Below are 121,896 nucleotides of genomic sequence, written 5' to 3' on the forward strand. Positions count from 1 at the left end.
GCAGAGAATGAGCTCTTCTTCCTCCCCGCTTCCCGACCCTCAGCCGCATCCTGCTGGGCCCTCAGAGCCCACCCACCACCAACTAACAGCCAACCTGGCATCTTGCCCTCGGGCCCACCTCCACCAAGGCACGCGCGCGTTTCCCAGCCTCCCTTGCCGGGCCATCAGCCCGCTCTTGGGCACCTCTGTGCACCATGCACCCTGCGAGGCCCCGGGGAGTGGCGGGGGGGGGGGGGGGGAGGACAGCGGGGGACCCGACCCCGGGTCTCCAGGCTGGCGGGGCACAGGCATGCTGAACAAGTAAACTGGAGTATGAATGGCTAACTGCAGGAGTGATGGCAGGAACAGGGCGGAAAACCAGGAGAGGCAGCGCCGGGGGCTGCGACTTTGCACTGAGCGGTTCTAGAAAGTCTCTCTGAGAAAACGACACCTGAGCCTGAGGGAGAACAGCACCTAGCCAGGCAGAGAGGTGACAAAGGCAGGAAACCGCCCTGGGGAGACGGAGGGCAGCAAGGAGCTTGGTGGATTCCAGGAACCAGAAAAGGCCAGGGCAGCGGGAGCCGACGAAGATGATGGCTGGAGGCGGCCAGGGGCCAGGTGCAGAGCTCGTGTTTCCCCCAAGCACAAGGACGACGACCACAGGAAGCCCGCGAAGGATTTTAGCTGTGCAGGCGGGGACTGGGGGAGGGGCGAGCAGACACGGGAACACAAGGAAGGAAGCTACTAAGGCGGCCGGAGGCAGCGAGCGGCCCTGGAGGAGGTGACAAACAGCCGGTGCGAGACGCGGTGGTGGTAGGATCAACAGGGCCCGCTGAGGTCTGGCTGAGCGGAGGGGAACGCCCGGGATCCCTGGCCTGAGCAAGAGAGGAAGGCAGGGGAGGAGGCAAGTCTGGGGAGGGAGGCAGTGAGCTCCATTCCCAGCGGGCTAAGGTCACGGCCAGGAGACAGGTCAGGTGAGCAGCAGGGTTTCAGAGGAGCCAGACTCAGGAGAGTCTGAGCTGGAGGTGAGCGAGGTCACGGGCATGGATAGGGTCACCTAGGGACAGGAATAAATAAGAGGGTTCCTGGGGATCCCAGTAGGGAAGAGCAGGCAAAGGGGCAGACAAGGCAAGGCCAGAGGGGGAGGACAGCCAGAGGAGGAGGGAGGCCAGAGGAGGAGGGAGGCCAGGGGTGGGGGAGGCCAGAAGAGCTGGCTCTTGTGTTTGGAGGCAGAAATAAAACCGACTGGGTCACCTGGTACCCAAAACTCAATTATGAGGGGAACTGAAAGGGGTTTGCTTCTGTGTAGTTGCTAACTTTTCCCCAACTAAACTCAACTATCAACAACTAGAGAGTAGGAAAGACGGCTGAGACATATTTCTGTCCACCACCGTCCGGTGCGCACACGGCCAAGAACTGACGCCCACCCCGTGGATGGACCTGCCCCTCTGACTCTCGGGGTCCTGTCGTGACTGCAGGGCGGTGACATCAATACTACGTCCATTCCTTCCGCCGCCACCAGCTCTCCAGAGGCACCGCCGTGGCCTGGCGATGTTTGTCAACAGCCCCACGTCAAGGCCAGTGTGGGACGGAGATACACCGAGGGGACACAGCCATGACACATGAACCCAACCCTAACCCGCTCGAAATACCTTTGCCGTGAACAGGGCCCCCATCCAGCACCCTGTCTGCAAATCACACGTCGCCCCCCTCCACCCCGGCTCCTGAGGACCCTTCTACTGGTTTAGGTCTCGACACAGTCTCCCAACACCTCACACGCATCTCTCTGGCTGGGCGCCGCCCTAATCTAGTCCCCACCAGGAGGTTCGAGAGAGCAAGTGGACTGCAGGGGGGGGGCAGACGTAAAGGGGGTCAGAACTGCCCTTGATGGGGTCTAGACAGAGGCACCGGAACCAGGACTCTCCACCTCCTCAGCCTCAAGCACAAAAAGAGCCCGGAATTTGCATCAAGGCTCTGCATTCAAAACCTGACTCTCCCACCAACCAGCTCTGTGACCACAGGCAAGTTACTTCACTTCTCTGTGCTTTGCAGCCTGGTAGGCTCGTCGGTAAAATAGGAAAGTAACGACACGTACTCGATGAGGCTGCTGTGAGGACCCCGGGGGGTGAAAGAAGCGCTTTTATAAACTGCTCAGCTTGTAATTAGTTAAGGAATTAATATGCTGTGGCTCCAGGGTCGCCCATACTCCAATCCCCAGACACTTCCTCTGCGATTTAGGGAAGAGGTGGTATAAATAAATCCTGCTGTTTGTACTACTAAATAAAGAAGTCACACGCACACACACACACAGTCCTGACCAGAACCACTTCAAACACACTCAGGAGGGAAGCTGATGCCATTGTGTTTCCCCTACAGATAAATTTCAAACCAGAGAAGGGTGCCAGCCCCTCCCAACCCTTTGTTCGGAGCTGCTTGGCCTGGAGCCCCCACCTTCCTCCCAGTGTCAACCCCCCTTCACCCACCGCTTATTCAAGACCCAGCGTAAACCCTGCTTTACCCACCCCTTCCAACCCAACTCAAGGTGCCCCAAACGTTAGGTGCCTCCCCCACCAAACAGAGGGACTAAAATGAACCCAGTTTCTGAGCCCCTTGCCTGCTGACCCCTCAAGGTGCCAGGAAGCTAACCCGAATCTGGAGAGGCTGGGGGCGAGGGGGATGGGAGGCAAGCAAAGACAAGGGCAGAAGTTCCCCCTTGTTTAATCAGCTCAGGAATCAGGGGTCTAGAGGGTCTCCAGGGTGGGCGGCGTTCCCAGGGAAGAGGGTGGGGGGAGGGGAGCCCTGGATCAGACCAACAAGTGGAAATGGCAGAGGTGGACCGTGAGGGCCCTGGTTTGCACGTGGGAGGCCGTGGAAGGGGATGTGTCCCCATGCGTTCACCTTGCCCCCACCCCCAAGGGGCGCGAGCACGCGCACACGCACACGCGCGCGCACACACACACACACACACACTCAGTCCCCTGCTCAAACCAACCATGGATTATCTGGGGTTAAAAGGAGGCCAGAGAGAGAGAGGGAGGGAAGAGTGACTGTCACAAAAACAAGACCCTTCTCCCCCCAAAAGGCCTTTCAGAAATAAAATTAATGGAATGTGTCTCAGTACCATCCCAAGGGGATTGGGGGGAGGGGTGGGGGGGAATGTGGGGGCTTTTGTCCCAGCTGCCCAGCTTCTCCCACATTGATCGCCATGGCAACCAAAGCCCCCTGTTGCCTAGGTGATGGCAGCCGGGTCCTGGAACCCATACCCAGCATCCAAAGCGAGGGAGGTTGTGAAGGTAGGGGGGGGTGGGGGGGGGGCTAGGGGCAGAGGGGGAGAGAATGGGGTTTCTCCTCTGGCAGCCCCAGCTTTTGTCTGAGTTCTGGGATCAGGTTTCTTCAGGAAACAATCGGAGGCCTCTGGAAAAAATACAGTCAGAACCTGGCAACAGGCAAGGGAACAAGGCCTTGCGGGTGCAGGGGGGCGGTTACAGGGGGGGAGGCTGGTGTTGACCAAAATGCACACTGAGACTGGACCCTTCCCTTTGCCCCACTCGGAGGAGCAGCCCAGGTGGACAAGGCATCAGACAGAGAACGGGCCTCTGTGGGCAGGTGCTGAGGACCGACGGGCAGCCAGCAGGTGGCTAAGATCAGTGCCTCCTTTGCCGGCTCTCTGGACCAGGGCCACCCGGCCCCCCAGTCCCAGCTCCTTCGGGCCTGGGATGGGGAAAAGAGGCAGGGCAGAGGTGAGGGTGGGGCCGGAGGAAGGCACTCTGGGAGCTGCAGTGACTCAGCCAGAAAAGAAAAGGTGGGGAGGGGACAGGACCCAAACATGTGCCTAGAAAGGCCACCCGTTCTTCCTCGGGTCTCTGGAAGACAGGGCTGCAGGCCAGCTGTGCAGCAGAAGGCACTTGGGCTGGATCATCCCGCGGCGGGGGAAGTGGATGGGAAGACAAGATGCCAAGAGCTTGCCTCTGGCTGCCACGACAGAGCTGTGACTGGCCCACTCGTTGAACACACAGCCTTCCTCTTCTCAGCCCAGGACGAGGGAAGGCCGGTCCTGTCTGGACGCAAGAGGTCGGGCACCATCTCGTCTTCAGACCCTTGTAGGACAAGACGTCTACAGACACTGGCCCATTAATGGTCTGTGATTCCTACTCGAGAGCCTGGATCTCACTGCACCTGCCTTCCACCTCCCCAATCAACCCAGACAGGTGTGGCCACGTGAGCGCCCCCCGCCCAGGGTCCCCGGCTTCCCCACCACAGTCCAAGGGTATGAATGTGCATTCCGCTCACGGTGCGGCTGGCCACCTCCCGGGAGGCACCAGGTGTCCCACCCCCCCACCCCCTCCAGCCCAGTATCCAAAGAACTAGATAACTAGCCGGAAAGACAGAGCAGGCTGCCACCTCATCATCAGACTGCTGGGAGGCAGGGCGGACGCCCAAAGTCACAACCATCGTTCAGACTGGAGGCCTTTTCTTTCTGCCACGATAGTCTCCATCCAGGCCCTGATGGTCACCAGTGGGGGCGGGAGGCGTCCATGAGAGCAAATGCAGACACCTCACCTGGTACCCGCGGAGGACCGGAAGGTGCCAGAACCTCTGACTGTGCCCACACGATCCCTGAGCTCCCTTTCCCCTCCCCCTCCAGGAGGAAAGCACACACTGATCTCACAGTTTCGTGAGATCGAGCCCCGAGCCCTGTGTCGGGCTCTGTGCTGACAGCGCAGGGCCTGCTTGGGATTCTCTCTCTCTCTCTCTCTCTCTCTCTCTGCCCCTCCCCTACTCATTCTCTCTCCCTCCCTCCCTCATTCTCTCTCAAAATAAATAAATTGGAAGAAGGAAGGAAGGAAGGAAGGAAGGAAGGAAAGAAAGAAAGAAAGAAAGAAAGAAAGAAAGAAAGAAAGAAAGAAAAGAAAGAGAAAGAGAGAAAGAAAGAAGAGAAGGAAAAGAAAAATGAGAAAAGAAAAAAAAGAGAAAGGAGAAAAGAACTTACTAATGCTTTAGCTTTGAGGCGTTTGCCTCTCAGAGAGAGACGGGGTTCCTCTAGGAAAGTCCCAGTCCTTGGGGTAGCCAGGATGGGGACAAGTGGCACAGATCCCTGCCCCAGCCTCTCTTCTCACCAGTGACAGGGGACGACTAGACAGGCCCGGGCCAAGACAGTGGAGACCAGAGCCCCTTCCCCTCCAAGGGGTGGTTTCTGCCGCACCCCTCCCCCAGCAACTGAGGCTCTGACGCTCCCTCGCTCGCTCCCTCCCTTCCCTCATCGGTCCCATCCGGCCTTAGGCCCTGGACAAGCCGTCCATCCCAGAGGCCACGCTGCGTTTCCCCACCACAAAGAGAACTAGGGCACACAGAGCAGGCCAGAACCAGCCCCAGGCCCTAGACCAAAAATGGGATGGAGAGTCGCCCCCACCCTCACTCCTGTGCCCTGAAAAAGGCCCCAGTGTCCTTGGGTGAGGCCAAAGCCAGCTGGATCTCAAGGGGCCCGACGGAGAGGAAAGGGCCGGTTTGGGGAGCCCGGGAGCCCCCGCCCTGCTTACCGGGCACTCTCCCAGGACAGCCCCAGACAGGAACTCACCATCCCGAGAGCCCCGGGGCAGGGGCCGGGGCAGGGTCCTTCCCCTCACTAGGCTGGGAAGCAAGGACGGCTGTGCTTGGGCCGCCCAGGCGAGGATGTTTCCAGAGCAGCTGCTCACCCCCAGACGCCAGAGCAAGGAGCGCCCCCACGCCGGGCTCCCAGCCAGGATACCTGAGCTTGCGTTCTAGCTAGAAGGGAGCTGGGGGAGCCAGGGCCAAGCCCTTCTCCTCCACCTCCTCAACTGCCTCCATCTAAGAGGGGGCGATGCGGGTACCCTCTGATAGCCACAGACACCCTGAGACACACACTCACGCACACCCACACTCCTATCCCCCTCTGAAACCTGGACCGGCTCCCGCCTGCCCCACCCAGCTCCACCCGCCCCAGCCAGGCAGGTTCTGTAGAGACCTGCTCGCTTTCTCTCTGGCACCCCCACCCCACCCCCTGCAGCTCGCCAAGTGTCTCCCCCAACACACCGTACCCCAGTGCACACACATGCACCCACACCACAGCTCCTCAGTCCCCGGCCACCCCCAGACCCATTCGCAGCCAGTCGAGAAGGGAACACTGGGCAGGGGGGAGGGTATACAGCAGAAGGGGTGAGTAATCTCTTTGGCATCTGTCCCAGATGGGGGCCGGAGGGGAGACAGGATGCTAGGCTGGTGAGAGGGTCACCACGGCTTCGAGATGCCTCGATGTTTAATTTGCACCAGTGGGCAGGCCCCACAATTACCACCCACTCTGAGCTCCTTCCTCCGTCGGCTGGGGCACAGGGCTGGCCCCTACCTGCCCACCAGGTGAGCTGCGGGAGAGCCAAGGAGGAAAGCAGGCACCTCGAGTTGTCCTCAGGGACAGGAGAAGGGGGACCCTGGGGGGCGAGCAGGCAGGCTGCGTGGACCCGCGGGTCAGTTCCCGCCTACCCCGTGCCCCCCCCCCCGCCCTCCAGGAAAACAAAAATGCCTCCCCCTTCACGGCCTACTGTCCTAGGCAGGCCCCAAGTGACCCTGCCTCCGGGAGACCTTCTGAGCCTGTACACTGGCCCCTGCCAAGGAGGAGGAGGTGGAAAGCAGCCGCTTGGGGAGGGAGCGATCTTGGGCTCACGTGTGGTAGGGGAGCTGGGAGGTGGGGACACGGGCAGCAGGGTGGGCCTAGGGTGCCTGAGGCAGGCTTGGGTCTCCCCAGCCTGGAAACCTTCTCCTGCTTTGGGGGGCGGGGCCGGAACTGGCAGTGACCCAGCTCTCACGCAGGAGAACCGGAGACCGGGCCAGCTGAAAGGCCCACGTACCTACTGACCCCCACCATCGTGCCACTCTCAGCACCTGAGGTTTTCACTCTTCTAAGGGGTCCCAGCAGCCTCCAGCCCCTACATCTCCCACCCCCACTCCTGGAGGAAAGCCAGGGACAAAACAAGTGTCCCTGTTCACACTTGGTTGTTTTTTAAGTTCCTGTGTTCACACCTGGGGCTCAGCACCTGTTCTCCTCCAACCCCCACCTCCCCTAAGAAGCCAGAGGCCCCTCCCCAGCCTCGCACACAAACACTGCACTCTCTCTGGGGAGAGTGGGGGTCCAGGGATGTTGTGGGGGGTTGCTGGAAAACTCTGCAGACAATGAGGGCCAGGCCCCTCCCAATCACAAACAAGACCCCATGGGCTGGAGTGGCCGGACCCCCAACACCCGCTCCCCCCCTCCCCCGGAGGAAGAGGCCAGCCCCTGGAGAGGTTCTGCCCAGGCCCTAGCCCTGCCCCAGGCTGGGGACAATCAGGTCCTCCTCCCAGGAGACCCATTCCTCCAGGGGACTCCACCCAGCCCCACCCTCCGAGGTAGACCTCTCTACTCAGGCTGACCTGGAGACTCCCTGTGCGCCCTTCAGGAGATAGGGGAATTATTCAAGTTCAAGACCAAAGGTGATGAGCAAATCCGATTCAACTGGAAGGAAGCAGGGGAAGGCGGAGGGAGCATTTTGGAAAATGGAGGGGCAATGCGGGCAGGTGGGCCAGGCACAGCCTCTGGGGAGCTATGCTATCCAAGGTGAGCTGCTTCCCTTCTCTAAACCTCAGTTTTCGTGCCTGTAAAATGGAGTAATGGTGCCTACTTCTGGTTAAGAGTTTTCAACAAAATAACATATACAGAGTATCATGGAGTCGGGGACGTAAAAGATGCTCAATAAAACGTTACCTCCTCCCTCTTTGTCCTTTAGAGGCTGCACATCCAGTCGTCCTACTTCCTGTTCCCATGACCTCATTGTGAGAAGACCCCACCCAGCCCCTCTGGCTACAGCGCCGGCCCCAGACCCCAGATGATGACCCCGCCCTAATTTCCACCACAACCTGGGGCAGCCAGAACCCCTCTCCCCATTCTCTTGCCTCTTTCCTGGGCTGGGCTGGGCTGGGGTGGGGTGTGGTCTCGGATCCCCCTATCCCTCCCTACCCATCCCTCCTTCCACACCTACTAAGGCAGGGCCTGGGCTCCAACGCCAGGGCGCTGTGTGTGCAGTGGCAGGGGGACCCCAAGCCTGCCGCCCCGCCCCAGCCCCCAGCTTCTCCCCACTCACCGCCCCACCCCGATTACCGGGGGATCCTGGGCTCTGCCGATTCCAAGCCTGCTTCTCCCAAACCCGTTCCCAGCTGTCATGTCTGTAATTACCAGCCTCGCCGGGGGCATCAGACCAGCACAGCAACACCTCATTTCCAGAGGGCCCCACCAGACGAGGCCTCTGCCTCCTACTCTGTACCAAGCAGTGTGGAGGCAGGGATGGAAAGATTTTCCCTGACCCACCTCGTTTCTCTCCAGATCACAAGAGGGCTGCCCGGGGAGATCGCCAGGAGGCAGAATAAAGAACGGAAGGCTGCTGCTGGGGGTGGGGTCTGAGCTGGGAGTCTCTCCCGGGCTTCTCCCTCGCCTGGCTACCAAAACCTCCCCACAAACAAGGTTACCAACCCGGAGAGGGGGAGAGAAGAATTTTCAGGTCACTTCGGAGAGAGGGGAAGTTGATGCCCCAGTAACGTTGAAAGGGGTACCCACAGGGATGAGGGCAGCTACGGGAGGGAACTGCCCAGGAGAGAGGAGGAAAGAGCGAGTTAAATGAAGTCCCATCCTCCACCCAGACCAAGAGGCAAGAGTAGCCCAGCCTCCCTCCTCCTTATCACCTCCATCCCCACCAACCTCACAGGACCTCCTTTTACAGGGAGGGAAACTGAGGACAAATCCCCACCCATACTTCAAGATCCAACAGCCCCACGCTGCACACAGCTCAGCAACACCCCCGATCCTTCTGGCCCGCTCAGCCCGAACCTGCAGAGCCTCCTCAGTCCCCTCCCTGTCTGCCTAGCTCAGAGTCTGAATCCTGCAAAGGTCCGTCCACACAGTGGAATAGGGTTCAGCCATGAAAAAGAGGGTGAAATTCTGGCACCCGCTACGACGTGGAGGAACCTCGAGAAGCTTGTGCCGAGTGCAGAAAGACAGACATAAAAAGGTCCTACGTTGTGTAAAATTTCATTTACGTGAAATATCCAGAATGGGTAAACCCACAGAAACAGAATAGAGACTGGTGGCTGCCAGGGGCGGGGGATGGGGTAGGGAAAAGGTTCTCACAGGCCACGGTTGCACAACATTGTGAAGGCACTAAACGCCAATGCTCACTTTAAAACGGTAATTTTAGGGGCGCCTGGGTGGCTCAGTGGGTTAACTGTCCAACTCTTGATCTCGGCTCGGGTCATGATCTCACGGTTCGTGGGTTCGAACTCCACGTCGGGCTCTGTGCTGACAGCTTCCGAGCTGGAACCTGCTTCAGATTCTGTATCTCCCTCTCTCTCTGCCCCTCCCCTGCTCATGCTCTGTCTCAAAAATAAATAAACGGTAAAAAAAATAAATAAAATAAATTAAAAAAAAAATCTTTTCAAGGGTAATTTTAGGAGCGCCTGGGTGGCTCGGTGGGCTAAGTGTCCCACTCTTGATCTCGGCTCACGTCATGATGTCAAGGTTTGTGGGATCGAGCCCCAATTCGGGCTCTGCACTGCCGGCATGGAGCCCGCTTGGAATTCTCGCTCTCCCTCTCGCTCTCTGCCCCTCCCCCGCTTGGGTGCGCACACTTTCTCTCTCTTGAAGTAAATAAATACACTTAAAAAAAAAAAAAGAAAACACGTTGAAAATGGTAATTTTACGGGATGTGAATTTCACCTCAGTTTCAAAACCCCCGGCCAGCCCAGGGCACGTCTCCTCCGGTGCCTTTCCTGACACCCACCCCAGGGCCGAGCACTCCTGCTCCAGGCCCCCGTTGGCCTCCTAAACACACCTCCACACAGCACGCACCGGGCTACAGTGAACCGACGTGTTCCGGCACGTCTCCCCTGCGAAAGGCCGCCTCATCCCCTCTCCCCTGTGCTCAGACAGCGCCTGGCAGCCAGCAGGGTCTGCCAGAGGAGAACCAAAGCCTCGCTCTCCTCCCCAACCCACAACTGCCTCCCACGACCCCCTCCGTCAGGACCCGAACCACTCGGCTAACATGTACTGAGTGCTCCCTCTGGGCCGGGCACCATGCGAAGGGCTCGCGCTGCATTACTTCACCCGGTCCTCATAAACCGAAGAGACAGGGCGTATTATTAACTCCACTTTACGGGCGAGGCTTCAAAAAGTTCTCTCTTCTGTCTGAGGCCTCAGAACTAGGAGGCGGCGTAACTAGGACGTTAAGAGCAAGCCGCAACCCGAGGAAGGAGGCCACTGGGCGAACCTGGGGTTCCTCGAGGAAGGTCCCATCTGGGGTTGGAGGACACCGTCTGAAGACACCCAAGAGGCTAAAGAATGCGGTTCAAGAACTTGCCCCACGTCACCCCACTGTGAAATACTAATTCCAACCAGTGCTGTCGGGTGTGGGGAGCCGTTGGGGGCAGACAAGGCAAGGACTGGAGTCCCTACAACCCCGAGGACACGAGGGGAGTCCCGGAGCTCCTCTCTCTTCCCCCCCAAAGCTCCTCTTAGCCAAGTACACGCCCCCCCCTCTAACCGGAAGGGCCTCTTGGCAACCAGATGAACAGATAAAAATCTGTCCTGCCCTAGGTCCAGGAAAGGGGGCCCTTCCTTAGACTCTGAAGGAGCAGAGGGGGCATGTGAGAGAGGCCTGTCCTGGACGAATCAGACAGAAGCGACACAATGGGGCAGGAGGAGCCGATGTGGCCACTGGTTCCAGACTGGAAGTACGGCCCGAGATGGCATCGTCCATTCTCTGACCACAGTGCCTCCTCCTTGGAAGAGCGGGCCAGGAGGCGTGCACGGAGCCAGAGCCCCCCCCACCCCCATCCTAGATTCACGTGCCTCACTCACCCTGGGAGCCCTGCCCGTCAGACAGGTGTCGGGCTTGAAGCCCTCACGCATCAGGCCTTTCACACTCTGCCCCCAGCCCTAGTCCCAACGTGTCCTAACTCCCACCACCCTCATCCCAGAGTCCTAGGAAAGCCAGGGAGCCCTGGGGACTAAAGACGGAACATCCCGGTTGCACATGCCCCCTAGGGACTCAAGCACTCCGATTCCAATTCCTCGGTGACCCTGAGAAACGTGTGCAGTCGAAACCTCAGCCCCTAAAAGCGGGTGTCTCGCCCTAAGCCCTGGCGGCAAGAGGAACGTGTCTGGGAGGGACATGGGAGGAAGAAGCGTGCGTCCTCAAGAGGAGAAGAAGGCCAGCCCCTTCCCTTCACCCCGAAAGAGAAAGGACAAGGGAGAGGACGGGCAAAGGAGGTAGCTGCTGCTTCTGTGGGGAGGGACACAGCCCCTTCCCCGACAGTGGTGACCTCCCGCCAAACACCAGGACAGCCTGCCAGGGGCGCCCACCCTTTCCCCCACACGCGGACATTCAAGCTCTCACTGGCTCAGCCCCGATTCCTCACCCTCAGCCCCAGCCCCGGCCCCAGCCCACAGCTCCACCCTAACCACGCTCCTCACCAGGGAAAAGGGAATCTACTGGATACGTACACGGCGGGCGCGCGCACACACCTGCAGAAACTCCTGAAAATGCACCCCCCTCCCCTGCCCACCAGCCTCCCCAGAGCTCCCATGCCACCGTCTCAACCCCAGGGACGGGGACCTGGGCTGTTCCACACCAGTCTCATCCCTCCAGCAGGCTGCGTCCTCTTGCCTCCACCCCAGACCGAAATCGAGACTCCTCAGGAGCTGGAGAATCCTGGAGGCAGGGCAGTTAGTGCACTCCGAAGTCAAAGACCCCAAGGCAGCTTTCCCGGGAGAACCTTGGCCTGAGGGGGCTGAGCCTGGGCGGGGAAAGCCAAGAATGTGGCCTCTCCACACACTGGAACCCAAGCTAGGATGGGGAGGGAGGAAGTCCCTCTTATTTTCCTCCCCGACTCCTCCAGGGCCTCAAGATTCCTGTAGGACTACAACCAGAACCTCTCTTCTCTGTTCCCCACAACACACACCCTTTTCTAGAAACCCCCCCCCCAAGCGGGCACCTCGTAAGGTGGCCCACTCACTCCCACTTGTAGGTCTCAGATACTTAAGGCGCTACCTTTGAATCCAGGGAGAGCCAACCAAGAAGCTTCAGAAACGTCCATACAGCCATCCCTTTGGGCTTTCTGCCAGGAAAATGTGCCTGCAGAGGCAAGAGGTAGTACCCCCAACACACACTCAGGAGCACACACACCGCCTAAGGCGGGTCCACACGCTGGTACTTAACCATCAACACAGGTTACACCCAAGAGAACAGATTCCCTCACCCCCTTTCTGGCACACAGGTGCACACACACCTACCCAGCCAGGTATGCCCCATTCAGCTCTTACACACCCACCCTCCTCAGTACCTACACCCTTCTTTCCCAGAAACCCCTCCGCAGTTCACACACACAGACACACAGCCCTTCCCCGGAGTGTACACATAAATGCATATCCAAACACACGGCAGATACGTGGTCAGCCGCTCCCTGGGTGCACACACAGCCGCTGAAAAACCCCTACACCTCCAAACCCAGGGGCCCACCTGCAGGAACACGTAGCACATCACGGCGCGCGCGCGCACACACGCGCGCGCACACACACACACACACACACACACACACACACACACAAAGAATCACGCACACTGATCCTCCACCAATGCTTTAAAACTCACTAATGCAGGGCCCCCAGCCCCCCAAACGGGTAAGTATGAGTGGGGAGAGGGATGCCGGCGCCTGTCCCTGGGCCCCCACCCACGGTGCCCGGGTACCCTGCCCGCCAGCCCCGTCCTCAGCAGCACACACACCCCCCTCCACTCTCCTCGGCCGGTCCCCAGACTCCACATTACACCCGGAATGCATACCTGCCCCGTCCCTCCCCACACTCCTGAGGTGTGTCTGCACCCCTAAACACCCCCGCCTTCCGATACCTCCGGGCTCCTGTGTCTCGCACTGCCTCTCCCCCCCCCCCCCACCTCCAGCACACACTCCCGGTCTCCGGCTTCAACCGGCTCCCCCCCCCCCCCCCCCCGGGATCATTAAGGCCCCCGCCGGAGCCCCGGGCCCAGGAAAGTCCCTGGCTCTCCAGGCCCGGGCTCCGCCCCCTCCCCACGAGCCCCTGGCCCTCCGCAAAGTTGGGGGGGGGGGGGCACTCCGCCTTGCAGTGGGGAAACGGACCGGAAGGGGGGTGCCCCGCGCCCCCCCTTCCCCCACAAGCCATCCCGCCCGCCCGGGGGCCGGGCACCCTCTGGCCCCCCGCACGATTGTCCTCCTCTCCCGTCTCTCGTCCTCCTTTCTTTTTCTGGCAAACTTTGCCCGCGCCCCCGCGGCCCGGCACTCACCGCCGCCGCGAAGTGCCGGTGGGCTCGGCCCGGCGCCTTTGTATCCGCAGCGCTCCGGGTCGCGGCGAACTCCGCGCTCGCGGACGGGCAGCGCGGGCGAGGGCGGCGCGGAGGGGGCTCCGGTGCCGGCCACCCCCTCTGCGTCCCACACCGCTGCCTGTCCCCCTCGGGGCCCCGGGGGCAGGGGCCGGGGGATGGGGGCGCTCAGGCTCCCATGGCGGGGGCCAGGAGCACGGAACCGGGGGCCGGGGATCGCACCGGAGCCGGCGGCGGAGCGGGGAGGGGACGGGCAGGGGAGCGGGCGGGGGGCGGGGGCGGGGGGCGCGCGCTCCCGGGCGCCGCCTCCCGGCTGTTCCCGCCGCCGCGCCCCTCCCGCCGCCGCGCCCATTGTCTGCGGCCCGGCTCTTCCCGGAGCCGCCGCTCCCCGGCCGGCCGGCCGCCCGGGACGCGCGGGGCCCTCCCGACCCCAGGAGGAGGCCGCGCGGCCCTGCGACCCCGGCCGCGAGCGCTGACCCGGGAGGCCTCGATCCGCGGCCGGGGCCCAGCCCGCAGCCCCTCCCTCCTGGGGCGCCTCTCCCCGACCCGAGGGTCGGAGACCGGGTCCCCAGACCTCCGGGGATGGAGGTGTGCATTCTTGCGGGCCACGGACCCGGCTACGCGGAGTCCGGTCTGGGAAATGGAAAGATCGATTTCCTCTCCCCCCCCCCCCCCGCACTCCCCTCCCCTCCACGAGGGCTGCGAGAAGGGAGAGTCATTTCTGATGTTAATTAGTGGCGGGAGACGCTCCCCGCTTCCCGTGCATACGGGGATTTCCCTGACACCCGCGCCACCGCATCCCCCTCGCTACCAAAAATAATTTAATTACTCTGGGTTCTAGCTGCGAGCGGCAACCGCCCCGTCAGTATGGGACGCTCCCTCATTAACACTTTTTCCCTCCCCTCCTGGTTTGAGCGCTGGGATTAATTACAAAGGGAACCGTGCCCTGGGGGAGCAAGGGCGGGGGAGGCGCAGGCCCTGGGAGCTTGGAGGAAGGGGAGAGGGGGCCCTCCTCCCAGGAAAACTCCAAAGGCCTATCAGGTCCCCAACCCCAGTCAGGCGGGCCCTTGGCTTCAGATACCTCGGAGTCGGGGTACTCTACAGGGATTCTAGGGTATCACAAAATACCCCCACATAATTGGGGCATTTCTGCTTCGGAGCACTCCACAGAACCAGTTAGGGTTCATGAAGTGGGGCAGTTGCTCTGAACCCCACCAAGAGTCTCCCCCATCATAAACGTGGGAAGTCCTTCCCTTTGGAGCGAGCGAAACCTTGAAGTATTATTATATTATCCTATTGCTGTGCAAACCAGCACTTACCTAGGATCACAATACTTCAAAAGCACGGTCACACCTCCACGGGCAGGTCCTGGCCTTCTCACCATCTCAACATCTTCCAGCGTTCAGGCCCGATACCTTCTCGCCCAACCCTGTGATTCAGAAGTCCAAAGGGAAGGACATTCCCAGCCTCCGTGCCTCACTTATTTGGGGAGTTTTGCTCCTCCCTGATGAAATGTTTTCTCTGAGACCTAAGCTCGTCCCTTACAATTGTCCATTCTAACCTAACCAGCCACGAGGACAAGAGCCGTCTTCATCCGCATTGGGACCATTGAAAGATGGAAAACCTTAAGCAGCAGTTCCCTTCTCCTCTGCCCAAACCCTTGCCTCTCCTCATCCCCCCACCCATCCACATCCTGCGTGAGCAAGTGACTCAGTACTGAGACTACATGAAATACGCAGAATCATGACTTCCGGTACCCAAGTCCCTGAGTGGGGCCAGGTACTCCTTAGCGTGGTGCCTGTCATGGACAGTATTTGAGGGACAAGTGGCAGGAAAGCTAGGAAGGGGAAAGGGAGGTAGAGCAGGCTTAGGCGTCCCCAGGCCTGCCCAGAGCACACCCCCAGGGCTAGGCGGCAAGTGTATAACTTGACCCAGTGATGGGGCTCCCGCAGCTGCCCTGCTAGCTCACTGTCCAGCAGGTTAGCGCAAGGTATGTTCACATGATGCTAGCCTGTTTCACAAGCTTCAGAAGGGCCCGAAGAATCAGAAACAGGGCTTCTGACCCCGGAATTACAGATAATTCTGTAGACTGGCCCCGCCTAAAGCCAAAACCAAAGACGTCAACAGATAAGGCTTCAGGATTAACAGATGTCAGGCATCAACCTGGAATAAACTCAGTCTCTCCTTTTTCTTCTCTAAAGGTGAAATTGGGGGCTTTCGGTTCTGCCTCTGCAACAAAAGCACGGGCTTACAGAGGAGACGTCCAACATTCACTCTAACCGGTGCGAAGTGTCCCGTGCAGCCATTCTCTGGACTGCCCTCCATGGTCACCCCTAGAATGGATGCCCATCTGGATTTCATACATCCTGAACTCACAGAGGGAAGAAATGGGCGCCCCAAAGAGGAGGCCCGCGTATCCTAGGGCCCAAGGGACCTAGCCCAATTCCTTTTTAATTTTTGATTTTTTTAAAGCTTATTTATTTTTGAGAGACAGGGCATGAGCGGAGTGGGGGGGGGGGGGTGGGGAGAGAGAGAGAGGCACACACAGAATCCAAAGCAGCCCGACGTGGGGCTCACACCCACGAACCCTGAGATCATGACCTGAGCTGAAGTCAGATGCTTCATTGAACCGAGCCACCCCTTAGCCTTAGCCTAATTCTTTAGGAGACAAGACGACACTGAAGTGACATCCAGCTGGGATTTTCCCAAGGGGCCCAACCCTCAGTGACAGAGGGAGGGCAGGAGCCTGAAGGAGTGGAACAGATTGCACAGCTCCTAGCTTTGAGGACACGGGCAAGTTTCTTCATTTCTTCGAGGCTCAATTCCTGTGTCTATAGAATGGGACTAATAAGGGTAACAGCAGGAACCCCTCCACATACCCATCATGCCCCAGTCAATTCCCAGCCCAACTCCCCCTCTTTGTTATGTACCTCAGAAGATTCCTAGTGCTTTCTGGAATCTGGCTCAAGGAGGGGGCTCTGCGCCAAAAGCCAGGGCCCTCAGTAAAAGTTCTTTCATTTCCCCACCGCCTCGAGGGCCTGAGGCAGCAGGAATGGAACAGGCTGACCAGAGGCCTCTCAGGAGCCCTGGTCCTGGTCCTCCTCCACGGAGGATGCAAAAGGTTCATAAAGTTGCAATGGACACTCTCTAAGGGAAAATGTCCCAGCTGAGAGAGAGGGCCTGCTTCTGGTACAGATGACACTGTTCCCGGAAGTCAGGCCCAGAGCCCGGCCACCAACATCAGGCGTTCTGCTCTGGTGAAAAGTTGGGCCTTTTCGCGGCACCACTGTTGAGAAAGGGGTCTCCTCTGTACCTTGCTTAAACCCAGAAGCTTCGCAGCTAGTGGGATGGCCATCAAAGCGCTTCAGTGGGAGTGAGGAACAGTTTCTCCAACCCCCGGGTACAGGTGGCCCCAGTAATGCCCACATCCCAGCCAGACCTACCATCATGGTACATCCCTGCTGATACAACTGGGAACGGTTCTATCTCCCAGGATAATCAGAGCTCCTTCAGCAGCACCCACGTTCCTGGAAAGGCTACCCTCCATGCTTGCAGAAGTATTTCCAGACCCAGTCTCTACCGTGAAACAAGTGACTTTTTTTTTTTTTCCACTTTCAGTGAGAAAGGGAACAAAATAGCAAAACTCCTCCGCTGGTTAAGAATTTTGTGCTGCCACAGGGTTGTTGTGAGGTGTCTCTGTCTTCACGGAGCTCCTGATCTCTTTGAGAAGCAAAACCGAGCCTCATTCGTTTTGCCGTGAATGGCACGTAAAAGTCACTACATCGGTGTTACTTCCCTTTCCCTCTAATTCCCTTCTCTATCCCTAGTCCTCACCTGTCCCAACCCTTTGCCATCCCCTGTCATCCAACCTGTATCAAGCGTGAGCTTCCTCAAATCCCATCCCGCTATCGCCAATCTACAAGGTTACCTACAATTAAACCCGTGGTTCTCAACCTTGACTGCAGATTTTAATCACCTGGGAAGCTCTGAAAACATACGAATGCCCAGGACCCATCCCAGAGTAATTAAACCAGAAACTTCCAAGGCGCACCCAGCCATCGGCATTTTTTTTTTAAGTTACCTCTGCGATTCTAATGTGAGAACCGCTAAGTCAGACTCTTTCTGATTCCCTTCCTTCTTCCTCGGCAGAATAAATGCCCCACCTCCCTTGCCAAGGACTACTTCCTCCAGGTTCGCCTTAGATGCTGTCCTTTCCTACGTCCATCTGTCTCTCCTGCGTCTGACTTAGGCCTCCTGGCTCATCCATGCCCAGCTGGCAGAACTAAGTAAAAATAAGCACCTCCCCTCTGTAAGGCTCCCTTTGCTGCAACCCTCCTTCTCTCCTCCTTCTCATTCCACCCTCTTGGAAGAGTAGATTCCTCACCACCGTCCTCCCTCCTCCCTTCACTCCTTGGCTCCTTGGATCCCAGTCATCCTCTCGATCTCCCCTCCTCCTGACTTCAGATATTGATATTTCCCAGAACTCAGGCTTTGGCCCCTTTACTCTCACCTCACATGCTCCCCCAGAAGACTCTCATTCTGTCTCGTGGCTTCCATCAGTACGTACTTATCAGTGTTCCTAAGTCCAGATCTCATGTTGCCAGCATCCTGATGGACATTTTCCCCCATTTTACGGATATATCCTAACGTATTTATTTATTTAGTTAGTTATTTTTAATATGAAATTTATTGTCAGATTGGTTTCCATACAACCCCCAGTGATCATCCGGAAAGGTGCCCTCCTCAGTGCCCAATCCCCCACTTTCCCTGCCCTCCCACCCCCCATCAACCCTCAGTTTATTCTCAGTTTTTAAGAGTCTCTTATGGTTTGCCTCCCTCCCTCCCTCTCTAACTTTTTTTTTCCTCCTTCCCCTCCCCTCCTGTTAAGTTTCTCACGATCCACAAAAGAGTGAAAACATATGGTATCGGTCTTTGTATGACTTATTTCACTCAGCGTAACCCTCTCCAGTCCCATCCACGTTGCTACAAAGGGCCATATTTCATTCTTTCTCATTGCCAAGTAGTATTCCATTGTGTATATAAACCACAACTTCTTTATCCATTCCTGATGGACATTTTAACTTGGCTCTTCTTTGGGTGTAATAGGTTTAAAGGGAACACGTTTTCTTCCCTCCACTCCCACCCCCTTGGCCTTTTCAGACCTTTCTCACTTCCAAACGTGTATCATTCCCTTACCGATGTACCTTCCCCTGCCTTGCCAATGTGATGTTTCTGAAAGAGAAATCTGACGGTCACTCCCTCGCCTAGAACAACCCAACGGCTCCCCACCGTCTGCAAGATGAAGTCAAACCTTCTTGGCACTCTGTGTGAGGAAGGGCCTCAAGTACCTGACTCCCTCTCCCCCTCCAGCCTTCTCTCCTGTTACCCTCTGTGCATTCAAAGCCCAAAAGTCAACATAGATACATTCAAACTTTCCTCATGAATGGGTTACTCTGCCAACTCAGGACTCCCATGACCGCTTCCCTGTACCTTCATATGGTGTTTCCTTTGCCTGAAATGTCATCCTCCTCCTCTGCTTAGAAAATTCTGTTCACCCTTCAAGACTCAGCTGTGGTCCCTCTTTGAGGCCTCTCCAACTTTCCCCGAGCAAAGTTAGATGCCCCTCCCCCAGAGGGCCTCCTTTGTGCTCCCAAAGCTCTGCATTTTACGACACTGTATGGTAATTTCTTATTTACATATCTGTCTGCCCAGCTGGTCTGTGAGCTTCTGAAGTGGAAGAAACAGGGCTTTATTTATTTTCTAAACGCAGAACTTAGCTCAGTGAATGGTACACAACAGTAAATGTTTGTCTAGAGGAACAGAAAAGAGAGAAGAGCCTGAGTGGAATATTTGATGTTGAAGGAATCTACTTGTAAGTAATAGAATGATAACATTTTGAGACTGGAAGGGATCTTTCTCTATTCTATGGACAAGGAAAAGCTGCAGGAAAACACCTTGCCCTCAAATGGTACAACTAATTAGTAGAGGCACCAGAGCTGGAACCTAGGTCTCCTGACATCTTGTTCAGTAGTCTGTCAACGGCCCTGTATTCACAGAGCATTAATTGTTTGAAATAAAGAACAGGACGGTCGCTCTTAGCTTTCTGTAGACTGCTGCTGTCTTTGAGACTTTGATGAAAGCTACAGGTTCCCCACCAAAAAAACAAAAACAAAAACAAAAAAAAAAAACCACACATATAGAATTTCACATCCACTTTCAGGGGTGAGAGGGAGTTCGTGGCTGTGCGAAAGATGGTGTGAAGGAAGAATCTAGAAATGGAGAGACCAGTGAGAAGGCTAATGCAGTAGTTGGGAAGAGAGAGAGAAAGAGAGAATACAAGAACAAGAAGCAGTAAGTGCTGGCTCCAAGACTGGGGCGGGGGGTGGGGGGTGGGGAGGAGTTAGAAAGGAAAGTTCAAATTTGAGAGGTGACCTGTGGGTGGGATGGGTACAGTGGAGGGACAAAGAGGCATTTAAGATGACTCAGAGGCTTCCGGTATAGATATCAAGGAAAATGGTGATGCCACGCATCAAATTATGGGCTAGTGAGAGAGAGTAGGTTTGCAGGCAAATAATGTGTTTGATTTGACAGGTGTCCCAGATGCCTGGAGGCCATCAGGGTGGGGATGTCCAAAGGAAGCTGGCAATAACACAAGCACCCTCCACATCTTCTCTTGCCGCTCTTCCTCTGGCCATCTGGATAATCCATTTTTCCCTGAACCAAACACACACTTTCCTACCTCCATCCTCTTTGCTCACCCTACTCCCTCAATATGGTGTCCTTCCAACCCCCTCACCTTTATCCAAAATATTTCACGGTCCAGTTCAAATGATATTTTCTCTGTTAAACCTTTCCTGACACCACCAGTCTGATCTAATCTCTCCCTTCTCTAAGATCCCAAATCTTTCTCTGAACCTCTCTTACCATATTTTATATTTGGACTTTCAGTTATTTACATCATTCAGTAAAAGGCTGAAAGGAAGAAAAAAGGAATAAAGGACAGATGGTACAAAGAGAAAACAAACAGCAAGATGGAAAATCTAAACCCAACCATATCAATAATTACATTAAATGTGAATGGTCTAAACACACCAATTAAAATGGTCTAAACACACCAATTAAAAGAAAAAAGGAATAAAGGACAGATGGTACAAAGAGAAAACAAACAGCAAGATGGAAAATCTAAACCCAACCATATCAATAATTACATTAAATGTGAATGGTCTAAACACACCAATTAAAAGGCAGAGTTTGCCAGTTGGATTATAAAAGCAGTATCTGACTATATGCTGCCTACAAGAAACCCCTTTAACTATAAACCATGAAAAGATAAAGGTGAAAGGATGGAAAAATATATATCATGCTAACACCAATCAAGATGAAGTTAGAATGGCTATATTAAAACTAGATAGAGTAGATTTCAGGGCAAAGGGTATTACCATGAATAAAGAGGGTCATTTCATAATGATAAACAAGTCAATTCATCAAGAAGACATGACGATTTGAGAGGTACCCAGCTGGCTGTGTCGGTAGAGAATGTGACTCTTGATCTCGGGGTTGTGAGTTCAAGCCCCAAGTTGGTTGTAGAGATTGCTTTAAAATCTTCTTTTTTTTTTTTTTTTAAAGAAGACATAATTGGAAGCACTTATGTACCTAAATAACAGAGAGTCAAAGTACACGAAGCAAAAACTGATAGAACTGTAAGGAAATTGACAAATCCATGATTATAATCAGAAGTGTCAATACTTATGTCTCAATAATTGATAGGACAAAGAAATCGGAAAGTCAGTAAAGATATTTAAGGACTTGACCAACACTATCAATTAACTTGACCTGATTGACATTTATAGAACATTCCACTCAATAACAGCAGAATACACATGCTTTTCAAGTGTGCAAGGAACATTCACCAAGATAGACCATACCTTAGGCCATGAAAGAAGTCTTGGTAAATTTAAAAGGAATGAGATCACACAAAATATATTCTCTGACCACAGTGGTATTAAATTATATGTCAACAATTGAAGAATACCTAGAGAATCCCAAATACTTGGAAACTAAGCAACGCTGTTCTTTGTTTTTTAATGTTCATTTATTTTTGAGACAGAGAGAGAGTGTGAGCAGGGGAGGAGCAGACAGAGAGGGAGACACAGAATCTGAAGCAGCTCCAGGCTCTGACCTGTCAGCACAGAGCCCGACGCGGCGCTCAAACTCACGAACCATGAGATCATGACCTGAGCCGAAGTTGGACACTCAACCTACTGAGCCACCCAGACACCCCTAAACAACACTGTTCTAAATAATTCATGGGTAAAAGAAGAAGTCAATGAGAAAATTTAAATTTTTGAACTGAATGAAAATTAAGACACAACATAATTAAATTTGATAGCTAAAGTAGCCCTTAAAGGGAAATTTATAGTTCTAACAGCCTATGTTAAAAAAGAAAACAGGTTGGGGCACCTGGCTGGCTCAGCTGATAGAGGGTTGTGACTCTTGATCTCAGGGTTGTGATTTCAAGTCGCATGTAGGTGTAGAGATTACTTACTTAAAAATCAAATCTTTAAAAGAAAAAAAGAGGGGTGCCTGGGTGGCTCAGTCAGTTAAGCGTCACTCTCCCTCTCTGTCTCAAAATAAATAAATAAACATTTTTTTTAATAAATAAAAGAAAAAAGAGGAAACAAAAAGGTCTCAAGTCAATGATGTCAGCTTCCACCTTACAAAATTAGGGGGAAATGCAAATTAAACACAAAGTAAACAGAAGTAAGGAAATAATAAAAACAAGCAGAAACCAATGAAATAGAGGGGTGCCTGGGTGTCTCAGTCCGTTGGGCTCTTGCAGTCTGCGGGACTGAGCATTGTGGCTGGCTCTGCACTGACAGGGCAGAGCCCGCTTGGGGTTGTCTCTCTCCCTTTCCCTCTGCCCCTCCCCTGCTAGTGCTCTCTCCACCCGCCCCCCACCACTCTTAAAATTAAAAAAAAAAAAAAATCAGTGAAATAGAAAACAAACTCAATAGAAAAAATTAGTAGAAACGAAAGCTGGTTCTCAGAGAAGATAGGAAAAATAGACAAATCTAGGGGGCTCCTGGGTGGCTCAGTCGGTTGGGCGGCCGACTTCGGCTCAGGTCATGATCTCGCGGTCCGTGAGTTCGAGCCCCGTGTCGGGCTCTGTGCTGACAGCTCAGAGCCTGGAGCCTGTTTAAGATTCTGTGTCTCCCTCTCTCTGACCCTCCCCTGTTCATGCTCTGTCTCTCCCTGTCTCAAAAATAAATAAAACGTTAAAAAAGAAAATTAAAAAAAAAAAGAAAAATAGATAAATCTAGCCAGAGTTATCAGGCAAACAAGAAAAAGAAATATATATCATTAATAACAGGAATGAGAGACGTGGCATCACCACAGATTCTAGAGATATTAAAAGGATAATAAAAGAATATTATTAACAGCTTTATGCAAAAAATTTTGACAACTTAGATGAATGTAAAATTCCTTGAAAGTAACAAAATATCCAACTCACTCAAGAAGAAATAGACCATCTGAATTAGCCTGTGGCTATTAAACAAATTGAACTGTGGTTAACAACCTTCCCACAAAGGAAACACCAGACCTAAGTAGCTTTACTGGTTAATTCTACCAAACATTAATAAAGAAATAATATCAATTTCACTCAAACTCTTTCAGAGAATTGAAGCAGAGGGAATACTACCCAATTCATTTATACAAAACCGCGGTTACTCTAACACCAGAATGAGACAAAGATATTACAAGAAAACTACAAACCCATAGGAACATAGATGCAAAAATCCTTGACAGCATTTTATTTTATTTATTTTTTTTTTAATTTTTTTTTTTAACATTTATTTATTTTTGAGACAGAGAGAGACAGAGCATGAACGGGGGAGGGTCAGAGAGAGAAGGAGACACAGAATCGGAAGCAGGCTCCAAGCTCCGGGCCATCGGCCCAGAGCCTGACGCGGGGCTCGAACTCACGGACCGCAAGATCATGACCTGAGCTGAAGTCGGACACTCAACCGACTGAGCCACCCAGGTGCCCCGACAGCATTTTAGTAAATCAAATCCAACATTATATAAAGAGGATAATACATCATGACCAAAAATGCAAGGTGGAGTTAACATCTGAAGCATTAGAAACCATTTTTTAGACATTTTATTTTATTTTATTTTACTTATTTTAAAGAGAGAGAGAGAGAGTTCATGAGTAGCAGAGAGGGGCAGAAGAAGAGAGAGAGAAAGAGAGAGAGAGAGAAAGAATCTTAAGCAGGCTCCACGTTCAATGTGGAGCCCAATGCAGGACTCCATCCCACAACCCTGGGATCATGACCTGAGCTGAAATCAAGACTTACACACTCAACCAGCTGAACCACCCAAACACTCCAGGAAACATAATCATCTCAACAACTATCAAGAAAACATTTGGCAAAAAGCCAATATAAATTTCAGATTTGAAGAAAAACCTCTCAACAAATTTGGAATAGAAGGAAACTTCTTCAGTCAGATAAAAGTCACCTACACACACACACACACACACACACACACACACACACACACACACATCCATGCACATATACACACAACTAAGGGATAACATCTTATAAAAACATCATAGTAGAAGACTGAATGCTTTCCTCCTAAGAGCAGGAGCAAGGCAGGGATATCTGCTCTCACCACTTTTTTTTAATGTTTTATTTATTTTTGAGGGGGGGTGAGTGGCAGAGAGAGAGGGGGACAGGGGATCTGAAGCAGGCTCTGACAGCACTTGGTGCTGAGAAGACCAAGCCCAACGCAGGGCTCAAACTCACAAACCGTGAGATCATGACCTGAGCCAAAGTCAGATGGTCAACCAACTGAACCATCCAGGCACCCCTGCTCTCACTTTTCTTCAGCATTATACTGGAGGTTTTAGCCAGTGCAATAAGGCAAGAAAAGTAAATAATGCCATCCAGATTGGAAAGGAAGAAGTAAAATTGTTTTTGTTCAGAGATGACATAATCAACTATGCAGAAAATTCAGTGGAATCTACAAAAAAGTTACCAGAACTAACAACTCAGTTTTAACACGTTTTCAGGATATAAGATCAATATGCAGAAATCAATTGTGTCTCTACCTACTCGTTGACTTAGTTTCCTATGGCTGCCATAATTAAGTATCACAACCAGGATGGCTTCAAAGAGCAGAAAGGTATTGTCTCAGAGTTCTGGATGCTGGAAGTCTGGTAGCAAGGTATCGGCAGTGCCACGCTCTCACGGAAGGATCTAGGGGAGAATCCCTCCTTGCCTGCGTTAGCTTCCTGTGTCTTCCGGCAATCCGTGTGTTCCTTGGCTTGTAAATGCATCACTCCAATGTCTACCTCCATTGTCACGGGTCCATCTTTTCCCTGTGGGGTTTTATATCTTTTTCCCTCTCTGCATATCTGTGTCCAAATTTCTTTCTTATAAGGACATCTATCACATTGGATTACGGGCCCATCCTACTCCAGTATGACCTCATCTTAACTCTAATTACAGCAGCACAGATCTTACTTCCAAATGAGATTACATTCACAGGTTTCCTGGATTAGTAAGGACTTCCACATATCTCTGAGAGGGCATAAATTTAACCCATGATATGAGCAATCAACACTCAAAAAAATAAGTTTAAGAATATCATTGATATTAGCATCAAAAAAAACCCCATAAAATACTTGGGAATAAATCTGACAAAAGCTGTGCGTTGAAAACATAAAACATTGCTCAAATAAATTTAAAAAGACCTAAATAAATGGGAAGATATATATTGCCCATGGATTAGAAGACTCAATATTATTAAGGTTTCTTATGACTTACATTTTTTTATGTTTTAATGTTTATTTAATTTTTAGAGAGAGAGAGGGAGAGCATGAGTCGGGGAGGGGGAGAGAGAGGGAGACGCAGAATCCAAAGCAGGTTCCAGGATCTGAGCTGTCAGCACAAAGCCTGACATGGGGATCGAACTCATGAACCATGAGATCATGACCTGAGCTAAAGTCAGATACAGCCAGGCACCCCTATTACTAAGATTTCAATCCCCCCGAATTGATCTAAAGATCTAACGTGATCCCAAGCAACATCACAACAATGTTTATGGAAACTGACAACCTGATTCTAAGTGTTGTATGGAATTCCAAAGGGTCTAGAACAGCCAAAACAACTTTGAAAAACAAGAATACAGCTGAAACACTTACAGAAATTCATGATTTATTATAGAGCTACGATAATTAAGATAGTATAGTATAGGTGCTTACAAAAGACAGATAGATCAATGGAACAGAATAGAGAGTTCATAAATAGATCCACATACATATGGTCAATGGATTTTTGACAAATGGGCAAAGACAATGCACTAAAGAAGGGACAGTCTTTTCAATATAGAACAGTTGGATGTCTACAGGCCAAAAGACAGAGAGAGAGAGAGAGAACATCAATCTATACCTGGCATCATACACAAAAATTAACTCAAAGTTGATCATTAAATTAAATGTAAAACATAATGTCTAGAAGAAAACATAGGAGAGCAAATCTTTGCAACTTTCAGCTAGGCAACAGTCTTAGGACCCTAAAAAGCAGGATCCATAGAAGATGATAAACCTTAAAAATAAAGTCCATTATGGAGGCGCCTGGGTGGCTCAGTCAGTTGAGCGTCCGTCCCATTTGGGCTCAGGTCATGACCTCGCTGCTCGCTGCGGCTCGTAGGTTTGAGTCCCGCATCCGGCTCTGTGCTGACAGCTCAGAGCCTGGAGGCTGCTTCTGATTCTGTGTCTCCCTCTTTCTCTCCCCTTCCCCTGCTCATGCTCTCTCTCTCTCTCTCTCTCTCAAAAATAAACATTAAAAAATTTTTTTTAATAAAAAAATAAAGTCAGTTATATTGCCAGCAAAAAGTAGGTTTATTCAATAATGGAGAATTGAAATTCAGGACGTACAAACTATGACAAAATTCACAGGCAAGCCCAACAAAGAAGAGGACTGTTATTTTATGCAAAAGAAGGAGAGGGGGGTGTGTGTTTTGAACCAAAGTCCACGGAAGAAAAGCAAGAGTTGAGGGTGAGGAGGGTTACACATTGGCTGAGTTGCAGGGGTGGCCGATTTCTTGTAGAAGAGCCAATGTCCATCTTTTCCTTTGGGGCCTGTGGTTGATCATCCTTTCCTGTTGATGATTCAGAGTGATGATCCAGAATCCCAGATTCTGCAGGGGTCTGTAACTGACAATTCTTCCAGTATTTGACATTGAGTGGTATGGCTTCCCCTCCGGCCTCTGGATTCCACTAATAAAGTTTCCCTTTATTAATTGTCACAAAACATTAAATGATAAGTTGGACTTTACAAAAATTGAGAACTGCTTTCAAAAGCACTTTTTTTTTTGTTTTTAAAATTTTTCAAGTTTATTTATTTTTGAGAGAGACAGAGTGAGCGAGCATGGGAGTCGGGCAGAGAGGGAATGGGAGAGAGAATCCCGAGCAGGCTCCGTGCTGTCAGTGTGGGGCCGGACACGGAGTTCGATCCCACGAACACCAAGATCACGACCTGAGCGGAAACCAAGAGTTGGTTGCTTCACTAACTGAGCCACCCAGGCGCCCCTTGTTTGTTTTTTTAAGGAGGCTCCGCGCTCAGCCTAACGTGGGGCTTGAACTCATGACCCCGAGATCAAGACCTGAGCTGAGATCAAAAGTCAGGGGTTCCCCGGGTGGCTGAGTGGTTAAGCATCTGACTTCGGATCAGGTCATGACCTCACAGCTCAGTTCGTGAGTTTGAGTCCCATATGGAGTGAGCTCAAGCCCCTCTTTGGATGAGACCCGTTTCTCTCTCTCTCTCTCTCTCTCTCTCTCTCTGCCCCTTACTCACTTGCGCCCCCTCTCTCTCTCTCAAAAAAAGGAAAAAAAAAAAGAGTCAGGTGCTTAACCAACTGAGTTACCCAGGCACTCCTGAAAACACACTTTTAAGAAGTGAAAAGACAAGTCACAGACTAGGGGGAAATATTTGCATGTTGCGTATTTGATAACGGCCTTGTATTAGATTATATAAAGAACTCTCGAAACTCAAAAAAAAAAAAAAAAAAGGAAAGGAAATAATATATAACTATATTGCAAATGAAAAAATAAAATTGTTCTTTGAACAATGAAAAGACAGATTATTCAATAAATGGCATTAAGATAACCAGGTAACTGTTTGGAAAATGTAAGCTTGGAGTTCTACCTCACTTCTTGTATCTAATGAAATGCAGCTAAAGGTAAACAACAGCCCCACTAAAGGAATAATAATATAAGTATTAGAAGAAAGGGGCGCCTGGGTGGCTCAGTCGGTTAAGCATCCGACTCTTGATTTTGGCTCAGGTCGTGATCTCACGGTTCGTGAGATCGAGGCCCGTGTTGGGCTTTGCGCTGATAGTTTGGAGCCTGCTTTGGATTCTCTTTCTCCTTCTCTCTCTGCTCCTCCCCCGCTGTCTCTCTCTCGAAATACATAAATAAACTTAAAAGAAGAAAAGTGTGAAAGAAGATTCCTAAGTGAAGTGAACATTGTTGAGTCATTTACAATAGGGTGGGGAAGATACTGAGGAAGAAGGGCCTCTGGCTTCTCCCGTTTCAAATCTTGGAACACCACAAACTCTTGATTTTTGTCATTTGCAACTTGTCCGTTCTACCTGGACCACCTCCTGGAACACATCCTTCTAATTTGGACGGAAATAGAATGTAACACCTGTTAGCTGAGCCGCCCATCGCGTTAGGGAATTCAAACTCTGCAGCACCAATCACAATTCTTTTAAAACAAGTTTTGTAACCTTGTGGCTTTTGAACCTTTATAAGCCTGCACTCCCCTCTCAAAATTGGGGAGGACACTTCCAATTTTGGTCAACTCCATGCCTTGTCCCTTGGGGATTACAATCCCGAAGGCCCCAAATAAATGCATTTGGTTGCTTTTTAGCCTCTCCTCTTGGTTGACAGCCGCAATCGAGTGTTTCCTTTCTTTCTTTTATGCTTTTGAAGCGGGGATGTCCAAGGCCCCACATACAGAAATCATAGAAGACAAGGTTATAAATGCGATCAAATAAAAACGTCTGCACGCCAAAAGCCTTAACTATCCATGATCCTACCGATCCTACAGTCTTATAGTCCTAGAGATCATACAACCAATTGGAAAATCTCCGACAGTCAAACCAAACAGGAAACGAATACCTATCACCTCAGCTTCAGCAGCAGCAAAATCTAGAAGTTGGTATCGAGTGCTCGTGAGGTGGCGGGAAACAAGATGATCCACAGGGGCTGCTGGGAGTCTAACCTGATAGGTCCTGTAGCACAGCCTGGACGTGTCTAAGGAAACCGAATATGGATGTGTAAAGTCTATAATCCAGTTCCGTTCCCAGGACTAGGTTGCAAAAATAACCCTATAATGGATACATGAAATGACAAGTTCTAGAATACTCATGGCAGCAAAAAACTGGGAAACAATCTTGTATGCTAAATACGCGGTAGAAGGTGCACAGGGCATATGTGGATACAAAGAAGGAACTAGTCCACCCTATATTGTTTTTAAATTCCATCTCATACATAAAAGCAGAATGGAAGGTTCTGTGTGTGTGTTTCTCAAAGAATTATTAACATTTGGGGGTGTCCGGGTGGCTCAGTTGGTTAAGCGTCTGACTCTTGATATCGGCTCACGTCTTGATATCAGGGTTGTGAGTTCAAGCCCTGCACTGGGCTTTGCGCTGGGCGAGAAGCCTACTTTAAAAAAAGAGAGAGAGAGAGAGAGAGAATCTGAAAATTTTACTACAATTCCGATCAGGGCGCCAGGTTCGTTTCAGCTCCTTCATTGCCAAACCCGGGGGGCAGGGTCTGTTCCGCGTCTCCGCCTTCTCTTTGTCTTCGATGACCAAGGTATTGAACTTTAACCTTCACCTTTTCCTTAGTTTTCGTGATCTCAACAGTTCTGGCATCCTTTCACCTGGCCAGGAGCAGAAAGTCCTTGATTTCTTCAATTTTGCAAGGCGTGACCAAGAGGGGTGCCAGGGAGCTTACGGCCGGCACAGCAAGTGGCAAGCAGCAAGGACAGAAAGCCAGAATAGAAGTTGTTGATGTTTCGAACTTATTTGTTTGTTGCTATTGAGGTGCAGTGGACGCACAATGTTACGTTAGTTTCGGGTGTCCAACGGGGTGATACAACAAGTCTGTAGTTACGCTGTGTTCCCGTGGGTTTGAGCCCCAAATCAGGCTCTGTCTTGTCAGCACAAAGCCCGCTTTGGATTCTCTGCCCCCCTCTCTGTGCCTCTGCCCCGCTCACGGTCTCTCTCTCTCTCTCTCTCTCAAAAAATAAATGAAGATTAAAAAAAACCCACAGTGTTTAGTAAGAAGAAAAAAGAAAAGTAAAACAAACAGAATGAGATGTTATACTACGCTATTGTCCGGAAATATAAAACACACAAGATTATATATATATATATATATATATATATATATATATATATATATTTTAACTTTTTAAATGTTTATTTATTTTTGAGAGGGAGAGAGAGAGACAGAGTGTGAGCCAGGGGAGAGGGAGAGAGAAAGGGAGACACAGAATCCGAAGCAGGCTCCAGGCTCTGAGCCATCAGCCCAGAGCCCGACGCGGGGCTCGAACTCGCAAACCGCAAGACCGTGACCTGAGCTGAAGTCAGACACTTAACTGACTGAGCCACCCAGGTGCCCCTATGATACGCTTTTTTAAAGAGAGAGCACGAGAGCCAAGGAGGGGCAGAGGGAGAGGGAGAGAGAGAATCTAAGCAGGCTCCAAGCTCCATGTGGAACCCAACTTGGGGCTCGATCTCATAACCCTGGGATCATGACTTCAGCCGAAATCAAGAGTCAGATGCTCCACCCACTGAGCCACCTAGGTGCCCCACAAAATAATATGATGCATTGATCAGGTATACATATATGTGTCAATAAATGAATGAAAGGGAGGGCCCACTGCACTGACTAAATAAATCGGTACATGCCCACAGAAGGGGTGGCAAGGAGAAGGGGACAGGAATGGCAAAAGAAGAGGCAGTAAGAAGGGAGGGGTGGCCTAATGATTTCATGTGCCACAAACTGAGGGATTTCGCTGATTATTCCAGTTAAACAAAAGAAGGGCAAGAGCATTGTTTTACTTAAAAGACACTGTATGTTTTTAAGAAAAAAATATAGCATAAAATTTTAAAAATGAACTCAAGTTTTTTTCAATAGGCCAAGGATAGACAATTCACAGCAGAAATACAAACATCTAAGAAGTATATGACATCATGATCATCAACCTCAAGTAAGGAAAATCTCAATTAAAGAAAAATTCAAGGGGCACCTGGGTGGTTCAGTCGGTTGAGCGTCCGACTTCGGCTCAGCCCATGATCTCGCAGTTCGTGGGTTCGAGCCCCGCGTCAGGCTCTGTGCTGACAGCTCGGAACCTGGAGCCCGCTTCGGATTCTGTGTCTCCTCCTCTCTCTTCGCCTCCCATGCTCATGCTCTATCTCTCTCTGTCTCTCAATAATAAATAAATGTTAAAAAAAAGAAAAAGAAAAAAAGAAAAAGAAAAATTCAGTATTCCCTTTTGCCCATGAACTTGGAAAGAAATGGAAAAGAATGGTAATATACATTGCTATGAAGGGCGTGAAGAAATGCAGACTCTCGTATGTGGTTGGAAGTAGTGTATATATTGATAAAGACGTCTTGGAGGGCAGTTTGCAAGCATTTATCAAAAATTTAAAGGTACATTCTCTTTTTTTAATGTTTATTTATTTTGAGAGAGAAAGAGAGAGAGACAGCTCCCATATGCACGTGAGTGCACAAGGGGGGGTGGGGAGAGAATCCCAAGCGGGCTCCACACTATCTGCACAGAGCCCAACACAGGGCTCGATCCCACCAACTGTGAGTGAGAGCATGACCTGAGCCAAAATCAAGAGTTGGATGCTCAACTGACGGAGCCACTCAGGAGCCCCCGTTTTATTTTGAGAGGGAGAGAGAAAACACACACACACACACACACACACACACACACACACACACACGTGGGAGGGGCAGAGAGAGAGGGAGAGGAGGGAGAATCCTGTGGGGCTCGATCTCATGACCTGAGCCAAGATTAAGAGTTGGATGCTTGGGGCGCCTGGATGGCTTGGTCGGTTAAGCGTCCGACTTCGGCTCAGGTCACGATCTCACGGTCCGTGAGTTCGAGCCCCGCGTCGGGCTCTGTGCTGACAGCTCAGAGCCTGGAGCCTGTTTCAGATTCTGTGTCTCCCTCTCTCTCTGCCCCTCCCCTGTTCATGCTCTCTCTCTGTCTCAAAAATAAATAAACGTTAAAAAAATTAAAAAAAAAAAAAAGAGTTGGATGCTTGACCCACTGAGCCACCCAGTGCCCCATTTACTTTTAACTTGGTGTAATTTAGTATTCTTTGAATTTGTTACAATAGGCATATATTACTTTGTTAATTTTTGAAACACTTTTTTAAAATGAGAAATCCTGGGGCGCCTGGGTGGCTCAGTCGGTTAAGCGTCCGACTTCGGCTCAGGTCATGATCTCGCGGTCCGTGAGTTCCAGCCCCATGTCGGGCTCTGTGCTGACAGCTCAGAGCCTGGAGCCTGTTTCAGATTCTGTGTCTCCCTCTCTCTCTGCCCCTCCCCCATTCATGCTCTGTCTTTCCCTGTCTCAAAAATAAATAAAATGTTAAAAAAAATTTTTTTTTTAAATAAATAAAAATAAAATGAGAAATCCTTGGGGCACCTGGGTGGCTCAGTCAGTTGAGCGTCCGACTTCAGCTCGGGTCATGATCTCGCGGACTGTGAGTTCGAGCCCCGCATCGGGCTGTGTGCTGACAGCTCAGAGCCTGGAGCCTGCTTCAGATTCTGTGTCTCCCTCTCTCTCTGCCCCTCCCCTGCTCACATGCTGTCTCTCTCTCTCTCTCTCTCTCTCTCTCTCTCTCTCTCTCTCTCAAAAATAAATAAAGATTAAAAAAAATTTTTTTAATGAGAAATCCTTAAATCAATCAATCAATAAATAAATAAAATGAGAAATCCTATGGCTTCCAGTGAGGTGGAAAGATAAGACACGGCTTCTGGAGGGAAGTAACTTACGAGAACCCCATCTGAGATGTCAAATGGACTGGCACAGGTAAACAAATACATATTCTCAAGGTAAACCGGTCACTGGGGGTGAGGCGCCTGGCTGGCTGAGCCAGTAGGGCAGGTGACTCTTGATCTCGGGGTTGTGAGTTCCAGCCCCACACGGGGGGGGGGGGGGGGGTAGAGATTACTTAAAAATACAAGCTTTAAAAAAAGGTAAACAATTAAAACAATGGTAACAGGTGGGTGCTGGGAAGGAGGAAGGTAATAAAAGCAATAATTATCCTAATATAACCACCATTTATGGAGCATTGTTATGCGCTAGCCTTGATGTTATCTCTGATGAGGAAACAGATGCTCAGAGATTTCACGTAATTCAACCCCAGGTCACACTGAAACGCACCGGAGAGGAGGTAGGTGACTTCAGCACAGTTCAGCGTGGGGAGGGCAAGAGTCGAGAGATGTATAGAAGGCTAAGGAGCACAGGGGGTGCTGAGCTCGGGGCTGTAGGAGGGCACACCAAGTGGGGAGGTGTCCCCGAGGAGAAGACACCTGCACTGTCTCCAAGGACGAATCCGGACTTCCCTGAGTGACGTAGGACGAGGAACCACAGGAGCAGAAGCCCTATGGAGCGTGCCAGAGAGCTCACGGCTCCTTAGAACATTAGAGCACAGAGCGAGAAGGTCAAGTGGCAGGTGGGGCCAGACAGACCAGCAGGAGCTGCACCCCCGAAGGGCTTTCCAGGCCATATTGGAGAGTTTGGATTTTATTTGAGAGGTAATGGGGCCCCATTAAAAGAATCTGAGTGTAGACCGGTTTGATTAGACTGGCATTCGGGGTGGGTCACTCAGATGGCAGTCGGGAAGGCAGATTTAGCGGGAGGAAGCCAAGGGGCAAGGAGACCAGTGCGGGAAAGCCAGGGGGGAGACTGGTGGGGATACAGAAACAGCTCCCAGTCACGTGTAGAAGGTAAGAGGGATGGATGCTGACCACGGATTGGCCGTGGCAGTGGAGGGAAAGAAGCGCGATCTCCAGGGCAACTGAATGCAGGGGGCGCCATTTGCTCCTTCGAGAAACACCCAGGGAGAAGCGGGGTTGAGGGTGGAGAGGACAGGGAGGCCAGTGTTGGGTATACGGAGTTGCAGGTTTCCGGGAGACGTCCTCGTAAAGAGGTCTGGCTAATCAACAAACGCCCGAGGAGCCAACTTCCTTCCAGACCTCACCGCGGGAAGGTTCCCGCCTGCCTTTGTGCCACGCTCCTTGGAATGTCACAGCCACGGCCACCGTGGTGCCCCCACCATTCCCCACGAGCCTCCTCCTCTGTGGTCGGCCTTGGAAGGGAGCACCTCCGCCCATCCAGGCGCCCGCGCCGGAGACCTGGGGGCTCTCCTCTCGCCCGCTGTGTCGAATCCATCACCCGACCCTACCGAGTCTCGTTTAAATAGCTCCCCTCGGTCTGTCCTCTCTTCTCCATTCTGCTTCAGCACCGACTCTTGTCGTCGCTCGGCTGACCTTGCCTTAGCCTGCTGAAACTGCAGGAGAGGACTCGGGGGCACTCTGGGGGACACCTGTTAGGTGTAAGAGAAGCTGCAGCGAGCAGGGACAGAGCTGAAAGGCAACACCCTGGCTGTCCCTCGGGAGGTCTCAAGCGGAGCCAGCCTTTTGCGGCTGCCCCGGGACAAGGGCTCTGCAACCCTCACCTGCTAGTCCTTGCACGCACACTGCCCTAGGGAGGGGGCTCAGACAAAGCAGATGTCTTCCTCCCAAGGCAGTTCCTGAGCCACTCGTGCGGCGGGGGAAGTGAGAGCCCTTGTCCCCAGAAGGAGGAGATGTGTGAAGGGGGTGGGGGGCTGGTGGGGGGGTCTCGACAGCGCCCCACGGAATTCTCCACAAGCACCTGTCCTGACCTGGCACACCCCTACCTGTCTTCAAAGCCCGGCTCCCATGTGACCTGCTTCCCCCCCTCACCAACGCTGCCCCTGACTTCCTCCTCCTCCTTTGCTCCACTCTGGTCCTGAGCCACTCTCGTCACCGTCACGGGGTCGACGTGTTCAGACGTCTGTCTCCCCGCCGGCCCCCTCCTGTAGACGGCCTGTACCCACAGGCCCACAACTGTGGGCCTGAACCCACAGGGGCCTGAACTGTGGCCAGAACCCACAACTGTGTCTGGCACACGTTGGCTGTTCAACCCACGCGCAGTGCGTTGAATAAAACGGGACTGGCCGATGAAGAGACAGCCACGAGGTTATAATAAAAGGAGGCTCCCCACCCCCCCCCACCCCCCCCCCACCCCCCCCCCCCCCGTGGCTCGGTGGGTTGAGCTCCTGGCTTTGGCTCATGACTGTCGGTTGGACCGCCTCGGGCTCTTCGATGACAGCGAGGACCCTGCTTGGGATGCCCTCTCTCCCTCTCTCTCTCTCTCTGCCCCTCCCCCACCCCAAGAAGACACAAATACAATTTTGTAAGAAAAGACCCAGAATCAAGCACACCTATGCTGCGCCCAGACAGCAGCGCGGAAGCAGGCGAGCACCCCGGAGACACCACACACACACACACACACACACACACACACACACACGGACGCAGACCCGCAGCCAATGAAATGGACACAGACAGGAAAAAAAAAAAAAAAATCCATCCGGACACGACCGCATTAACACACGTAAATGACCCACCTACGAATTCTGGTCCCTATTCGTCCCTAGGCGGCAACCCGCCCTCATTCGCCTTCCAGAAACTCTGCCAACCACGCAGCTGTGGCTTGCAACCCCCGCCACACCTCCCTCACCCTTTGCCCCCCCCCCCCGCCGGGCGGACCTCTCTCCCAGATTGGTGGCAGCTCCGCTCCAGAGAGAAAGGAGACGGCTCGGCTGGCGGCCGGCAGGGGGCGGTGTTCAACCAGCGATTCTCAGGCGGGCTCGGCGGACGTCGCTTAAGCGGGGGAACCGAGGAGGAGGGGCAAGAGCCAGGGGTGCTCCCGCCCACACACCTGCTGAGCTCTGCCCCACCCCCCAGCTCTTCGGCTTCTTCGGTCCCCCTCGTCTCAGCTGGGGTGTCGCCTCGATGGGTGGCGCGGATTTCCTAGTCTGGCTTTTCTCGCCTTTCCAGGGAAGGCTGAGCTCAGGGATCTCCCTCTCTGGGGTCCCCGTAGCCTCTGGTCGCCTCTGGCTCTGTCTTGCTTTTCAGGGTTGTCGGGGCTCTTGGGTGCTCCGTTGGACTCCCGGAAGTTCATGCTCGGGAACCCACATGAGGGGTTGCTTCCCAGGGCTCCCTGTCGGGGGAAGCTGCCACCGGTGGTTGTGGCTGGATGTCAGGCCCCTTCACTACCTTGGCCTGGCACCTTGTAGAGTGCGCAAACCGTACAACAGTACAGGTTGGGCCTGCTACTTACTTACTGCCCCTTACTGTACCATTAAGTGAGCATTTGTCACGCTGAGCACCCCCAGGATGATTTCATTTCACCCTCATAACACCCCTGTGAGGCAGGTCTTAGTGTATCCCCCATTTCACAGGTGAGGAACTTGAGAGCCCAGGAGGGCATGTGGTTGGCCCCTTACAGGACAAAGAGTGAAGGTGCATTCGGAGCTGGGACCCAGGTCCTCGGGCTGCCAGTTGTGGGCTCCCTGTCCCCTCCATCACAACATGGCCCCCTCTGCTTGGTTCCTCTCCCCAAACCAGCCTCCAAGGACCATGGCCTTCTGCAGGTTCCTTCCATTTCTAGAGTTCGGGAAAGGACACAAGCAAGCAGACAAGAGGCAGAAAGAGGGAAGCAGGGGGCAGGGGGGGCGGTCCAGCTAGCGGAAGAGGAGAAGGCAAACGTAGGCCCTGCACTGCGGATGAAGGAAGGACGGGGGGCGACAGGACAGAGAGGAGCCCCCAGGCCCAGACTGGAAAGGGTCACAGGCAAGGCTTCCATTGTGTGGCACAAAGGGACCGTATGCCTGGTAGCCTACGAAGAGAGAGAGAGAGTGTGTGTGTGTGTGTGTGTGTGTGTGTGAAGGGGGAGGCGAAGAGTGACTAAAAGCCTCCCCTCCACTCTCAAGCCCCTGGGGCCCTGCTGTGGGCTCTGCCACAGGGGGCGGAGTTTGCTGAGAAAGGGGCAGAGCACTGGCAGGTCAGGGCCTGCGGTCACCAGAAGGAAGAGGGCATGAGCCGCAGGAAGGGGCTGGCAGGGATGGGAAGGGGCTGGAGGAGGAAGGAGGGGTGAGGTGCTCCAGTCCCACTTGCCTGGCGCCCCCACCCACCCCGCGCCCATCCCACTGGCCCACGTGCTGGGTTTTGGAGGACGTGGAATGAGGGCCCCAGATGCCTCCTCTCCTAACATTCCCTTCCTCCCTCCCTCTGTGTTAGCCCCAGGCTCCCACTTTCCCTCAAAGCCTGGGGGCTTCGGTCTCCCAGACGGTCCCCTTTCCCAGCGCCTGGCCTCCTGCCCTCTCCACCCCCCCCCCCCACACCCTCCCCGCCTCCAGCTCCTCGGTCCTGGTCCTTGGAGCAGAGCGCAGCGAGGCCAATTGATTATCTGAAGAAATTCGGAGCTGGCACAACAGCTGCGGCTGCCCCCTCCCCCCACCCCCAGGCCCTGAGGGATCCCTGAGCGGAGGGGCCCAGTAACCCCTTCTGCTTTCCAGCAGGGCAGTGATGAGGGGGGAGGCAGGCAGCTCTGAGCGCAGGGGCTGCTGGGCAGGGGAAGGCACCAAGCACCAGGGCCCAGAATGGAGACCCCGGGTTCTCACCCCAGTCCACCAACACCGGTGAGTCACACGGCCCTTGTGGACGGTGGCCTACCTATCGGCTTTGAAAACAAGCCGGTTTTCAAGCAAGCCGGTTGGGGGCGCCTCGGGGAGGGGGGTGGTTCAGTCGGTTAGGCATCTGATTCTTGGTTTCAGCTCAGGTCATGATCTCACGGTTTCATGAGTTTGGGCCCGGCAGTACTCAGAGCTTGCTTGGGATTCTCTCTCTCTCTCTCCCTCTCTCTCTCTGCCCCTCCCCAACTCAGTCTCTCTCTCTCTCTCTCTCAAAATAAATAAACAAACTTAAAAAAACAAGCGAACAAGGGCACCTGGATGGCTCAGTCAGTTAAGTATCGGGCTTCGGCTCAGGTCATGATCTCGCAGTTTGTGAGTTCGAGCCCTGCGTCCGGGGCTCTGTGCTGACAGCTCGGAGCCTGGAGCCTGCTTCCGGATGCTGTGTCTCCCTCTCTCTCTGCCCCTCCCCGGCTCGTGCTCTTTCTCTCTCTCTCAAGAGTAAATAAACAATAAACAAATATTCAAACAAACAAACAAAAATAAATAAATAAAACAAGGTGTTGGATTCGGTGACTGCCAAGCTCTCTTCCAGTTCCTGCCGTGTAGTCCTCAGATTCTGCCTGGTCTCTGCTCAGCCCCCCCTGCTCTCTGCTCAGCCCTCCCTGCTCTCTGCTCAGGTCTCTGCTCCCATTGAAGTGGGAGGGCTCTGTGCTGGCAGTTCTCAGAGCTTGCTTGGGATTCTCTCTCTCTCACTCCCTCTCTCTCTCTTCAATGCAAGTGTTGAAGGAAAGATGTCATCTCCTTCCTGCGTGGGGGCTTCTCCCTAAGTGTAGCTTAAACTCCTCTTGGCGGCTGGTGTCAGGGATGAAAACGGCACCTTCAGAGACCGGAAGGCGTCTCAGCATTTCCCTCCCACTGCTTGCCTTCAGACTCCTCAGACGACCTCGCGTTTGGAAGGCTCTCCGAGTTTACCTAGCCGATATTCCATCCGGGCAGGAAGGTACTCGCCGGTTTCTGTCTGGGGTCCATTCTCCAGCCGTCCACTTCGGATGCCTCTTCCTGAGGCGGGCGCTTCCGTTGCTGGACAGCTCCGGGAGTCGAAAGGTTTTTCTTCGAATTGAAATCTGTTTGCTGCAACTTCCGCCTCCTGGTCCTGATTCTGCTTCCTGGGGCCGCCCAGGATGTCTGTTGTTCTTTCTTCTCTCCGTATTTGAGGCTGGGGATCAGATTGCCCCTAATCTACTCTTGTGGAGACACCTATTTGCGGTTTTCTTTCTGCAAAGTTGTCTCCAGACCTTTTGCCTTCTTGGGCACAAAACTGAATACTCTCTAATTTATCAATGTCTCGTTAAAGTACGGGGTCCACAGAAGGCCACCTGTCAGGCCGAGTCATTTCAGGGGAGCAGGGTGTTGGCAGTACTGGACGTAAAGAATCTGGGTTTGAACTTCGCTTCTGCCCCTGACCCGCTGTGTGACCTTGGGCAAGGCCCTCCTCCTCTCTGGGCCATAGTTTCCTCATCTGTAAGTTGATTTAGGGTCTTTTCGAGGATTCCTTTGATTTCCTTCAGAGCCCCTTTTTATCCCCTTCCTTACCCGTCTCTGAGTCCCAGGTCCTCCGTTATGTTCTTCCCCGTATCTTAAAGGTTGGGGAACACAAAGTGGGCCAAGAACAAATTGCAACAAATACTGGCCCAGCTCAGAGACAATAATGAGGACAGACAGGTTTCATGTCATGGCTTTTCCCAGCAGCATGGACCACAGACCCGTTTTACTTGGGTTCCAGTGGGAACTCAAGCTCTTTCTCAAGCCCATAGAGAGCAGGAGCAGAAGCCCAACATCAGAAGGGTCAGAAAGTATCGCTCAATAAATACCAAGTTGGAGGTACGTGGGACTTTAGGTGGGGAGGTCTGGGACCTGTGTATTATACCCTTCCCTGCACCCGTCACTCCGGCCCCTCCTTTTCTCTCTCGCATCATTTACCCACCACACTGAGCTCTCAGAGCCCCATCAGAAGAGCCTTCAAAGCCTAGGGCCTTCCCTGCCTACCCTCTCACAGCCTGCGGGCCAGCTTCCCAACCCAATCGAATGATCCACAGCCATACCTGATGCTGGAACGAGGTCACTTTAATTTTTCTTTTTGTATGAAATCAGAAATGCAATGGGAGGGGATCACATACAGGATGCAGGACACAGACCCTGGGGGCCCGTTGTTGGAGGGGATCAGGATCATGGGAGAGGGCTAGAGAGAGAAGAGAGGCAGGCAGGACTGGGGCGGGACTGTCTGGGGGTGAAGGGAACTATGGAAGGGTCCAGGAGCCCTGGAGCTGGGGGAAGGGCACCATCCCAGAGGACTGGGGTGTCTGGACAGATGGATCTGAGGAAGGGATATGGGTGTGGTGAGCAGACAGGATGCCCACACACACCTGGGGTTGCAGAGGAGTAAGAAAGGGAAAGGAGTAACCAGGGACGAAGCAAGAGAGACCCGGCCGGGGCTGCCAGGAGCCCCCTCACTCTACCCCAAAGTGCACAACTCGGCAATAAATAGTAATATTTATAAATAAATAAGTAAATAAATAGATGAATAAATAAATAAATACGTAAATAAATAATATCCTTGTAGAGCACGGAGTCTGGTGTGGGGGAGGAGGGAGCACGGGAAGGGCAGTGAGCTCACTTCTACACGGGCCCTCTGGCCCTTCATTCCGACCCTGGGCTGCACTCAGTAACACTGGAGGGGGTGCGAACGGGTGCGGAGAGCCTGCTGGGGGTGGGTGGAGCAGGATGGGGAGGGGGTGTCTTCCCTTGCCGAAGGCAAGCTTGAGGAAGGAGAAAAAATATATATAACGAACTGGCCCTAGGTCCCAGAGGGCAGAGCATTTCTGGAGGGCAGTAATAGAACATTCCCTCCCCCCCACCCCCCCCTGCATCTGAGGCAGGAAGCGCTGTGGGTTTTCACATTTTCCCAGCGTGCTGGGGTGGAGGAAGCAGATGTGGATCTGGCTCACCCACCGCCCCGGGCCCTCTGCTGATTCTGGGGGTTCAGCCCCTCCTCCAGGATCCGGGTCTCCCTTTCTCTAGCTGCACACAGGGAGGGAGAAAATTGGGACGGTGGGCGGGAGGGCGCAGGGAGGGGGCCAAATAGCTCAGAGAGGGCAAGGCACTCACTACCAAGTCCGATACGAGGTCTTCATGTGCTAAGCTCAGGGGCAAGAGAGTTTTCCCATCATTCTCGGCCGCCAAGATTCCCCTTGGCAGGAGTATCTCCGGAGGCCCCGCGTCCCCGGGGTTAGATCTCTGGGGTAGAAGCCCACCCCACTCGGAGCCCAGCCTTCCCCCTTCCTGTATGGGTGCCCCCTCCCCACCCCAGGCCAGGCGAGGCTGGAAAGGGGATGGGAGACAGAGACGGGGTCTGGGGTCTCCAGAAATGTGGTCGTAAGAGTGGCCCTGGAAGAGCGGAGGAAGCGGGGCAGAAACAAGGGGAGGGACAAGCAAGCGGACGGTGCGAAGAAGAGGCAGCGGCCCGGGAGAGAGCTAGGGGGGAGCGGCCAAGGGCGGCCGCCTAGGAAAGCCAGCAAGGACTGGGTACCGAACACCCAGGCGAACGTTTCTAACCAGCTGGGCCCCAACCACAAGCCGTGGGAGGCGCACGAGAATCGCCCTGGGGTGGGGGGTGGGGGGGTCGGCAGGAGAAGGTGGCCCTCGCCAGCCAGCCAGCCAGCCCCAGCCAGCCAGCCACCCAGCCGGAGGGCACCCTGCCTCCCTGCCCCTCCCCCCCGCCCCGGGGGCCCTGCGGGGAGCTGGGGGGGGGGGAGGGGCGGGGGGGACCCCAGCCAGGCCGAGGCAGCCCCGTCAGACGTCCAGCACGTGGTTCAGGTAGGAGATGTAGCAGATGGCCAGACGCAGGATCTCGATCTTGGACAGCTTCTTGTCGGGGGGCAGCGTGGGCAGCAGCTTGCGCAGCTCGGCGAAGGCCAGGTTGAAGGCTTCCACGCGGATTCGCTCCCGCGTGGCGTGGGCCGTGCGGTACTTGGCCGTGGCCCGGCGCCGCCGCCGCCGCTCCTCCCGGCTCAGGTGCTGGAGGTCTTTCCGGCCGGGCTCTCCGGGCTCCAGGCCCCGGGCCTGGCCTCCTCCGGGACCCCCAGGCCCCGCCCCGTCGGGGCCCGCCCCGCCCCCACAGTCGCTGAAGCCCGACTCGGTCTCGGAGTGGGTGGGAGGCAGGTCGAGGTCCACCGCGTCTGAGTTGAGCATCATGATGGAGGCCCCCTGCCCGGTGAGATCAGGATCCCCTCCCCACCCCTCCCTCCGGGAGCCTCCAAGCTGGTTGTGGGAGGGGCAGGAAGGGCCTGGGGGAGTGGGGTCTGCCACTGAGCTGAGGAGGTGAGAGCCACTTCAAGGTCCCATGGTCAGGGTTCCAGTCCGGAGCCTGGAGGAGAGAAGGGGAAGTTGAGGGGGGGCAGAGGGAGGAGGAAGGAGACAGCTCCGAGACGGGGAGGGCAAGAGGAAGGTTGGAGAAGGATTGGGAGCGGGGAGGTCCTGTACGCGTTGTCGGGGAAGAAAGGCGGAAACGTGGGGAGAGACAGGCAGGTGGACGCTGTAAAGGGGTAGGAGGAGAGGTGGTAAGAATGGAAGAGAATCCTGGGGGTGAGCGACAGGAAGGAGGAGAAATGAGGAGGGGGTGGGGGCAGGATAAAACCGAGCAAGGGGATTAAAGACCTAAAACTGGACAGCTCCTAGAAGAAAACACAGGGGAAAGCTTTATGACATCGGACTTGGCAGTGATTTCTTGGATATGATGCCAGAAGCACAGGCAGCAAAGGCAAAGATGGACAAATGGAACCACGTCGAACTTGCAAACTTTCGTAAGTCAAAGGACACAATCAGAAGAGCGAAAAGGCAACAGACCGCAGACCGGAGAACATACATGCAAATCGGATCTCTGATGAGGGGGGAGTGTCCAGAATATTATAAAGAACTCTGGCAAGAACAAAACATCAGATCCCTCAATTAAAAAATGGGCAGAGGACTTGAACAGACGTTTCTCCAAAGTTGGTATACAAATGGCCAACAAACACGGAAAGATGCTCACATCATTCAGCGCCAGAGAAAAGCAAATCAAAACCACGGTGAGCTATCACCTCGTGTCCCCTAGGATGGCTGCTATCAAACGAAAACAAAACAGAAAATGAGAAGGGTGGATGAGGATGTGGAGAAATCGAGACCCTTGTGCCCTGTCGGGGGTGAGGGGTGGGGCCGTAAGCTGGTGCGGCCACTGTGAAACGCCTAATGGAGGTTCCCCTCAAAATTAAACACAGGACTGCCATATGACCTAGTCATTCCACTTCTGAGTAGATATCGAAAGACGAAGTGAAATCGGGATCTTGAAGAGATATCTGCATGTGGACGTTGACTGCAGCTCTAGTCACGAGACGTGGAAACAACATGTCCATCGACGGATGAATGGACGAGGAGTACGTTCAATGGAATATTATTCAGCCTTAAAAAGGAAGGAAATCCTATCGCAAGCTGCCGCACTGATGAAACTTGAAACTCGTCCTACTAAACGAAATGAGCCTGTCACAAAAAGGTAAATACTGAGCGATTCCACTTCTACGAGGAATCGAAGTCGTCAACTTCATAGACACAGAAAGTAGCATGGCAGTTACCAGGGGCAGGGGGAAGAGCGGGGAGGGGAGGTGGTGTTGAAAGGGGGTAGAGTTTCAGATTTGAAGGATGAAAAAGTTTTGGAGATCTGTTTCACCACCATGGGAATACACCTAATACTACTGAACCGTAAACTAAAAATGGTAGCTTTTATGTTACGTGTTTTTTTACCATTTTTTACCAAAAATGCTTAATAATAAAATGAAAGGGAAAAAAAAAAAACAAACAAACAAGCGAGACTGCAGTCACAGCGCCAAGAGAGGTTGGCCGTGACTCTAAACCTTCCCCAGTTGTGATGGGAGAGCTGCGAGCCTTAGCCTCACTATCAGCCCCCCCCCCCCCCAGGGCCCCGCTGCAGTCCTGCTGCCTCTGGGGGGGGGAGGGGATAAGCACGCAGACTGCCCATTGTAGAGTGGACTGGGACATATGGAGCTCGGCACAGCTGTCCCAGCCCAGTCCCTGCCGGCCCCCCACCCCCAACATGACCACCACAGACACGTGATCCTACCACCCCATCCACTAGAGTCCGGAAGTGTTCCTTCTGGCCACGATTGCCCTGCTCGGGACCAGCCCCTTTCTCTAGCTCTGTCCTCAACACCCTCAACCATTGCCATTCCCTGGCCCTTTTGGTGACTCTGCAAAGAAGATGACGGGAAGGGACCAGAGTCGGCGTCCCGCTTCGAGTCCTCCCCCAGCCCACCATCAGTTCAGATGTGGCCTGCGGGGGGGGGGGGGGGGGGCGGGTGCCTGGACACCGTTCTGGGACTTGGCTAAGGTTTGCTTGTCCCGGGGACCAGAGGGGGTCAGGGCGAGGCAGCAGGGAAAGGTATGGGCGAGGCTCTGCTTAGGACGAGTGTGGAGGGGGAACAGAGGGCCACTCTGCTCAGAGCTCGTGGGACTCAATGGCCAGAAACAGAAGCACTGAGGCTCCTTTTCAGTCTCCATCTTCCCTTCCTTACCAGCCCGGTTCTCCGGCCTCATGGACCCCCAGCCTTGCCCCCGACCCCGCTGTCGTTGACAAATAGTTACTAAGCGCTGGGGGGTGATGGGTGTAAGTGTAAGTCGACATCTGACAGACACACCGTCACAACACAAAACGGAAGGCGGTTGGTGTTGAAATTCAGAACGCGCTCCGCATCCCGGGGGCCAAAGGAACAGGAGAGGATTGCAACAGGGGGGAGGCCCCGAAGTCAGCCCCTCCCGGGACACGGTTACTGTCCCCACTCCCCAGCTCCGGGCTTCAGGAGTTCGGCTCTGGGGCTCCCAGCACATCTGTCACCACCAGATTCTCCCTCTGCCTGTGTCCCTTCACCCCCGACCGCTGTGCCGTGTCTTCCCCTCCCCTCTGTGTGCTCCCAGTCTGATCCCCGTCCCACCTCCTGGCCCCGCTGTCTTCCCCGGCTCAGGCCCTGGCAGCGGCTTCCATGTACCCAACAAGTCCTCACCCCAAATCCACTTCTGGTCCCAAAGTTTCAGGCTCCGAGGATGAGGGAGGCCAGCAGCTCCAAGCATCTGGGGTGGGATGCTCATCTCCTGCCCCCCCTTCCGCCCTGCTCAACCCGATCGAGAACAGACAGGCACAAAGCGTCCAGGGGCAGGAATGGAGGAGAGGGAGGTGTGGGGACACACGAGAGAGAGGAACTCGAGGAAGGCTCTGGGAGGGGACCTGAGCCAGAGTGCAAGGGACACACCCACCCCTCCCCAGCCCACGGTTCTCCCTTTACCTAGGAAGACCCTGCGAGGGGGTCTGAGCTCGCAGGACAGGGGGCAGCGTTGACAGCCCCGGTCTCCTCTGGCTGCTGGGAGCTCATCCGTCTGCAAAGTTAGTGACCAGCTCTCTAGAGCTCTCGGGGACGGCGGCGTGGCGTGGCTGTACAGGCTCCAGGGCAGATGAGAGGGCTACACATGGTGGGAATATAGGGCCCAGGAGGAGGGGGTGGGCTTGGTCAGGGACTGGAGCCACTGGCACTCACACACACACGCGCACACACACACACACGCACACACACATACACACACACACACTCACGGACACATACACACCTGAGCTGGCCCAGCCCTATGTATATATATATATGGAGATACACACACACACCCCCAGCTCGCCATTGGCTGGCCCAGCTCCCCCCCCTCATCAATATTAAACAGCCAGGCCAGGCAGCCATTGGCAGAGAGAACTGGGAACACCCCCCACCCCACCTCCCGGGAGCTGGGGGTGGGGGCTGGCCCTGGGGGGGGCAGGGAGTAGGGGAGCAGGGACATCTGTTCTCCATGCATATTTCATAAGCAAGAAATGGAGAGCTGGGGAAGGGGTGGGGCTGGGGCGAGAGCCAGGGCAGGATCACAGATGAACCCCCTCGGTCTTCCACACCAGAGGCGGCAGGGACAGAGGCCCCCAGCAAGCCAGGTTTAAGTGCCATGGTCCTATTCTGAGTCCCAGCGTGACTTTGACAGCCCCTTCCCCTGTTTCCTTTCCCCTGGGAAGAAGGCTATCCAAGGTACCAACAGGGAAACGTAGGTCCTCAAAGAAGACCTGAGAGTCCTGGTCCTCGACAAGCTCTCATCCTTCCTAAAGCTGGTGCCCACAGGACCCCTCGGCAGGCTGCCCGTGGCTCCCGTGTGGCCCTGGGACTTAGTCACCCCATGCCCTCTTACCCAGCCCTCGACCTCCCATCTACCTCGTGGTGGGGAGGAGCGGGGTCAGATTCCTGACACAGAGCCCACAGGGAGTTTTTCCAAGCTGACCCGCTGGGAATTCTGGGCTCGTAGGAGGAAAGGCCGGGTTGAAGGAAGAGGAAGGACAAGGGTTGGAAGGATGTGGGAGAAGTCAGGGCGGCCCGGGCAGGCTTGGAGTGTGCCAGGGCAGCAAATGAGCAGTAAGAAAATCAGATACAGAATTATACGCAAACAGGCATTGATTAAGTTCACCTCAGTAGCTCAGCTGCCTCCGGCCTGTGTGTGCACGTGCACGCGTGTCTGAGTGCGTGTGTGTGTGTGCGTGTGTGGTGAAGGGTGGCAGGAGCTGGGACTCCACGCAGCTGTTGGGTGTCGTCACTGAGCCTTCGCGAGTATCCAGAATGAACCCGGAGCGCTCCAGAGACAGTGTCTTACGGTGAAGAAAGTCCTGGCGTCTGGTGACCTTGGACAAGTAACCTAACCTCTTGAGCCTCCAGGGTCCTTTTCTGCAAAATGGGGTTCATTAGAGCTGCTTCTTAGGTTGCCATGGAGATTAAGTGAGCTATTGCATGGAAGGGTCTGGACCTTCCTTGGAGCAAGCCCCAGCTGCGGGGGTTGTCGGAGGCATTCGCCGTTTCCCTGTTGCTGATCAAACTTTTCTGGGCTTTTCCTCCCTAAGGGGAGTCCTATGATTCCTCCCCAAGCTCCCCTACCACCCCCCCCCCCCCCGCCAGGTCTGGGAGGTGCCAACTCCCACCTGGGCAGGCCCAGACAGGTGCCCAGGCGCCAGCAGATGGGCTGAGCTGGAGGGGAAAGGAGGCTTGAGGAGGGGGGCTGGGGGGCAGGGGACCAGGTGGCATCTCAGTTCTTGCATCATCATTGCCATGGTGCTGATTAAAAACCAATCTCCACCTAATGAGCCCCCAGCAACAGCAATTCTACCGCCCCCACGCTCCTGGCCTCCACCCTGTCCAAGAAACTGGGAGACCGAGAGACCCGGGAGACAGTGCCTTGGGGAGAGGAGAGATGGAGACCAGTGCGGGGTGGAGAGGAGGGGGAGACAGGGGGAGATGTGGGGAGCCAGACAGAGGAAACGGACGAGGGGGGAGAGCACTGTGGGTGGGTAACAGACAGGGGGGCAGGCACAGTCACGGGGAGACAGAGGGGTGAGAGAGGACGAGAGGAGTTGCCAGGTTGTGGAGGCTCAGAGATGCAACATATGTGGGAGGGGACGTGGGGGAGACTGGGGAAGGGGAGCTGGGGAGGGAGACCAGGCCTGGGAGAAACACGGATCTGGAGAGACACCGGAATTCAGGGGAGGTACCGCGTGGTACTGGAGAGGCCTGAGGGAGGCCCCAAGACAGGGCGGAGACACAGACTTGGGGGAGGCAGAGAGCACACAGTGGTGAGGAAGCAAAAAACTGGGGCAGACAGGGAGACAAGGCCGGAGACAGGATAGACACAACTCGAGGGACAAGGGGACGAGGGACGGGCGACTGCAGCCTGGAGGCTGGGATCCCAAAGGGGGAGACATGGGGGGAAACAGAAGGAGAAGGGCCCTGGGGTGGGGGTGGGGAAGGCAGGAAGGAACGGGGTGGGGGGGAGGGGGAACAGGGGGGTCCCTGTCCCCAGCCTCCCTGCTTGTAGGCGTTCGGGCTCTGATAATTCAGTCCTGGGATTCCATCCTTGACATACCCAGCCCGAGCTGTCCCCACGAACTGAACTGGGGTTTGATGGTGAGCAGGGTGAGAGCGTGCCCTGGGACCTCCTGCTTCTCCTCTGCCTCTATCACCCTGGGACCGGTGGTCGTGGTTGAGGGAGCAGGGAGCGCTCTGAGGTCAGCGCAGGTTGCCAGCAGCCCCAGCCTGGGGGAAGGAGAACCCCCAGGGAGCTGTGTGTGTGTGTGTGTGTGTGTGTCTGCCATAACAAGGGCAGGAAGAGCAGGCCCTGGGGGTGGGGGAGGAGCAGGCTCTATGGTTTGGTTTGTCTTTATTTTGCATTTTATAGGCGTTCACTTTCTCGGGTGGTCGCCCGCCCGCTTTTCAGGTCTACACGGCCTGGCCTTGGCGGTAGATTGGAAGTAGACTGCCGGATGGGAGGTTGGAGTGTAGGGAAGACACGGGGGCCGGGGCCTAGTCCTTGAGGGTGGGGGAGCGCCTGGAGGAGCTGGGAAGCAGTGGGCTTGGCAGGAGAGGGGGTGACATATGCAGGGAGCCCTGGGGACCCGACCAGGCAGGCGGCTGGCAGGGCGAGCAGCCGGCGTTAACCCTCGCGGTGCCGCGCTGCCTGACCCTTTCCCTGGAGTGGCCCCCGCCCGGGTGGGGGTGTCATCCTCGGTGAGAGACCGGCCCTCGTCCTGGGTCCTGGGTCGCAGGAGCAAGCGGGCGGGGGGGGGGGGGGGGGGGGAGCCCGAGCAGGAGCCGTGGCGTGGCCGGGAGGCCGCAGCTCCTCGTGGATTTTCTTCTGTCTCCTTGTCTGCCTCCACACTGTGCGTGTCAGTCCGTCTTTCTGGGTCTCCCTCTCTGTGCCTCTAGAAGGTGACAGCGGGTCTCCACTGTGGCGAGCCACGCAATCTGTCACTCTCTCTGCTGCCAGCCGGGGCTGGAACCCCCGCCCCCCCCCCTCCCCCAGCGGCCCCTTCAGAGCCCTCTCCCGCCCCGGCCCCCAGGCCTTGTCGCCTTTGTCTCCTGAGGCGGCCTGGCCTTTCTTCTTTCCTCTCCACTCACCTCTCCTCAGCCCCGAGCCTAGCTCCAATCTCATTAAGGCCTCCAACCACTGCCCCTCCAGCCTCCCTCCTCCCTCCCCCATCCATCTGTCTCCTCTTTGTGTCCACCCATCTGTCACCAGCAGCCCCGGGCCCACTCCCTCCCGGCCACGCCCGCCATCGGCCTTTCCCCCCCTCGGCTCCTCTCGGGCTCCTGGGCTCCTGTCTGCCACTTCCTTTCCTCCCTACTTCCTGTTTCTCTATACTAGTTTCTTCTTTTCACGATGCCCCCTTTCATCCCCGTTTCCCCTTCGGTCCCCGCACTTTTGCCAAGGCCTCAGTCGAGGTGTGGGCGGAAGGGGACCCCAGGGTCCCAGCCCCCGCTCCGGAGCCAGAGCCTGGAGAGTTGCTCACAGTTGCGTCATCTCTCAGGCCTCCTGAGATGGCCCCCGCACTCCTCCCCATGTTTTCCCTATTTGGGGACTGGGCTACGGCTGCCCGTCTCCACCGCAGGACTGGGAGGGCCCCTTCTGCGTGTGGATTCAGGGAGGAATAAAAATCCGACCTGCGGCCCATCTGGACCCCGATCTTTAAGGGGCTCTGCTCTGCAGGCCCAACTTCCGAGAGGCCTGCCAGGCTCTGTCTTAGGACGGGATGCTGAATTACAGGAATAAGGGCCCCTCCGGCCTCCCTCTCTGGAAGGAAAACTTTCAAACTACCTTAAAAAGTTTAAGAATTGGACTCCTGGGGGGGGGCTCAGTCGGTTGGGTTCGGCTTGGGTCATGATTTCGAGGGTCATGAGTTCGAGCCCCACATCGAGCTCTTGCTGACAGCACGGAGCCCGCTTGGGATTCTCTCTCTGCTCCTCCCCCCCCCCCACTCGCGTTCTCTCACTCTTTTTCTCCCTCTCAAAATAAATAAGTAAACAAACAAAAAGTTCAAGAATTGATCCACCTTTTAATCCACCCCCCCGCTGCCTGACCCTGCATCACACAGATGCCACCAGGGCCCAGAGCCGGGATGCCCTTTCCAAAGCCGCACATGCCATTCGTGACACCAGACGATCCCTGATCCTGAGCTCTTTCTGCACTAACCGGCCCCGCCCAGAGCCAACCTTGTGTCCTCTGGGCTCGGGTAGAACCTGTTCCTTGCCCTGACTTTGCGTGGAGCATATGCGGCCCCGCCTGCTTACTTATCCTGCTCGTGTCCCATCCTGCCATCTTGACTCCGGATCCCAAGTCTCTAAGGGAAGGCACAGCATCTCATCATAACCTTTTCTGATGCCAGGACAGAGCGCCTTGCCCACAGCCACGCTCAATAAACGTTTATTGCTGCCGTGGCAGCCAGCGTGGATACGAGACATGTTCTGGTCTCAGCTCAGCGCTAATTTGCTGCGACCTTGGGCAAGCCACTCACTCCTCTGGGCTACGGTTTCCCCTAGCGATGAGTTAGACCCTACATATCATTTCTAAGGTCTTATATGGTTCCATGTGGAGACAGAGTCCTGCTGAGTAGGGTGAGGCCTTGGTACAGAACGCCAGACTCCGGATGAAAATGTCTCCTCCCAGGATGTGCCTTTGGGAGCAGCGACCCAGATGTGGGGCCCAGAAGACCCTTCACTCAGAGAGGCTGGAGGAGAAACACCGGCTGACAGGAAAGCCTTCCATGCTGAGGTGCGAGGTAGGGACAAGGCTGAGGTAGGGACAAGAGGTAGGGACAGGCTGGGTCCCGGGGGGGGGGGCCCAGGTAGTAGTGGGGAGGGGGGAGCCTTGTGGGAAGTGACACATCTCAGAGCAAGGCCCACCCAGACTAGGGAGGGGGAGTGGGGAGACAGGCTGAGAAGCTAAAGTCTGTGGCCCAGGGGGTCTCAACCAGCCAGCCGGCCCCAGTGGGTCTCTGGGGCACAGCAGGTCCCCGAGGACTCGCCACACCGAGGTCTCAGAGAGGAGGCCCCTGAAGGGGTCAGCCGGGGGTCCGTGCCCCTTCTACAGCGCCTGGCCTCCCCACAGGCCGTGGAAAGAGCCCAGTTGGTTGGTTTTGAATTTGGGGGGTGGCGCGAGGAAGGGGGGTCACATGGAAGGCGGAAGACAAGCTGGTGCCCACCGGCGCCCACCCCCCCTCGCCCCCCCCCGCGCCTGGTACCCGGCCACTTCCCCGCTTCCTGAAGCTGCCAGCAGGACGAGGGAGCTCGCTCGCTGCCCTGTCCGCCGGGAGGCCCTGTTGGCCGAGGGAGGCGCGGAGTCGGCCCAGCACGGTGGCAGCTGTGCCCGCCTCCCGCCAGCGCCGCGTGCGGGCCGGGAGGGGTGCGGGGGGGGGGGGAAGGGGAGCAGGGTTCATTTCCACATCCCGGCCCCCCAAACGTGCCCCCCCCCCCCCCGAGGGAACGCAGAGAGAAACCTGGAGCAAATCGCCTCCTCGGCGGGGTGTGGCGAGACTCGGGAAGGTAAGGGGCCCGGAGCTGGTCCTTCCCGGCTCATCTGTCTCGTGGGCGGCAGGGCCGCGGGGAGGGGAGAGGGCTGGCCTCCAGCGCCACTCCTGAGGGGTCTTCCCTTCCAGTGACTCAGCTGCGGCCTTCGTTTAGCTGTGCGGCTACGACCCGGAACTTTGCTCCATGAAGACCCAGGGCGCTAGGGTGTTCCCAGAGCCAAGGTTCTCTTTCTAGGAGAGTCCAAAGCCACCTTCGCTTCCGTCTGCAAAATGCCCACCAGCAACAGAAGGCCCAAACTGCTCGGCAGGCCGCCACGGGCCCTCCGTGACCCAGGCCCAGCCCCCTCTCCTGCAGCACCCCGCATGACTTACCGTTCCCAAACGTGGCCCGTGCCTTCAAGGCCCTGTGCTTCCACAGCTGAACTGCACAGCCTGCAATCCAGATGCCTCCTCCTCTGAGCAGCCTTCCCGGATGCCACCCCCAGTGCCCGGAGTCCTTCTGTGCGTTACCGGAGCACTCCGGAGAGGCCGCACGTGATCACCCCGGATTGCACCGGTTTCTCCCCTCACCCCAACTGCCAGCCACTCAGGGTCGGGGCTGCGTCCCCTAAATTTCCGCAGCCCAGCCAGTGTCTCAAAGTGAACAAAGAAACGTCTGTCGAATGGAAAGTGGGAGGGTCAACGATGCTAACGCGGTTCTTACGAGGGGGAAGCCGGGGTTCCAAGGCTCCATGGGAGCCCCGCTTTGAGGGCTTCCACTGTCTCTGACAGAGCCGCACTCCTTGGGCCTCTGGAGACCCGGAGGGAGCACGTGGTAACAATTTCATGACTTCCAGTCTGAGGTCACCGAGCAGGAGGGCACGCAAGAATGACACATACAGGTCATGAGGGATAGTCTTTTAATGAAACTTGCTATTTATATATTTACACACACACACACACACACACACACGCACGCACACGCACGGAAAAAGAAAACAACAAAAATAGGTATTACAGCTTAATAAAACCACAGCTAGCACTGAGGGCTGGAGGTGACCCGGCAGCACACCCTCCCCGAGGTGCCGTCTACAGGTCTGGAGACAGGACAGCAGGAGGGAGACAGATCGCCTGGCCTGCACCTCGGGGCTTCCTTGTGGTTTGTTCCTGGCATTCAGCCTTTGTGTCCTTCCTGGTCGGGAAAGCTGGGACTCGGGTGGGGTGGGGAGTAGGGGGCGGTCTAGGGCAGGGTGAGAAGGGAAGAGGGACCCCGAAGAAGGGTAAATTAGGGCGGGCAGTTAGGAGTCAAACAGGAGCGAGAAGCTTCTATTTGCCCTCCCGGAATCGGGCAGGGGTGAGGAAGGGGAGACAGGTAGGGGGAGCTGGAGAGGAGAGGGAACTTGTTTCTCTCTCTTTGGGGCAGTTCTACTTGTTCATGTTAATTCCAGTCTAAGCAGGCCCAGAGAGGTTCCAGTGACACGCTAGTGGCCTATGTCCCCGTGGGACAAGTGGCCTAGGATGTGAACGGTAGAGCGGGCAGGAGTTGGGCTCCTCTCAGTAAGACACGGCTCCTGGCTCCCGAGGGGTGATGAAAAGGACGTCGGCCTTGGCGTTGATGCAGTAGGTGACGACGAGAGAGAAGACGAGGATGCCGAAGCCCACCATCAGGGTGATGAACTGCGGGAGGCGTGGGCAGGGAGGGAGAGAGACGCTGTCAGAGCCCAGCGTGGTTCTGGATCACCGCTTGGGGCTGGGAGCCAGGACCTCGGGATCCCAGAGCTGGCTCCAGGCACCGAGTGCTGAGCAATCACAGACAAGGTCTTCCCGACTGGAAGACGGAGTGGCTCCGTTCGAAAAGAGGAGTATCCCTGTTCTTCCTCCACTTTGTATTACTAAGATTTTAAGTATCTTTTTTTAAAAAAATTTACTTGAGAGAGAGAGAGAGGGAGAGAGAGAGAGAGAGGGAAGGAGAGAGAGAGAGAATCCCAAGCAGGCTCCATGCTGTCAGCACAGAGCCCAACACGGGGCTCGAACTCACAGGATTGTGGGATCATGACCTGAGCTGAGACCAAGAGTCAGACGTTTAACCTACTGAGCCACCCCGGAGCCCCTAGATTTTCAGCGTCTTGAAGTTAAGATCCATGACTTTGGTGGCAACTCTCCGGTGGCAACTCTGACATGCTGGTGATGGGGACTCAATAAACCATGGCGCCCATGCACACCCTAGTGCCAGCAGCTGGAAATCCCAGCTGGGAGGGGAGCTGTGGGGACGCTGCAGGGTGAGGAGCTCCTCTGGGGGGCCCTCCTCCTGGCGGGAGCCCACCTCCGGCGTGAACACACACTCACTCTGTCGGTGAAGACAGACTTCGCGATGGGGCGTGCCGGCGGACAGGGGACAGAGCGGCAGTAGGTTTTTGTGGCAAATGGGAGATGGCAGCAGTTAAGAGGTAAGAGGCAACAGAAAGAGGGCAGGGCGGTCTCTGGCATGCCCCTCCCGGCTCACCTCCAGCTCTCTGCTGGCTACCAGAAATATGCGGGCCCGGATGTCTTTCCAGCGGCTCTCAGTCCATGTGGAGTATTCAGTAGAGCCCCACTGCCTCAGTTCAAAGGCAGGGGACAGGGCCCTGGCCAGTCGCGCCGTGGAACGCACACAGCGGGGCAGCCGGTCCGTCTCGTTGGAGTTCAGAGGGCCCTGAACCCACGCGTACTCATACAGCTGCAACGGAAGACCGGCCACAGGGCGGGGCTGAGGCGATCCTCTCTCACCCCGGCCACGCCGTGCTTCTGCCCAGGCTCCTGCCCTCCAACACTCAAGTTCAAGGGGCCGCGTCCCTCCGCCTTTGCATCCCAACTCCTTGGGTCCAACTGGGCCTAGGACGCTGTCCAACTTCCCCTGGGGGTACGGGGCCCTCGGGGCACCTTCGACACCCACTCCCACTCCCACTCACATCCTTGTTTTCACTGGGGACTTTACTTGGATCCTGGCACTGCTCTCGGGGGAGGTCGACCACCTGGCCAGTCAGATTCGCCAAGGCATACTGTACCACGTAGGTGGTGTTGGTGGGGCTGGAGACGGCGATGTAATGCTGAAGAGGCCCATCACCTGAGTGGAGAGCACAGGGAAGGGAGGGTTTGGAGGGTGGAAGGTGGGTGCGGGTGGGAGGGGAAGGAAGAGCCCGAGGTTGACGGGAGCCAGAGAAGAGAAGGGAACGGATCCCACATGTATCAGGAGAAAGAAAGGAAAACAGGGGAGAAGGAAAGGAAAGGAGAAGGAAAAAAAAACAGCAGAGATTAAACCAAGCTGATGACTTTTTCCATCTCTTGCCTCGGCTAAGGGTGCCATTCCCCCAGCGCGTGCTTACCCAAGTAGGACCTCAGGTCCTGCCGGAGGATGGACTGGAACCAGGAGTTGTTGGCCCTGACCAGGAACCCATAGAGCAGGCGAGTGACCTAGGATTGGGACAGTGAGAGTCAACAAGCCCGTGACCCAGAGCCAAGCAGAGCTCTCAGTGGAGACCCTGTCGCAGGGCGGGAGCCGGGTCGGCCAGGGACTCTGGGGCTGGGGACGCAGAGGCTGGCTCACAAGGATGCCGGAGGCCCACCGGGAGCGCCCTGGCGCAGCAGGAAGCCTCGCTGGCACGCGCTGGCATGCTGGACTCCCAGGTTTGGGAGAAGGGGTTAAGTGCAGTGCAGACGGGACGGCCTGCCGCGTGCGCAGAGCCGGAGAGGAGGCGGGCCCCGCTTGCCCTTACCGTTTGGGGATCGGCCTGAATGGTGTCACTGAAGTTGGTTCCTCCTGCCAGCTGGTACAGGGCACGTCCCAGCACCGTGGCCACATCCGCCAGGGCCTGTGGCAGGCGGGAAGGGGGGGCTGAACGGCCCACCTCTTCTACCCTCTACAAGATGGTCTAACCACCTAGAAGACCTTCTAACCATCTTCGCTGTGTTCCCCACGCTCCCGGCCAACCCGGGCGAGTGCTACCTTGGCAGTGTCCGTCACAAAGTTGAGGTCCTCTTCGGGGCTCTGCCACTCGGGGTAGCTCACGTTAATGTTCTCCGCTGTGTCGTAAATGCTCTGGTAATAGCTGCCGGGAGAGCGGGCATGAGCCTCGGCCACACTCAGCCAGGGCCCTGCCCCGGTCCTCCCTCACAGGCCCTTCATGTAGGAGCCTGGCGTGTCTTTTCATCATCCGGGGGGAAGGAACAGAAAATGAGGGTCCCATACTGAAGAGGGTGTGGAGAGGCAGAGCAGTGAAATACAAGGACCTTCCGGAGAGACAAGGTAGAAGAGGCAGATGAGATCAGAAGGCAGGAGACTCCCTTCCTGGGAGGTCTTCAAACAGAAGAGATACTTCCCCAGAGTTTGGGCTGGAGACGGCTGAGAGGACTTTTGGGGAGCACGCCCCACATCACCAGAGGTTGGATGACGGTTCCAATGAACGTGAACATTGAGGGTGCCTGGGGGCCGAGGGGGATGAACGGGTCTTTCCCAGACACACGACACTGCCCTGGGTCCAAGCACTGTATGCTCCCTGGGGAGCCCCGTGAAGGCAGAGCTTAGAAGAGAAGCTTAGAGGAGAGCTCCCAGCCTTCAGCACCAACAGATGACGGCCCCACATAGAATCAAGGCCAAATGTGTGCAAATGAGGACTATCCCTTCACCCCGAAGCGATGCCGGGGTCGGCTGACCTCAGGTGCTGGAAGTGTCCCAGCCCTAAATAAGCAAGAAGGTGCTCCTTGGCTGGGGTCGGAGAGCCAGAGCATCAGCAGTGTTACTCAGAAACCCATTTGGCCTCATGGAAGAGGGGAGGGAAGCTGGGAACCTAGCAATCTGGCCCGAGTAAGAAGTCCCATGAGCCCAGGGCTTACGTTAGGGGCTCTTTGGGGTGCCCAGGACCAGGAGAGAGGTGACTAACAGAGCCTCACCCCGTATCTCTGGAGTCCCCTCAGCACAGGGGACGCTTTTACCCCAAAGGCAAGAACACGTTACATTTCAGAGTGTGAGTGTTGCCTGCGTCCCGCTCGGCACCCTTGGGCAGGCCCCAGACCCGGCCAGCTCGCTGTCCTCAGGGCGCTCCTGTTGGGGATGCTGCCCTCTGCTGGCAGCCCCAAGGACCCAGGCCTCGGGAGAGCTGGGGGAGGCGGACCAAGCACGGAAAGGCTGAGGGGGCCCGTGTTCTAAGATGACATCAAGTCACACGAGGCGACCGGCTTAGGTGCGAACAGGTCACTGAGCAAAGAACACAAATTGACCTGAGATTTGGAGGGGTGCTGTGGGGAGAGGGGAGACGGGAGTGGTGATCTTTCCTGACACAGGAGACACTCCCCCCTCTGGACCCCAGACCACAGGACAGATTCTCTGGGAGAAGGAAGAGGGTGTGGGCTCGGTGGCTCTTACTGGTTATGGAAGACAGCAGAGTGGTCGGCAAGGACGACACCAGAGATGTTCCGAGCCCGAAGAAACCTCTGCAGAGAAGACGGCGGGAGGGGCTGGGACTGGTTCGGCCTCCGGAGGACCACAGCAGGCACGCCGGCCCCGCTCTTCTCCAGGGTGCTCAGGAGGGCCTCCACCTGGCGGGGAGGGGTAGCTCAGGGGAGGCTGCGGACAGGGAAGCCGGACACATCTTCTAGGCCCACGACGCTCCCGCCACGTCCCCAGCTCGTGGTGCTGCCCCCGGCCCTCCTGCACCCCAACTCCTCAAGCCTTTCAGGATCCAGGCTCTGAATGTCCTGCAACTCCAGCTGTGTCATCCTCACTAGACGCCTAATTTCCTACTCTGGCCGAACTGGAGGAACAAGTAACAACGCCAAACGACACCAAGGGCCACCCAGGAGCCCAGGGCGGGGAGGGCGCGGACACTGGAGTGGCAGGAACCCCATGAGAGAAACAGGCCCAAAGCTGGACGCTGAGAGGAGGGAGGGTCTTGAACAAGTAGTGAGGAGCCTGGAGGACGGTTTGGGTAGAGGGTCCGACACAGCCAGGAAGCGAGCAGGGCAGCCCGGACAGCTGGGCAGCAGAGAGGGAGGGGCCGGTCACTCCCGGGCCCTCTGCGGGGCACGGAGGCGGGGAACCGCCCGCCCCAGGGAACCGGGGCCACGAGCTGCGCTCACGGCGCTTCCTGCGGAGCTGGAACAGCCACGCTGTTCATCCTTGAGCTGGTACCCCGCCTGAGGTCCTGTCTCACAGGCCCTGGGGGGTGGCGGGGGTCAGGCCCGGGTGAGGGGTGCCCACATTCTGAGCCGTTGGAACAGAGTGAGGCGGAAAGATGCTCAGATTACCTGATTGTGTACAGACTCATTTTTCTGGGACATGGGGTCTGTGTGCATCCAGAGCTCTAGAGAATTCCTTAAGGCCACCTGGGGGAGGATGAAGAAACAACACTTGGCTGCCCGCGGGGGCCCGTGCCCCGAGACCAGAGGAAGGAGGAAGGTCAGAGAAAAGTCAGGGAAGAGGCAGTGGCAAGGAGGACAACGAACAGCGGAGGAGGAGGCGGGAGGGGGAGGGGGAGGAGGGCACACGCAGCACACCTGTCCCAGCTCCACGAACGAGTCAATGTTCTCTAACTGCACAGGAAACTTGCCCTTCTCCATGTCGTACACCATCCTGGAGCTGCCGATGTAGTCAAAGGTCTCCTGACGGCGAAGACAAGGAACAGAGATTCCCAAGGGTCGGGGCAGGCTCAGTCTCCGGAGGCCAGATCACCAGGGCTCAAGGCACGAAGGCTGCGGTCTCGTGTCACCGCAAGTGCTGGCCGGCTTACGCAGTCACGTGACCTCACCCGCCTCCCTGCCCGGCCTCCCAGCTGTGACTTTTCCTCACGTGTGTGCATCACAGGACTTCTCGAGCCCAGAAACGGGGAGAGCAGCCTCGGTAAAGGCCCGAGGCGAACATCAGCTGTTATGTGCCTGCTTCCTGCCTCTCCCTCCCCTCCGCCGACGCAGCCGCGGCTGCCCTCCCCTTATTCCAAGGCCAGGCTGCGGGGGCAGTGGGGGGAGGGGGCAGGAGCCTCAGGGCTCTTGGGTGGAAGTGGCAGTGAAAGAGTCCAGAGAATAAAAGCAAAAGGCTGCCTCCCAGAGATCGCATCAACGGGGCACGAGGGGGCGGGCAGCACACCGATTCCGATCCCAGGCCAGGGTGTGAAAGCTTCCTAAGATGTGTGACTCTGGGGGGAGACACGTGGAGACATCTCCAGAAGCTCTTTGCTGAATGACAACTCAGGTCAAGCGCCCGGATCGTCCCCAAACGATAGCCACTCTCACATTTACCCTCCCTGCTGTCCTGCCCCTCCCCGCCTACCCCAGCAGAAGAGCCCCTACCCCTTGGAAGAAGACAAACATGACATTGCGGGGAAGGGTCAGCACATCAGGTGCCTTCTGCAAAGCTTCAGCGGCAGCCAGCTGGGTGACGAAGGAGGCGACGGCACTTTCAGCCCCTGGGGCCACGTTCCAGAAAAAGGAACGACTGTCCAGCTGGGTACAGTGGAAAAGGCAGGGGAGGTAGGCTTTGAAAATGGCAATTAGGACCGGGCCCCAGGCTCCCTCTCCTATTCCAGCCAAGGGAATGTGTGTGTCCTGGGACAATGGCCATACGAGGGGGCCCCACGGCCCAGACCCCTCTTCCCTGGAGGCTCCCCAGCACAGCGACTCTGAAACGTGATACGCCCGCAAGAGGCCCCCCAGCCCTTTTGGCGCCAGCCCTGTCCACCCTGACCAGGGACCCGCACTCACCCGGGTGGCAGCGACCACAACCCTGTCATCAGGCTCTAATGCCCCGGATATATTTATAGGCTTAAGCATGCTCCACACGTTGTAGTCGGACAGGGGGTCACAGACGATTTCTGAGCAGGACAAAGCGAGAGAGCGACAGAAATTAGGGAGAAGCCACAGAGAAGGCCTGGAGACGCCTCTGACTGCTGCCCCGTGGACCCTGTCAATCATTTCCTGCCTCCACTGCTTTAGGTTGGTTTCTCTGCCCTGTCCCCTGCAGGGACAAGTGGCCTCAACTGTTGGGAATTGTTCCCGCCTCTCTCGCCCCGTGCTCCCTGCCTGAGCTCCCCCCTTCCCAGGTCCCCAGCACACCCGCCGGGCCTCGGGTCTGTCCTACCTGGGTTGATGCTGAAGGTGCTCTGGATGGAGCTGCGCCGCATACAGGTGACAGTGCTGATGACAGCATGCATGTGGGAGAAGAGCTGCATGGCGCACAGCGGGAAGGTGGGCGCTGAGCCGTTGGGGCTCAGGTTGTGATCGCGATAGCACTAGGAGGGGAGACGGGCCCCGCTGAGGCAGCTCGCGTAGAATCCCTCCCCTGCTTCCCAGGAGGGCCCGGCCCTACCCCGACGCTCGCTCGTCAGTCCCTGAGCTATAGTACAAAGCCAGGATGTGTAAGGTCCGAGAGAAAACCTCACCAAGAGATGCGAAGGGGCACAGACTCAATGACTGAGTTGGGGCGGACGGAGTGTCCCCATCCCAAACAGCCTGGCCCAAGTTCCCAACGTGATTAGCTGCCAACTGTGCTGAACCAAATATCAAAAACCAAATTCAAGACAGCTTGGACATCAACTCACCATGTAACTTTGGAACAAATCTAACCGCTCTACAGGTCAAAACAAAGAAGCGAGGCCAGAATTAAAGATTATTGTAATTCAGAACATTCAGAAGCCTCTGAGCTGAATCTCTCGCAGCTCCCAGTCTGATGACCTTTTTCCCACACTCGGGGTTCCTAACCAGGCACAGCGTATTTCAGGTCAAGTAGAGTTTATGTTCTCTTCCAGCCTAATAGCCATCAATGCTGGAAGAAGAGGCAGGAGAGAAATGGGAAGGGACAGGCGAGAAAAATAAACGTATTGGCTTTTCTTGGAGCATCTACCATGCAGAGGTGCCCTGGTGGACGAGCCCTCCAGGCGGGCGGAGCGCCTACGAGATTTCTCTTTGCTAGGAGCTGGCAGCCGTTACCTGCTTGATGACCTTGGTTTCATTTTCATCTTCAAGAAGGAAGATGGGGAAGCTAAAGTCTTCATAAGCCAAGCCGTCGCCTAGGGGGTTCCACGGGATTTCTCTGCAGTGAGCAAATTCTGGCCCATACGAGTTGGAGTAAATGCCTGAAGGGGAGGACGGGGGACCGGCTGTTGGGACACTAAGCATTCGGGGCCTGAGTGAGGGAGGAAGGCTAGGATATCGTAGGGCTGGGACCAAGAGCTCCAAAGGAAAGGGGGACTCAAGGAAGCAAGCATCGACCCGTCACCACCTACAGGGAAACAGACACTGGTATCAGGGCGCCCTGGGCTGGCTGGTTAGGGATCGGGGCCTATGACAGAAAAGGAGGATGGAGGGAAGTGGACGAAGGGGAAGCAGCAGAGGAAGCAATGAATGGCAAAGACAAAGAAACACTGTCTTCTGTTTGGGAGTCAGCTGTTCACGCTACACACAGACGGACGCATCCCTCCGACCCTCCAAAGACACGAGACTGAAGCACCAGTGAGCTCTGCGTGATGGGAGGTCCCCTGATCCTCCGGGGCTCTTACCAAACCCATCATTGGGACACTGCACACTAGGAGAGGAGCCCGACGCAGGCCTGGGTTTGGCCAAGGACACCGCAAGGCCAGCAATCCGGCTGGTTGTCCCCTTCAGCTTCTCCATCAGATTCCTGGGACAGGGAGGGAGTGCCATGGAGGAAGACTGGGAAGGTTACCCCTGGCCCAGTATCTTGCCCCCAGGGATGGAAACAAATGGGAAACTAACGGAATCCAAACCTCTGACTCCTTGTTGAACACACGCGGTGTGTTGACTCTACTCCTAAAGAAGTGAAAACCCCCCCACCCCAACTGTTAACTCGTTTCTTGCCTCTTTTCTGTCTCTAACTCCTAAGTGAGGACTATGACCCGACCTGAGCTTCGGCTTCATCTCATCTACCCTGTCCCTGAGTGCCCCATGGGCCCTTCCTCCTGCCTGGGGTCTTTACTCACTGGACCCTATTTGTAAGGTCACCCAGACGACTCCTCTGATGGGGCAGGTTTTCTTCCGAGACTCACTCTCGCCCCCTGCCCTGATCGGACCAGGGCAGCCAAGCGAACCCTTATACACAAGTGTGGGATGGCCCCCCAGATCTTCCCGGCTGTGGCTTCCCTGAAGGCACACACAGTTCTTACCTGGTGAAGAGCTCGCCCTCCAGCAGAACCACATACGGGGGGTTGGGGCCGTCAGTCAGCACCCACTGCAGGTCCCTTTCTTTCTCCACCACGTGGAGGATCCCTGTGTCCCCGCTAACGGAAGCTGCCAGGACAGAATGGGCTCAAATTAAAGCTCCCGCAGTTGACGACTCTGCCTCTGCCTCACTGATTCTGCAGATCACTTATCTCCCAAACATGGCACCGGACACTGGGTTAACGCAGCCACCTCCAGACTTGGGCTTGAGCTGAAGAGCTGACTGCCCCAGCTCCACCTGAAGGCGACCAGCAGTGACTGGAGGACGAGACAGCCCGAGAAGTCTACTCATTCGCTAAATCTCAGAAAGGTCGTACGATCATTCTCTCACCCTCTTCCCTCAACCTCATTTAGCCACATGTACACATTTCCAGAAGAGGAGACAGCATGGTTTTCAAACCTGTATTTTCGCCAGGAAATGGCAGGCTTTAGATCTCTGGCTCAGAGTTCTAGCACTGAATCTTCCTGTGTGGAGACATATGTGCAGACTCCCTTGACCTGAGGACAATTCCTGGGTCTCCGTTCCTTTGCCCTATTTGGGAATGACTTTACTTGCTTTTAGCCTGTTTTAGGCAGGGTTACTCAAGAACTTTGAGATCTCTAGAAGAGAGCTTCCCAACTGATGGGTCTTGATGGGTTAGGGACGAGCTGATATTGACCCCCCTCATTTCTGGGGACCTAGGGTCTCCAGAGACCCCTAGGCTGGTCACTCCCGGCCAGGAGCAGAGTGACCCGGTACCCGAAGATGCCCTACAAATATCATACGTCTCCATATATGCCAGGATGCCATACAAATACTATTTTCTGTATCTCACAAATGACAAAGATCGGGCAGCGCTGCGGTAAAGGATGGGTAAGCCATCGTCAAGAATGCCTTGAATTCTATGCAGCAGTGCCTGTCATGTCCCTAGTGATCCACGTGGAGACATCCTACCATCTCCCCACGAGCCTTCTCGCCAGTGAAAATTCCTATCACGTATGAAAAGTCACATATTGTTTTAGAGCAATAGTTCTCGACCCCAGTTGAATCACTGTGGAGTTTTAAAAAATACAGACGCTTGAGCCTTATCTCAGACCTACTAAATTAAAGTCTCTGAAGGTGAGGCCCAGGTACGTGTACTTTCAAAACTTGCCACGTGATTCTTTATTATACCTAGCCAGTCGTGAAAACTACAGCTCTAGATCAAGGCACTGAAATATTTATAATGTGCACAAGACAAAGACCTTAAGCACTTCCAGACTGCCGGCCAGGTAGAAGTTTTCTTCCGTGGGATTTGGCAAAATCGAGACATGGACCCAAGTCCCCAACATTCAACTATGTCTTCCACGTGGTAAGTACCCAATAAGTTCGTGTGGATGGTGATAACGATAAACTTTAGAGGAATATCAGGACCTGGAATAACCGTAATAAAGACTTAGCTACCACCGGCAGTTCTAAGTCTGACAAAAGGCAACAGTCCTTGGCATGTAAAACCCGGAAAAAGGAAAAGCTGTTCTGACAAACAAAATATATATAACTTCAGCTCCAAGGAGGACAGGGAAAAGATAAGCCAGGACGCTGGAATAAAACACCTGGATTCTAATCTGGAGTCCGACTGGTGACTGTATAGTCCAGAGTAACTTGCTTACTTTTTCTGGGCCTTCCATGAAGAGAAACTTTTTCACCCTTATTCATCTCATACCATGGAGAGAGGTTTAAAAAGGAAGGAAAGGAAAGGAACCAACAGATAACCCTCTTTGAACACTTTAAAAGGGGCCAACAGGGGTGCCTGGGTGGCTCAGCCGGTAGAGCACGTGACTCTTAATCTCTGTGTTGTAGGTCTGAGCCCCACATTGGGTGTGGAGATTGCTTAAAAATAAGATCTTTAAAATAAAATAAAGTAAAATCAAATGAGCCCATAGAAACAGAGCAGTATAATCAGAAAACCAAACCAAATCTTTCTCTCCTTACGTTTACCATGCTAGCAAGCCTAATTAAAGAGGGTGTAGCTTGCTCGGGACGGACAAATACGAAGCAAGACTTAGAAATAAGCCGAAAAGGCAACGAGCTCTTAATGAGGAAGTGGCCAGAGTCCAGCCCCTCCCCTCTCCTTTCTGTGCTGGCACTTGGCTCACTCCTAGAGGCTACTGCTTTGCTTCCCACGGGGCTGCTCTCAGAACACGAAGCCGACTGACTCAGTCCCACAGAGGGCATCTTAAGAGCACACCTCCAGGAAGACAGGGTCCTAGCCTTTTGGCACAAAGAGTGGAGCTCCAGCAAGACCAGCAGTCTGATCTCAGCCCACACTTGGACCTGGCTCCCTTCCACGCACAGACCCCGTTGAAGAACGGAGTCCGAAAATTTTACTTGGAACTGTTCGGAACCAGTTAACCTACCTCCAGCAGGGACACGGCACGGTGAACACAGAGTGCGGCTCATGGAAGGCCGGGCAGGAAACGAGTTAACTGCCACATTAATCACGTCCTTCACTTCGCAGCGTCTGTGTCCGCCTACCAAACTAGAAGGTTTCAGGCAATCACGCAGGACTCCTGAGACCGTAGTACTGACTCAGCATCATCAATAAATGTAGGAGATAGTCTGACTTTCAGTTTTGTGCAGGTATGAGGTATGTTCTAACCATTTTTATAGGCATTTACTGAAATTCAGAGGTGACCGATATGGTGACGAAGAAGCCATGATCTGACTCTAAGTTTCCTGCTTACCGCAGAACTACATTCCGACAGAGCAATTATTCACAGAACAAAATATGAAAAAGGGAGGCTATGTAGCAGAGGAACTGGGGTTCGGCCTTCACATCTCTGCTCTTTCTACTTCCACAGTTTTATAACCATACTGTCATGGTACCCTGTTTTGGGACACATTTACAAAGCACAGAGACGAATCCAAATGCTTCACTAATTCCTCCTGCAACTATCTGGCTTTCTCAATGCCTTCCCTTCAAATAGACTACTGCCTTAAAGAAGTCCACTTTGGTTCCAAAAAGATGGTTCAGGTGACGACGGACTCATAGACTATGAGACTCCTTTCTCCTTAGAAAACAGTACAGTTTTCTACTTTAACTAGTGGATGCTAAGTGTCCTGACTTAGAACCTGAACCATGGGGCTCAATTCCTAGCCTCACCACTTAATAGCCTGATGATCTTGGGAAAGTTACTCAACTTCTCGCAGTCTCCATTTTGTCATTTGTAAAATGGGGACAATAAGAGAATCTACTTCATGGGGCTGTTGTGATGGTTCAATGAGATGCACACGCACGAGGCTCAAGTAAGCAGCACTTACTAAGCATTAGCTCCTATTAATTATCTTGCCTGGTTTCACAAATGGCTCTCTGTCACCTCCTACCCACACAGCCTAATTTGTGTGCTGAGACTCCCAAGCAGGACTTGGATCTTGAGATCTAAGGCACAGATTGAAACATCATTGGCCACAGGGGTGCCTAGGTGTCTCAGTCAGTCAAGTATCCGACTTCGGCTCAGGTCATCATCTCACGGCTCGTAAGTTCGAGCCCTGCATCGGGCTCTGTGCTGATGGCTCAGAGCCTGGAGCCTGCTTCAGATTCTATGTCTCCCTCTCTGTCTGCCCCTCCCATGCTCATGCTCTGTCTCTCTCTGTCTCTCAAAAATAAATAAACGTTAAAAAAAAAAAAAGAAAAAAAAAAGAAAAATCACTGGCCACAACACAAATCCCAGCCTCAACTCACATTGGCAGCCAATCTGATGAGTGGCGTTGAGCAGACGGACACAAGGAGCTGTTTTATTTAAGGAGATGTAGATCTTCCTCTCCACTGAGTTTCCCCTGCACAAACCTGCTCAGAAGACAAAAAGTGTTAGAAGAAGAGAGGCATTGGCACTATCAAGTCCTTAGCTCACCGTATGGCTTGGGTATATCATACTTCCTAAAAATTTTTTTTAATCTTTATTTATTTTTGAGAGAGAGATTGAGAGAGAGAGAGAGAGAGAGAGAGAGAGAGACAGAACGTGAGCAGGGGAGGAACAGAGAGAGAAGGAGACACAGAATCTGAAGCAGGCTCCAGGCTCTGAGCTGTCAGCATAGAGCTCGACACGGGGCTCGAACCCACAAACTGCGAGATCATGACCTGAGCCGAAGTTGGACCCTTAACCGACTGAGCCACCCAGGCGCCCCTGAGTACATCATACTTTCTAAAGTGGGATTAATGTCCATCCTTCTCACTTTCTGGACACATTACTGGATCAGATGAATGCGCCCAGCTATGTGCCCCAGAAAGTTATTACAAATTCCAATCAGAACAGCTGATATTAAAGCTAAAAGAAAGAAAACTTCATTTCCTAAGGGAAAAGGCACGTAACCTCAGATGTCCCGGTTTCCGGTTGCATGGGTGAGCATAATTCTGCTTTCTACCTTGCATGTGCATGTACCTTGCACCCTCGTTAATGAAAGGGTGCCAGTCTAAGAATATAGATTACGATAACACATCTTTGAGACATTTTTCCAGGAATCTGAGCAGAATTGGGAGAAACCTTATGCCACAGATCTGTCAATTAATCTAACATCCACAGGTCGCCTGTGTGTGGCTACAGTGTGGAGCGACTATAATTTCTCCTCTGGGGAATCTTTAAAGATAATATGAACTTGAGGGGAGGTATGGTCATAGTTACATACAGGCACGTTCGCATTTTAGGGCTTGACCACCGCCCTGCACCCACAGAACGAGGCCGCTCTTGTCTCCGACTAAACGCACTGGGAAGAGGCTGAACTGACACCTGTCCTTTCCGACAGGGGGTGGGGTGGCTCCGGGCCGTGGGGAAAACGAGGCAGGCGGACAGTCAGGCTGGAAGTCCGGGAAGAGGCCCGGAGGAGGAAATGGGGCGACACGACGTGCCGCGGGGTAGAAGGGGCCCTCAAATCAAATCCAGGCAAAGAAATGGGGGGGGGGGGGACTTCTGTCGTGGGAACGAAAGAGAAAGGATTTACAGGGTGGGGGCACAGAGGAGCAGAGGGGCCAGAAGGGGGGACGGCGGCGCTGGCGACCCGGCCGGTCCCGACTGCTCTCCTAACACACCGGAGCTCACGCGCGGGGGGAGGCCTCACCTGCCAGCAGGACGCAGAAAGACAGAAGGCGAAGAAGACTCCGACTGCCCGGGTCGGCCACAGAGCCGCCCCCGGCCGTGGCCATCTTGCCTCTCGGCTGAGCGGAAGCCTCCCCTCCCCTCCAGCCCGGCAGTGGCCTCTCTAGGCCAACGCTGGTGCCGTCTCTGTGGTCCGGAGCTCCCGGGACCGGAAGTTCGTGCCCGCGGAGCTTCCGGGAGCCGCGGCGGAGCGGCGCTGACGTGGAGGGAGGCGAAGGGCAGCAGGGAGTGGCGGGGCTCGGGTCGGCAGCTCGGAGCCGCAGGTCTCAAGGATGCTGACCAAATTCGAGACCAAGAGCGCGCGGGTCAAAGGTAAATGGAGAAGACGAGGGGGAGCTCGAGGACCGGGTGTCGGGGGCGGTGCTGTCTCGGGGAGTGACCGAGGCCGAGTCGGGCCCACCGCACGGGCAGGAGGGAGGGCGGCCTGGCGGCGGTTCTGCAGCCCTCTCTTCTCTGGAATGCCCTCGGGATGTGATTGACCTGCGGCGGCTCCCCCACCGTTCCCTTGCTTCCCTCCCGTCTTCTGCGGGGGCCGGTGCTCCCGACTTTGATTCTTTGGGTCCCTGTCGGCCTTTTGAGGACCGGGTTGTAGGGAGTGGACCTGGGGATCGAGTCTCGACCTGTGCCGTTCGCATCCACGTCTAACGTTTTCGGAAATGAGCACTGGCTGCCTCTCTCTTAGGGAGGCTTTGGCGGCACCGTATCGACATCCAGCGCCTCCATTGGGCGTTGTTTCCTACCTGGAGACAGGACATTGAGACCTGTAACTCCAGTAAAGTCTGAGCTTGATAAGGTTGTCCGATAAAATACAGGACGCCAAGTCACACTTGGATTTCAGAGAACGAAATAATTTCCAGTGTCGTTCGCTGTTGATCTGAAGTTCAAATTTTAACGGGGTATCTTCATTCCTATTTCCTAAATGGGGCAACTCCAAAGCATGACTATCAGTGGATGGGGGTGGAGGGCGAAAGACTGCAACAGCCGTAGTAGTCTTTTGGAGTGTTAGAATGGGAAAGGCAGAGAAGTAAGGTCTCTTGAGATTTCATATGTGTATAAATGTACGTGCATATGTATGCATACGTACCTATATGTGTATATGATTTGAATATTTAGTAAGAAGAGCAGAGCAGGTTGGCTTGGGAACTTGGTGTTTGGAATCACCTGGCCTTACTTTGGAATCCTGAAACATTTCCCTAACGAGCTGTATGACCTCGGGCAACTTATTAAGGTTTCTTAATATGGTTCCTCATCCGTACAATGTGAATAATTAACATTCTCCTACAGAGAGAATTAGAATGAGATAGCATATGACTACATTTATTACAGTGCCTGCTGTATACTCCGTAGCTCAAAAACTGGAGGCCATTGTTATGTAAGAATAGATTCTGAGCAGTTTTTTTTTTTTCTTAATTTTTTTAATTTTTTTTAATGTTTATTTTTGAGAGAGAGAGAGAGCGCACACATGCAAGCGGGGGAGGGACAGAGAGAAAGGGAGACAGAGAATCGCAAGCAGGCTCTGCGCTGCCAGCTCGAAGCCCGACACAGGGCTGGAACCCACGAACCGTGAGATCATGACCTGAGCCGCTGACGGACGCTCAACCAACTGAGCCACCCAGGTGCACCCCCCCCTTTTTTTTTTTGAGAGAGAGAGAGCAAACGAGCACGTGCACAGCTGGGGGAGGGGCAGAGAGAGAGGGAGAGAGAGAGAATCCCCAGCAGGCTGTTAGTGTGGAGCCTGATGCGGGGCTTGATCCCATGAGCTGTGAGATCGTGACCTGAGCTGAAGCCAAGAGTCAGAAGCTTAACCGCCTAAGCCACCCAGGTGCCCTGATTCTGAGCAGTTTCTAAGTCTCGTGGGAGTCTTGATAGCGAAGCATGCCAGCAAGAATTTATGGATGGCTGAAGTGGTCTCCCTAATCCTTGAATTTTCTCTTCTGCTCTTGATTTCTCAATGGGCAAAAGAAAAGTGAGGAAAAGAGATGTCAGAATATTTGAGAGTTAATATCTCTTAACGAGTATTACTGTACGTCATGGAAAAAAATGAACAACGTAATAGGAAAAAACAGAATTCAGAAGAAAAAACGTGAGTGTTCGGTAAAAAAATGGAAATATTCTCCACTAACAGTGAAAGAAATGTTAAAAAAAAAAAAAGGTAAATAACCTTTTGAATTTGGATTAGTAAAACAAACAAAACAACAAATAACCAATAACAGCCAGTGTGTGCAAAATTGTTACCTTCAGAAATCCAAGGAGACTGTATATTGATGGTCTTTTTGAAATAAGGTAGTATCTATAAAAATGTTAAATGCGCATACCTATTTCTGGCAATCCTACTTCCAGGTCTTTAGTCTTAAGCAGTTATAATGCAAATAAGTTAGATTACGCATAGAAGTATTTTCTTTAGGGCCTATTTTCTAGTAGGTGAAAGTTAGGGGGAAAAACTTAAATGCTCATCACTAGAATAATTTTTAAATGTGGTACATCTGTGTTTTGCTGTTGTTATACTGTTGTTAAAAAGAAAGGTTAGGTTTGTGTGTATTTAATAAGATCCACGATGCATAGCTAAGTGAGAAGTTTGCATAACATATTTCCATTTTGATAAAATGATGCCGTCTGTGTTAGAAGTCTGAAAGGATACACTCCAAACTGTTAGCAGTTGTTACTTCTGTGGACTTCCATTTCCAGTCTATTACTCCAAGGAGTAACAGAGAGATTTACTTTCTCACCTTAAAACAGCTGCACAACAGAACAAAATGTGTGAATCAAAAGTTTTCAGACACTGGATAACAGGCGGTGCAGGAGAGTGATTCTTGAGAGAAGGGAAATAAACAAGGTGAGTCCTGTGAGTGTTTTTTAGCTTACTACCTGGAGAGTTTCCAGGCTGCAGGATAGGGAAGGGGGAAGAGCCCTGTGGTCTCACTGTGGAAACATAGTTTAGAGTTCAGGGCAGCCCAAACTGCTAGAATTTGCTGGACAGAACACCAGAGAGGGAGCTGCCCAGAACACTGGAGTTCTGCAGGGGATCCTGTCAAGCCTTTGTCTGATTTCTAATCTGCATATGCATGTGTGGAAATGACCCCAAGCCTGGGATAGAACCCCTGGAGCTCACTTAGAGCTGGGAATAGTTTTGTGTTCCTATCGCTGGAATGGAAAGGCCTCCTAATACTGCAGGGTATCATCTAGAGACCTCAGGTGGTATCGCCTTCATAGGGGTGCCAAATTAGATCTAGACTAAAGGCTGTTGTCGACCCATACTAGCAAAACTAAAAGCGAACTTTAAAACAGCCAACCTCATGGGGCGCCTGGGTGGCTCAGTCGGTTGGGCGCCTGACTTCAGCTCAGGTCATGATCTCGCAGTCCGTGAGTTCGAGCCCCGCGTCGAGCTCTGTGCTGACAGCTCAGAGCCTGGAGCCTGTTTCAGATTCTGTGTCTCCCTCTCTCTCTCTGACCCTCCCCCGTTCGTGCTCTGTCTCTCTCTGTTTCAAAAATAAGTAAATGTTAAAAAAAAAACTAAAAAAATAATAAAACAGGCAACCTCACAGCATCCTAAAACAAAGCCCAACAATATTTAAAGGAATATAACAAAATCTAGCCCCTAATAGCATACAATTCATAACGTCTGGCATTCGACGAAGGAGCATCTGAACCTAGGATTAACCTAGATGTTCATTTTTCTTACCTGAATTGACAGGGGGTGGGATTGTGGGGCATACTTAGCTAATTGGATCATTCCTTGTTTTTTTCTTTTCTTCCCCTCTAGGGCTCAGTTTTCACCCCAAAAGACCTTGGATCCTGACCAGTTTACACAATGGGGTCATCCAGTTATGGGACTATCGGATGTGTACCCTTATTGACAAGTTTGATGAACATGATGGTGAGATGACACTTTCTAGGAGGGAATTAAAGAGATCTAAGTATTTATTGTCTTCTGGAGTAGTGTAAACTTTCTTTAGGATTAAAGAATACGGAAGGGCCGGAACCAAAAATTCCTGAATAAGGATCACTTTAGAGATGAGCAAATACAGCTCTCTGACACGCGTCGCCTGCTTCCTTCGCCAGGTCCAGTACGAGGCATCGACTTCCATAAGCAGCAGCCGCTGTTTGTCTCTGGAGGAGACGACTATAAGATTAAGGTACAGAGGGTCTGTCATGACTGGGAGTAAAGGACAGGCTGTCGGGTGTGGCACGCGTAGAAGGGACTAAAAACAGGACCTCTCATTCATACAGAGCTCAGGCTTTTGATGTTACCAGGAAACGTTTATTGAATACTTACTGTGTACCAGACACTTTTATTTTGGGGGAATTAAAAAAACAAGAAATGATCTCTGTTCTCAAGGAGCTTTTATTCTAAGGGAGGAGATACATGTATACTCGAAATAATAGCACATGCAGTTTGGTGAGTGATACAATAGGGAGAGAACCGAAGTGAAATAGAGGACAGTCCAGGTACAAAGACAAAAAGGCATGGCACAGGTGGATACGTTTGAGAAGCTGTAATTAGTTGTGTGTGAATAAGCTCTGGAGAGAAGGTGAGAGAAGGGCCCGAAGATGAGAGGGGCCAGATCATGCAGTACCTGTTTGCAGTGCTCAGAAGTTTGGGTGTCCTCACACAGATAGGAAGGAGCCATTTAAGGGGTTAAAATAGAGGAGTGACATCGGATCCACATTTCTTTTTTTTTTTTTTAAACTTTACCTGAGCAGTAGTCTAGAGAAAGGACTGGATGAAGCGGGCAAGTCTGGAGGCAGAAGTGCCAGTTAGGAGACTGTCGTATAAGCTCGAGCGGCAGGTGAGCAGGGCCTGGCCTCGGACGGTACACGCGGATGGAGACAAAGAGTTGGATGTGAGAGCTTAGGGAAGGGAGTCTGTGAGTCTGCCGGAGGGGCGGTTAGGGGAGACTAATGAGCTGACTGTATTTGTCTCCGGCCTCTAGCTCGGGTCACTGGGTGTGCGGGGCGCCATCCACTAGGAAAGGGAAAACAGGAGGCGGTGCGGTTCTCTGGAGTGCTGGGGGAGGCCGGTGTCTTAGTGTGTCGAGGCTGCGGTGACAAAACGCCACAGCCTGGGCGGCTTATTAACAACAGAAACTTCTCAGCTTCAGAGGCTGGAAGTCCAGGATTAGGGTGACCGCCCAGTCGGCTTCTGGTGAGGACCTCCTTCTAGGTTGCAGACAGCTGACCTCTCTCTGTGTCTTCGCGTGGTGGAAGGAGACGGGGATCTCTGTGGAGTCTCTTACGAGGACATTACCTTACCGTTTGGGAGGCCTCCACCCTTGTGACCTAAGCGCCCCTCAGAGGCCCCGCCTCGTAATGCCTTTGCCTTGGGCGTTAGGATTTCAGTGTATGAATTTGGGGGAGGACGCAAACATTCAGTCCATAGCAGATGGCTAACGAACACCGTCTTGACACTGATGAGTTTGAAGCACCTCAGGGACGGTCTGTGGAGATGTGTCTGCACCGGGGTCATATTTGGGGATTGTCATCACGGGGAAGGGAGCCAAAACAGAGCAGTAGAGGGTGTCACCCCGGGATGATGTGGAACGAGAAGACAGGGTGTCATTTATGATAGAGGAAGTAGAGTTCATATAGGGAAGAATGATTTTAGAGGTTGGAGATGAACCAGAGGGAAGAAGCAGAAGCCTGTTGGATGCCCAGGAAGGAGGGAATTTTGGGTAGGAGGAGAAAGTGGTCAGAAAGAGGTAAGGACCGAGTAACCTTTGGATTGCTTCATTAGGAAGACATTCGTGATCCTAGCGCCTTAATATGAAGGAAGGAAACAGAATAGACGCAATTCTTTGAAGAAGCTTGACTGATAAAGACAAAACTGGAGTGGGAGGCTTTGAACCTTTAAAAAAAATAATCAAAATTTTTCTCTCTTTACTTCCACATGTTGTTTTCATTAAGCGTGTACATCCAGTCAACCCAGGAACTGAATAAAGTCTTTTTCGGAGGCTAGCTTAAGATTATACAGCAGAACTTAGGCATGACAAGTGATGACTGCCTGCAGAGAAAAGAGGCACTGTTTTTTTTTTAGGTTTTTAGCACCGCATCCTGAGGGCAGCCAGTGGAAGCTCAACCACCTGATAGACCTCAGAAGCTTCTAGGAATATCACTTCATTGTAATAATTGTAGTAAAGTATTTGTCGTTTCTCCTGATGGCCATTGACGCTCAAGAATGGTTAACTCAGGTGTTTGTAATTTGCTTAAGAAAGAAAAGACTGAGTGACATGTAAGATAAGAGATTTTTTCCCCAAATCATTCACATGTTTTAGAAAAGGATTATTTTCCATGTAAATGAAATGTCCTGATAGGCAAATCGGTAGAGACAGAAAGTAGATTAGTGGCTGTCTGAGGTTGGAGGGGTTGGAAACGAGTGGGGAGTGAGAGCTATGGGTACAGTGTTTGGGGGGTGGGGGTGAGGGAACGCTCTAAAACTGGTGATGGTCGCACAGCTCTGAACGTACTAGAAACCGTCGAATTCTGTACTTTTAGTGGCTAAGTTACATGTGCTTTGAATTATATTTCAATAAAGCTGTTAAAATGAGGGCATTGGTTAGCTGGTGGGTGTGGTGTTCTCACAGGAAGCCGTAAGTGGCCAGCTTCTCAAAACCGTACAGGCCTTTATGGATTCACAGTTTTGGAGTTCGGTAGCAGTCTGTGAAGCAGTCAGGACAGTGCAAAGTTGGAAGTGTGGAAGTTGGTGTTTTTATTTTTTTAAAACGTTTTATCTATTTTGAAAGAGAGAGTGCACGAGTGTGCCAGTGGAGGGGCAGAGAGGGAGAGACAGAGAATCCCAAGCAGGCTCCGCGCTGTCCGTGGAGAACCCAAGGTGGGGCTCAAATTCATGAAACCGCGAGATCGTGACCTGAGCCTAGATCAAGAGTCAGTCGCTTAACTGACTGAGTCACCCAGGTACCCCTGTAAGTGTGCGAGTTTGTTTTATTAATTAATTAATTTTAGCAAGATTTTGAAAAATGTTTATTTTTAGGGAGAGAGAGAACACATATGCGCGTGCATGCAAGTGTGGGAGGTGGAGAGAGAGCGGGAGACAGGATCTGAAGGGGGCTCTGCTGATGGCAGATAGCCCGATGTGGGGCTTGAATTTATGAACCGTGAGATCATGACCTGAGCTGAAGTTGGATGCCCAACTGACTGAGCCCCCCCAGGCGCCCCTGGAAGTGTGGAAGTTTAATATAAACACTGAACTCTGTAAAAGGCGAAAAGTTACTTACCAACTGGCATTTATGTTATGATCTAATTTTTGTGTGACACTCAAACTGCACTGTGTATGTGTATTTTGTTTATAGATAATTCATTGGAAAAGCATTCCAGTACTTTCACCTTCGGTGGTGTTTACCTTTTCTCACTTCTGCACATACCTGTTGAGCACCTACTAGCGTTAACCTCTGTGTTAGGTGCTAGGGGGTTAGTGCCGAGCATGATGGACAAGGACCCCACCTTTAGGGAGCTTGCATTCATGTTTGGACAATCATACTTACAGGTTATCCGAATTTGTTTCAGGAAATGATATTACCTTTTGTAACTTACAAAAGAGAATTTTAAAAATTTTTAGTGAAGAATAGTAACTAGGTGGCTTGGGGATAGATTATAAGAAAAATATTAGGTGTTAAAAATGTTTTTTTTTTTAAAAGGCAACTCACCTCTTATTTTTGAACTTTTTGGAAGGTTTTCTGGATGGGAGTCTATGCTCACATTTCTGTCTTTCTCAGTTACGTTCCTTGATGCCTGGTACTTTGGTAGTTGGCTCAACTTTGTATCTGAATATCGTGTTTTTCTGCTTAGTTCACCCTAACTGAGCAAGGTAGTATTTTCCATAGTGATGAGTTAAAGTCTGTGTGATAGACAAGTACAGACCATGAAGGTATGTGTATCATTTGCCAGCAAGGTAGCAGTCTAGGAGGAGGTGATGCTGTATGTTACATTAATGTTTCCTTTAGAGTCATCGTATCTGTCCTGCTTTTTTTTTTTTTATTTTTTATTTTTTATTTTTTTAACGTTTATTTATTTTTGAGACAGAGAGAGACAGAGCATGAATGGGGGAGGGTCAGAGAGAGGGAGACACAGAATCCCAAACAGGCTCCAGGCTCTGAGCTGTCAGCACAGAGCCCGACGCGGGGCTCGAACTCACGGACCGCGAGATCATGACCCGAGCCGAAGTCGCCGCCCAACCGACTGAGCCACCCAGGCGCCCCACTGTCCTGCTTTTTTAATCCTCAGCTAAGATAGTGGGTAACACACTAGGGGGTCAGTATTCAAACTAAGAACACACTTATGCAGTAGAAAGAAGAGTGTCAAGTCAAGCCCTGGACAAACATCTCATCTTGTTGTAAGTAGAGTTGGTTTCTCCCCAGAGAAAGGAAAAACCTTTCCATAATTTCCCCTAGCCTTGCCTTTTCCCGTCGCCATGTGTTTAGCTGACCTATGTTTTCATCTTTGATTTTTTTTCCTCCAACCTTAAGCAAGTCTTAAATGAGACTTCCTATCAAGGTTCCTACCTATATAGAAATGCAAAAATATAAGGCAAACTTACTTGTTGAGAAACCTGAGTCCCTTAGATGGATTTCTCTTTGCAGGTGTGGAATTACAAGCTTCGGCGCTGTCTCTTCACATTGCTTGGGCATTTAGACTACATCCGCACCACGTTTTTTCATCACGTAAGTGGCCATGGGAGCTCTAGTTGTAGAGCATTCTTCAGTTGCCCTGTGGGGATCTTTACTTGCTTTTCAAGAACCCATGACAGCAGAATTAGTGGAGTTTTTGGAGTGACTCTTCTAGAAACTATGTGGCATTGACCTTTCCGCTTTGTTTCTGTCTTCAAAAGGAAGCACTCAGGGTTATATTGAATTTAATTTAATTGGGTTCAGTGGGCTCTATAAGGAAGTCATTGATTCTCTGTAGGGAAAAGTAGAAACTGGATTTTAGGTTTACTGAGCTCTAGTGAATAAAAGTTTGCAGACTGATCCCATGTGAGGTGTTATTAAGTAGGTGTGTCTGGAGGGAGGTCGAGGTTAGATGCCCTTTGGATGAGCTAACAAATGTTTTGAAGCATTAACAATTAGGTGCTTCTATCTTAGGATTTTAGGGTACAGTAGAGGCTTTTCCTTTACCCAGGCTTTATACCTTCTTTTTTATTTTTTTTATTTTATTTATTTATTTATTTTTTAACGTTTATTTTTGAGAGAGAGGGAGAGACAGAGTTTGAGTGGGGGAAGAGGCAGAGAGAGAGAGAGGGAGAATCTGAAGCAGGCTCCAGACTCAGAGCTATCAGCAGCACGGAGCCCGACGCAGGGCTCAAACTCATGAACCGTGAGATCATGACCTGAGCCGAAGTTGGACACTTAACCAACTGAGTCACCCAGGCACCCCCATACTTTCTTTGATCTATCAGGTATCCTAGAAGACAGATACCGAGTTACGTATAGATTAGAGACTCCCAGTCTCTTAATCCAGTCCCAACCTGGCTGGATCTTTCTATAATCTTATGCTATTAGATTTAATTTGTACCATTTCTTGACTCTAGTAAACTGAGTCTCTTGAATTAAGTTAGAAAGAATATAATGAAATAAATGAGAATTTCCTGGCTAAGTATACTTTATATCTTCTTATAAAATTCAAAAAGTAAGTTTTAGGGTAGAATAATAAAAATCAGAACTAAAACATTTGAGAATGATTAACCAAAGAGGTAGAAGACCTGTCCTCTAAAAACTGTAAAACACTGATGAAAGAAACTGAAGAAGACACAAAGAAATGGAAAGAAATTCCATGCTCATGGATTGGAAGAACAAATATTGTTAACAGGTCCATACTGCCCAAAGCAGTCTACGGATTGAATGCAATGCCTATCAAAATACCACCAGCGTTTTTCACAGAACTAGAACAGACAATGCTAAAATTTGTCTGGAACCACAAAAGACCCGAATGGCCAAAGCAATCTTGAAAAAGAAAAGCAAAACTGGAGTTATCACAATTTCAGACGTCAGGCTCTATTACAAAGCTGTAGTAATTAAAACATCATGGTACTGGCATAAAAACAGACACAGAGATCAATGGAGGAGAGAGGCCAGGAATAAACCCACTATTAAATGGTCAGTTAATCTTTGACAAAGGAGGAGTGGATATACAGCGGGAAAAAGGCAGTCTCCTCAACAGATGGTGTTGGGAAAATTGTACAGCAACATGCAGAAGAATGAAACTGGACCACTTTCTTTCGCCATACACCAAAATAAATTCAAAATGGATGAAAGACCTAAACGTGAGACCTGAAACCATAAAAATCCTTGAAGACGGCACAGGCAATTTCTTTGGCATTGGCCGTAGCAACATTTTTCAAGGTGTGTCTCCTGAGGTGAGGGAAGTAAGAGCAAAGGTAAGCTGTTGGGACTACATCAAGATAAAAAGCTTCTGTACAGCGAAGGAAATAATCAACAAAATTAAAAGGCAACCTATGGCATGGGAGATTGCAAGTGACATCTGACAAAAGAGTTAGTGTCCCAGATACAAAGAGTTTATAAAATTCAACACCAGAAAAGCCAAGTAATCCAATTAAAAAATGGGCAGAAAACATGAACAGACATTTCTTCAAAGAAGACATCCAGATGGCCAACAGATGCCTGAAAAGATGCTCAACATCACTCATCATCAGGAAAATGCAAATCAAAACTGCAGTGAGGTATCACCTCATAGCTGTCAGAATGGCTAAAATCAACAAAAGAAACAAGTGTTGGCGAGGGTGTGGAGAAAAGAGAACCCTTGTACACTGTTGGTGGGAGTGAATACTGGTGCAGCCACTGTGGAAAACCATATGGAGGTTCCTCAAAAAGTTAAAAATAGAACTACCCTAGGATCCAGTAATCACACTAGTGGATATTCACCCCCAAAATACAAAAGCTAATAAAAGGGAATATATGCACTCCTGTGTTTGTTGCAACAGTATTTACAGTAGCCAAATTATGGAAGTAACCTAAGTGTCCATTGATAGATGAATGGATAAAGAAGTGCGTGTGCGCGCGCACACACACGGGAATGTTATTTAGCCATAAAAAGAATGAAATTTTACCATTTGCAATGACCTGGATGGAGCTAGACAGTTTAATACTAAGCAATATAAGTCTGAGTAAGACAAATACTGTATGATCTTACTCATGTGGAATTTAAGAAACAAAACAAATGAGCAAAGGAAAAAAAGTAAGAAACAGACTCTTAACTATAGAGAACAAACTGATGGTTACCAGAGGGGAGCTGAGTGGGGGGAATGTGTGAAATAGGGGGTAGGAATTAAAGAGTACACTTAAAATGATGGGAAAAAAAAGTTCTCAGCAACAGTGCACACCTTGCTGTGAGCTTGTGGCTGGGTGTTGTCGATGAGGCCATCCTGCTGGCACTTAATTCTGGGGGACATATTTTAGAGAAATGAAGCCAAGTGCGCTCTCGGTTTGATGCATGACTCTTAATGCACAAAACAAAATAGAGGAAATACATTTTATTAAGGTCATTCTCCAGATTCTTTCATCCTAAATTTTCCTCCAGCACTGCTGGGACTTTGAAGAAATCATGTGCAGTGTAAGACCCTGTGGGGTCATGCTTTTAGGTTTAGAATGGTTGGAGGAGGTGGCCAACATGAATTGAATGCTTGCTGAGCTGCCAGAACGGTCTTCTGTTACCTTTTCCATGGTTCTCAACCACAGGAGATTTTGTCCCCCAGAGGATGTGGCAGAGTCTGGATGTGGCAGTGTCCAGATGCATTTTTGTTGTTAGCGCTTAGCAAGGAAGGCTGCTGGCATCTAGTGCATAGAATCCAGCTGTGCTGCTAAACATCCTTCCATGTGCAGGACGGCAGCCTTCAGAGAATCATTCCACTCAAAAATGTCAATAATAACCCATTTTATGAACGGAAGAAACTAGGGTTCAGTGATGTTAAGTAATTAATAAAAATATATGTGATTCGTTAAAAAAAAAAAAAAAATGCTTGAGAATGGTAACCGCTCAATAGGATGATCTGTGAACTAGGGACTGTCATCAGTGCAAGGGACCTGCTGAAGACTTGCCTGGGACAAGTTGCCATCTAGCTGGAAAGTTAGGGAAACTTTATTTTCTTGGCCCAGTAAATATATGTGTGCCTTGTACTTGCTAGGTTCTGTGCTAAGCGCTGAAGATACAACCGTGAATAAGAAATGCTTCCTTTTCTCAATTACAGATTCTAAATAAGCTGCATTGTTTTTAGATGTTATTTTCTGTTTTGGTTCCTAAGATGGGAATTTTTTGAGACTGGATGGTCTGATAAGGAGAAGTCAGACCATAAATCAGTGGTCTAATCCTGGGGTTAAAGGGAGAAGATCATTTCATAGGATCTTAAATTAGGACTAGCCATGTATAAGTAGAAATGCACATGTACACACACATACACATGAAAGTGAGTACAGTATATGTTATTTGCCTCTCAGGATCCTTTATGCCCTTGTCTGGCTTCCGTTCCGAAATCTCCCAAGTGCAGGCGCCAACGTGGGAAAAGCTGATAGAATGGTGGGGAGGAGGCAGCGAGACGGACAAATCCGAGGCTGTGGTCCCTTTGCTGGTACAGCTGAGACGCCAGGCCATGGAATGTTTCCTCCAAAGAGAGAAGTGATCACAGAACCTGAAAGAACATGTTTGTTTAATGTTGAAACCCTTTGTCTTGGATTATCTTTCAGGAATATCCTTGGATTCTGAGTGCCTCAGATGATCAGACCATCCGAGTGTGGAACTGGCAGTCTAGAACCTGTGTCTGGTAAAGCAGGAGATGGGGCTCAGAGACAGGCTTTGTTCTGCCTGTGTTTACATCATGAACTTCTCTTTAGAACCATCGTCTCCCTTCCCTAGTGGGCTCTTCCTGCTGATTAATTACTGACTGGATTTGTAAGATGCTTTTACATACAAAATGAGGCAATCTTGTTAGTAATGTATGACTCTGGGTCTTCGGTCATTTCTTCCAGGGAAGGGAGGTCATATCATTAGGCTTTTAGAACAAATCTCTTAGCTGGTTTTCAGTTCTGTTCCCTTGAAATGTGAGTCAAGGTCTAGAACTCCATCCTGCTTTGTGTTTGGGTTGTGGGCTTTCCACAAAGATGTAAGGACCATGTAAAAGGATGCCCTTTAAGAGGGTTATGCTCCCCCTCTTATATAGAAACTGATAGTTTATGCTCCCCCTCATATAGAAACTGATAGTTTCTAGTATGAATTACTAAGACTCTGCTTATTTTGACATATGAATGTTTTCAATATGCGAGGGGGGCTGTGCTGTCTCACTTCTCCAGAAATTAGTAACGTTTGAATACTGAAGCATTGGAGGAAAGAAGGGGACGGTTGTTCAAACAGCTGACCTTGCTTGTTGCTACTAGTTCACAGTCGTTGGGATGGCTTGCCGTTGCCTCCAAAGAGAGTACTTGGGTCTGTGAAGAATAGAGAATGGTATTTAACGTGTAGGAATCTGTTGAGTCCTGCCTCTAATTTGGTATCGTCTTTCTTTTTCTTCTTGCAGTGTGTTAACAGGGCACAACCATTATGTAATGTGTGCTCAGTTTCACCCCTCAGAAGACCTGGTTGTGTCGGCCAGCCTGGACCAGACTGTGCGTGTTTGGGATATTTCCGGTGAGCTGCCCAAGTTCAGGGGACAGCCTAGCCATGTCTGCCGCAAAACTGCAATTGCTTGAAATAATGAGGGTGGTTGGCTCAGAACAGGAAAATGTAGAATATTCTTTCTCATGTAATGTCTTTGCAGTATCATGTAGTGTCTTTGCTTCTGAGGGTGTTAAATCTGCTTTTGATGGTTCTTTGTGTTAGAGGTATTCCTTAAGAAAAGTGGCTGCTCCAGAAAACGTATTGAACTCGAAGAAAATTTTACTTTTTAATTAGAACTGTTTTTAGTTAAAATCTATGTACAGTTGGGAGTATTTGATTAAGAATCATGCTTTCCAGTAAAACAAAACAAGAAATAAATATGTGGTTGACAAAGACAAATTTGGGGAATAGATTATGCGGGGACACAGGACTCTTGGATCCTATGGCCTTGTTTAGAAATAGGACAATCCCTCTATTATATTTCTTCTAGTGTAAGGAGCACGGGGGAGGGTGAGATTTCTTAAGTCTAGAACACCTTTTAATGGGCAGACTTCTAGAAATTAAAATAATCAGAAATTAAAACAGATGTGTACATGTTGGCTGATGGGGATAGTTCCTCCTTTCACAGTTTATGTGTCTTGATTTGGGGGTTCAGATTCAAATGTTCAGTGCTGTGTGGAGGAAAGCTGAGAAGTTGCTAAGCAGGGAGTTGAAATGCTGGGGAAGGACTGTAACCTGTGAGGCAGGCATGGGGATGGACAGAAGTGCTTTGTGGACGGATGGAACATGGAAACGGAGCTCTAGATGCTGGGGTCCTCTGCCCAGTAAAATTTACTTACCACTTGCTGAATTGTCTCTTTTTATTCGTTTGTTGCCTTAGGAATTCTTAGAGATCGGGTTCTGTGAAGGGTCAGTGGGGAGATTGCAAGACACCTGTTTGATTCTATAAAAGGAAGGCCCCTCAGAGGTCCTTGCCTGGTTCTTTGTGGTGGTAAAGGAGCCACCCTTCTGAATTGTATGGCTGGGGTGGTAACTGTTCTCGGCCCCCTTGTGACAGGGTGGGCCGGGGCAGGAAGCCACTTGCTTTTACAAGCCACCAACGAGTAGCAAGTCAGAGGTTTGGATTTGCGGGAGCAGCATTTGGAACGTTGTAAGAGCAGTTGGTTAAGATTCACGCAGCAAGGGAAGCAGCCGGGGGAGAGGGGGGTCAGTTGCGGAGCAGAGTCTTGGGGCTTTTGTTTTTTGTTTTTGTTTTACTTTCTAGTATGTTTGGCAGAGATCTGAAGAGCTAGAAACTTAATTTCGGTGCCATAAATGATCCCTGTCTCCACCACCCCTTCCCTTCCCTTCCCTTCCCTTCCCTTCCCAACCGCAGGAAGAGCTTTTGACAGAAACTCCGCGTATGTTACATACTGGCTTTGACCCGGAGATGATAGTCTGAGTCCTGTGTTGTGGTGAACTGTTGTGGTGACTCTCCTGTTAGAATTCCTAGAATTACTGCCGTTTCCAGAGGGTCGGAATTAGAAGGGAATGGGCTCGGGCAGACTGTGTTGGAGATGGGGCGGTTGTGGCCTGTTCCACGAGGGCTTTTGCCATTGCGGCTTTTTGAAGTACGCCCGGATGTGACCAGCCTTGCCGACAGGAGTTGAAGCACAGGCGCTGTGAGCCCGTGCCCTCTCCTGGCCGCTGACCAGGGACCTCGCTTACTCTCTCAGTACCCCGGCTGTGGCTTTTCGTGCTTTTCGCTGCGCGCACATTCCGGTCGCCCTCTCTGTCTCGGGCTGTGGGTGCCTGATGGGGGTGGACGCAGCTCACGCTCTTCCAGCTGCTCGGCTGCGATTCTTAGAATAGCCTTTCCCAGCCGGAGTCCTGTGACAGAATTAAGTGCTACTCAATACTTGGAGCGACTGTTTTCTCAGTTCTTATGAGATGGTACGTAGCTCATGGCACCGTAGGTCATGAAGAAGTTAATTTGTCCTCTGCACAAACTGCTGCTTTGGCCAGTAGGGCTTGATTCTGTCCGTAGAGCACCGGGCTGAGCAGCGCCTCCTACTGCCGCGCTCTGGGAGCGGTGTTGGCGCCGCCCGATGCCGGCGCGGCAGGTGCCTGTGGCCTGGCTCAAGCGATTGGGACAGTTAGGTGGACGGGTTCTCGCTGGTGAGCTGAAGTCCCCGAGGCAAGAAATCCTTTTCTTGACTTCTGTAGGCTGGAGAACATTTTCACGTCAGAATTCAGGGCCTGGAATCAGAGAAGGGAGGGCAGAGCGTGGACCCCAGCTGGGGCTTACGCTGGCTCGTGGCTGTGTGCAGCGCGTGGATGCGCTATAATAATTCTGCAGCGCTGCACGTATTTGGCGTAAGTGACACCGGGAGTTTCGTGCTAACGGGCTGCGCTAACGCCGTCGCTCTCTCCGCCGTTTCTGAGTGTTTTTCTCCCCTCACGGCTCTCTCGACTTCTAGTAACCCCTTAACCAGAGTGAAAGGAAATGCTTTGGTCTCTAACCAAGTGGAGCTCTGAGTTGGACTTTTACAGTTATTCTCTCCTCTTCTGCAAACCAGCATACTCTTTTTAGCAGAGTTATTTTCGCCTGAGTTCAGATGAGTCTGCATACAGGAAGAGGGATTACCTCTCGGATCTGTCAGGGACCAGAGGTGGTAATTCTGAGAGAGGAAAAGTTCGTTCTGAGTCACAGAATGAACACCCTCACAGTTAAAGGACTGCTCAAAATTCTAGTTTCTCGGCATGTCTAGCTCTCTGAGTTAGATGAGCAATAAGGAAACAAATTTTAAAGGAAAACCTGTCTCCTTGTTATCTGTCCCATGCGAATCGAGCCCCATGGGGCTTACTTAACCTGAATCTTTTCTGTTAGCCTGGCAAAAATATGTGTTAAAAACAGAGTATATTTATAATCTACGTGTAGGAGGCAGGTTACTTTTTTGGCCTGATCTTCCAAGTAAACTGCCAGTTAAATTATCTCCGTGTGCTTCCACCTTTGCATGTCAAGCCCATGTAATTCAGGCTTAATCTTTGCGATGACGACTAAAAAAAGGATGAATTTGCTGCCAATTCCTGTCCTCATCCCTCTCTTTTTACTACTTCCCCTGGTCCCCATTGGGAAGCATGCGTCAAACTGGTCCAGTCTGAGAGTGAACTCCCTTCCCTCTGGATTTGAGTAGCTGCTGTAGAAATTTTCCATCTGTCGTTCAGTCGTCGTGAGTGGCTTGTCGAAGGCTCAACTGTTTCTTCTCTAAGTATCTCTTCACTGCCTGTCACTGTTCATCTGTCTGTTTTTATTGCTCTTCCCCTTTCCTGGATCATGACAGCAAGTGCAGCAAAGCCTTGCGTTCTGTCATAAGCTTTCCTTTTAATGTGTTTGTTGACGCTTATTGGAGGCGAAGTCTCTCGCCGCTGTCTGTCTTTGTGTCTTCCTTTGAATCTGTTTCGTATACCAGACTCATTAGAAGAAGTGGGCAGATCCCATTAAAGAGACCAGCGAAGTAAACGGGAAGAGGCATCCCTTTGACAACGTATTTATGAAGCCGTGGAGAGTGCATTTTTGTGACAGCATCGGCTTTCTTTCTCCCACCTGTTGATGCTTATCTTGGACGGGACGAGATAATTAACACCGTCGGGTCCTTTTAAGCGCCTGCCTCTCCAGTGCTGACGTTTACGTGCTGCTGGAGTAGAAGAGACATACTGTAATTTTAAAACAACAAACAGAACTATAATCATTAAACTTAAATGTTTATATTTTCCTGCAGATGCCACAATTTAGGCTTAAAATGACGTAGGTTTTATTTTCAATGATAGCTTTTATTTTCCCCCAAATTATGGATACTTGTCTTTAATTTTACACGTGCCAGTAGTTCCAATTTCCTCTTTCCTCCACAGATGCTTTAAAAGATAAAATTTTAGTCCCTCTTCTATTTTGTTTATAAACTGGTATAATTATATCTGCTTGCCTGTTTCAAAAGGCCGTTCTCAGGATCAAATTACATAACATGGTAGAGAGTGCTCTGAAAATCACAAAGTGCTTTCAAATGTAAGGTAGTTGCATTGTTAGCATAATTTTGGTTGTGACTGTACCGCAAATAGCTTTTAAAGATAGGTGTAGTTGAGCCATAAATTTGGGTCCTACACAAATAAGACTCTTCTTACTCTGGGAGTTTTTTTTCTGTTGTTTTCAAATTATGGGTAGTTCCTCCCGGTGAAACTAGCCTCCCAAAGTTTTAATGGCAAAATACACGTATTCAGATCTGTAACCAGCTTTCTTACGTAAGAGCTTAAAGGGACATGACAGTTACGCTCTAGGTAGAGTTTAAATAAAAATCTGAAACGAAAAAGACATGACAGTTCTGATCATTTTGCTCTCTGCCCAGGAGTCCCACAGAAGAATGAGGATACTTCTTGCATGGTTTGTAGTTTTACGCTCTTCATCCACCAAAGAGCCATTTAGTATTTAGTAGGTCTCGTTTCCATATCGGCTTTGGAACCTCCCCATGAGGTGCCTAACAGCTGCCAGTTTGAGAAGCACTCAAAAGTTTTTGAGATGATGGAAGAAAAGTTGCTATAGTCACAAAGTTGAAAGTGGAAATGGAACGGTCATCATCTGAGGCCACATTTCAAGAACAAAAAAGACTAGAAATTCCAATAGACTGCTCTTGAGGTGAGGCTTATTGAGGAAGTTCACTGTGTCCGAGGTTTGGGTTGTCGTCCTCTGGGAACACAGCCCAGTAGTGGGTCTGTTAAAAGAATGGTTAGTGGGGCGCCTGGGTGGCGCAGTCGGTTAAGCGTCCGACTTCAGCCAGGTCACGATCTCGCGGTCCGTGAGTTCGAGCCCCGCGTCAGGCTCTGGGCTGATGGCTCGGAGCCTGGAGCCTGTTTCCGATTCTGTGTCTCCCTCTCTCTCTGCCCCTCCCCCGTTCATGCTCTGTCTCTCTCTGTCCCAAAAATAAATAAAAAAAAATTTAAAAAAAAAAAAAAAAGGTTAGTGAACGTACTTTAACGTTTTGAACGTCTCTAGAAAGAAACACATAGGAGCTCTTGAGTCTCCTCTTTTTTCGATCTCTCTAGATTGCTTTTCCCTTCCTTTTCCTTAACACTAGTCGTATCACTGTCCCTTCCTGTGCCTCTGTGACCGTGCTCTCTTTGGTAACACTGTTCTGTGTCTTTCATCCCACTCCTTGTCCCTTCAAAGGTCTGAGGAAGAAGAACTTGTCCCCTGGCGCAGTGGAGTCCGACGTGAGAGGAATCACCGGGGTTGATCTGTTTGGAACTACGGATGCGGTGGTGAAGCACGTGCTGGAGGTACTTACCTTCACAGCCCGAGGCTGCTCTGGGCTCCTCTCTGGGAAACAGGAAGTGGCCGCTTACTTGTGCGTTCCTTCAACACAGATTTGTGCGGTGCCTGTTAAGTACCGGGCATGGTTCTGAGGCCCTGGAAATAGAATAGTCCGTGAGCCGGGAGACGTGAAGCTTCTGTGCCACCTAAGGGAGGGTCACATCACCTGCTAAACCCGGTGGGGAGAGAGGGAGAAGGCCGGCATAGATGCTGTCACCATCCTGCAGCAGAGCCCATTCTCAGGCCTCTGGTAAAAGTGGGGCCGGTGGGAGGGGAGATGTACTCGTTGAGGACCAGCCAGGTGTAAGTCACTTGTGTGCATGGTGGAAAATAGAAGAGTATTAGAGAAAGAAACTAGATTTTTAAAAATACTCAATCCTGTCAGCTGTCCGGTGAAATAGATGTTATCAACCTCATTTTACAGATGAAAAAAAAAAAATGGAGATTTAGAGAAATTGAGCAGTTTACCAAAATCCAAATGTGTCTAGTAAATGGAAGAACTAGGATTTGAACTTGGGTCGGACTCTAAAACCCAGGGGATTTTAACCACAGCATGAAGTCTCTCAAAGACACTGCCAATTTGAAACTGCCTTTTCTATGATCTTGCCATGGTACAGAATATAACTATATAAATAAAGTGCAAGATACCTTAAAAGCAGCAATCCTTAAACTTTGTGGTCTGAGAACCTCTTTATACTCTTAAAACTTACTGAGGACCCCAAAGAGTTGTTCATGTGGTTTATTATATCTTTGAGTTTTTACCATATTTGAAATTAAAACCAAGAACTTTTTATCTTCGGGGGGGGGATGGGAGACCCAGTTGGTTGAGTCCAACTCTTGACTTCGGCTCAGGTCATGATCCTAGGGTCGTGGGATCAAGCCCTGTGTCAGGCTCTGCACTGAGTGTGGAGCCTGCTTAAGATTCTCTCCCTCTCTCTCTCCCTCTCTCTCTCTCTCTCTCTCTCTCTCTCTCTGTCTCTGTCTCTGTCTCTAAAATTAAAAAAAAAAAAACCTTTTTTAAAAATTTGTTTTCATTTTTTTAAAACACGAAATATAAAAGCACACATTCCATTAGCTGTGAAAACAGTGATATCACCACATCACCGTAGCCCTCTGGAAAACTCTACTCTCATGAGAGAGTAAGAGTGAAAAAGGCAAATCATGTCTTAACATTATTATGAAAATAGTTTTGACCTTGCACGTTTCCTAAAAGGATATGGGGACTCAGCTGAGAGTTTCCCAGCCACATTTCCTCAGTAAGTTATAAAATTGGTCTTTGTTCTTCAGATGTTAATAATGAGTTGGGGAAATAATATGTAAGTAGATAAAACAAGGCAGTATATCCCAAATGCAAATGAAGCTGAACTTGGGAGTGGAAAGATCTGGGAGTTGCCATGAGAACTTGGATGTAATATTGGATGGGTTGACACGGTGGCTCTCGTGTTCATACCTTAGAATAGCATCACCCCTCGCGTCTTTTCACAGGAAGAGTAGAAGTCAGAGACATCTTTTATAACCACCAGTGTGGCCCTTCAGTTTGCTTTGAGTAATAGTTATAAAGGCATTTTAGAAGAACCACTTCTTGTTTTCTGCAGGGTCATGATCGCGGAGTAAACTGGGCTGCCTTCCACCCCACCATGCCCCTTATTGTATCTGGGGCAGATGACCGCCAGGTGAAAATCTGGCGCATGAATGGTGAGTAAACCAGTGACAGTATCACTGTGTCCAAAAAATGGACTGCTGGCCAGCAAGGTGACGTAGCCAGGTCGTCTGGACTTCACGACCCGTTTTCCTACCTTAGACGGTTGTGCTAATCCCAGGAGCACAAAAATTGCCGCATCCTCTATTTTCCTGTTTTTGAGGCATCCTGATTTGGGGGAGTCAGAACACAGTTAAGTGGAAGAATTTATTCTTTCAAAAAATATTTATTGGTTGAGTATCTGCTTTGTACTAGTCACTGTTCAAGGCTCTGAAGATACAAAGGTGACTAAAGCATATGGAATTTGTATATTTATTCAATCACGACAGCTAGTGACAAGTAAAACAGGGTAAGAGGATAAAGAATGATGGAGAAGAGGTGCTATTATTGATAGGAGGGTCAGAATGGAAGAACAAACGCGTAGAGATTCAGAGGCTTAAGTGGAGAAAATTGCCATTTTAGAAAGAAGTTGCTGATTTAACGTTTTGAAGTATACCTAGCATTTGGTTAGAGATGCCATAATTTTATTTTATTAATTTTTAAATTTTTTATCTTAGGACACGCGAGTGGGGGAGGGGGCAGAGAGAGAGGGAGAGAGAGCATCTTAAGCAGGTTCCGTGCTCAGCGAGAAGCCTGATACTCCATCTCATGACCCTGGGATCATGACCTGACCCAAAATCAAGAGTCAGACCCTCAACCAACTGAGATGCCATCATTTTAAATCCTAAACATGTAGCAGTAGGGAGTTGTGAGAGATCATCTAATTCTTTTTGGTCCTTTAGAGTCAAAGGCGTGGGAGGTTGACACCTGTCGCGGTCATTACAACAACGTGTCTTGTGCCGTCTTCCACCCTCGCCAAGAGCTGATCCTCAGCAATTCTGAGGACAAGAGCATCCGCGTCTGGGATATGTCCAAGAGGTAAGGGGGTTACGATGGTGTTGACCACAGCTGGGGGAAAGGCCCTCCTCTGTCTCGTTCTGTCTCCTGCCACTTAGATTAGACTGCTTCTGTGTGCCTCTTAACCATCTTCAGCATATGGAGAGGTCAGATCCGGTGTTAGGAAAGCTCGAGGCGGCCTGGAGATCAGCCAGCATTTACAGATTGCCCATCAAATACAATCTCCATGCGCATTCTTTTCTCCTCCAAATTTAAGCATGTTCTTCTGTAGCTAGAGACGTAAGAAATACGCGATAAAGGTAGCGTAACGGGAAATCGTGATGAATAAGAAGAAATTGAAATTCAAAATAATAGGACCAGTGAGGTTTTGCTGACTTCCACTCACTGCTCTTGTATGTGATAGGCTGAAGATGTCTCAGAAATTAGTATTTTCTTTTGCTTACCTGTTGCTTTCCTAGGACTGGGGTTCAGACCTTCCGCAGGGACCACGATCGTTTCTGGGTCCTGGCCGCCCACCCCAACCTGAACCTCTTTGCGGCAGGTAAGGGTCATTTCTTCTCTTTTTTCCTCGTTGAAGCTCAGAGTTTGTACGACTTGAGCATGATGCTCTGTTAGCTCTGACTCCGGTGGACACAGAGTAGGATGAGAAGGGGATTTCTCAGAGCCACACGGCCAAAGCCCTTGTCCGTCTGTCCCCCTTACCGTCCTGGAGGACCCTTCGTGTAGTGTTCTGTCTCCACCCGGGTCCGCTGGGGAATAAAGCCCATCCTCTTTGACAAGTCAGGAGTCTCATGGTGGACACTCAGCGTTCTCCGGCTGCGGCGCCCGTGGCTGAGCGGCAGTCACGCAGGTAGCGGATGCGCCCTGAGCGCCGGGCCCCGGTCTGGGTGCTGCTGGTAGAGCGGTGCCTGAGGCCGCGTCCCTGACTCTATGGAATGTTATTTGTGGTGAGGGGAGAGGGACCGTAAGGCAATGAACACGCAGAGGAGGCTTTGAAGAATCATTCAGCCAAAGGAGCGTGGAGGGGGACCGGCGTTCAGGAAAGTGAGGAGGTGGCAGGCCCGGGCGGGTGGGGCCGCGCGAGACTCCGAGTGTGTGTGAGGGGGGCGCGGGGCTGCGGGGCCGGGGGGTCTGAGGGGGGCGGTGAGCGCGCGTGAGACGGCGGAGAGGCCAGCGGGAGCGCGGTGAGTAGGGGCCCAGTAGCCCGGGAGGAAGAGCAGGCCCAGCTGTGCTCCGCCTTGCAGGCAAGGCCGGGGTTGGACTGAGGATTTTATTCTGAACGGGCGGGCGGAAGGTCATCGGAAGCGGCTGGGGAGGGAAGCGAATGATCTGATTTACGCGTGGAGAGCCGACAGGTGGACGGTCTCTCTGAGAGATGGATGATGCTAGTAGGGAAAAGGAGAACATTAAAAAAAGAAAAGAAAGGCTTTTTAAACTAGTATCCCCATTCAGCAGAAACCTGTATGTCCTTGCTGTTTGCTAGGGACTGGGGATGCTTGGAAATTACCATGATTCCCGTCTTCCAGAGCTCATGGGATAGTGGAGCTGGTGGACTTCATTACAGTGCAGGATGCTAAGTGCGATGCTAGGGGTTTCTTTGTGTTTTGAATCAAAGCATAGTCGACGTATATATAGCCTGTTAGTTCCGGGTTTACGTGGTAGTGATTCGATATTTTTATATATTACCAGGTAATCCCCATGATTAAGTCTAGTTACCGTCTCTCACCACGTGAAGTTACTACGGTATCACGGACTATATTCCTTAAGCTGTGCGTCACATCCTTAGGGACTTACTTATTTTATACCTGGATATTTATACCTCTCGATCCCCTTTACCTATTTTGGTCACTCTCTACCACCTCCAGCCTCTGGTAACTACCAGTTTGTTTTCTGTACCTAGGAGTCTGTTTCTGTTTTGTTGTTGTTGTTGATGTATTCTTTTTTTAGATTTCACATAGAAGTGAAATCTTAACATTAGTCGTTCTGACTCACTTCACTTAGCCTAATTCCTTTAGGTCCATCCATGTCGTTGTAAGTGGCAGGATTTCATTCTCTACGGTCGAGTAATAGGCGCGCGCGCACGTGTGTGTGTGTGTGTGTGTGTGTGTGTGTGTGTGTGTGTGCGCGCGCGCGCACCACATCTTCTTTATCCATTTACCAGCCCTGGGACACTTAGGTTGCTTCCTCCATATCTTGGCTGCTGTAGATAATGTCGCAGTGAACATGGAGAGGCATGTATCTCTCCAAATTGGTGTTCTGTTGTTTTCTTCAGATAGATACTCAGTAATGGAATTGCTGGATCATATGGTAGTTCTATTTTTAATTTTTGAGGAACCTCCATACTGTTTTCCACGGCGGCTGCACCGATTTACATTCCCACCAGCAGCGCGCAAGGGTTCTCTTTTCTCCACATCCTCGCCAGCACCGTTATTTCTTGTCTTTTTAATACTAGCCACTCTGACAGGTATGAGCCGATGTCTCATTGTGGTTTTGATTTGCATTTCCCTGGTGATTAGAGACGTCGAACACCCTTTCATATGCCTGCTGGCCATCTGTAGGTCTTTGGAGAAATGTCTATTCAAGTCCTCTGCCTATTTTCGAATTGGGTTGTTTGTGTGTGGTTTTCTTTCTTTATATTGAGTTGTGTTCTTTTTATATTTTGGACATTAACCCTTTATTGGATATTTGGTTTGCAAATATTTTCTCCCATTCATTCAGCAGGTTGGTTGCTCTTGCATCTTGATGATTTCCATCACTGTGCAGAAGCCTTTTAGTTTGATGTAATCCTGTCTGTTTACTTTCAGTGTGATGGAACTTTGTACAACGTGTTAGGAGAACACAGAGGAGGGTGTGTGTAAATGTGACAGTGTTAGGTAGAGTATTAGAAAAGGATTCACAGAAATTGATTTGAGGGAAGCTTCTAACAACTGTGGGAATGTAGACAAAGGACACATTTAGGTACCTTTGTTTTTAGCACATATATAATCCTCATCCTCGTGTATCTCCTGTTTCCAGCTTGCTTTCTTGCCTTCAGCTAATTCTTTCCTCTCTCCTCCCTGTGCCCCAGGCCATGATGGTGGCATGATTGTATTTAAACTGGAACGGGAAAGGCCAGCCTACGCTGTTCACGGCAATATGCTACATTATGTCAAGGACCGATTCTTACGTCAGTTGGATTTCAACAGCTCCAAAGACGTAGCGGTGATGCAGCTGCGGAGGTAAATCAGACACGTTTCCTCCCGCCAGACCCTCTGATCTGTCACCACGCTGCAATACCCGCAAATAGAATTCCGTTCTTTTGATGACATTTTGGGTCTCCTCTCCTGTCGCAGATCGAGTCCCCACTGGGGAAGCTGCTCAGTTTAAACCCCAGGAGCATGGTGGGCAAGGAGGAGGCCATGAAGAGAAGGGCAGTTTCCCTGATTAGAATGCTAGTGAGCCTGTGCACAGGACATCACTACTGCCACAGTCGGCCGGGTTTCTTGCGAACCAGAGAAAGTTTCCTGGTAGAGTGGCCCGACTTGGTGACAGGCCTTTTTGCCTGTGTTTGGCATTTCTGGGACTTTGCTTTGCTTTCCAGCAAAACGCATACAACTCTAAACTAGAATATACGTCTCTGGAAGCTCTTCACTCTGAAGATGTGATCAGCTCTGGGATGTCTGGCAAAAAAACTGTCCTTTCGGAGGGCCAGCTGCATCAGCATGCTGAAACATTGATGGTGGCAGGCTCTGGCACGAGGCTTTGATAACCACCCTCCAGCATTACTACAATAAAAAGATGGGTTTATGTGAACACTCCAAGGGACGGGACAAATTAGCCAGAGACGGAGCCCATCACGTTGCTCTGTGGTGTCCCCTGCAGTTATGTGTAGGAATTTGTCCCCAAGAAGACCCAGTCCCGCTCACTGCAGCGAGTGCTGACCCTACGTTCCGTTGAAAAATCGGACCTGTACCAGGGTTTGCCTTTTTTAAACTGTTTGTCAAAGCTGAGCTAGGGGTGTCCTAGCCTTGAAAGAAGGAAGAGAGTAGATGGAATGTTTATTTTTATTCCTGATTATGAAAGTGACGAGTTATATGTGTAAAGATTGGGTAAGTAGGAGGTGTGGGAGTCATGCCTTTCTTCCTTCCGTCCTTACTCCCCTTCCTCATTTTCTCTTTTTCCATGTACATCCCTAGTGGTTCCAAGTTCCCGGTGTTCAATATGTCGTACAATCCAGCAGAAAATGCAGTCCTGTTGTGTACGGTATGTGACCCCTGCTGTCCTCCTAGGATCTTCCCGTTTTCCGTAGGTCTCTTTCTCATGCCCTTAGGAAAACCGTAGCGGCCGTGTAGAAGCTCTGTAGTGGTCATTTTGAGAGAGCTAACACAGTAAGCAGCCTCAAACCGGGTCAGCTCCAGTTACCATAAGCATGTTAGGGGTTTGTGAACTTACATCTTCACTAAGGCTGGCAATTTCTACATGTAACGCAGCCTCAAGATGAATGACCCGACTCGAGAACGCTTGTCTTGATTCCTTCACGGGGGCAAAAATAGAAGAGCTGACCTGGAGGAGGGGTGCCTTTCAGTGAAGTTGCCTTCAGGGTCAGCAAGTAGCCCCCGTACTTCTTGCCGTGGAATTTGGGGGAAAGAGAGGAATGACGTTCTAGTTTGAGTGCCCTGTTTGCCAAGTTAAAAAGAACGAAAACTTGTCTTTCCCCGTATGACTTCTAGTGTGTCTGATCCCGTTCTTTGTTCAGTATCTAAGAGTCTTAGCATTTTTTCCCCGGGAGTTGTGTTTACTGTCGTCTTTGATTTTTTTTTCCCCTTGAACAAACTTTTAAGCTGATGAGTATACTTAGGTAGAGCACCAGAATACTGGGGATTTAGTTTATTAACGTGTGGAGTCAAGAGCAGTCCTTGCTGCCTTTCAAATAATACCTGCATAAACCTTTGGAGGATACAAAAAATATGAAGTGACGCGAATTCCGAGTTCTTTGGCGACGAGTCTGAGAACTGCTAGCTGTAGACACGTCCCCCTGTCCCTGTGGGTGACAGGTGAGAAAGGGATGGCTACAGATCATCGTGTGACGGCGCGGTTTCCTCTGTCAGAATAAACTGCCATCTTGGGTTCCTGTCACCATCTGATTCCTATTTCCTCTACAGAGAGCCAGCAACTTGGAGAATAGCACCTATGACCTGTACACCATCCCCAAGGACGCGGATTCCCAGAATCCCGACGGTAGGCGCCCCCTGTGTCTGCCCGGCTTTGCGCACAGCTCTCCTCCGCCGCGCTGTCGCGCCTCTTCAAGTTTTTCACGTTCCCCCCCCCCAGGCCACGGTCACATCACTCGTGTCTGTTGGCAGGTGCTGCTGACAGTTGCATCAGAGGCGACCATGGTGTGAAATATTCATGTTCCTCCTCCATTTTATTACTCCAGCTAGATATATATATTTTATAATTTGGTTATTAGAAACTCTCCGTTTTCCCTTTCAGCACAGCATGTTATCCTAGTTTATTGTCAGCCGATATGACTTTCACCCTGGTAGTTTCATTTATTTAAGAATGTGGTTCCAATCTTGCAATGTCTCATCCTGGGACTGGGGATTTATGCTCTCCCATCCACATCCAGATCCGATTTGCTTCCTTTGCATGTCAAAGAAATGAGGCTGCTAACAGCCCCACACCCCGCCAGGGATCCCAGGATCCAGCTGAGACCCCTGTCTACCTCGTCCATCACCGCCAGCCCTTGTTGCTGTCCTTCCTGTTAGGATTTGCAGACAGCCTTCCAGAATGGGGGTGTCTCACTTAGGCTCTTTTCAGTCCACTTTCTCCCGTTGCTTTATAGAGGCTTTCTTGGGTCCTCACCTTACTGGCACACTTCTATGATATTTTAGACTCCATGAGCAGATTGTGAGAAGTAATTTTGCCAGCTCTGGCCCTTTTGCAGGTGCCACTCACCGCGTCATGATTGTTTGCTAATACGGTTCACTCTTTTTTGAAAGTGTGGTCTTGGTGAAAGGACAGGGAACTTGTGTGTCTTTGGTATCCATAACCAGTCTCCCCTATAAGTTAAACAGTTGAGCCATTTCTGATCAAATTGTGATTGTGCCCCTCCCTACCCACCTCCTTGTTCTTTTTCCCCACGCATTCACGATTATTTCTTAGTTTTGCTTTGTTACCACTTAGGTTTTATCTTCTCCATTTTTCAAAGGAGGTAATAATTGGCAAAGGTGGAAAGGTGCAGCCGGGTGCTAGGCAGCAGAGAGGAAGAGAAAGACCAAAAGCTTGAATAATGTGGCCCCCCAGCCCCTGGAAAACGGGGGTGTCGGTCATGATTAGAATTGCCTGTCACCACAGGTGCCAGAGGGGCACAAAGCGAGGCGGGCCAGCACGTTTTGTCCACTTCGCCGCCGATGGGCTCGCATATGGGTGTTTCGACGCATCCTTCTGCGCATGACCCTTGAAGTTTCCCCGAGGGTGGAGTGCCCATTCGGAGTCGTAGTCAGCCAGTGAGGTGTTTGGGAACCGAGGAACATTTCGTAACTTTCTTCAGGGTGATGCGAGTGAGTGACATTTATGGAGCAAGGCTTGGTGCTAAATACTGCCCGGCACCGAGCTCATCTGCCTGTCAAGATTCAGTTGGGAGCGCTCTGCCCCACCCTGCTCTACCGGGGGTCTGCATTTGCATGTTAAAAGCAGCAGAGCAGCTGCGTCCTGGGGAGGGGGCTCTGTCTCCACTCCAGCTTGTTGAGATAGGAGGTCCTGGACACTGACGGGCTGCTTGCGGTGCCACAGCTTGGCCAGCGAGGCCCCGCTCGTTAGCTCGATGGAGTGTGCTGTCTCCCAAGATGGGCGGTCCCTGTGCCAGTACCCGGTGTTGGCTGACAGGCAGCCACTTGGCCTGGAGAGAAGAGGCTTGGCAGGGTGCAGGTTGGAGTTTGGAGGGGACTGGTGGGGAAAAGTCACTGACGATAGCCTCGGGTTACAGCTGAATTAGTCAGGAAGCAGCTGAACCGGCAAAGCGGGCGTGGCAGCCAGCAAGACGGGCAGCTCCGTGGCGCCGACCTGCCAGTGGCTCGCCACACGCTTCCCGCCCTTTGGTTTTGTTCTCAGCTCCCGAAGGGAAACGATCCTCAGGCCTGACGGCCGTTTGGGTTGCTCGAAACCGGTTTGCTGTCCTGGATCGGATGCATTCGGTGAGTTAGGGCAGGAAGGGGAAACTGATTTGGGAAGTGTGGGGGCAGTGGTGTATTGCATGAAGAAAGAGCACGTTCTCTTTCTCCTCTCCCCTGGGGAGCTGCGATCATCGTGCAGATACCACAGTCCCCTTGGGAGACAAAGAGCCTTAAAATTGACTCGATTGGCTTGATGGTCACTGTGGATCTGGGTTTGAGAACAAAGGTAAAGTCACTGTTGACAAAACAGAAGCCCAAAAATGTCAAATTTGAAAGCGGTGGTCTGGGTGAGGAGTAATTCCTTTTTTATCCTAACTACCCTCATTGGTACTTGAAGTGGAAGTGATCCTGAGCGAGAGAAACAAAGATCTCAAGAAAATATGTAAGCCCCAGCCCAGAAGTACCGTTCTCGCTCTGATCGATGGAGGAATTCGGGGGTTAGTTGGACTTCTCAGGGTATTTCAGTTGAGGGAAGAAACAGAAGCTGTCAGGGCCTCCAGAGAGGGTCTTGGTTAGGGTGGTCTGCCAAAATGGTGACCGGCCCGGACAGAAAACACCCGAACTTGGTTTATTTTATTTATTATTATTATTTTTTTTTTTGAAAGAGTAGATTTAACGTTTATTTATCTTGAGAGACAGAGAGAGAGTGCATGCGCGTGCACAAGCAGGGGAGGGGAAGAGAGAAGGAGAAACAGAATCCCAAGCAGGCTCCGTACCTTCAGCGTAGAGCCTGATGCGAGGCTTGAACTCACGAACTGTGAGATCGTGACCTGAGCCGAGATCAAGGGTCAGACGCTTAACCAACTGTGCCGCCCAGGCGCCCCCTAACTTGGTTTATTGAAACCAAGGGACAGTTGCTGAGGCGTGTTGTCAGCTGTCATCATCTTATGAGCACACATTTCCGATAACCCCACTTGTGATAATTATTTTAGCTTCTGATCAAGAATCTGAAGAATGAGATCACCAAAAAGGTACAGGTGCCCAACTGCGATGAGATCTTTTATGCTGGCACAGGAAACCTCCTGCTCCGAGAGGCAGAGTCCATCACGCTCTTTGACGTACAACAGAAGCGGTAACGTGTCAGGTGCCCCTAAGCAGACGGGCATGGAGTGGATGGGAGTGGACGTCTGTAGTGGGAGCTCTTCCCCCAGGAAGTTCGCCTCAGGCTTGACCACTTCTGTGTGTGACTCCGAGACTCTTTCTTGCCACTTTTCCCCTCTGTGATCACTGTCCATCCTGTCCGTACCCACTAGCGTTACAGTGAGGGCCTTATTCATCTGTTTTTGGAGCACTTACCCGAACAAAGAATGCTCTCGGCACTTAGAATCACGGGCACGTAGGGATGAGTGGCATCCTGCGCTTAAAGGAGCTTATAGTCCTCTGGTGAGATCAGACGTACACAAATTCCTGAGGGACAGGGAGTTGATGGCTGGGGTGGGGGGGGGGGGCGGGGGTACGGGGGAGCCTACAGTGTGAGCCGAAGTGTTTCCATCACTCAGCTACAATACAGGGACTGTTTATTTGGTATTATTTTTTATTTTTTTAAATATATATTTTTTAGTGTTTATTTCTGAGTGAGAGAGAGACAGAAGGCGAGCAGGGGAAGGGCAGAGAGAGAGAGAAACACACACACACAATCTGAAGCAGGCAGGCTTCAGGCTCTGAGAGGTCAGCCCAGAGCCTGACAGGGGGCTCGAGCTCACAAGCTATGAGATCGTGACCCGAGCCGAAGTTGGACGCTTAACCGACTGAGCCACCCAGGCGCCCCTAGTTGGTATTATTTTAAGAAATTAGGGTTTAATTTGGTGATGAAAAGGATGTAGGTCGTAACCTGGGACTTTGGAGTCAGGTCCACTCACGTTCGCCTTTCTCTGTCCCAGGACTCTGGCATCTGTGAAGATTTCCAAGGTGAAATACGTTATCTGGTCAGCAGACATGTCCCATGTAGCACTACTGGCCAAGCATGGTGAGTCTCCCTTATACCCACCCTGATGTAGACACCAGTCCTGCGCTCCCATCCCTGCCAGCCTGCTTCACTCACCCTGTCCAGCAGAGTACTCATGCCCTTTGCCTCTTACAGCCATCGTGATCTGTAACCGCAAACTGGAGGCTCTGTGTAACATTCACGAGAACATTCGCGTCAAGAGTGGGGCCTGGGATGAGAGTGGGGTATTTATCTATACCACAAGCAACCACATCAAATATGCCGTCACCACTGGGTAAGTGAATTCTCTGATACACAGAGTGGGAGAAGGTAGCTTCTTAAAATCACTGTCCTGTCTCAAGGGATGTAACTGAAGTCCTCCTTGAACTTTTCTTCGTGGAAAATCTTTGGCGCATATGTGCTGGGCACAGCTGAACATTCTTTTTCAAGTCTTTAAAAAATCGTGACATACGACTTGAATAAAGAAAAATGCGGAGTATATACGTAGAGAATGGCAAATCGTCATATAATGAACGTTCCTGCCACCCAAGTCAGGAAACAGAAGAGTGCTGGCCTCCAGAGGCCTCTTGCCACCATGTGGTTGTTAATCACAACCACCTCCGTTTCCCACCGAAAGATAACATTATTCTGACTTTTATGGTAATTTCGTCCAAGGTTTTCTTTGTAATTTTACCACCCAGTATGTCTTCAAATGATGTTTTAATTTTGCCTGGTTTGAACTGCATGTAAATCATCCTGAGTATGTTATTTTCGTATTTTGCTTATTTTGCTCTTATTTCGCTCCATATTTTGTTTGTAAGATGTACATACCTACGTTACAGCTCTAATTTACTTGTCTTCGTTGTTGTATAATATTCTGTGAACATACCACAGTTTATCCGCTCTGCTCTACAGGGATATTTGAGTTATTTCTAGGATTTTGCTCCTGTGATAAAGTGTTCTCTGTTTTCTGGTGCATACACACACAACATTTCTCTGGAGTGTCCGGAACCAAATTGCTGGATCGTAGAGTGTGCGTCTCTTCACATTCACTAGGTAATGTGAAACTGCTTTCCAAAGTGGCTGTACCGATTTGCACGGCCATCAGCATCGTATCAAAGCTTCCTCGCTTGTCATCCTGGCCAACACTTGGCTTTGTCAGACTTCTTTTGTCTTTATGGTGGATCTGTGATGGCATCTCACTGTCATTTAGCTTTGCCACTCTCTGATTCCTAATGAGAGTGAGCAACTTTTCAGTTGACCACCCCTCAGGGTTCCCTTTTCTGTGAATTTTGTTCAGGACTTTTATCTGTTTTTGTTTAATGGGTTATCTATCCTGGTTACTTTAGGAGTTTTTCATATATTTGAGCGTCAGTCCTTTGTCTGGGCTACATGTTACAAATCTTAATGCCTCCTTCCATTGTGTAGTTTGTCTTCTGATTCTTTTCATGATATCCTATCCTTTGATGAATAGATGTTGTTATGTTAATATAGTTGAATTTATGACTCTTACCTATTGTGGATATTGGGTTTTGTATCTTATTTGAGAAACCTTTATTGACTCCAAGGCTATAAAGGCGTTCTTTTGTATCCTCTTGTAGAAACTTTTTGTTGTTTTTTTGTCTACCTTGGGCGGGAGGTGGAGAGAGCATGAGTGGGGGAGGGGCATATAGAGAAGGAGAGAGAATTCTAAGCAGGCTCAGTGTGGAGCTCCATGCTGAGCCAGGCATGGGGCTTGATCTCACAACCATGAGATCATGACCTAAGCCAAAATCAAGAATTAGACGCTTAACCAACTGAGCCATCCAGATACCAGACACCCCTTTTATATTGTGTTGTAAGAACTTTATACTTTTTTTCGTTTTCTTTTCCCCCTTTTTTTAAAGTTTATTAATTTATTGTGAGAGAGCACGAGAGCACACAAGTAGGGGAGGAACAGAGAGAGAGAGAGAGAGAGAGAGAGAAATTGATTGAGAATCTGAAGCAGGCTCCACACTGTCAGCTCAGAGCCCGAGGTGGGGCTTGAGCTCATGAACCATGAGATCATGACCTGCGCCACCCAGGCACCCCTATACTTTTGTTTTTCATACCTAGGGCTGTGATCTTCCTAAAGTTGATATTTGTGTGTGGTGTGAGGGGCTGTGAGGGGGCTCAGTTTCAGGCTCAGCTGTCCCAACATCATTTGAACAGACCAGCCTTTCCCCCTAGTTCTGCAGTGCCTTCCTTGTCACACGTAAATCATGTTTACAGAAATGCAAGGACCTGTTTTCTGGGGTCTGTGCTTTAGGGGTCTTCCCACATGCTAGAGCAGATTCTCAGATCTTTCCTACTTTTATTTTTCTTTTAAGTTATAGGCTATTTTCTAATTAATTTTGCCTTGAAAGGGCAAGTTTTCAAAACGTTTTTGCCTTAAAGTTTTAGAATCAGCTTGTGAAATCCCATGCGAAATAAAACAAACAAAAGGCCCTATTGTGATTTCAGTTGGGATTGCATTGAGGGCGTTTATTGTTTTGGACGTAATTGACATCTTCGCAATATTAAATTTCCTGGTCTGTGAACATGGTGTAGTAACTCTTCATTTATTTAGGTCTTTTGTGGGGCGCCTGGGTGGCTCAGTTGGTTGTGTCAAACTTTTGATTTTGGCTCAGGACTGATTCAAGGGTCGTGAGATCAAGCCCCATATCAGGCTCCACGCTGAGTATGGAGACTACTTGAGAATTTCTCTCCCCCTTTGCCCCTCTTCCGTGCCTTAGCACTCTTCTCCCTCTAAAAAAAAATTATCGGGTCACTGGGGTGGCTTAGTTGGTTAAGCATCCACTTTTTTTTTTTTTTTTTTTTTTAATTTATTTTGAGAGAAAGAGAGCAACACAGAAAGAATCCCAAGCACGCTCCATGCTGCCAGCACAGAGCCCAATGCAGGACTCCAGCTCTTAAATTTGGCTCAAATCATGATCTCACGGGTTCGTGAGGTCAAGCCCCGCATCTGGCACCTCACACTGACGGTGTGGAGACTGCTTGGAATTCTCTCTCTCTCTCCCTCTCTCTCTATCCTTCCTGCACACACCCTCTTTCAAAACAAATAAACTTAAAAAAAAATTTTTTTTTTTAATTTATTTAGGTCTTCCGGAACATCTTTCAGTAAAGTTTTTAGAATTTTCTCCATAGAGATCTTGGATTTCTTTAGTTAGATTATTTTAGGCACTTGGCAGTTTTCAGCGCTATTTGTTGATGGATATGGGGCACCTGGGTGGCTCACTCGGTTGAGCGTCTGACTTCAGCTTAGGTCATGATCTCACACGATTCGCGCGTTCGAGCCCCGTGTCAGGCTCTGTGCTGACAGCTCAGAGCCTGGAACCTGCTTTAGATTCTGTGTCTCCCTCTCTCTCTGCCCCTCCCCTGTTTGTGCTCGCTCGTTCGCTCGCTCTCTCAAAAAATAAACATTAAAAAATTTAATGGAAACTATCCATTTAAAATTTAACCTTCTGGGGCGCCCGGGTGGCTCAGTCGGTTAAGCGGCTGACTTCAGCTCAGGTCATGATCTCGCAGTCCGTGAGTTCGAGCCCCGCATCGGGCTCTGTGCTGACAGCTCAGAGCCTGGAACCTGTTTCAGATTCTGTGTCTCCCTCTCTCTCTGCCCCTCCCTGTTTGTGCTCGCTTGCTTGCTCGCTCTCTCAAAAAATAAACATTAAAAAAATTTAGTGGAAACTATCCATTTAAAAATTTAACTTTCTAAGTTCTGATGATATTTAGAAATATAATTAAGTTTCTAAATTGATTTCAGAGATCTTATTAGACTTTTATTTCTAGTAATTTGCCTTATTTTTGTAAGTAATCATAGCATCTGTGGGTAATTGACCGTTTGTTTTTCTTTTCCAGTACTTATACTTTCTTGTATTTTCCTTGTCTTGCTGCACTGACCAGGATCTCCAACATAGTGTCGAATACACATGATGAAAGTAGACTTTTTCGTCTTGGTCCCAATTTAAAGGGCAAGCTTTCAGTGTATTGGCATTACCTAAGCTTGCTGTAGATTTCTTTAGAGATAGCTTCTACTTATTAAGGGATGTCTGTCCTGTATCTCAGATAAATACTGAATTTTATTACATAAAATTTTTTTTACTGCGTATACCGAGGTAGTCCTAGGATTTTTCTCCTTTTGTTGATTAGTGTAGTGAATTAAATTGATTTTTTAAAAATACGAGACCAACATTGTATTCTTGATACAGATCTAACTTGGTTATGATGTTTTACCCTTTTCTGATACTGCTAGTTTTAGTTTGCTAATATTTTGTTTTGGGTTTTTGCATCCACGTATATATATAAATGAGATTGGTCTACGACTTCCCTTTTTCTTTCTGTCTTTGCCAGGTTTTGGTATTGAGGTTGTGCAAATTTCATAAAATAAGGAAAATAATATACCTTCTTCTGTTCTCTTAGTGAGTTTGTAATAAGATTGGGTTTAATTCTTCCTGGAATATTGGGTAGAATTTGCCAGTGAAGTCATCCAGTGAAGCCCCCATCCTAGGACTTTCTTTTATAGGAGGATTTTTTGTGACTCAGTTTCAGTTTATCTTGTTTAACAGTTATAGGACTGTCGGGGTTTTCTATTTGTTTTTAGTCAGTTTTGGTAAATTTTACTTTTCTTGGAATTTGCTCATTTAAAAAAGTTTACGCCCACCCTCATCCTGCAGGAGCTCTAAGAATATCCCCTTTTTCATTCCTATTTTGGCCATTTTGTCTTTTCTTCTTAATTAGAGTCACAAAAGGTTTATTTTTTATTTTTATTTTTTTTTTAATATGTAATTTATTGTCACATTGCCTAACATACAGTATATAAAACGTGCTCTTGGTTTTGGGGGTAGGTTCCCATGGTTCATCGCTTACATATAACACTTAGGGCTCATCCCAACAAGGGCCCTCCTCGATGTCCATCCCCCATTTTTCCCTCTCCCGCTGCCTCCCCCATCAACCCTCAGTTCGTTCTCTGTATTTAAGAGTCTCTTACGGTTTGCCTCCCTCCCTCTCTGTTTGTAACTATTTTTTTTCCCCTTCCCCTCCCCCATGGTCTTCTGTTAAGTTTCTCAGGTTCCACATATGAGTGAAAACATATGATATCTATCTTTCTCTGCCTGACTTATTTCACTTAGCATAATACCCTCCAGTTCCATCCAAGTTGCTACAAATGGCAGGATTTCATTCTTTCTCATTGCCAAGTAGTATAAACCACATCTTCTTTATGACTCATAAGAGGTTTATGAATTTTATTTAGCTTTTGCCTTTCTTGAACTTCTGTATTTTGTTTCTTTTTTCTATTTCTTGATTTTATGATTGGCTTCTTTTTTCGAAGTATACTCTGGTTTAACTTGTAAAGGAACAAATTTTTGAGTTGCTGGCTTATTTTTATTGTATTTATTGATTTTCCAATGTATTTGTATAGAGCTCATTAGTTTTCAGCGTTTCTTCTAATGCAGTGTGTGCACCTAACGCCCTAGATTATACATTTTTAATTTGCGTTCAGTTTAAAATTATTTTTGCCTTTTACCGTTTCTCGTGTGTGTCAGACTTCACATCTCCCTCTCTTCCACTTCCACCTGTAGCTGCAAGGAGAGACTTCAGCTGCCCCTAGTGGCCCAGTGATTGTACGTCAGAACTTAAGATTTAACTTTCAGGCCTGATTCCTGCAGCCGTGTCTGTTAGCTCCCAGAGTAATAGCTTATGAGGAAAGATCAGACCATCGGCCCTATCTTTTCCCGCTTCATACAGAAGAATAAAAGCAGTAAACGTGGCATTTAGCTCTGCTCTCTTTTGAACCACTTCCTGTCTATACCGCTGTGCAAATGGCACTTGGCAGAAGAGCAGCGAGAAGATCCAAAGTCGTGTCCTAGGCTTGCTCCATGTCCTCCCAGGCTAGGTTTTCCCCCTCGCTCGCCGAAGGTTGAATCCGCTAACTCCTGTTTGCAGGGACTACGGGATCATCCGAACTCTGGATTTACCCATCTATGTCACGCGGGTGAAGGGCAACAATGTGTATTGCCTGGATAGGGAGTGTCGTCCTCGGGTGCTCACCATTGATCCCACGGAGTTCAAGTTCAAGCTGGCCCTGATCAACAGAAAATATGATGAGGTACGAAACGAGAGGGCCCCCTAGGGGTGCGAGAGGGCAGCACTGCTTTCTCCCCGAGTCATGTCTCCTTCCTGCCCTGCCGCACCCCACACGTCTAGGTGCTGCACATGGTGAGAAATGCGAAACTAGTTGGCCAGTCTATCATCGCTTACCTCCAGAAGAAGGGCTACCCTGAGGTGGCCTTGCATTTCGTCAAGGACGAGAAAACTCGCTTTAGCCTGGCACTGGAGTGTGGGAACATCGAGGTGAGGGGGACGGGGTCCTGAGCCCCGCGTCGTCACAGAGAACATGAGAGGGTGCGGGCTGCGGTGTGAGGGCATATTCCGGGCTTGCCTCTTCAGCGGGGAGGATGGAGTCTGAGGTGGTCCGGTCGTCAGATGGAGCTGTCTTCCTGTTGCGGCTTGCCCGTCTCTGCTACTTGCCGCCTCTGCTTCCGCCACAGCAATGCTACCGTCCTCATTGTCCGTTACTCTGAATCCAGTAGCCTCTAGCGTAGGAGCAACACGGCAGGGACTCTGCAAGTTCTCATTTCCTTCACCTTTTACTTGCCGATTGGCTGCTCAGATGAACAGGGCCTTAGGAAGTATTGGGACCTAGATGTACAGGCATTATTTTTAAATGGGGAGGTGGCTTAGGTACATTGACTCCCTCGTTCTGAACTTCCTTATTACTTCTTATCTTTTCTAAAGCCCCCGGAGATCTTTAGACCTAGCAGGTGGAAAATAAGGTAGCTAAGCAAGAATTGACCCTGTGGAGTCAGCAACTGCTAGGAGATGATTTTGTTTGTCAGAGTAAATTTCTGAGGAGGAGGATGTGCGATGGGATTCTTCTCTCCGTGGAGCCAAAGGGATCCTGTTTGGGGATAGGATTTTCAGTAGAATTAGACTGAATGGTAGGCGTGATTGCAAGTGTAGAGAGTCTGTGGGAGATTTATGTAGAGGCGGATACTTCGACCATGGTCCCTGGTTTTGAGTCAAGGTACCCGCCAACCTGTGACCTCTGACCCTGGGGGTTCTTTAGATTGCTCTGGAAGCAGCCAAAGCACTGGATGACAAGAACTGCTGGGAAAAGCTGGGAGAAGTGGCCTTGCTACAGGGGAACCACCAGATTGTGGAAATGTGTTATCAACGCACCAAAAACTTCGACAAACTTTCTTTCTTGTACCTTATCACTGGCAACCTGGAGAAACTTCGCAAGATGATGAAGATTGGTGAGCCCCAGAAGCTAAGGGTGGGGAGTGGGGGCCTTGAGGGAAGGTGAAGGCAGGTAGAGGGGAGGAGAGAGGGAACTTCGGAAAGAAGACCTAACCTGGTGTCTTACTGACTTGATGCAGCTGAGATCCGAAAGGACATGAGTGGCCATTATCAGAATGCACTCTACCTGGGTGACGTGTCTGAGCGGGTGCGGATCCTGAAGAACTGTGGGCAGAGTAAGTAAGCATGCGGGACTCACCAGCTCCTTTGCGGCTTAGAAAGTATTTTCTCTTCGTGGTGAGTTACCCACGTATAGTGGTGAGGTATTTCCCTTTGTTGTGCATTTTTCCAGAAGAGACAGCATGCTCCTACCATGCTCAGAAGGCATGCTTCAGGGCCAAAGGGAGGTACAGCCAGAATATTCAGTCTGTCCAAGCACTCTTAGGAAAACAGTTAATAGTCAGGAGGAACTAGGAGGTTAGGAGGTTTTAAAAGGTCCTGAAGCAGATACTCTAGTAAATATAGTTGGTTAGAGGTTGTTAGAGTTTTTTTTTTTTTTTTTTACTTCAAGTCTGGAGGTTTTACTCATTCACTTAATTTGTTATAGTCGTGTTTTTTCAAGTTTATTTATTTTGAGAGAGAGAGCACGTGCGTGCGTGCGAGTGGGGAAGGGCAGAGAGAGGGGGAGAGATTGAGAATCCCAAGCAGGCTGTGTGCTGTTAGCGTGGAGTCCAGCGTGGGGCTTGAACCCCTGAACTGAGATCAGGACCTGAGCTGAAACCAAGAGTCGGACGTTCAGCTGACTGAGCCACAGCCACCCAGGTGCCCTCTTATTTACTTGTTTATATATTCTCAAAGGGAATTTTCTGAGAACCCACTATGTACCAAGCACAGTGCTAGCATTTGAGATACGCCAGGAAACAAGGAAGATGTGATTTGGATGACGGTGCTAAGGAGTGAAGGGGTCAGACTCCGCATGTCTTGCGCGGGTGGAAACAATGTGATCTGTCGAAGGGCTGGATGTGGGATGTGAGGATTGGAGTCAGGGACGATTCCCAGGTTCTTGTCAGCATCGATGCTAGAGCTTAAGGATAAGCGAGTACATCAGTCACTTGCTGCCGTGTGGCAAATTACCCTAGAGTTGAGCAGCTTAGAGCAACAAATGCACGTTACCTCGGTTTACAGCGTGGCTTAGCTGGGTACCTCTGGCTCACTGTGTGTCAGGAGTCTGCATCAGGGTAGGGTGTTGGCCAAGACTGCGGATGTCTCCGGCTCAAGTGGGGAGGATCCCTTCCCACGCTCCCCGCATGGCTGCAGGCAGTCCTCCGGTCCTTGCGGGCTGATGGCTGGGAAATGTCAACCTTCTGCCACACAGGCGTCTCCATAGGGCAGTTTGCGACACGGCAGCTGGCTTCCCTCAGAGCAGGCAATGGCATCCAGGTGGAGGCCCCGCTCTTTGTATCCCAATCTTGGAAGTGGTATTCCGCGGCTTCTGCCACGTCCTGTTTGTTGGAAGCAAGTTAAGTCCGTTCCACGGTTTAGGGGAGGGGATGGTGCACAGGCTTGAATACCAGGAGGCAGAGACCGCCGGGGGACATCTTGGACCCTCTACCACAAAGTCTGTTTTCTCTACAGAGTCCCTGGCCTATCTCACAGCTGCTACTCATGGCTTAGATGAAGAAGCCGAGAGCCTGAAGGAGACATTTGACCCAGAGAAGGAGACAGTAAGTTTTTATTTATGTGAGTGTCTGATTACAGAATTAACTCTGAGATCGGGGGACAGTTTAAACCCACAAGTGTCACTCTCCCATCTGGTTAGCAGGGGAGGCAGGGGAATAAATGAGGTCAAAGGAGGCTCTGTAAACTTCCCCACATGTTTGCTTTTAACCTTCTGCCTTTCAGATCCCAGACATTGACCCTAATGCCAAGCTGCTCCAGCCGCCTGCACCTATCATGCCATTGGATACCAATTGGCCGTTACTGACTGTATCCAAAGGCTTCTTTGAAGGCTCCATTGCCGGCAAGGGTAAGTGCCCACCCCTCCTATAGTGTTTTTGTTGTCGTGTGTTTGTGTTGTGAAGAGCTGTCCTCCAGAGCACCCTCAGCTCTGGAGCAGTGACACGCCAGTCTGAGCTGTGGTACGTTTGTTTGTTTTTTTTTAATGTTTGTTTATTTTTGAGGGAGGGAGGGACGGAGAGAGAGAGAGAGAGAGAGCGAGCATGCAAGGGAAGGGCAGAGAGAGGGGGAGACAGAGAATCCCAGGCAGGCTCCGTGCTATCAGCGCAGAGCCTGACTTGGGGCTGGAACTCAGGAACTGTGAGATCGTTACCTGAGCTGAAATCAAGAGTCGGATGCTTTTAACCCACTGAGTCGCCCAGGCGCCCTGTGTTTATGTATATATGTATGTATGTATTAATAAATAGATCGATGTATGTATGGATTAATAAATAGAGAGAGAGGCAGGCTCCATACCCAGTGTGGAACCCAATGTGGGGCTTGAACTCACAACCCCAAGACCAAGACCTGAGCTTAACCGACTAAGCCACCTAGACATCCCATGTTTTAAAAATTAAATAAGAGTATATGAGATGATTAGAATTTGGAAAATAGGGGGAGAAAAGAGAGTTGTCTTAGTCCAGGCCTCGGGCAGCCACTGTGACCACGTGGGTGTGTTTCCTCAGGTTTTAGCGTCTGTGTGGTCAGTCCTGTTCAGTATCTCATCATTCGTGAGGGACAGTGTTAAGGCACCGAAGCAGCAATGTCAGACTCTGTCCCGTGGGCGTTTGCAGATGTGTGCTACCACCGTCCCCCACTCCCACCCTTACCTGCTCCTGTTGTTTTGGAGATGTCTGCTGGCTTATTTTTCCTGGCTGACAGCCTAGATGGACCCCAGGGCATTTTGTGCCCAGCCCCGCCCTCTCCTCCGTCTCTGACCTACCCTGTGTCCCCGTGCCCTGCACACGCTGGAGTGGCAGTAACTTAGAGATCTCGGCAGGAGACTCCAGGAGTTGCTAAGTAAAAAACGGTTCAGGGGGTGGTGTTTGGTGTCAGCAAGGCCAGTTGTTCCCATCTCTCTTCTACTTCCTCTCTTTTTGAAACCTGCTGCAAGGTAGCATAGCGTCTGTACTACAGAAGTAAATAATAAAAATACTAAGTGGACAGAGGCTTGGCATCTGCTTTTGTAAGGACGCAGCTTGCTTGCAGAAGAGGCCGGATCTCAGACTTGCCTGGCTATAACCAGCTCCTTTGTGTTCTTCTGTCTGTAGGCAAGGGAGGAGCCCTGGCTGCTGATATTGACATTGACACCGTTGGTACCGAAGGCTGGGGAGAGGATGCGGAGCTGCAGCTGGATGAAGGTGAGAGTTCTTCTGGGGGTCTCCTGGCAGGATGGGTGGCCTGGGGTGGGGGGACGGGTGGGGGCTGGGCCGTGGGGCGGTTCTGCAGGCTTCCAGACCGCGGAACCGACAAGGATCCCAGCTTTGGGCTTTCTTCATGCTAAAATTCCGTCACTGCAAATCCGCTTTGAGCCTGGATTTTCCTTACAGATGGGTTTGTGGAGGCTACGGATGGCCTGGGGGATGACGCTCTTGGCAGGGGACAGGAAGAAGGAGGCGGCTGGGATGTGGAAGAGGACCTGGAGCTCCCTCCTGAGCTGGTGTGTGGGGTTCTCGCCCCGGGGAGGCTCCCTCTGGGTCTCCCTGTGAAAGCCGGTGGCCATACTGCCCCCCACCCGTCCCGAGGCCCCCAGAAGGGAGGGGGTGTAGATCCTCCCGACCTGATGCTTATCTCCCATCAGCCGGTCAGGCTGCAGCAACAGCAGCTTATGAAAAGGCAGCAAGCTTTGTCGTCTGAATTGGAGCTTTTGGTTTATCGTTTTGTTACTGGTGAAGCTGCCCCTGTTTTGAGGGTCTTCTCCCACTAGTGCCCCCCGCCCCTTCCTCCCCGGTCGAGGCTGGGAGCAAGGTCAAGGACTGTGTTTAGACTTATCAGAACAAAGTGCTTGAATAGCTTATGAATGACTGATGTTTTTTCTCTTAGGATGTACCCCCTGGGGCAGCCGGGGGTGCTGACGATGGGTTCTTTGTGCCTCCCACCAAGGGAACCAGCCCAACTCAGGTGAGCAGGGAAGCGCCACCCTGCGGGCATGAATGTTTCTGAGCTGGCTCTGCTGGACTCGTGTGTAAAGAACGTGGCTACTCTTCTGCTCTAGGTACAGGGGAGGGTACTTTGGGAAGAGAAGGGGCTGTGTTTCAGTTGGCTTGGGTTTTCTGTTTCTTGTTAGATCTGGTGCAATAACTCTCAGCTTCCAGTCGATCACATCCTGGCAGGCTCTTTTGAAACAGCCATGCGGGTAAGTCTTAGAGTAACGTTGGCTCTTGCGGAGTGTTTCTCGCCCGGGGTCCCCAGGGAGACGGTTGACTCCTCTTAACCAAATGGAAATTAACCTATGCACGAGGGCAGAGGTGTGCATTTATCGTGGAAACCCCGGTCTTGCCTAGGGAAGGTAGCCTCCTAAGGCCTTCTTCTACCGGGTGGATCTTTGCAGCCATCTCCCACCCATTTATAGTCTGCTTTCTGGCTCACATCAGTAAGTTAGCGCCCCCTCAGGAGCGGGTATGTTACAATATGTTACGATAGCAACAGCAGTAACTCCAGTAAGTACAAATGCAACAACCGCTAACATTGACACACTGTGTGTCAGGCACTATCCTGAATGCTTTATAGGTATTACTAAACGAGGTAGGCCCTATAATTAAGTATAATTTACTGATGAGGAAACAAGTACAGAGAAGTTAAGTACCTTGCCCAAGGTTAGCTAGTTTTGCAGTGGCAAGGTCCCAATTTTTATATTTCTTTTCTCTTGTATTCTAGCTCCTTCACGACCAGGTGGGGGTGACCCAGTTTGGCCCCTACAAGCAACTGTTCCTACAGACCTACGCCCGAGGCCGCACCACCTATCAGGCTCTGCCCTGCCTGCCCTCCATGTATGGCTACCCTAATCGCAATTGGTAAGGCCCCTTGCTCCTGGCTTCTGTGTCTTCCACGTGGGGTGGATATTTCAGATGATAGCCTGAGGGACAGTTAATGGTCGTCCCAGAGGGGAGGTTTCCTAGTAGGAAGGAACTTGGGCTCGACACTCTGTGAGGTTTGGTTTATACATCCGCGTCCAGTTCCCCGACCTGTTTCCCCTTTGAGTCTAGTGGATTCCGGGTTATCCCTTTTTCTTCCTACTTTTCCAAACTTCCAGGAAGGATGCGGGGCTGAAGAATGGCGTGCCAGCCGTGGGCCTGAGGCTCAATGACCTCATTCAGCGGCTACAGCTATGCTACCAGCTCACCACAGTTGGCAAGTTCGAGGAGGCCGTGGAGAAATTCCGTGCCATTTTACTCAGCGTGCCCCTCCTCGTCGTGGACAATAAGCAGGAGATTGCGGAGGTAGGAGGGGGTAGCCCACCTAGCCCCGGGCACCCTCACGGTCTTGCCTCTGTGCCGTGACCTTGCTTTGCCCCTCTCTCAAGGCCCAGCAGCTTATCACCATTTGCCGTGAGTACATCGTGGGCCTGTCCATGGAGATAGAAAGAAAGAAGCTGCCCAAAGAGACTCTGGAACAGCAGAAGCGCATCTGTGAGGTACGATCTCTCTGGGCTTCTGCACGGTGCAGAGAGGTCCGCCCCTTCAGCCTCCATTAGGTCTGAATTCTTAAAGTCCAAACCCACATTTCAGTCTGGGGAGTAAGAGAAGTTTGGGCCTACTTCCCTGAGGAGAGGGTGTGTTTTTCTCCGCTTCTTCATTCCATCAGTCCTTCACACCCCGGGGGCAGAAGATGGCTCTGCCTCGTAGTCAGCCCCGTTTTCGTTTGCTTTGTGTTGTGTTTACTGCGTGGGCCGCAGCCCATAAATGACCTATGTCTGCTGTACCATCAGCCTGGCATGTGTCCCCCTCTCTGTCCACCAGATGGCAGCCTATTTCACCCACTCCAACCTGCAGCCTGTGCACATGATCCTGGTGCTGCGCACGGCCCTCAACCTCTTCTTCAAGCTCAAGAACTTTAAGACGGCTGCCACCTTTGCTCGGCGCCTGTTGGAACTGGGGCCCAAGCCAGAGGTGGCTCAACAGGTAGATGGGAACTCCTTCCTCAGGCATAAAGGGACCAGACCGGCTCTCACATGGAGGGAGTAGAGGCCAAGGCCTTTGCCTCTAAAAACAAAGCACTGATTAACAACATTCAACAGAAGGAGGCAACCGAATGCCGTCTTCTCTTTACTTAGTGGCAAGGGTGCTTCCTTTTGTTCTTGGAAAGCGAACTCGTGACTCCTTCAGACAAGGCACAGGTGTAGAGTGACCTGCCACCTAGAAGAGCTCCGCCTTCCCGTCCCTGAGCTCTGCTACCCGTTCCCACCGCTGCTAACCTCCGCACACAGGTCCCGTTACTTGGGGTCTCTGAAGGCATTCCTCCTGGGCGGTGGAAGCCAGTTTTAACCCTTTGAGTCCTGGCTCTGATAATCTCCAGGCTTGGTGGAGGACTGTGGGTCTAGATCCGTGGAACCACGGATACTGAGAAGGGGAGATCCTGATGCAGCAGGAGTGGTCGTAGTTGTGACCCCTTCACGTGTGTCCTGTCCAAAAGGACATACTCGTTCACTCGGTACAATGGCATCTCGAGTCAAGGAAGTTACTGAACCGTGGTGAGTTGTGACGTGCAGCTTTCAGTCCTCTTAAATAAAATACTCCTTCCCTCCCTTAGACCCGCAAAATTCTGTCTGCGTGTGAGAAGAACCCTACAGACGCCTGCCAGCTCAGCTACGACATGCACAACCCCTTTGACATCTGTGCTGCGTCTTACCGGCCCATCTACCGTGGGAAGCCAGTGGAGAAATGTCCACTCAGTGGGGCCTGCTATTCCCCTGAGTTCAAGGGTCAAGTCTGCAAGGTCACTACAGTAAGTACTGTCCTCTAGAAAGACATCCAGGATCTGGAGGGAAGAGGAAAGAAAGAGAAAATAGAAAGAAGCGTGTTGGTTCTTTTTTTCTTCCGTTTTTGCCTCTAGCTCCTTGAGACAGTGATACTAAAGAAAACTAGAGCTTCTCCCCACTGCTGTTTACTGAGCAGTAACAGATCTTAACCACATACTCTGCTGTACTCACTGAGGAGTGGAGAGAGTAAGCTTTCCGGGCTGTGCACCCTCACAGATTCCCTAACTTTTCCGTTTCCTTTTCCACAGGTGACAGAGATTGGCAAAGATGTCATCGGTTTAAGGATCAGTCCTCTGCAGTTCCGCTGAGGCTCCCTCTGGTGCGTGCAGGGTCAAACACCGTATTTTCCTCTAGAGAACCAATCTCTATATCCTAACTTCTTTCTTCCTCAGCTGCCCTTCACATTACTGACATTGAGCTGTCCTGCCCTAAAACTTAATGTCCCTTTCTCCTCTTCTATGGTTAATCAAAATGTCTAGACCTCTCTGTCGTCTTGTCGAGGTGACTACAGTTGTGGTGATCTCCCTCCCAGCTTAGATCGCTCAAGGAACAGATGAAAGTTCCGTGATGAAACTTTGCCTACTGCATTCCTTCAGTGTTTATCTTTTCCCTCCCCACCACCTTTGTATCTTTCTTTTGGATGGAAGGCGGATGTGATAAATAAGGCCGTAACTTTTACTCAGCCACAGCAGACTCTTAGCCATCCCCCCCCACGCCGTTTTCCTTGGGCATGTGAACTCCCAGGCAGGTACCCTGTGTGCGCCCAGGAACTCAAAAGTCTGAGAAGAAACTGGTTTCCCAAGAATGCACATCACTTTTCTTTGGTTTGTTCTTTATAGCCATTGTTCTTGTGTTTGTTTCTCACACTTAATAAAGTAAATTTCTATGACAGTTTTGTGGCTCCATTTGTTTCCTGGACACTCTCACGTTCCTACTTTATGTAGCTGCCCCACCAAAGCAGGTGTCTTTTTTTTCTTCTTTTTTTTTACGTACAGAGAGTGAGACAGAGAATCTGAAGTAGGCTCCAGGTTCCACGTTGTCAGTGCAGAGCCCGACCCGGGGCTTGAACCCACAAACCGTGAGGTTGTGACCTGAGCCGAAGTTGGACGCTCAACGAACTGAGCCACCCAGGCACCCCGATATCTTTTTTTTAATTACAAAAGTAATAAACACCCACTGTCTTTTTAAAAAATACATTTTTTTCATAGGATCTATTAAACTGTGAGAACATAGCAAGTAGCTCCCTTGTTCCGTTACTGACAGCAACCTTTCCCCTTTTGCTAGTTATAGCCAGTACTTACTGAGCACCTACCGGGTACTTCTCGCTGTTCTAGACGTTTTACAGGTAATACACATGTTACAGCGGTTACATTGGCAATACAGGGTTTTGCTTGTCATGTGCTAAGACTACATTGGGTAGATTGGCATGCTGTGTTTTTGATTACAGTTTGTACTTTTCATTTTAAACTGTTTCAGGGGCACCTGGGTGGCTCAGTCAGTTAAGCATCCGACTTCAGCTCAGGTCGTGATCTCACGGTTTGTGGGTTCGAACCCCACGTTGGGCTGATAGCTCAGAGCCTGGAGCCTGCTTTGGACTCCGTGTCTCCCCCTCTCTCTGTCCCTTTCCCACTCTCACTCTGTTTCTCTCTCAAAAATAAATAAACATTTTAAAAATGCTGTAAAATAAGGTTTGGCAACAGCTTTCACTATACATTAGGCAGGAGGTGAATAAATATGGAAAGGAGGTGCTAGGAGTATCACACTAGTAAGGATAGAAAAGCAGAAGCAAGTTTAAGAGATGATGCAAAGGACAAATCATGTTTCAATTCCATCGTAGTTCTCTCCAGTTACCTGCAGTATTTTTCTTTTCTTTTTTTTTTTTACCTCCAGTATTTTTCTTATTAACATGTTTACATTAACATAATAGTATAAAGCCAGGCGAAATACCTGTAATATGTGCTTGATATAACTATAGTCCTATTAGAGACATACATGTAAGTGGGTTGGAGTTAAATGAGAAAGCCTGGAATAACAGGTGTTGGGGAGAAAGCGGTTAATCAGAGAAGGATTAGGTTATAGAAGTTTAGAATTGAAAAGAACTTTAATCTGAGGCCTAGAGTGATAAAGGGTTTTGAACAAAAGTACTTAGTTACGGGGGCGCCTGGGTGGCTCAGTCGGTTCAGCGGCTGACTTCGGCTCAGGTCATGATCGCACGGTCCGTGAGTTCAAGCCCCGCGTCAGGCTCTGTGCTGACAGCTCAGAGCCTGGAGCCTGCTTCAGATTCTGTGTCTCCCTCTCTCTGACCCTCCCCCGTTCATGCTCGGTCTTTCTCCGTCTCAAAAATAAATGTTAAAAAAAAAAAAAAAAAAGTAGTTACAGAATTGGGACTGGGACTTAAGTCTTCTGACTTTCAGTTCGGAATGTTTTCTCCTCACTCACCACTTGTGTCTGGAAGAACACAGTACGATTTGCACAGGTATGATTTACAAACCCTGTGCCCTATCTGTGCCGGAAAGAGTACCTAATCTGGTACCCGACACGGTACTCAAGTGTGCGTTTAGGAAGCTAAGGACGGAAGCCATGAAGTGACTTCATTTAGTTTAGTGTTGTTTTGTTTTTAATGTTTACTTTCGAGAGAAAACGTGAGTGGGGGAGGGGCAGAAAGAGGGGACTCTGCCGCTGACGGCAGGAGTCCCATGCGGGGCTTGAACTCATGAACTGTGAGCCAAACTGGGCCAAACTCAGACGCTCAAACGGCTGAGCCACCCGAGCGCCCCTAAGTGACTTCACTCAGATGTGATTTCTCCCTTTTAAGCTTTATAGCGCTTGACCCTTCTGTGAAAACATTTGCCTTGTATCATCCTTACTGTGTGTACCTGTCAGTCTCATCCTACCTCCAGCCTAATCCTCAGGCAGCTCTTTTACAGCAGGGGCTGGTCCCATCTGTGTCACTCTCCTGGGTTGTGCCCCGCACAGGATCCTGCACAACAGTGGGTGCGCTCTAAATGCTAACACAGATTTGCGTGGGAGGCAGCTCTGACCCATCTGAAGAGGAGAACCATCCCGGAGGAGGGAAGGGGTGTCTGGAGTTGTCTTTTACCGAGCCTCCCCCCCGCTTCACTGGATTAGAGGTTGGATTCTATATGGAGAAAAGGGGATGGTTCGGGGAAGGTAGGTCTATAGCTACCACGATGAATGGTCCTCTGGCTCAGTCCGAGGTTCCAGACTTGCTTTTTCTGCCTGAATTGCTCCAACGCACCCTGTGCTCTAACTAAGCTCCTAGTCCTGTGTCCTTCATTCTGGCAACCCTGTCGGAGAATAGAAAATGAGAGACAGCCGCCGGATCCCGCGGTGAAGTGTGCCTCATCAGGGTCCGGGAGGGCTGCGAGTGGCCAGTGAGCGCCAGCGGGGTTGTAGGCCCTCGCCTAGGAGCTGAGCTTACATCAGTGAAGACCACGGATGGCAGTCCTCGCCCGCTGGGTGTTCAAATTCCACGCAGTGCCTGGGGGGCCAGTGTAAACAAGGAAGTAAAATCAATAGAATGTCAGAGAGTGCTAAGTGTTGAGAAGCATATGATGAAAGAGCCTCTTCTCTGGATAACGCGAGAAGTTGAAATAAAGGAAGCCGGGCTAATCAGTAACCTGGTAGAATTTCACAGTGAGTTTCACTCCGTTAGTTCAACGGTTCCTGGCGAGAAAGAAAAAAAAAAACAAAACCCAACCCACAGAGCTTCCTGTCCCTTTAAAAATGGCGGCTCCGGCCCGGCCTGCACTACTACTGGTTGCACGAGGACAAGGGGAGGGGCGCGGGGCGGGGCCGAGGCACGGACGCCGCGAAGCCCCGCCTCCTACGGCAAGCCGGAGGTAGCAAGATGGCCGCCGCTGAGGAGGCTTGTGGTGCTGGGGCCGACGCGGACCGGGAATTGGAAGAGCTTCTGGAAAGTAAGAACTCGTAAAGGGGAAGGCCCGACGGTGGGCGGTTGTAAGGGCTCATTCCGGGGCAAACTGCGCCCGAGATATCGGGGGCGGAGCGGGAGAGGCTTTCCAGAGGTTGGCCGGGGGCAGAGGGTCTGCCTGTGACTCCGAAGAAAATCTCTGGGTCACCCTCTCCTTCCTCCGCGGCGGGAGCTCGGGAGCCCACGTTGGGCCCCAGAGCGTCTCAGACCGTTGATCTCCCTGCCGGAGGGGAAGCAGTAGCCCGCCGGACGGTGTTTCACGATCCGGCACCGAACTCCCCTAGGTTTCGGTGAGCAAGTTCTTGTTAACCTAACTTCCTTCCCGCCAGCGGCTGTTTTCGGTCTTTGGTGGGCTGCGAACCGACTGCTCGCCTTAAGGGTCGACCAGCCCTTGGCGCGGCCTTCTGTGCGCTGCCCTCTCCCCCCTTTTTTCCTCTCGCCAAGCCTTTCACCTTTCCCTCCCCGGGCCCCATTCCAGTACTTTCACCGTGTCAGACAGCTCAAGCCGACTCCCCTCCATTACTCTGAAAAACTGAGGGGGAGAGGGCTTTAGGGGGAGACAGCTCACCCTCCTGAAAGAGGCTGGATGTTCTTTTCTTCCCCGCCCTCCGCTCTTCTGTTGGTTTCTTGCCCACAGTGGGGCCAGTGTCCTCCCGCTAAGCCCAGCAAGCGGATTGGTGGGGAGGACTCAGGTTTTTAGAGCAGAGGTGAATATGTTTTGTCTCTTGCCCAGTCACAGAGACGTGGGCAGGCAGAAGGATGAACAGAAACGGTGAGGAGTGCCAAGTGACTCTGTGGATTGGCACATAGTTATCTGCGGAGATGAGGCCAGAGGAAGCTCTAGGAACTTTGCCCAGGGAGGGCTGAACCCGTGCTATCCCTCAGTCTGTGCGAGTACCAGGACCCACGGGAAGCGGGGTGGAACGTCTTGTGGCTTTTGCTTTCTTGCCAAAAATTACGCCCTCGAGGGCTCCAGAGTGAGTTCAGGAGTTTAAGGACACCTGTGTTCTCTGCTCTCGTCGGATATTGGTGTGGGATTTCTGGGGAATCGGTAGAATGTGGCAAGGAAGTCACTGCGTAGATGGAGATGTCTTTGCAGAGCTTTTAAGTCTCTCTTTCCTGCTATGAGAGAGACGCCTCTTCCACCTTTAGGGATTTCTTCCTCTTTGATCACAATAAATTGGGTAATGAAGAGGGAAGTGGGCAGCTTACTGAGGGGTGGGCCAGGAGAGGGACACTTAAAAGGGAGATGGCACTTTGAAAGACTGTTCTCGTAATGCTGTGCCCAGAACTTACCCCGCACCCCCCCCCCCCCCACCAAGCCTTGAATCCTCATCCGTCCCCAACACACACACTATGTCTCTTGTCTCTGAAGGTGCTCTTGATGATTTCGATAAGGCCAAACCCTCCCCAGCACCCCCTCCTACCACCACGGCCCCTGATGCTTCGGGGCCCCAGAAGAGATCGCCAGGAGACACTGCCAAAGTATAAATTCCACCCTCTTAAGGGAGGGTGGGGGGGGCGGTGTGGGCAAGCACCTGCAAGCAGAGGTGGGGCAGGCCCCTGTGGGCTGGAGTGGATTGGGGGGAGGGGGCCTGGCCTGACCCTGAGGATGGAGTGGTGGGATCTTGAGGAAGTGCTTCGAAGAGATGGCAGATTTAAAAGGTTGGTTTGGGAATGCCACCCTATACCCTTCCCTCAGTGGCCCGGTGCCTTTCTTACTGTCCTCCTGAAAAGAGGTAGTTAGAATGTCCAGTGGAGGTGGGCAGGAGGGCAGCACTGCATTTCCCTGAGCCCCTGCCTGTGGCTTCTGTTGGTGGGGGCCAAGTAAGAGATGCATTTTGCCCCCCCCCCCCCCTCGCTGCAGGATGCCCTCTTCGCCTCCCAAGAGAAGTTTTTCCAAGAACTGTTCGACAGCGAGCTGGCTTCCCAAGCCACTGCAGAATTCGAGAAGGCCATGAAGGAGTTGGCTGAGGAAGAGCCCCATCTGGTGGAGCAGTTCCAAAAGCTCTCAGAGGCTGCCGGGAGAGTGGGTGAGGAGGCGGCCCTGGGGGGCTGGAGACCCCTGAACAGACCTCCACAGTGTCTGTTGCGCACAGAGAGCACTCTCAGTCAAGCTGACAGCACTCATCATATCACGACCATCGGGTGGGACCAGGAGATGGGAGGAGGGACGGGGACACTGCGTCATGCAAGGGGGCGAGGCTGAAAAGTCACAGAAAAGATTACGGAAAACTGACCATTTTAAAGGTCATAGTGTTGTGGGTGTCTTCGTGGAGAACAAAGTGACACCCGGTTCGAGTAGATCTGTGAAAGTGACTATGAAGGTGACCACGGAGGATTCAGAGGTTTGGAGTGCTAGTGACTCACCAGTAAATGCTGCGTATCCAAGCTGATAACCAGCGCAGTCTGGGGAAGCAGACAGTAAAAATCCAAAAGACTTGGCCTTTCTCGATCTTTCCTAGGCAGTGATGCAACCTCCCAACAAGAATTTACATCTTGCCTGAAGGAGACACTCAGTGGACTCGCCAAAAATGCCACTGATCTTCAGGTGAGGGGAAGGGGTAGGGGCCACGAGAGCCCGTCAGACACATCAGCAAAAAGACAGACTCTCTTGGGTAGCATCTGAAGTCTGTCCCTGCCACACTGTTTTGCTGCTGGCGAGTTTAAATAGTTCTTTCCCACTTGAAAGGGTGCTAAGCATCCCAAGAAGGCACTGTCTTCAGCTTACGATGGGGTCACATCCTGGCCAATCCACCGTAAGTTGGAAATACCACAAGTTGAAAATGCATTTAAGGGGCGCCTGGGTGGCGCAGTCGGTTAAGCGTCCGACTTCAGCCAGGTCGCGATCTCGCGGTCCGTGAGTTCGAGCCCCGCGTCGGGCTCTGGGCTGATGGCTCAGAGCCTGGAGCCTGCTTCTGATTCTGTGTCTCCCTCTCTCTCTGACCCTCCCCCGTTCATGCTCTGTCTCTCTCTGTCCCAAAAATAAATAAAAAACGTTGAAAAAAAATTTAAAAAAAAAAAAAAAAGAAAATGCATTTAATACACCTACCCTACCAAACATCACAGCTTAGCCACACCTACCTTGAGTGTGTTTAGAATACTTATGTTAGCCTGTGGGTCTGCAAAATCGCCCAACACCAAGCCTATTTCCTAGTAAAGTGTTGAGTATCCCGTGTAATTTAGTGAATGCTGTCCTGAAAGTAGAAAACACAACGGTTACGTGGGGACAGAATGGTCGTCAGTGTTATCAGTTGTTGATCCTGGTGATCGCGTGACTGCCTGGGAGCCTCGGCCACCGTGGCATCTCGAGGGAGTATCATCTGCATATCGCTGGCCCCGGTCAAGGATCCAAATTGAAAATTGGAAGTAAAGTTTCTACTGAATGTACATCCTCTTCGCACCATCTAAAACTGAAAAGTGGTCTTAAGTCGGACCATCTGTATTTGCTCACCTCTCTCCTGTCCTTTCTAGAACTCAGGCATGTCAGAGGAGGAACTGACCAAGGCCATGGAAGGGCTAGGCATGGAAGAAGGGGATGGGGAAGGGAACATCCTCCCCATCATGCAGAGTATCATGCAGAACCTGCTGTCCAAGGACGTGTTGTACCCATCACTGAAGGAGATTACAGAAAAGGTTTGTGAACTTCTGTTTCTGCCTTTCCTCCTCATTTTCCACTGTGTCGACGACGCCTGTGGGCTTCCTTGTCTGCCTCGAGCCTACAGAGCTGGAGTAACTCGAGTGCACAATCTCTCTGCTCTTTTCTCCTTTGTGTATTTGGAACAGGAGAGTGGGGAGGAGCTGTGTCTTTGGGAATAAACGTACCCCACTGAAGATGCTTAAGGTAGAAGGGGAGGCTCTTCAGCTCTGGTTTTCTGTAAACTGGTTCGAGGCTGTTGTCTGATCAACCCTTTCTTGTATCTCTTACCAGTCATTTCTCTGACGATGATTTACTGGCTTTATGCTAGAGACAATTTAAGATAGTGTAAAAGATGGTCCTTGCTGTCAGAGAGCTTACAGTTTCACTAAAGAAACAAAACACAGGAACAGAAGCTTTTCAACGACACGGTGCAACATGCGGTCAAGAGTGAAGTGGACAGCGGAGACCAGGAGGCAGCAGACTGGGGTCCGGGTGCACCGAATCCAACTGTCAAGCGAAGAGTGGCTCTTGACGTTTACAAAGGTTGTAAAATCAGAACAGACAAAGGAAAGAACATGTGACAGAGAGATCACACATGGCCCACAAAGGCTAAAATACTTACTGTCTGGCCCTTCACAGAAGAAGTGTGCCGTCCTCTGGTAACTGTAAATGCTGGCACAGCCAGGTGACGTGGTTGGAGTCAGTGCTACTGACGTCTTTAGTTTTGACTTCCCCTGTGTCCCCTCCCCCTTCGCATTTTATTGCTTTTCAGACTTTATTGCCCTTCCTACCCACTGTCCATTAATTCTTCTGCACCCGTTCTCCCTTTCCTTAGTATCCAGAATGGTTGCAGAGTCACCGGGGGTCTCTTCCTCCAGAGCAGTTTGAAAAATATCAGGAACAACATAGTGTCATGGGCAAGATATGTGAGCAGTTTGAGGCCGAGACCCCCACAGACAGCGAGGCCACTCAGAAGGCTCGTTTTGAGATGGTGCTGGATCTCATGCAGCAGGTGAGGCCTCCTCTTGCCACCTGCCCCCTGGTGCTGCTGGGTGTGTGTTCGGTGGAGCGGGTATCTGGGAAGGAGGCCACACTGCCAAACCCAGGTGGAGGAGGGAGCACGAGAGAGGCCACGTAGCCTGGTCCCCAGGAGAAAGGAGAGAGACAGTGGCTCAGATACTTCTTTCGGACTGCCGTTTCGTGGGATTCTCTCCTTCTCAAGTTCCTCTTACTTTCCAGCTACAGGATTTGGGCCATCCTCCAAAAGAGCTGGCTGGGGAGATGGTGAGTATATCTTCTCTTAGATTTGAACCTGAGCCCAAGTTTCTGGAATTCTGTAGTCTCGAATGATTCCACTTGAGGTGATCGCTGTGGCCACTGGGGACGCACCTTCAAAAGCTGTCGCTTGAGGTAAGAGCAGTAATCTCAGTCCCTCCGTCTCTTCTCCAGCCTCCTGGCCTCAACTTTGACCTGGATGCCCTCAATCTGTCAGGCCCACCAGGTGCCAATGGCGAACAGTGTCTGATCATGTGAAACACAACACGCGTTCGGCCCTGATTCCCAGCCATGGGGAACATCTGGAGTCAGCAGAACCACTGGGAGCCGAGGCAGGAGTGTCGTCTGCAAGAGCAGTCTGCCCACTGCCCTCTGTCATCCCAGCTGAGATTGTGCCATACCAGCTGAGGCTCTTACTCTGTCTTTCTGGTAATAAGGCCTATTGTGCGGGCCGTTTCTGTGAACCCTATCCGTTGTGGTTGCTGCTGCTAGCAAAGGCCCAGCTACCTACCAGGTGAAGGAAAGCATCCCTTTGGGGGCATGCCCTTCTTCCCCCTCCCAACTAATGTTATATATGGCCACACTGATGTTCACTTTTACATCCAGGGTCTTTGTGCCTTGTCTCTACTCCCTCTCTCGGACTGGGGAGCAGAGACAGAGTCCTGGGGCTCCGTATCTCTCTAGTTCTTTTGGGAAGAGCCTTTGGAAATGAATGGGGAGAAATTCAGCCTGGGCTGGGGCTCTCGGTCTGTCACCGTGTCCTCTTGCCTTCAGACAGACCATTGGGAATTCCGTGGAGGGAAAGGAAGTAGGGGCTTTTGCCTCTGATCACAGTAGGGTTGAAAGAGAAGCCCTGGGATTCTCCTCTCGCCAGGTGCTGAGCCTCCAGGTCCCTGGTGTAGTTTGAGAACTCAAGTCACCAGGTTGGGTCTTTGTATGACGCTGTGTGATCTGGGTGAACCCAGCCCTTGACCTTCCTGTGCCCCTGCCTCTCCTCCTCTTCTCTCTTTTTAAATACCTGTTTATCCCAGCCCTTCTCTGCACCCAAGCTGTGACAAGGAAGGGCCATCCACTACTCTGATTGGCCTCCTCCCTGGAAAACGTACATAATTACAGTGTCAGGTCTAGGAAATGAAAGACCGTTCTTCCCCAGATGTGTTCTGGCTTATTTGAGACCTCTGATTTCTCTGAATCCTGTCCCTTGATTAAGCAGGTGACTTGGGAATGCGAGTGGGGTGCAGCTCGGGTCCTTTCTCTCGACTAATAAATATTCTGATTGAGGAGTGTGGCCTGTTTTTCGTTCAGGTCTTTCTGTGATCTTCCTCGGCTTCTGTAAGCTGCAGCGTGAGGAATGTTTGCAGACCAGTTCATACCATTGCAGTGCTGGTTCTACCACCGCCCCCTTCCCCAGCTGAGGCTGCCCCTCGGTTGGCCAAGGACGCTGGATGGCCATCTTGCCTCGTTGCCTCTGGGTGTTCCAATCTGGGAAGCCCTTCAGTTGGTGTTGTATCCTAAGGTTTCACATTTTTATTATCGTTAGCGATATATTATTAACGTTTTAAAAATTATTTCTATTATCATTGTTATTTTGAGTTGATCTTGCCCTTCTCTTTGGGAACCACTGCATCTATGGACCTTGGCTGCCATGTGTTAGTGGATACTCTGGTCAGACCAGCTGGCTCTCCTGTCTCAGCACTCAGAAGATAATGCACAGGGCAGGTGACACTCAGCCTCTGAGTCACTTGGCGCTCCGAACATGCCACTTTCCAGGGGTTAAGCTTTCTTACCCTTAAGACGATTCCACACATTCTGTGTGGATGGGGGATTGAGCCTCAAGCTGTTTGGGAAGGTCTAGGTACTGGACCGCATCAGAATATGAAAGCCCCAGTCTGAATCTGACTCCTCTGTTGTGTGGGAGGTGGGAAAAGCGGAGGCAGACTCGTGATGGTGGTCACAGGGCCTGAATGGCCAAAAGTCTCTACCAGCTCCGTCCAAACACCGGACGAGGATAGAGAGGAGGAGGGAAGGACAAAAAGACCCTGTCCCTGAACTATGTACCTGCTGTACTGGCAGTTCTCTTTTACCGATTTTCAGTCCTGCTGTCCTAGTCAGGGCTTACTCCAGGAATCCAGACGGATGCTCTAGTCCAATTTAGTTT

At 51.3% G+C, this 121,896-nt stretch overlaps 5 protein-coding genes across 6 annotated transcripts in view; 2 read left to right on the plus strand and 3 right to left on the minus strand.

Moving 5' to 3' along the window:
* VANGL2 (VANGL planar cell polarity protein 2) overlaps nucleotides 1-13,620 on the minus strand; it is a 26,368-nt gene extending 12,748 nt beyond the window's left edge. Inside the window, exon 1 of the mRNA XM_060643230.3 lies at nucleotides 13,329-13,620. The gene's annotated coding sequence lies outside the window, so the exon portion shown is untranslated. The remainder of the gene's footprint in view (nucleotides 1-13,328) is intronic.
* Nucleotides 13,621-38,961: 25,341 nt separating this feature from the next.
* On the minus strand, nucleotides 38,962-44,950 carry NHLH1 (nescient helix-loop-helix 1). Its single transcript, XM_078440576.2, has 2 exons — nucleotides 44,582-44,950; nucleotides 38,962-41,619 (listed from the first exon to the last, which is right to left on the minus strand). The coding sequence occupies exon 2, from the start codon at nucleotides 41,445-41,447 to the stop codon at nucleotides 41,046-41,048; it is 402 nt and encodes a 133-aa protein (XP_078296702.1). The 5' UTR covers nucleotides 41,448-41,619; nucleotides 44,582-44,950; the 3' UTR covers nucleotides 38,962-41,045.
* A 6,596-nt stretch (nucleotides 44,951-51,546) lies between these two features.
* Nucleotides 51,547-66,047, minus strand: NCSTN (nicastrin). Its single transcript, XM_060644537.3, has 17 exons — nucleotides 65,915-66,047; nucleotides 64,545-64,649; nucleotides 60,789-60,912; nucleotides 60,165-60,286; nucleotides 59,596-59,741; nucleotides 58,748-58,898; nucleotides 58,372-58,481; nucleotides 57,961-58,113; nucleotides 57,172-57,276; nucleotides 56,923-57,000; nucleotides 56,042-56,214; nucleotides 54,626-54,728; nucleotides 54,396-54,491; nucleotides 54,006-54,093; nucleotides 53,592-53,746; nucleotides 53,147-53,359; nucleotides 51,547-52,320 (listed from the first exon to the last, which is right to left on the minus strand). The coding sequence occupies exons 1-17, from the start codon at nucleotides 65,997-65,999 to the stop codon at nucleotides 52,198-52,200; spliced, it is 2,130 nt and encodes a 709-aa protein (XP_060500520.1). The 5' UTR covers nucleotides 66,000-66,047; the 3' UTR covers nucleotides 51,547-52,197.
* A 78-nt stretch (nucleotides 66,048-66,125) lies between these two features.
* Nucleotides 66,126-111,759, plus strand: COPA (coat protein complex I subunit alpha). Its single transcript, XM_060644536.3, has 33 exons — nucleotides 66,126-66,264; nucleotides 69,713-69,826; nucleotides 70,012-70,085; nucleotides 74,544-74,624; nucleotides 78,657-78,733; nucleotides 79,484-79,593; nucleotides 84,761-84,870; nucleotides 86,500-86,599; nucleotides 87,386-87,521; nucleotides 87,959-88,041; nucleotides 90,568-90,718; nucleotides 91,676-91,742; nucleotides 92,642-92,717; nucleotides 94,593-94,675; nucleotides 95,587-95,726; nucleotides 96,535-96,620; nucleotides 96,735-96,873; nucleotides 102,540-102,702; nucleotides 102,801-102,947; nucleotides 103,723-103,912; nucleotides 104,036-104,131; nucleotides 105,531-105,619; nucleotides 105,798-105,921; nucleotides 107,162-107,251; nucleotides 107,441-107,550; nucleotides 107,934-108,011; nucleotides 108,178-108,246; nucleotides 108,768-108,904; nucleotides 109,144-109,330; nucleotides 109,414-109,524; nucleotides 109,850-110,011; nucleotides 110,640-110,834; nucleotides 111,117-111,759. The coding sequence occupies exons 1-33, from the start codon at nucleotides 66,225-66,227 to the stop codon at nucleotides 111,174-111,176; spliced, it is 3,675 nt and encodes a 1,224-aa protein (XP_060500519.2). The 5' UTR covers nucleotides 66,126-66,224; the 3' UTR covers nucleotides 111,177-111,759.
* A 2,929-nt stretch (nucleotides 111,760-114,688) lies between these two features.
* On the plus strand, nucleotides 114,689-121,021 carry PEX19 (peroxisomal biogenesis factor 19). 2 transcript variants are annotated; one of them, XM_078441145.2, is made up of 8 exons: nucleotides 114,689-114,809; nucleotides 116,199-116,308; nucleotides 116,691-116,856; nucleotides 117,289-117,374; nucleotides 118,298-118,459; nucleotides 119,299-119,475; nucleotides 119,703-119,747; nucleotides 119,913-121,021. In XM_078441145.2, the coding sequence occupies exons 1-8, from the start codon at nucleotides 114,740-114,742 to the stop codon at nucleotides 119,994-119,996; spliced, it is 900 nt and encodes a 299-aa protein (XP_078297271.1). In that variant the 5' UTR covers nucleotides 114,689-114,739; the 3' UTR covers nucleotides 119,997-121,021. The 2 variants fall into 2 exon arrangements, with proteins under 2 accessions (XP_078297271.1, XP_078297272.1); XM_078441146.2 differs by lacking the exon at nucleotides 119,703-119,747.
* The last annotated feature ends 875 nt before the right edge of the window (nucleotides 121,022-121,896 follow it).

This window comes from Panthera onca, chromosome F1 (assembly GCF_046562875.1).
Source record: "Panthera onca isolate mPanOnc1 chromosome F1, mPanOnc1 haplotype 2, whole genome shotgun sequence".
NCBI classification, from domain to species: domain Eukaryota; kingdom Metazoa; phylum Chordata; class Mammalia; order Carnivora; family Felidae; genus Panthera; species Panthera onca.

Coding starts and splice junctions, on each gene's coding strand:
- NHLH1 (XM_078440576.2), bottom strand. CDS start 41,447: ATGATGCTCAACTCAGACGCGGTGGACCTCGACCTGCCTCCCACCCAC.
- NCSTN (XM_060644537.3), bottom strand. CDS start 65,999: ATGGCCACGGCCGGGGGCGGCTCTGTGGCCGACCCGGGCAGTCGGAGT. Junction 64,650..65,914: donor TTTCTGCGTCCTGCTGGCAG/GTGAGGCCTCCC, acceptor TCTTCTGAGCAG/GTTTGTGCAGGGGAAACTCA. Junction 60,287..60,788: donor GAGGGCGAGCTCTTCACCAG/GTAAGAACTGTG, acceptor TCCCTGTCCCAG/GAATCTGATGGAGAAGCTGA.
- COPA (XM_060644536.3), top strand. CDS start 66,225: ATGCTGACCAAATTCGAGACCAAGAGCGCGCGGGTCAAAG. Junction 105,922..107,161: donor AGGCTCCATTGCCGGCAAGG/GTAAGTGCCCAC, acceptor TTCTGTCTGTAG/GCAAGGGAGGAGCCCTGGCT. Junction 108,247..108,767: donor CTTTTGAAACAGCCATGCGG/GTAAGTCTTAGA, acceptor CTTGTATTCTAG/CTCCTTCACGACCAGGTGGG.
- PEX19 (XM_078441145.2), top strand. CDS start 114,740: ATGGCCGCCGCTGAGGAGGCTTGTGGTGCTGGGGCCGACGCGGACCGG. Junction 116,309..116,690: donor CGCCAGGAGACACTGCCAAA/GTATAAATTCCA, acceptor CCCTCGCTGCAG/GATGCCCTCTTCGCCTCCCA. Junction 116,857..117,288: donor AGAGGCTGCCGGGAGAGTGG/GTGAGGAGGCGG, acceptor GATCTTTCCTAG/GCAGTGATGCAACCTCCCAA.